This window comes from Lissotriton vulgaris, chromosome 4_1 (genome assembly GCF_964263255.1).
Source record: "Lissotriton vulgaris chromosome 4_1, aLisVul1.2, whole genome shotgun sequence".
In the NCBI taxonomy this organism is placed as follows: domain Eukaryota; kingdom Metazoa; phylum Chordata; class Amphibia; order Caudata; family Salamandridae; genus Lissotriton; species Lissotriton vulgaris.
The window spans coordinates 1,047,097,258-1,047,241,436 of NC_141691.1; positions in this window are offsets into that span (position 1 = coordinate 1,047,097,258).

The window sequence follows — 144,179 nt, forward strand, 5'->3', positions numbered from 1 at the left end:
GTGTTGGTGACATTTGGAGGTGGAACCATATTTGCATCGACTGGATCACGGGGAGTAAACCTGACACCTTCCAGACCAACCCCATTGAGTGTTGTTGTGAATGGATTTATAGTGACCAGCAAGGCTCTCGGGTATCTGGCTACAGAGACCTTATGTTGAATATCGTTATCAATAATTCCACACAGGCCCTGTACTGTCGCATTCTTTCTTTCCACAGTTGTCGATGATATATTCTTACTCTGCTTGACAAAGAACCATTGCTAATGTGAAAGAACTTCAACCGAATTAGTAGTTATACTTTACCATTTGTTAGGCTACAATGTGGCACTGCTCTACTGTACTTCTGTCACCTGCTATATTCTCAGTTGTACCGTTGAATTGCTCAGGAGGACAAACCAGATTTCATTTTCTTTTTTTTCATAGGCATGCAACTGCCACTGTGTCACACCACTAGTACCACCGCTATGAGGAAATTTTATCCGACCAAGATTGCCAACGTTATTCGGTGTTTCCCGTGGAGCCAGCCCTGGGTCTAGCCCTACTTTCAAACACAAATTACAGGTAAGATAAGCGTTTGGTGGTTTGGGGGTATAATGGAGTATTAGTACGAGAGACGAGAGACTGAAGGTAGTACTACTAAAGTCCTAGGACTCTTGGATTCACTTCACTTAGTCTGTGAGAGGCACTTAGTGTTGAAAACATTTGGGCATTTACACTTAAAGGAAGAAAATGGAACTAAACTTTCAGGAAAACAGTCAACGTTAAACCCCCACCCACCAGGCAAGCAGTAAAAAACAGGTATGCTCAGATAAAGTTTGAAAAAGTATATTTATATCCCTAACAAAATAATCTCCCGCAAGACCCTCCCTAACCCCAACGATTGTCCTTCAAAAGTCCCCAAAAACCCAACTCCCAATTCCCACCCCCCAAAAGTCTCTAAAAAAGGGGCAAGGGACACTATGGGTGGATGCTGTTAACTTTTTGGGCCAGGGCATCATGCTCCTCGCGGAGCAAGGCGAGCTCCTGCTGAAGGCGGGACACCATCAGGGTAGTGCGGCGCAGGCGTGCCTTCACTGCCTTGCAGGTGCAAGGCCTGTGAGAGGCAGCTGTTGGCCTTGCTGCTCGGCGGTGGCGTTTGCCTTTGGCAGCCCGGCTCAGTCTCGGTGGACCACTGTGCTGGGTGGCAGCCCGTGGGGCCACGGAGGCCGATGCAGACGACGTTGTTGTAGTTGTCGACTGCACACTTTCCACGTCCTCCAGGGCCACCAGCCGCCGATATTCCGCAACAGTGGCCTCGATCCTCCGTTGCCGGGCCGCTCTAGCCAGCTCCTTCCTCCTTGTTCGTTTGGAAGGAGAACCTATATGAAGAAAGAAAGACATAGTCTGTAACCAATGCTCTTTAAGATTAACTCAATCATTCAGCAGAAATTTGTGCTGCAGTACAACTAGCAACTTGCAAGCGCATTACATAACTATTGAGGCCAGTATCTATCTAACCTCACACTTCTTCATCCTTGCTCTAACATTAGTGGGAGTTTAAGGAACAAATTCTACGAGCACTGTGGACTTCCATTGGAGTCGACTATGAAAGTACACCAGTCTTATTCTTCTTCTTATCTCTTGTTTTGGAAAATTGGTACGTTATTTTCTGCAAGCCGGCATAATGCCAGCGCGGTAAACTTGCACCCGAGAAAAAGAGACGCACGCCATGAGGAGTGACCTAGACTTGCGTTGCCGTTGCGTTACTGTACCCGTCCAGTACATGCAGGTGGTGAATCTCTTACTTTTCTATTACGGGTGGCACTGAGAATACTCTGTTACAACTCAAGGGCTACTGCTTAATTAATTTAACTTTCACCCTACAGTGGAAATGAGTACTAGAAATGGAAAATTGAAGAAGATAAATAATCTGATTATCTATCACTTCACATGGGATGTTTTTGCTTATATATGGGATGACTTTAGGTGCTTTGCTTTTTATTGAGTGACCAGTGATACATCCACACATGAATGACTGAGTACTACTAAACTTATTAAGAGAGGTAGGGAGTGGCCACCATAATAACCGGATCTATGCAGTGCTTGCAATACAAACTACTGCTACTATTTATGGTAGTATTTGGACAAAATTAAAAGTTCTTTTCCTTGCCTTTCCTACACTGGAACGGACGTGCGGGTGCAGTGTTACATGCTCTTCAAAGTTACACTTAGTTCATCCACTGACCATCTACTCTCTCTAGATCATGGGTACTCACAAACTTTCTCTCAGGGGCTACATTTACAGTGTAGTTTGGGGCCGAGGGCCGCACTGGTGGGGGCGGAGTCAGAGGGGGCGGGGCTAAAGCAAAACGATAACTTGTGACCATGAGGTTGCACACAGGTCCCTGCAGCAGATGCCCTCATCCACTGAGCCACCAGACCCAGCATTTACATACATCTCTCTCCCTCCTGCTCTCCCTCCTGCCCTCCCTCCATCTCTCTCTCCCTCCTGCCCTCCCTCTCCCTCCCCCTCTGTCATCTCACTGTGTGTGTGTCTATCTGTGTCAGCCTTCAGCCCGGGTTGAGACCGCTTCCTCAACGCGCACACACAGACAACAACACCAAAGTACTTAACAGGTCTTTAAAAGACCATTAACATATTATTGAGGCTTTGTTTGTTTTAGCGCCCCTGCTTCTCCACCCTGACAATCACTGCTTGCCCGGCCCCACAGAGCAGAGGCTTTGTTCTATTTCACCTCTTTGTGGCCTTGCATCTCCACTCTGCTCTGTGGGGGCCGGGGGAGCAGTGATTGTCAGAGTGGAGATGCAGGGGCGCTAACAGGTGAAATACAAAAAAGCCTCTGCTCTGTGGGGGCCGGGGGAGCAGTGATTGTCTGCAAGGTCTGCGCACCGCCAACGAAGGCTTGCCGGGCCACCACCGGCCCGCGGGCCGTACTAGGAGTACCCCTGCTCTAGATACACATATGCTATCTAAGAGTCAGATAGTAGCATGATCCAGGTATATGGACACATACAGTTTCTGTGTCACCCACCCAGGCTGTTGTCCTTCCACCCATCATTGCTTCATCATTCACCCAGCCATGCATCTCATATTCTTGCCTTCCCAGCTAGTCTTCAATCTCAATAAGTAAGGAATATATAAGAGCTTACCTCTGGCCGCCACCACCACCGTCTCAACTCTCACAGCTGCCGCCTCCTCCCCTGAAGAATCGCCCTCCGCCTCCGTGTCGAGCACCACCACCTCCACACTGGCCCCGCCACCAGATGTTCCACCTACAAAGTACATTTAAGAATGTTAGAATAAAGCACTCACTAGTCACTAGTATTTGGTCTAGGAATGAAGACATGTGAAAACAATGTAATTTGTGACTGTCTACGTTAAAGTTAAAAAAAATGTCCCTTTTTCCAGGGAAGGTTGTCTTGCTGCACTTTTTGGCACAACTGATGAAGGCTGTTTTTTTAAGACGCACCATTTTTCTCCACACAGACAGAAGATGGACTTCTAACAACAAGATCAAGTTGAAACCAGGTGAGAGCTCGGCTCGACCACAAGAAATGTCTTCAATTAATCGTCAGCACTAACCACTTTTCCATTATCAGTTAAACGTTTAGTTTTATTATGACTTCATTTTAATAAATGTGTTTACTTTTAATAAAGCTTTTAAACTTAAATACAATCTGTGTTTTTTGGTCCAGACTAGAGTGACTGAGCGAAAGGTTTTGCAATTTTTGCAAGCATGAGTCCAGATAGAACACTTCAAAAGACATTATGGACAATCCCAGAGGACTGCACTAAGTTGATAGAGCTATTGCTGACTAGAATCATGGGAGTTTCGCCAACCGTGCAATCTTAGTTAGCTACACAGACAGACTAATAAGAATAATCTAGTAATACCACAGGGAGTCATAGTAGAGGCAGGATAAGAATTTAGATACAGTCTACAAGAAGAGCAAAGACAATTTTGAAAAAAGTCAAATGAGGAACGCTAGGAAAAATAGGTACTAGTCTAAAATGAAAACTTACTGGGGCCAGCAGAGGAGCCCTCGCCTGCCCGATCCTGGCCCTGTTGATGAACAGCATCCGCCGCCTGCTGCTCCTGTGTCCTCCTCTCGCCCCTGGGGGGAGCTGACGTACAACATGAAAGCATGAAAGAAAGAACAGAAAACATGGATGATTGTTGCTTGTCAATGTCAACCAAATCAAACATTTCAAAAGAACAATAACAAAATATTTCTGCGAAATTATATTGATTATGGTTACTTTTCATTTATTTGCGGACCTGTGACTTCGAAAGTCACGTAACTCACTAAACAAAGTACTGAAACGTTCACCTAGGACTGGCAGGCAGCAGTCCGCAGGCAAGACGCAAAGTGACAGACAAACTCCATTGTGATTTCAGTCAGATCAGTGACAACACTAACAGTTGCCTGCTACATTACCAGTCATTTAAATAGTCAAACTATCAATCCACCGCCACTATTTTTCTTATTGTCAGGGTTACAAAGGAAGGGGCAGATTTAAGCCCTTGCGGCTCTTTTGCGCCGTTCTTGCGTGACTTTTGTGACGCAGCAGCTAAACAAAAAAGGGCGCCATGGTGCGGCGTATAATATTATAACAACGTGACGCATTTGGGAGATGCATCCCGTTATAAAGCCCTGCGCCATCAGGGGGCGTTCCGGCGCAAGGGAGGGCATTCCTGCGCTGGAACACATCCTAATAGTGGCTGAGGGAAATCTACAAAATATCAATCAGTCACCTTTAGGACAATGATGCGTCACACAAACCCTGCACCTGCTTGAAGCAGACGTACGGCTTGACCCAGCATTGGGGAGATAGGGTACCCCAGAGCATTGATGGAGCTGCACCATCGTTGCGACGCAACTCCAGCAGTAAAGCTTCGGTGACGTTTTGGGCCCATGGTGCGCCGCATTGCAAATACGGCGCACCATGTTTGGTGGTGGTAGCGGGCCGCACAATTAATGGCGCATCCCTGCTACTTTGCAGGGATGCGACGGTAATTGCAATTCTGCCCCTTAGGGGCATACTTACTTACGCGTTCTGGCGCATCTCCAGAGATGCGCCAGATCAAATGCGTCACGCAAAACTACCCTTGCGACACGGCAGATGTGCCTCATTTACAATGCGGCGCGCCCTGGCGCAAGGGTAGGCACTTGCGTGAGGCATCTCGTCACGTAAGAGCGGCGCATCGCTGGAGTCACGTCGCCAACGCAATGCAACTCCAGTAATGCTCAGGGCCACCCAATACTTAACATGCTGTGTCAGTCCTTTCGCCTGCTTCGAGCAGACATAAGGAATTGAATTGACGTAGCAGCGTCGCAGAAGTGCCTGCGTTAAATCTTGTACATTTCACGCAGGCAATTTTGCGAGGCGCACAGCCGCTGGACCGCGGCGCCCACCCTGCGTACTAGGAACGCACCCATTGTGGTGCAGGCCCATGGCTTTATAACATGACGCATCTCCCTAGATGCGTCATGCTGTAAATGACTCGCAGGGATGCGGCACGTTTACGCCGCTGTTGCGTCACGCAAGGCAACGTAAACGTGGCGCAAGGGGCTTGTAAATGTAATCTGCCCCCTAGTGTCTAGCATTACGCAGTTCTGTAAAGTACACTCATACATAATAGTTACTCAGGCCAATGAGACCACGAAATAGAAAACAAATAAGCATAGTAGCAACGCCACTGAGAAGGAGAGCAGTGCACCTGAAATGCACAGAAGATTTTGAAATATAATTTAACTACAATGTAATCGTCATCAGCGGCATTATTGGCTTGCTCCATGTAAAAAACAAATATTTGCAATACAACAACACAGAGCAGGAGAAAACATCATAGTAGTGAGTGATTAAATGGCTACTACTACTCACCAAGCCCGGGGATCTCCAAGCCGAGCTGGTCCAGCAGGTCGCGCTCGCGGTCCAGGAGGTCCGTCCAGCGATGGGTGACCTGGCTGTAGGTGCGCTGGACCCCGTAGAGGTGGGATATGGCCCAGCACACCTTCTCCCACCGCTTCCGGCGCTCCCGCATGTTGTAGCCGCCGGCCGCGATCCTGCCGCCTCCCGCGATGGTCCTGGGCAGGCGGCGCTGGACGAAGTAGACCAGCGCGCCCACTTCCTCCGGGCTGAAGATCTCCCGTCGCGTCACCTGCTCCCCCCTCAATCTCCCGCATGCTGTCCTGCCACTGGGTCCAGCACTACTCCCCGCCGCGGCCCTCAAGTGCCTGGGCAGCTTCACGGCGCCTGGCTTGACCATGGTCTGGGCAGGTAAGGTAGGAAGAAGTAGAAAATTAAGAAAGAATAGGATAGGGAAGAAGAAAAGAAAAGAGTTTAAAAAAGTAGTTTAAAAGTAAAGAAAAATAGCAGAAAAGACAAAAATATACAGCTAGGAAAAGAGAGGGATAGATAAGAAGCAAAATCGTAAAAAAAAAACTGAAAACAAGCAAAGGATGGCAAAGATACCAAGAGGATTAAACACCATGCCCAGACACAGGAAATGAATGAAAAACAAGATGGCCGGCGCCCGTTCACGAGCGCAAAAGTAAGTTCGCGCGAGATTTTCCTCGCGATCTCGTGCGAACCTCTAGATTTCCCGCGCGATCTCGTGCGAACCTCTACTCGCAATACGCTTACTGCGCGAGATTATACATAGCGGGCGGAAACGGAAATACGTCACGCAAACAAAATGGCCGCGCCCGTACTCGACCTTGGGGTAAATTCGCGTGTTGCGCTGCAAGCGGCTCGCGAATACTGCAAAAAAACTCGCGAAACAACAAGCCGCAAAAAAATAAAATGCTCATTCGCACGAATTGGCGGCTTCCGCGGTCGGTTTCGCACGACGCCGCGCCCCGCGAATAGCGCGAAAAAAACCGAAAAACGATTTCAGCAAAAGCAAAAGCAATGAGCAGGTGCAAAAGGTCAACCTCATGATTTGTAACGATTCTTTGTAGTGCTTCCTGAGGGGGCCCTCCAGAATTCGGTTGCCTGCTTGCAACTATTGTGTGACCCTGCTCTGACCTTAACTGTATGCCACAAAGGTCCTGATTTACAGCTAAAGGAGCAGACAAGCAGGTGCCAGGCTGGAACTTTAAATTCTTTCAGTGACACATTAATTAGCCCCTAATTCATTATTGTCAGTTGGGGCAGGGCAGGTGTTGTTAATAAACTAACCCCAAATTAATTCATGTCAGTTCAAGCAGGGCAGGTGGGCTTGCTTTTCCCCCCCATCTTCTACAGTGATGATGAACCAGAGGGTGGCATTGATGTAACAGAGGGTGGCATGGGTCAAAGAGAGGGTGCCAGTGGTAAAACAGAGGGTGCTGGGAGGCTGTGATGATGAACCAGACGTAGAAACAACATAGTCGCGACCGTTGCGAGCCGACAAGTAAGTTCGCAATTGCGAACTAGTACCAAATCCTCGCGAACTGGCAGAAACAATTGCGAACACAAAAAAAAAAAAAATCCGCAAATTCGCGGGAATTCGCGGATTTTGCGGATTGCGAATCCGCAAATCCGCAAAATTCGCGGATTGCCAATCCGCAAAATCCGCTCATGCTTAGTGGGAAGACAGGGATGACGCTGAAAGCTCCCCTTTAACCACTTCCTGTCGTTAGCACCCCCTTTGAAAGGGTGGCATCGATATTGTGGGGCCGTTGGATCCACCAACTTCAGCTGGTCACAGGTTCATTCTGGTACTGGTGGATCAAGCCACGCGATACCCAGAGGCAATTCCTCTGAGGATCATTAACGCACCTGTAGTAGCGAGGGCCCTGAAGGGGATCTTTACCCGAGTGGGTTTCCCCAAAGAGGTTGTGTCCGACCGGGGAACCAACTTCATGTCAGCTTACATGCGGGCTATGTGGAAGGAGTGTGGAGTTACCTACCGGTTTACCACTCCTTATCACCCACAGACCAATGGTCTGGTGGAAAGGTTCAACAAGACCTTGAAAGGCATGATAAGAAGTCTGCCTGAGAGCCTGCGGAGGAAATGGGACGTCCTCCTACCCTGTTTGTTGTTTTCCTACAGGGAAGTTCCACAGAAGGGAGTGGGCTTTGCCCCTTCGAGCTTCTGTATGGGCACCCTGTGCGCGGACCTCTCAGCCTTGTGAAAGACGGATGGGAAAAGACTCCCAGGAAGCTTCCCCAGGATGTGGTGAGCTATATGCTGGCTTTCCGGAGACAAATGGCTAAGTTGTGGAAGCAAGCTTCTGACAACTTGGAAGCCAGCCAAGCAGTGATGAAGGAGTGGTATGACCACAATGCTCACCCAGTGGAATTGGAGCCTGGCCAGAAAGAGTGGGTGATGGAACCTGGAGAGCTAAGTGCCCTCCAGGATCGCTGGACAGGCCCCTTTGAGGTGATGGAGAAAAAGGGTAAGTCCACTTACTTAGTGGATCGGAAGACCCCCCTGGCAGCCCCTGCGGGTGCTTCATGCTAATCGCCTCAAACCCCACCATGAGAGGCCCAAGGTCATCTTGATTATGGTGACTGATGGAGCAGAGGAAGAGGAAAGTGAACCTCTCCCTGATCTATTTTCGTCTCAGGAAAAGGATGGGTCGGTGGAGGGAGTGATTCTCTCCCCAACCCTAACTCCTGAGCAGTGAGAGGACTGCCGCCAGGTCTTGGAGCAGTACTTCTCGCTGTTCTCCCTTGTCCCAGGAAGGACATACCTGTGTACCCATGATGTGGACACAGGAAACAGCCCACCTGTGAAGTCTAAGACCTACCGGCTGTCAGACAAGGTGAAGGCCAGCATCTACAGTGAAGTCACTAAGATGCTGGAGCTAGGAGTAATTGAACCTTCTAGTAGCCCCTGGTCCAGTCCGGTGGTTCTGGTACCAAAGGCTGCCCCACCGGGCACCACACCAGAACTAAGGTTCTGTGTAGATTACCGGGGACTGAATTCAGTGACCAAAACTGATGCACATCCGATCCCTAGGGCGGATGAACTTATTGACCGGCTGGGAGCTGCCCAATACTTGAGTACCTTTGACCTAACTTCAGGGTACTGGCAGATCTCCCTCACAGATGGAGCCAAGGAAATGTCAGCCTTCTCCACGCCTGAGGGCCACTACCAGTTCTGTGTAATGCCCTTTGGGCTCAAGAACGCCCATGCCACCTTTCAGCGGCTGGTGAACCAGGTCCTCTCTGGGATGGAGGCCTTCTCCGCTGCTTATCTGGATGACATTGCCATCTTCAGCAGCAGCTGGGAGGACCATTTGTATCATCTACAAGCTGTTCTCCAGGCCCTGAAACAGGATGGCTTGACAATCAAGGCCAGTAAATGTCAGATCGGGCAGGGGTCGGTTGTGTACCTAGGCCACTTGCTGGGCAGGGGAACGGTGCAGCCCCTCCAGGCAAAGATTGAGGCAATCATGGCCTGGGAGCCCCCCAAGACCCAAACAGAGGTCCGAGCCTTCCTGGGCCTCACAGGATACTACCGTCGCTTTGTGAAAGGGTATGGCACTATTGTGGCCCCCTTAACTGAGCTCACCTCTAAGAAGCAACCCCGGCGGGTAATCTGGACGGAGGCTTGTCAGCGAGCCTTTGAAAAATTGAAACAAGCAATGTGTGCAGCACCAGTCCTAAGAGCTCCGGATTTTTCCAAGGAATTCATTGTCCAGACAGATGCATCAGAGCATGGCATTGGGGCAGTGTTATCGCAACTCAAGGAAGAGGGTCTGGATCAACCGGTTGTCTTCCTACTCAGGAGACTGCTTCCCCGGGAACAGAAGTGGAGTGCAATTGAGCGGGAAGCCTTTGCAGTGGTATGGACTCTGAAGAAGTTGCGCCATACCTGTTTGGCTCGCACTTCCTGGTACAGACCGACCATCGACCCCTTCGTTAACTGATGCAAATGAAGGGGGAAAATCCCAAGCTGTTGAGATGGTCCATCTCCCTACAGGGAGTGGACTTCCGGGTGGAACATCGGCCAGGAGTGGACCACGCCAATGCAGACGGTCTCTCCAGGTATTTCGCCTTAGTGATGAGAACTCCCAAGGGGTTGGGTAGCTCTCCCCACTTTCAGCTGGGGGGACGCGTGTTTAGACCTGTCAGCCCTTTGGGTGGTCCCTCCTATTTATTTATTTATTTTTGTCCCCTTACTGACTTCCAAATTTCTTTCATTTTTATGTCCACTTGACTTTTTGGTGTTGTCCTAGGGGTTAGGTGCGTCCTTGACCCTCTAAATTCTTCTTAGGCCTAGAAGTCCCACCTTTTCTCCTGAAAATGTAGTCCTACAAAATGGTGGCCGGTAACTGCCACAACTTATTACCTCAGGGACTGGGCCATAGACTCATATGGAGAATCTAGAACCTTCTGGCCTGTGCTGGACACTTGGGGCTAGGGGTATAAAAGGCCAACTGTAGGGCGACCATTTTGTCATACATAGAGAGTCAGCTGGAGTACAGGCTGTGGCGCTAGGTGGGGTAGGACATTCAGAGGTTGACTACTTCCTAAGGGTTACCTCCTTACAGCTATCACAACCCCCCCTTTTTCTGCAGACCTGACCCTGTTAAATTGCGTTCCTGTTGTCCCTGGACAGAAGGTCCTCCCGAGTCAAGAAAGATTGACCCCTAGCTTGGGGTGAATTGGAGAGACTTTAGGGGACTGAGCTGAGAGGTAGATCTGCCCCACTGTCCAGTGAGTGAACACCAACTTAGAACTTTTGAAATTCCTGCCACGATAGAGAAAGGACAGAGAGAGCGAATTTGATTCCCCCCTCCTTTCTTTTTCATCCACATTCAGTCCACGCTTTTTCCAACTGTTCCCCCTCTCACCTGTGCTTAATAGCGCTAACGTGTGATCGTTTTCCACATGTAAGACCTGGTGGGAAGTAGCGGGCCCCCGTGGAGTGTACTGCCTGTCCCTCAGCCCTGAGACTGGTTTCGTACTCTGGGACGGCGGTATTCACTGGATGTGAAGGAGGGGAAGGGATTAGTGGCAAAGACACTCGGAAGCCGTTGGCCGCTCTGAGGAAAAGGCGGAGTGAGCGGCCGGGGGAATTGTGCAGGCACGGTTCTGCGCAGGCCCTGTGTAGCGACAGCTAATCCCTGGAAGGGGGCGGAGTGGCAACAGGAGACCTGCCGCCTACGAGCAGGACCGGAGAAGAGCCACTAATCTCCTCCCGCGCCTGCTCACTAGAGCCGCTCACCAAGAAGACGACGGAGACGACTCATCGAAGGGCGGTGAGAGAGTCAATACCACCGCTTCCATTCTTCCCACGCGACCTCCCCTCAGTGTCAGCCTTGTGGTTGATCAGCTTGACTTGCGAGGGAGGCGCCGTTGGGAGCAGAGAGGGGCTGAATAAAAACTCTGGCCACCCTCAGCTGACAGAGGCGGTTGAGTCGAATACTAATTACCTCAAGTAAGGAGGGAACTGGGGGCTGTTGAGGGTCCGGGGATTCACATCGAAAGGTCCTGGAAGGGAAACCCTCCCCTCATTTGATTACTGAAAGCACTGAACTGGCCACCATAACTTGTGCTAAAGGGAACAAGTAAAGTAAAGAAGGGTGACAAAGCGGAATGAGACAAATTAACCCTTATAATGTTGATATTGTCTGAGATTGTTGCTTAACTTTTCTCTCTTAGGGGGGGGGGAAAGGAGAGAAGACGCTGGCATCCCTGTGTCAAACACCTGAATCAATCTAATTAAGTGGGTTGTAGTAGTTAATTCTCCATCTGGACCCATGTGAATATTCCCTTCTTCCTTTGTAGTTGACAGACTCTGCTTCTTAAGGTGCCAAGTCAATTTAACCAAGGAAATGCCTTTACTATGGAATTCATAATAACGTGTTGACCTCATTGAGTAAAAAGAAAACAGTGTATTGTTGAATTAAGCAAGAGAGAAATACTGAATATGAGTAGTGACAAAACAGTCAGATGAAATAAGCGAAAGTATACAAAAACTTTTATAAAAGTGAACCGTATTTTTCTAAACTGGTGTAGTGTTATTTTTTAATGGATGGACACTGAGTTACTGTAAGGGTGTGACGCAAGCTTAACACTTTTGCCTTTGGGTTAGACCTTCCCATTCTGTGCCAGGCTACCCTATGTGGACTGGTGACCCCAGGTCCAACACACACTATAACACAAATCACACAAGAAGTGCATCTGGACCAACACACACAGCCACATCAAACCCATCACAGATGCACATGAAACCTCAATCAACAAACACCACAAGACATCAGGGGATTCACATCAGGCAATGCCAAGGCCACATACGCACTGCACCGCATGCACAACAAGCATTGTCTGCGGAACAGGCATGATTGACACAACTGCACCACACACCACAAATCAGCACTGCACAAATACAACACCACACCCAGGAACTGAAGCAAGACCACACCCTACATCCACACATCCAACACAACAACTACACATGCACCACTCTGGGATACAAGAGCACAGCCACCTCCACCAGAGCACTGGCCAGCACACACAGATGAAGTGCACATGACCACTACAGAATGACCAATAGCACAAGGACATCACACATAAACCATTGGGGTAATGTCCAGAGTGGAACAACATTTATGGACCAAGAACTGCACCACAAAGTACTAGCCCACACATGAAGTGATGGGTAGGCACACACCCATGGAAACCAAGGGGAAAGCTGAAATCTAAGTCAAACAGCCTGCATGTCAGTAACAGACATGTAAGGGGTGTACCACACCCAAATAGAGGGACGTAACACACACAATGGGCAGGCACAAGTGGCACACATAGGGGATGGCCTAAAACCACACACACCATGCCATACAGGAGTGCCCAAACCACCATGTGCCTGCAATGCATGACGAACACAAACACAATGGCAGTGTGGAGCAGCAGGGCCGCACAGTTCACACAAAAGCACCGAAGACACATTGAGGATCAATCAAACACAACACTGATGTGCAACTCACATACTTTGTACACTCCAAAATGACAAACACAACAAGGAGGAGTCACACACAACACCATGGACACACCAACACACAGTACAGTGCACTACAAACAGCTCACACAAGTGCATACAATCCTCTACCCAGGGCAAGGCAAAACAAACAACAGGCATACAACTCCTGGGTGACACATGTGTCTCAGACAACACAGGGGCACACACACATCCACTAAAAACTCACACCCTTCACACTGCACACCTCTGCTACACTCAACACCACGCATCTCATGTAGGCCTTGGCACCAGGACCAAGGCCCAACACAAGAGGACCATACACATACAAGCAGGGCACACAGAATGCAATCCACACACATACTTCATTACATATCCCAGCCAGTGTGGATACATTTGCACAGCATCAAACCCTGTGCTGGCAGTGTCCCACAACCAGACATGTGAATAGTGTAGGCAACAACTGCAAATCACAAACAAGATGACTGCATGCCAGGTAAAATAGCCATCACAGATCACAGAATTTGCAGGCTCAGAATGGACTTAAGACCCAGTCACCCCTGCCCAAAATTATGATGGCTGCAAAGAGCCTTGCAATGTTGAAGTGATACATGAAGCATGGTGCACAGGCTATCATATGCAAACAGAAACAGAACTGAAATCAGCAAGGACACCGACAAAACATACACCAGAAGTAAATGTATTTATTCACATATTGCACAGATGCAGCGGTGCAACAATAGTAGACAATAGCAAGGCTCAAAATGATGCAAAAATGCTATATACCATGCACAGGTGAAACATAAACAGGAAGGCCAGTGTCCATAGCACAGGTGAGCGATTCAGAAAAGGGGGTGGTGATGAACAGAGTGTCTGAATTAAGCAGACCACTCTTACCCAGTCCAAAGATCAGGGCTTGATCCATCACCGTTTTTTAGCTCACTGCACCATCCCAGCTCAGAACTTGGCTATATGCAAATTAGTCTGACCCTGGCCCAGTGCATCATGGGAACAGGGCAGACCAAACTACCAAGCCAATTCTTATACTGGGAAGGAAACAAGCTTCCGGGGACCGGTTTCTGGCATTTCAGCTGTCTTCGGCCCGGCTTGCTTGAATCCTGATGGTGCAATGAGCAAGGGACTCACATCTGAGTATACCCTTCCACGCTTATGGTGGACAAAAACGATTCAGAAAAGGGGGTGGTGATGAACTGGGTAAGAGTGGTCTGCTTAATTCAGACACTCTCTGAATCGTTTTCTGAATCGTTTTTGGCCACTATAGGTGTGGCAGGGTATACTCAGACATGAGTCCCTTTCTCACTGCACCATCAGGATTCAAGCAAGCCGGGCCGAAGAAGGCTGAAATGCCAGAAACCGGTCCCCGGTAGCTTGTCTCCTTTCTGGTGAAGAATTGGCTTGGTAGTTTAGTCTGCCCTGTTCCCATGATGCACTGGGCCAGGGACAGACTGATTTGCATATAGCCAGGTTCTGAGCTGGGATGGTGCAGTGAGATAACTAACGGTGATGGATCAAGCCCTGAACTTTGGACTGGGTAAGAGTGGTCTGCTTAATTCAGACACTCTGTTCATCACCACCCCCTTTTCTGAACCATAGCACAGGGGAGAGCATGACACAGCAGAGCAACAGGGCCAGTGTCCATGGCAGGGGATAGGCCAACACAGCAGAGCAACAGGGCCAGCGTCCAAGGCACAGGTGAGAGGCCAACACAGCAGAGCAACAGGGCCAGTGTCCATGGCAGGGGAGAGGCCAACACAGCAGAGCAACAGGGCCAGTGTCCTTGGCAGGGGAGAGGCCAACACAGCAGAGCAACAGGGCCAGTGTCCAAGGCACAGGTGAGAGCACGACACAGCAGAGCAAAAGGGCCAGTGTCCATGGCAGGGGAGAGGCCAACACAGCAGAGCAACAGGACCAGCGTCCATAGCACAGGTGAGAGGCCAACACAGCAGAGCAACAGGGCCAGTGTCCAAGGCACAGGTGAGAGGCCAACACAGCAGAGCAACAGGGCCAGTGTCCAAGGCACAGGGGATAGGCCAACACAGCAGAGCAACAGGGCCAGTGTCCAAGGCACAGGTGAGAGGCCAGCACAGCAGAGCAACAGGGCCAGTGTCCAAGGCACAGGTCATAGGCCAACACAGCAGAGCATCAGGGCCAGTGTCCATGGCAGGGGAGAGGCCAACACAGCAGAGCAACAGGGCCAGTGTCCAAGGCACAGGCGAGAGCACAACACAGCAGAGCAACAGGGCCAGTGTCCATGGCAGGGGAGAGGCCAACACAGCAGAGCAACAGGGCCAGTGTCCATGGCAGGGGAGAGGCCAACACAGCAGAGCAACAGAGCCAGTGTCCATAGCACAGGTGAGAGGCCAACACAGCAGAGAAACAGGGCCAGTGTCCATAGCACAGGTGAGAGGCCAACACAGCAGAGCAACAGGGCCAGTGTCCAAGGCACAGGGGAGAGGCCAACACAGCAGAGAAACAGGGCCAGTGTCCATGCTAGTGAACAATGGTCAGGACTAGCACACCTGTATGAGGCACAGGTGCATGAGGGGGATGTCAACTCACTCCTGGAAGTACTACAGACTTGGACCTGGCTGTGTGTCGGTGACAGCAGGCCCACTTAACTGGGGTGACAGAGCCCCAGGTGATGTTGGGCTAACAGTGGATTGGCAAGCTGTAGGGCTGTGTGGACCTGGTGGCATAGTGGCACGTGGAGGTGGAGTCATGCAGACTTCTGACACAGTGTGGGTGGGAGAGGTTGGAGGGGTGCCCTTCCACTTTTTGGGAATATGAATTGGCTTCCCTGTCTTGGGGTTGATGGGAAGTGTTGATGACCCAACAGGCACACACACCAATCGTCCCACATCAGGTGCAGACACTGGCACTACCTCTGGTGATGTGCTGGATCCTGCAGAACGCTTGGTCTGGCTACGCCTCAGGACCTCCTTCCCCTCTTTGCCTGGTGTACCCACTACAGTGGCCTGCTTTGCCTTTGTGCCCGGGGTGGTGTCGACAGTGGCATGCTTTGCCTTTGTGCCAGGGATGGTGTCCACAGTGGCCTGCTTTGCCTTTTTGCCAGGGGTGCTGTCTACAGTGCCCTGCTTTGCCTTTTTGCCAGGGGTGGTGTCCACAGTGCCCTCCTCCACCTGCTTCACTCGCAAGTGGACACTGCTGGTCACCCCATAACAGATCACCCACACCATCCCAACGCTGAATGGCCATGTGGATCCCACCACTTCAAGCAATGGGAAAGTACAGCATGGAGGATCTGCTCAGTAAGGCCAGGTTGGCACAGTACCTGATACAAGCACATATCACAGCAGCCACTCACATGACACAGCACAGCACAGCAACACACGCACATCGCATGGCTCAATGCTGCCACTGGCCCTGTACACATGCATCCACTCCAAGCCTAAGTCACGCTCCCAAGATACTCACCAGCCCTGCCTTGCTTGCTATGCTCCTTCAGATGTGCATCCAGGTCTGGATGAGTCACTGCCAATATGCGTGCCATCACTGGAGTCATGCTGCGCCGTGCCAAACGCCCTGTGCGTAGCAGCATCCCCAATGTCATCTCTGCCACGGTTTTTGCAAGCCGACTGATGCCATCCCACCTCTTGTGGCAGTGGGTGCGTCGGCGGTTGGATACCCCCAGGGCTCGCACCTTTGCCGCAATGGCCCTCCACACGGCCTTATGCTGGTTTACCTTGAGCTGCATGTATGAGAGAAAAGTAGTGTCAATCACCAGTACCACAATGTCAGGTACCAACATCAATCAATACAGTACCAAGACCCAGACTCAGGACCCATTGTAACCTCCCTCCCTCCCAAACTCCCAAGGGCACTTAGCATGGCCCAGACAGATGTGATTGCATGCACACATTGGGGCGTAGAGGGTCCAGGATAATCTCACATATGCAAGTTGCATTACCATGATTTGCATCAACAGAAGTGTGTAAGTCTGCAATTACACAGGGCACAGATGTGGCATATGTAATATTCAGTGGGAAGGAACTGGTGCAAGGAACATGTAGGTCTGGTGGTGTTTTTCTAATGTGTGGGAAGCCGCTGGTCCGATTCTCTGGGTCACACTGAGTCAGACAACAGGGGCACACAGAAATACTCACACAAGAAATTACTGTCCTGGCACCTACATGGCAAACATTCTATAGCTCTGTATAGCTGACAATGTGACACTCCCCATTCACACATACAGGAGCAGGCATGGCAAAGAGTGACATTGTGACACACACACTCCCTCACCCTGGAGACAGCTTGTCTGTCAGTGTTTGACACAACCCCACACCCTCAGGCATATACTGCAGCAGCACAACTACATGTCTGACACCCCACTGCCTGACAGCTACCTTCATTGTGACTTACCACAACATTGGGACCACCAAACAGCCTTGGGTACTGTGCCAGCACCTTGTCCACAAGGACCTCTAGCTCCTCGCTGGTGAATGGCCTGGCACGGATCTTCTCTGTCCTTGCCATCCCTGTGGACATGGAACACCTGTGGCGGAAGTGAGTGGTGAGGGGTCCCGGCTCAGGAGGCAGAAGCAGGAAAGGGTCCCAGGCAGCAGGCTCAGGAGGAAGCAGCAGGAGAGGGTCCCAGGCAGCAGGCTCAGGAGGCACCAGCAGGAGAGGGTCCCAGGCAGCAGGCTCAGGAGGCAGCAGCAGGAGAGGGTCCCAGGCAGCAGGCTCTGTGAGCAGAGGAAATGTGAGGCTCACTCCCACACACTTATAGCCCCCTTGGGTCGTCTGTAAGGTGCAAAGCAGCACCAATTGGTTGTCAAGGTCTGCCTCTTTCAAAATCATCCAATGACCGCCTACGCGCTGGCGGAGCACACCTTCCGCTTTTTTCAAATGTGCATCATGCCACCGCAATCATTGCTCCCATTGGCTGTGGGCAATGCTCCATGGCGGTGATGCACTGCGGGTGCCCGGGGTGTGCTACCGCGATGGTGCATCATTCAAAATCATCCAATGACCGCCTACGCGCTGGCGGAGCATGCCCACCGCCATGTACACATGTCCATATGTCAATGGCATCCGCACTTGTGAAGGGGGTGGTGCTGGTGTCACTCCGCCGGGGACAGGCGGTATGTACCGCAAATCATGCGGCGGAGCATGCCCACCGCCATGTACACATGTCCATATGCCAATGACTTCCGCACTTGTGAAGGGGGTGGTGCTGGTGTCACTCCACCGGGGACAGGCGGTAGGTTCCGCGATTTTCATGACCATGAATGGCTATGTCAATCCTGAACACTGTATCAGTACACAGCAGCAACATGGTGAAGGGCACATCATTGTACACACAATGCCATGCTTCCATGTCATGCACAGGTGGACGCACGTTCAGTGTGACACACTTTGGTCTGTGGTCCCTGCCATGTTACTTATGCATGTCATGGCTGATGATGCTTGACACTCTTGAGGTGGTGTTCATGATGTGGTACAAATCCATTTGTTGTGGGTCAGTGATGACCTTGACAAGGCTTGTGTCACTGCATTGTATCCTATCAGACTGGTGCATTCACAACAGGTCATGCACACAAGTGAACGCTTTCCTGATACTGTGATCAGTGTGTTGATGGATGTGTGCAGAGTTTAGATGATACATTGAGGTGTGACAGGTACAGCAGATGGGTGTGATACAGACATGGTAATTTTCAAAACATTGGCCGATGTTGCTGCACCTTGCCTGCACATGTGAATTGTGATCTCCAGTATGTGCTCTTTCACATTCTCCGATGTGTTTGTGGCACTTGTGTATTGACAGTGGAGAGGTGTGCCCTCTGTGTGTATCAAAAGGCCAGCCATGTAACCTGGTGTGCCATGCATCTCTCAGGCAGTCAATGTTTTTCCATTACATCATTGATGGTATGTGCTGTGACCATCTCATGATGGTTGTCACTGACATTTTCATTTTTACTTCTCAACTAGGAGGAGGCCAAATCTCCTACGTCACCTGACAGTGCTGGAGGACATGGAGAATATTGCATTAATTAGGAAATTCCGCCTAGACAGACCAACACTGAAGATCCTGTGTGATCTTTTGGAGCCCCACCTGCAGCCTCGCCGTCACTATCCTACGGCATTCACACCCACATACAAGGTGATGGCAACACTCCACTTTTTTGTGACAGGTTCCTTCCAGGAGACCGTGGCTAGCGCTGGAGGGATGTCACAGCCCATGTTCAGCATGGTGCTGAGGGATGTTCTTGCTGCCATGATGCTGCATCGGAATTGCTGCATCTATTTCCCTATGGGAGGAGAATTGGCTGCCGTGAAGGGTGACTTCTATCCCCTTGGGCGCATCCCACATGTTGTTGGTGCCATCGATTGCACCCATGTAGGTCTTATGGCACCACAGGCGACGGAACACATATATAGGAACCGCAAACATTATCATTCCATCAATGTGCAGGTGGTGTGCCGTGCGGACATGACCATTTCTCATGTGTGTGCGAAGTATCCTGGCTTGGCGCATGATTCGTACATCATGAGGAAAGCATGGTGCCACGGATGATGGAGAATCTGCATCCCGAGCGTGCTTGGATTGTGGGTGAGTATGCCTACTGATATGGCGTGCTGTGTGTCACCTGCTGCACTCTGGCTGAGCAACATTGCAATGGGTGTTTGTCATTCACAGGTGACTCAGCATATCCCAGTAGGCCATGGCTGTTGAGCCCCCTCAGGAATCCCAGGACCCCAGCTGACATCCGCTACAATGACGCCCATGGTAGGACCCGACGGGTAATCGAACTGACTTTTGGCCTGCTGAAGTCTAGATTCTGCTGCCTTGACAGGACAGGAGGTGCACTGGCATACTCGCCTCGGAAGGAATGCAAGATAGTTTTGGCATGCTGTATGCTGCACAACCTGGCCATCCACAAGTGTATCCCCCTGCTCCTGGACGATGGTGAGGAACCAAGGCCACCACCTGCTCAAGGACCTGAGTCTAGTGATGAGGACAGTGGAGAGGATGAAGGAGTAGACCTGCGCCAGCAGCTCATCAAACGCTACTTCAATTGAAGGTGGGTGACGAGGTACAACGTGTACATTGTGTGGTGTGGTTGCTGTTGTTGTGAAGGGCTATGCACGGATGTAACAGACAGGCACACGTTCAGTCACCTGTGTGTGGTAAAAGCGACATTGACGTTGCATATGTGAATGTATGCTGGACCCTATTTGTTCACACCTGCAGCCCATTGTCTAGTATGCCTGTAGTGTCTTGTGTATGTTTGTGTAGTGTTCTGCCTGTGATGGCACACTTAGACCAGTGACTGTTGTTCTGTTTTGTCTCCCTAGGTTCTACAGATGAATCCTGCACTACATACTGTACATCATTTGGACACATCATGGACATTGTCTACATTGTAAATATTGCACTAAAAGCGATACAGCACAAAATCTGGTGCATCAGGTATTTTATTTTGACAGTGGACATGTGATTTGTGCGGGAATATTTACATGGCAGTGGGGAATGAGTAGTGAGTTGACAGTCTGGTTCGCTGAGATGCAAGAGTAGAGTCCACATGGATGTGGTGACCCAGTCCAACAGACAGGTGACATTGCCTAGGAAATGTGGGTAAAGACAGTCTAAACAGTCAATGCATTAGGGAAGAGGGTTGTCATCACGGCTGGCTCCGTGACTGGCGTGTGGCAGGTGCTTTGCCTCCGGAGACTCCCAGGCTCTTCTTTGGACGCCCCCTAGGTCTTTTTGGCGGTGGGGGGCCTCCTGAATGGCCAGCGGCATCAGGGGACTCATCCCTCTCTGTTGGCCCAGGGGAGGATGGTGCACTGTCATCCTGCGGCACAACAGGAGGGGACGAAGGTGGTGGTTGGGACACAGGCCTGTCCCTCTGCAACGCCACTTGCTCAGCAGGATGAGCTCCCTTAACAGTTCATCTGACCGGCCACTTTGTCCCTGGACCTCTTGGTATGCCTGACACATGCTCCTGGGTGGGGAGGCCTCCATGCTGCTGGAGTGTGGCACAGGGGGCATGCTGGGAGTGGTGATTCAGGGCCTCCCACCCCCAAACTGTGCTCCAATACAAGATGGTTACCGACCTGTAAATCTGTTTGTTGAACTGTGCAATGGCTGACAGATGCTCCTGGGTGGGGAGGCCTCCATGCTGCTGGAGTATGGGACAGGGGGCATGCTGGGAGTGGTGATTCAGGGCCTCCACCCCCAAACTGTGCTCCAATACAAGATGGAAACTGACCTGTAAGTCTGTTTGGTGAACAGTGCAATGGCTGACAGATGCTTCTGGATGGGGAGGCCTCCATGCTGCTGGAGTGTGGAACAGAGGGCATGCTGGGAGTGGTGATTCAGGGCCTCCCACCCCAAACTGTGCTCCAATACAAGATGAATACCGACCTGTAAGTCTGTTTGTTGAACTACGCAATGGATGTCAGATGCTCCTAGGTGGGGAGGCCTCCATGCTGCTGGAGTGTGGCACAGGGGCCATGCTGGGAGTGGTGATTCAGGGCCTCCCACCCCCAAACTGTGCTCCAATACAAGATGGATACCGACCTGTAAGTCTGTTTGTTGAACTATGCAATGGCTGACAGATGCTTCTGGATGGGGAGGCCTCCATGCTGCTGGAGTGTGGAACAGAGGGCATGCTGGGAGTGGTGATTCAGGGCCTCTCACCCCCAAACTGTGCTCCAATACAAGATGTATACCGACCTGTAAGTCTGTTTGTTGAACTGTGCAATGGCTGACACATGCTCCCTGGTGGGGAGGCCTGTATCCTGCTCAGCTGTGGGACAGGGAGCATGCTTGGAGTGGTGAATCAGGGCCTCCCACCCCCAAACTGTGCTCCAATACAATATGGATACCGACCTGTAAGTCTGTTTGTTGAACTATGCAATGGCTGACAGATGCTTCTGGATGGGGAGGCCTCCATGCTGCTGGAGTGTGGAACAGAGGGCATGCTGGGAGTGGTGATTCAGGGCCTCTCACCCCCAAACTGTGCTCCAATACAAGATGTATACCGACCTGTAAGTCTGTTTGTTGAACTGTGCAATGACTGACACATGCTCCCTGGTGGGGAGGCCTGTATCCTGCTCAGCTGTGGAACAGGGAGCATGCTTGGAGTAGTGAATCAGGGCCTCCCACCCCCAAACTGTACTCCAATACAAGATGGATACCAACCTGTAAGTCTGTTTGTTGAACTGTGCAATGGCTGACACATGCTCCTGGGTGGGGAGGCCTGTATTCTGCTCAGCTGTGGGACAGGGGGCATGCTGGGGGTGGTAGTGCAGGCCTCCCTCCAACAGACAGACATAACAAGAAAGATTGCTAACCTACCTGTTAGGTGAAGGGAACAGTGAAATGGCTAAAACATGCTTCTGGGTGGGGAGGCCTGTATCCAGCTCAGCTGTGGAACAGGGGGCATGGTGGGAGTGGTAGTGCAGGCCTCCCTCCACCATTCAGGCCTCCTAAGCAAGATGGCTAGCTACCTGTTGTGTGAGGGTGGACAGTGTAATGGTGTTTAGGTATAGCAAGGAAGTAGTTCTCAGTGTGTTGTTTGACATTTGTTTGTACTTACCAGCCTCCGCTCCCCCGGCTACTCCTGTGAGACTCTCAGTTAGCAGTATGGCAAGCACCTTCTCCTCCCATGGTGTGAATGTTTTCGGTGGGATGGGAGGGCCACTGCCAGTCACGTTTGCCAGCGTCTAGTTCCTACTCCTCTGCTCCTTTACAACCTTCTTGGGATCATGCCACCGCTTCATGATCTCCTTCTTGGATCTTGGGGTGGTCCCAACTGCATTCACCCTTTGGACTATCCTTTCTCACATTTGTGTCCTCGTGGCTAGTGGTGTCTGTTGGACCAGGCTACCAAACAGTTGTGGCTCTACTCTTACAATCTAAATGACCATGACTGTCAACTCACTCTCAGTGAATTTGGGCATTATTTGTGTTGTCATGGTGTGTGGTGGTTGAGGTGTTTGTGGGTGCAGGGGTGTGAGTGCAGGGGTATGGTGTTGAGGTGTGAGGTGTATTGTGTGCTGTGGGATTATTTGTGCTGGTGTAAAGGTGGTGGTGATGGTGGTGGATGTGTGTGTGTGCTGTGCTCTTTTGCCTCTCCTGTTAGATGTGGGGTATGGCCTTCTAATCTGGAGTGTTGCAAAGGATTGTGGTTTGTGTAGGGGGTGGCTTTATACTCATCTGTGTGGGTGTGTCCAAGTGGATTTTGGGTGTCAGGTGTATTGTGGGAGTTGTCCAGGGTTTTAATTTTAATTATAGCTTTATTTGTTTTATTTTCAAAGAAAAATGTTCCACAGCGGATCTGACAACCAGCACCTCTAAATTCCGACGTCCCTCAAAATGTCCAATTTTTGTTGTGCTGACAACCTCCAGGACCTGCTGCGGTTTGGTCCCACTGGAAATCCAGACGAAAACTTTAGAGAAAGAATGGAGGCAGCACCAAGCATGAAGTAAACCAGGACCACGTTGTGTCAAAAATATATTTTCCTTTATTTTTTCATTTTTAAGACAGCCAACGCATTTCGCTTCCCAACCTTGGGAGCTTCGTCAGGGCAAAGATATTGGTAGATCTTGAAGCGACGAAATGACGTAGATGAAAAAGTTTGACCAGAGAAGTTATATAGATGCCGATATCAAGATTCCGATATCAGGATAAAGTTGTAGACACACGTCAAGGGCCTTTAGATGAATGACACCACTAACCAAGGAGGTAATATTTCAAAAAAAAATTGTGGACTTTACGTCGAACGGCGGGTGCGTGTGCAGGCCTTAATAAGCTGCTACCACAAATGCTCCATGCTACCTATTTCAGCAGTGGCCCCATGACGGATTCGGTCTATTATTTGTTTTATTTGTATGTGTGTTATGTATTTGGGGGTCATGGCTGATTTTATTTGTGCATTGTTTGGCATCACTGCGGTGTTTTGGCATCATTCCCCATGTTTTTCATGGCCCGTCTGCTGCGGTGTTTATGCTGCAGCTCTTCCGCTATTTTTCCCATTCACTCCTGTGTGCGACCGCGGCGGTCGGTAACAGCTGTTCCTACCGCGACACCCTCGGGATTATCATAATTTCCCATGTGGTGTGTCCGCTGTCCTTGCGGCGGGTTGTAGCTTTTCCGCAGCTTTTCCGACTGCTGCGGTTGATTTTTGGCCATCACCACCCGCGTCGGACGGCTTTGCTTGGCCCTCTACCGCCGCGGTCGGTCTTTAGTGGCGGTTGATGCTAATGTGGCCGCCGGTGTTTCCGCAGTGCAGGCGGGTGGTTGGTTTCCGCCTCCATGGAGGTCTGGGTGGTTTTCCGCCCACTATCCTAATGACCCCTATATGTTTCATATGTTCTATAGCCCTTAGTAAGTCCACAGAAGTTGGTCGAAATGCGTTGGCTGTTTTGGATGTTTTTGTTGAAAATGAAGAATGAACGAAATTACTTTTGGAACTGGTGGCGCAATCCACATTTGTGAGAAAGACAACATGCAGGATTATTACAACATACAACTTGAGAAAGTTATACCTTCAATGGTTACAGCATTTTCAGTTTGATGATGAGCAAAGACACTTGTCTCTCCTTTCTTTTTTTTGATAATCAAATGTATTTGCATTTGAGAAACCAAACATACCCAAGACAGCATATGAGTGCACAGTAAATCAAAGTCCATCTTTGGCAGACAACAGAAATCCCAGCCATGATGTAGCACCTTCGAGCATACCACCCCCAAAAAGCAAGGTAGCAAGTTAGGAGAGAAATTAAGTGCGTAGCTCAGGACAGTAGGTTTAGCCATTTGCCCCATACCCTAAGAAATTTCTCAGGACATCCCCGGCCCTCAAAGTGGGATTCCTCCTAGGACGCGCACCAATCCACCCCCCGTCGCCACTTTCGTATGGTAGGGGTTTTGGCCTGAGCCCAGACTGCAGCGATGTCGTGCTTGGCCGCCGCCACTGCAATGCCCAGAAAGCGCTTATTGGCTCTAGAGCCATCGAGACCATCAAATACACCCAGAAGTAGGCGTAGAGGATTATGTGGGACCTGCCACCCCAGAGTTTGTGTAAGCCTCCACACCTGACCAAAATGGAGCGAGACCAGGGCATAAGCAGACCATGTGGTAGAAGTCGGTCGAAGCAGGCCACATCGTGTACAGTCTGGGGAGGGGCGCAGTCCTGCCCTATGTAAGCGCGCTGGGGTGAGACACGCCATGTGTAAGTAGTATAGTTGGATGAGACGTAGTTTAGAGGAGGTCGTCAAAGTTTTGGGAGCCATAAGGGTGTCATGCCAGTCCGCCTCTTCTAGGGGGCCCGCCATCCCTCCCAGCTTGTTCGCAGTGAGTCTAGGGTGGTAGGGTAATTGTTTGTGAAGGAGCTATATATCCGTGACACCCCTCCTCTGCCTAAGTCCCCCATCATGACCTGGGCCTCCAGCAGGCTAAACTCAGGAACCGAGGTGCCTGGTAGAATATGTGTATGAAGGGAGTGGCGGAGTTGTAGATACTTATAAAATTGGGTGGTGTGAAGGGAGTGACGGTGCTGCAGATCTGAGAAGGCCCTGACGTGGTCTCCCACCCAAACGTCCCCAAGGAGCGAGATCCCAACCCAATTCCACTGCCAGAAACCCTGAAGGGTCGATGTTTCATGCCACCATGTGCCGTGCCATCGAGGTGTGTGTTGGGTAAGTCTCTTGTCCCATCTCATGTAGTGCAGGGCAGAGTGCAAGGCCACTAGGACCGCTCTGGTGATATGAGGGATCACTTGTGGAATGGTGAACCCATACAAGTAGGCTTGGATTTGTGGGAAGTCCATGATGCAAAGCTCAACCTGGTAGGCCGGATCAGACCAGCCTCTGTTGAACCAATCGTGGACATCTATCATTCTGGTGGCCAAGTACTAGAGGTGAGGATTTGTCATGCCCATGCCCCCCCCCCACAGGGAGGCATCCGTCAGCGAGCCCGGGCTATACCTGGTCTCCCACTCCCCCACAGGAATCTGGTAATTACCCTGACAAAGTATCAAAACCAACTACCCGGAAGGTGAAAGGTGGTATTTTGAAGAATGTACAAAAAATGGGGGAGGATCATCATTTTAAAGAGCGCCCCTCATCCAAAGGGGTTGAGGGGAAGAGATTGCCAGCGCTTACGGTCGGATTTGGCTTTCATGACCAGGGGTGTGATGTTAAGGGCCCATTCTAGCTCCGGGAGCAGAGCCACCCAGATCCCTAGATACTTAAATGATTGTCTCCGTAGAGGGATATTAGACTGCCAATCGAAAAATGCCCTAGAGGGGTGGAGGGGGGTCAAAGTGGACCTCGCTGGGTTGACTCACAGACCCGATATGTTCTTGAAGGCCTGGGGCACCTCCAAACAGCGCGGACCAGAGCTCTCCAGATCAGCTAAGAAAAGAAGGATGTCATTCGCGTACAAGGCGATTTTATCCACCTGGTGGGGATCCCAGGATCACCCCCGGATTTGGGAATCATTGCGTATGAGGCAGGTCAGGGGCTCCATCGCAAGTGCAAATAAGAGTGGCAAGAGAGGACACCCCTGACGCGTGCCTCTTTGGATTGGAAACGAATCCGAGATGGCACCATTGGCTAGAACTCTTACTCTGGGGGTGGAGTACAGGACATGGATCAGGCGTCTGAAGTGAGGACTGAAGCCCTTCGTTGTGAGAATGTCCTCCAAGTAGCTCCAATCAACCCTGTCAAAGGCCTTCTCAAAATCAATGAGTAGCAGGAATGGGTATGGTGTGAGGAGGTGGCGGTGGGTCAGAGCGAGATGGAGCCACATTGGTCTAGATGAACTTTACTATGGTCAGACCACTACCCAGTGGGATTTAGGTTACCGAAATCAATGAAGCCACATTGGTCTGGATGAACTTTACTATGGTCAGACCACTACCTAGTGGGATTTAGGTTACCGAAATCAATGATGCATCCACTGACCCAGGCCAAGCGACCGTCTTTTACATCGAGGCCTTTTCACAGAATTACCCCGGCTGCCCTCAAATATGAACTAGACCAACACCCTCTTACGCCGAGCGGCAATATAGAGCAGGATGCCGAGGCCCTAGTAAAGTGGGTCTCGCAAGGTACCTTATCCCTTACTCCTTTGATCCCTAGCTCCCTTAAAGTGGCAAGATGCTCAGCTCCCTGGTTCAATGATATCTTGCGACAGTGTAGAAGGGATTGTAAACATCAAGAAAGAGTTTGGAGGAAAGATTTTAACAAGGAAAACAAAAGGAATTACCATAAAAGGATACAGGAAGTTAAGAAGAGCTTCTTTGCATCTAAAATTGAGTCCGCAGGGAACAAAAGCAGAGACATTTTTAGTATTGTTAAAAGCTTCTCTTCACCTAGTGCTGTGACAAGGCACTCCCCTCCCTCAGCCAATTGGATTGGAAAGTTAGCAAATTGCTTCTATACGAAGATCATAACAATTCAATCTTCTTTTGATGCCTTGGATTGGAAAGAAGTGCAGGCCTCCCCATCAATCACCCCCAAGAGCCAGGTGGGCAGTGTCTCTCTCTCCCTGTTTCCTCCCCTGCCCTTAGAAACTTCCTTGTCAATAATGAAGGGCCTCAAATCTGGCTCTCCTGCGGACCCATGCCCTGCTAAATTTCTGGCTTCAATGGCAAAGATTTTGAATCCCACAGTGAATAGCATTTTGAACGTATCTCTTCATAGTGGTCAGGCCCCGGTAAGCTGGAAGAGCGTGAAAATAATTCCTCTATTAAAAAAACCTACGGCTGACCACATGGAACTATCTAATTACAGACCCATTTCTTTGCTGTCCTTCTTTGCAAAGACAATAGAGAAATACGTTCATTCGGTGTTTAGTGGCTTTGCTTTCAGTTAGAGAAACGCATTGGCTGACATTGGTTCTACGCGTGGCTGTAGCCGCTTGTGAATTAAGGAAGACTGTGTGACTTGAGCCACTTCCTAAACACACACCTGTTTCATCTCCTGCAATGCTTGCTGGGTGGATACAGTGAAGAAAATAAGATTTCACGAGATTCGTGCCGAGACGGTGGCAACTACCCCACCCTTTGTGGGTGGTAGTGTGGGTTGGCCGATTAAGATTTTCCCTAGACTGGGCCAGGGCCCTGAAGATTAGAGTACCCATGCCTGATGAAGCCTATATCATCTGGCTGAAACGCGACCGCAACTGCGTCGACACCTTTGGCTTTAAACGGAGTCCCTTGTTTAAATCGAAGAAAGATTGGATTTACTCATTGATGCACCTATGCAAATATAAGCTGGGTATATGTGTTAACCCCTTGGTGCTCTTTCGTGTGGGACTACCTTGTAGTTGTATACTCCACTAGACTGTTAGAGGAGGTACATATGTAAATTGGTTTGTATATACATTTTTGTATATATTCTTTTGTCCTGAGGGTACATATAAGTTACTTTTATATTGTATATGTTTTGTATATTTGTATATAATGTACATGTGATGTTTTGTATATAAACTGTGTCCTGTTGTGCCTCTTTGGCTGTCCGCCCAAATTTGTGTATACGAACTTTGATATATTCTTCTTTGATTTAATTTGTTTATCACAAGATAATTAATTATTTCTTGTTTGGTAATTAAAAATGGATTGATCCCTTCAGTACCTTTTCTCTCTACTTTTTCATCCTTGGATGTCTCCTGCTCAGGTACGGGAGGGTGAGGTGGGCAGAACCCCTAATCATTTTTTCTAGTCTTTGCTGAGGCTAATAGCCTTCTCAAGCCGAGTCAGACTGGTTTCCGACAGAACCTTAGTACAGAGATAGCGCTGCTTGAGGTCTCCGAATCTATCAAAGAGACCCTTGACAAAGGAGGCAAAGCGGTTCTTATCCTTTTAGACCTCTCTGTGGCTTTCGACACCGTGCCCCACTGTCACCTCCTGTAGAGATTACAGGAGTGCGGGCTTGGTGGCACGGTGTTGAAGTGGTTTTCCTCCTTTTTGGAGGATAGAAACCAAGAGGTCTGGTCGCCCCCGTTTGCAGCCAGTATTCCGCCCTTTAATGTCGGCGTGCCACAGGGATCTGTTTTGAGCCCAGTACTTTTTAATCTGTACATGGCTTCCCTGGCCACCCTGGCAGAAGCGGGTGAGGCTATGATTATATCTTACACCGGCGACACTCAGTTGTTTTTCACCTGTAAGAAGGGAGAGAAGTTTAATGGGGAGAAGATAAATAAATGTATGAGAGAAGTCTTTGCCTGGTTCAGACATAACCACCTTCAATGTAACCCAGAAAAATCTGAAATTATATTTTATGGCACCCCACCCCTGGACGCCTGGATACAATGGTGGCCTACTGATATGTCCGTTTCCCCCCCCCCCATCTCCCCCCCCCCAGTCAGCAGTTAAGATTGTAAAAAACCTGGGAGTGAAAATGAACAAAGCCTTATCTATGACACCTCAAGTACATTTGGTGGCAGGTACGTGTTTTGGTCTCCTGAAAATGCTCCGTAAGTTTCTCTTTCTGATGCTGACCTCTCACAGAAAAACGGTCGTCGTTCAGGCCCTTATTACCTCCAGACTGGACTATGCCAATGTCCTTTATTTGGGCCTGCCAGAGTTCTTATTGAATAGACTTCAAGTCATACAGAACTCGGTTGCCAGGGCAGTCCTGAGACTTGGACCTAGAGACCGGATCTCTCACCATCTGAAGAATCTGCATTGGCTTCCTGTCTGATGCAGAATTATCTTCAAAGCATTGGTCCTGGCCTTCAAAGCTCTGCATGGCATGGAGGCTCATTACATCTGCAGGAGAGTCTCACACTAAGCTCCAGGCAGATCTCTTAGGTAAGCACACCAAAATCTAATTGTCATATCTAACTGTCTCAGAGCCCGCCGCGGCGGACGCTTGTTTCAAGTCGAAGTGGCTAAACTTAGGAACAAGCTGCCTCTTCCGCTCAGGCAAGCCACAAACATACTAGCTTTCAGGAAACAACTGAAAACCTGGTTGTTCCAAAAAAACACATAATGGCTGACACCCCGGTATATGAGTTTCCCCTTCAGGTTTCTATGTCTTCTGTCTCAGCGCCAGGACCCTCTCTTGAGTAGCTGCGCGCTCTACAAATCCTTTTTAACATAACATAACATGAATCAATTTGTGTAGCAGGGGACGGAGGCGTTGGGCCAGGGCTGTGGCAAAGATTTTCATCTCTGTAATAATTAAAGAAATCGGATGGTAGTCCACACCGAAGAGAGAAGGTGGGTGGGTTTTGGGGAGGACCACTATGGTGGCTACATCGGTCTCTGAGGGAAAGGAGCCCTTCTCGGCCATGTGCCAGAAGAGGTCAAGCAAGTGGGGTACCAATAGATCTCGATATGTCACATAAAACTCTTGTGGGAAACCATCTGGTCCCAGTGTCTTCCCAGAGTGTAGCAAGGAAATAGTCGTGTGTACCTCTTCTGGGGTAAAGGGAAGATCGAGCTCTGTCGACTCAGCCTGAGCAAGGCAGGGTAGCCTGACCTCCGCTCAGTCTAGCAAGTCTACCAGAGAAGACCCAGGGGGCCGGGCTGAATAAAGCTGGGCATAGTAGCCCATGAAAGCTTGGGCAATGGCGCTCAATTTGTGGGGATGGGTTTGAGCAGCATCCCGGATTTCGGGGAAAATTCTGTTAGCCTTTATCTCTCCTTTCTAATAATATGCATTTACACCATTTTTTATTAGGTCCAGAAATCCATGTCATAGATCCTTGGTACAATGGGCTTTGGAAGGTTTCACAGAAGAAGGCTGCTCAGCTGATACGTGAGGTTGACAGAGTAAACATAAAAAAAGCTTTAGCAGTAGTTGACAATGGTATGACTATTTTATCCACTAGTATTTAATATTTGAAGAAAATTGTGATGTCAGCCATTAACATCGAACAGAGTGGCATGACTCTCCTGAATATATATCCTTACAATGCATGCAATTTGATCCCATGCCATCACAACGCAGTCGTTAAAAAGACCACGTTGTTACTACGCAACCATTACATCGCAAAGTCCTTTAAATGAACCCCCCTCCTCACCACCCCATCCCCATTATATTTCATTTTTTTAAATCATGTTTAACAGATCGTAGGAACCGAGCAATCCCAACTGCCACATCTAAATATTGCATCTCAGACAGTAACTCCACCGCCTTGTTCCTTCCGAAGAGCACCATATTTAAAAAACAGAGGTCTTAAAAACCTGATCCGATTTGCAAGATAAAAATCGCAGTCCATAAGAATATGCGTAATAGTGCATTTGGCTTTTAGAGGGCAGGGACAAAGACCACTATTATTTTGCACCCCTGTCTTATATGGGTGGGATGAATAAATTGGATTACATCCCACCCGAACCCTTAGGATTTCTTTTCTCAAAACTGGATCTGGTAACTGTGAAAAGTAAGGGAAAACACCATCCTGGCCAAGTGAAGCTAGCAAGAAGCTAATGGATGATTTCTTATTTAGATATAATAAATCAAATTTTTGCGACGCCTTAGCAGCAGATTCTCTCAATTTTCGTTTACCGGGAAAGGACAATTCTTCATTGCGGTCATTCTGGTTCTAAAGGCCTTTGCCCACAACCTTCCGCTGCTTTGGCTCTCTTCCCAGCACAATCTGGATACTTAAGCCACCTCATCATTCTCCAAGAAAGTGTTGAAGTATCTTAGAGCCCGGATGGCGGCCGCCATGTTCCAAGATAGCAGGCTGAACTCTCTCCTTATAGCCTGGACCATGGTACCTTGTGGAAGTGATAGAAGTATTTTAAGTACTGCCCCTTCCAGTCTATCCCATTCATAAGTTGGATCAAGAGAGAATATCTCTCCTCCATACAGGCCTATTGGTGGAATCTTCCCTTCATAGGCCTTTAATAATGGGATATGGGATAGCCCCCAAATCTACCATTAAATCCAGATAAACAGCTTGCCTGCAAAAGGGCCTTTTGCCTAGTGGCATCCCAATATGCGCCCCAAAGCAGATTTTTCCTAAAAGTTAGACCCAGGTATTTATACTGATCCACTTGTTCCACCACCTGAGAATCAAGATACCAGGAAAAACTCTGCACTTTTTTCCCAAAAATCATAATTTTAGTCTTTTCCAGATTAATACAAAGCTTGTTCTGCATACTATAAGGGGCCAATGTGTTTATTTTCCTCTGCAGACCAATTGGAGTGTAGTCCATTCATACCAAATCATCTGCATAGAGCAGACAAGCAATATGCTGATCCCCAATTTTAGGTGAAAAAGACTTTGATTGGGAAATAGCTGTTGGGAGGTCGGCCAAAAATAGACTAAAAATTATGGGTGCTAAAACGCACCCCTGGCACAGGCCATTGTCGATTCTTTGGGACAACGGTCCTGTCTTGTCTAACTCCACCTGAGCCCAATTGACAGAGTGCAGGGATTGAAGGGCCCCAAGAGGATGTAGTGGTAATTCCCAAGCGGCAAGTTTTCTCCATAAAATATCCCTGTCAACAAAATCAAAGGCTGTCCGGAAATCTACAAAACAACTGCACAGTCTTTGATTTTCCTCCACTGCCTTCCGAGTAATAGTCCACAAGACAAAGCAGTGGTCTATGGTTGAATGGCCCTCTCGAAAGTCCTCCCGTTCTAAAGGAATTCTCTTCGTTTCAATAGCCCATACTTCAAGTTTGGCTAAAATAATCTCGGAGAATATTTTTAATGACATGTCCAAAAGGCTTATAAGCCTGTAATGCATTGGGTCTGTACCGCTCCCTTTTTTTTAAAATCGGTTTCACAATAGACCCCTTCCAGGTAAAGGGGTAAAGGCCAGACCCTGCAACCCAACTGAACAGAGTAGAGTAAATTTGAGCCCACCAAACACTATTTGTTTTAATTATTACATTGTCAGGACCGGCGGCACAAGAGAGTTTTATTCTCTCAATAACTGCCTTAACGGTCGGGAAGGTTTTAGGGCTGAGGGGGATCGGGTAGTTTTTAGGACTTCGGGGTGTCGGGGTACTTTTTAGGGCTCAAGGGAGGGTCGGGTCATTTTATAGGGCTCAGGGGTTCAAGTTCGTTTTTAGGTCTCAAGAGGGCAGGTCGTTTGTAGGGCTCGGCGGTCAGGAAGTTTCACTGCTCAGGGAGTTTAGGGACATTTTTATGGCTCATGGGAGGTCAGATAATTTTTAGGGCTCAGGGGGCAAGGTCACTTTTAGGGCTGGGGGTTGGAGTTCTTTTAGGGCTCAGGGAGGTTCAGGGTAGTGTTTAGGGCCCAAGTGGTTGGGTTAATTTTTAGATCTACGGGACAGGTTGTTTTTAGAGCTCAAGCGAGTCTGGGTAGTTTTTAGAGCTCAGGGGGGAGGGTTTGGTGTGAACTCTACTACACCTATCCCTTTACCAGTTATGCCTTTTCCACGAAATTGCCTGGTAAAAACATGCATGATAAAGGCATGAATGGTAAAGAAATGCATTTTTCAGATGCATTCATAGTTTGGCCAGCGTTGTAGAGTTATTCGTGAATTAGCCATGTGTGCCTCTTTCATACAACCCAGCTGACTTTCTTCACAGGTCTTCACCCCATACTCTTCCTGAGTCTCCCATGATATTGAAATTCTTGGCAAGGATTTGAAATAACTCTCTTTTTTCCTTTCAAGTCACTTCAAATCATCTCAATTCCTTTTTTCTCTTCACCTCTTCACGACACAGGGCTTTGTCATTGCTCTAATTCTGTTCAACATCCACCTCAGAATACTTTCATATTTCATTGCATCAATTGCCCTCATCTGTTATAATTATGCTGTTGAAACACAGATAATATTTTAACGAACATTACAATCTGATGTTAACATGGCCAATGCTCAGATCCTGTCTTGTCATCATCCACAAGCAGATAACCGGAAATCATATGAAGTTAAACAACACCAACATAAAAAAAATGATTGGTGTCCCTAGTCCAGCCTGCATGGGAGTGTCTAACTGACCCGAGGAAACAACTAAGCACTGCTTCTTGGATGAAAAATGTAATAGTCATCCGAGGTACCATCCCCAGCCTTGAATCTGTGTTTGTCATGACCTCCCTGCATCAGAGATTTTTTTTAAAGATCCTTGATTTTTCTAAAGATTCTTTCTTTTCCTAGTGTTCCCTCTTCTAGTTTAGATAACCATTTCTCTGGTACTTTATTGTCTCGATTTGCCAGTGCTCTGTGGATCAGTGAATCTCGATTTCGTATAAGCAGGCGCTCTTGGCTGTAGACCATTGCTGCAAGACTCTGCTGCTTCTTCAGCCATTGACATCAGCCAAGCCTAAAAAAACTGCACTGGATTAATGTAGTCAGAAAAGTCTACCTCAAGAGGCACTGTATTGCCAACCATTCACTACAGGCAATTGGACCTTACTCCACAGACAGGGAACGTGTGAGCACAGGAACAGCCTTTGAGCAAAAGCTCTTCTCGAATTAAACACCCTGACAGTCCGCTACAGAACTATGTATGATCATCTGACCTTTCTTCATGCTCTCAAGGTCTAGAGAGACAACTGTAAAGTGGACCGTCCAGGCAGATCTCTGTTGTCTCTTCCATCTCCGGCCCATATCAGATGTACCAGGTTGGCATCTTAACTGCCATGTCTGGACGCGATGTGGTTTGAAGGACTGGAAGTCCCCAATACCCCATACATGATCTGTACAGTAGCTCACAACTGCTGACTAGTATGAACTGTAGGATTTCTATGTCTCCCTTGTCTTTTCTTCAGTACCTACGACTTTGATTCCACTTTTATTTCACTGCGTGTGGTGCACGTCAACACTAAACTACACTGCTGCTATATCCTCGTTGAGTCTTGGTTGGTAATTAGGGGGGCCATGAGCTTTTTATCTTGCGATTTGCAAGATAAAAATCGCAGTCCATAAGAATATGCGTAATAGTGCATTTGGCTTTTAGAGGGCAGGGACAAAGACCACTATTATTTTGCACCCCTGTCTTATATGGGTGGGATGAATAAATTGGATTACATCCCACCCGAACCCTTAGGATTTCTTTTCTCAAAACTGGATCTGGTAACTGTGAAAAGTAAGGGAAAACACCATCCTGGCCAAGTGAAGCTAGCAAGAAGCTAATGGATGATTTCTTATTTAGATATAATAAATCAAATTTTTGCGACGCCTTAGCAGCAGATTCTCTCAATTTTCGTTTACCGGGAAAGGACAATTCTTCATTGCGGTCATTCTGGTTCTAACGGCCTTTGCCCACAACCTTCCGCTGCTTTGGCTCTCTTCCCAGCACAATCTGGATACTTAAGCCACCTCATCATTCTCCAAGAAAGTGTTGAAGTATCTTAGAGCCCGTATGGCGGCCGCCATGTTTCAAGATACCAGGCTGAACTCTCTCCTTATAGCCTGGACCATGGTACCTTGTGGAAGTGATAGAAGTATTTTAAGTACTGCCCCTTCCAGTCTATCCCATTCATAAGTTGGATCAAGAGAGAATATCTCTCCTCCATACAGGCCTATTGGTGGAATCTTCCCTTCATAGGCCTTTAATAATGGGATATGGGATAGCCCCCAAATCTACCATTAAATCCAGATAAACAGCTTGCCTGCAAAAGGGCCTTTTGCCTAGTGGCATCCCAATGTGCGCCCCAAAGCAGATTTTTCCTAAAAGTTAGACCCAGGTATTTATACTGATCCACTTGTTCCACCACCTGAGAATCAAGATACCAGGAAAAACTCTGCACTTTTTTTCCCAAAAATCATAATTTTAGTCTTTTCCAGATTAATACAAAGCTTGTTCTGCTTACTATAAGAGGCCAATGCGCTGATTTTCCTCTGCAGACCAATTGGAGTGTAGTCCATTAATACCAAATCATCTGCATAGAGCAGACAAGCAATATGCTGATCCCCAATTTTAGGTGAAAAAGACTTTGATTGGGAAATAGCTGTTGGGAGGTCGGCCAAAAATAGACCAAAAATTATGGGTGCTAAAACGCACCCCTGACACAGGCCCTTGTCGATTCTTTGGGACAACGGTCCTGTCTTGTCTAACTCCACCTGAGCCCAATTGCCAGAGTGCAGGGATTGAAGGGCCCCAAGAAGATGTAGTGGTAATTCCCAAGCGGCAAGTTTTCTCCATAAAATATCCCTGTCAACAAAATCAAAGGCTGTCCGGAAATCTACAAAACAACTGCACAGTCTTTGATTTTCCTCCACTGCCTTTCGAGTAATAGTCCACAAGGCAAAGCAGTGGTCTATGGTTGAATGGCCCTCTCGACAGTCCTCCCGTTCTAAAGGAATTCTCTTCGTTTCAATAGCCCATACTTCAAGTTTGGCTAAAATAATCTCGGAGAATATTTTTAATGACATGTCCAAAAGGCTTATAAGCCTGTAATGCATTGGGTCTGTACCGCTCCCTTTTTTTTAAAATCGGTTTCACAATAGACCCCTTCCAGGTAAGGGGGTAAAGGCCAGACCCTGCAACCCAACTGAACAGAGTAGAGTAAATTTGAGCCCACCAAACACTATTTGTTTTAATTATTACATTGTCAGGACCGGCGGCACAAGAGAGTTTTATTCTCTCAATAACTGCCTTAACGGTCGGGAAGGTTTTAGGGCTGAGGGGGATCGGGTAGTTTTTAGGACTTCGGGGTGTCGGGGTACTTTTTAGGGCTCAAGGGAGGGTCGGGTCATTTTATAGGGCTCAGGGGTTCAAGTTCGTTTTTAGGTCTCAAGAGGGCAGGTCGTTTGTAGGGCTCGGTGGTCAGGAAGTTTCACTGCTCAGGGAGTTTAGGGACATTTTTATGGCTCATGGGAGGTCAGATAATTTTTAGGGCTCAGGGGGCAAGGTCACTTTTAGGGCTGGGGGTTGGAGTTCTTTTAGGGCTCAGGGAGGTTCAGGGTAGTGTTTAGGGCCCAGGTGGTTGGGTTAATTTTTAGGTCTACGGGACAGGTTGTTTTTAGAGCTTAAGCGAGTCTGGGTAGTTTTTAGAGCTCAGGGGGGAGGGTTTGGTGTGAACTTTACTACACCTATCCCTTTACCAGTTATGCCTTTTCCACAAAATTGCCTGGTAAAGACATGCATGATAAAGGCATGAATGGTAAAGAAATGCATTTTTCAGATGCATTCATAGTTTGGGCAGCGTTGTAGAGTTATTCGTGAATTAGCCATGTGTGCCTCTTTCATACAACCCAACTGACTTTCTTCACAGTTCTTCACCCCATACTCTTCCTGAGTCTCCCATGATATTGAAATTCTTGGCAAAGATTTGAAATAACTCTCTTTTTTTCCTTTCAAGTCACTTCAAATCATCTCAATTCCTTTTTTCTCTTCACCTCTTCACGACACAGGGCTTTGTCATTGCTCTAATTCTGTTCAACATCCACCTCAGAATACTGTCATATTTGATTGCATCAATTGCCCTCATCTGTTATAATTATGCTGTTGAAACACAGATAATATTTTAACGAACATTGCAATCTGATGTGAACATGGCCAATGCTCAGATCCTGTCTTGTCATCATCCACAAGCAGATAACCAGAAATCATATGAAGCTAAACAACACCAACATAAAAAAAATGATTGTTGTCCCTAGTCCAGCCTGCATGGGAGTGTCTAACTGACCTGAGGAAACAACTAAGCACTGCTTCTTGGATGAAAAACGTAATAGTCATCCGAGGTACCATCCCCAGCCTTACATCTGTGTTTGTCAGAACCTCCTTGCATCAGAGATTTTTTTTAAAGATTCTTGATTTTTCTAAAGATTCTTTCTTTTCCTAGTGTTCCCTCTTCCAGTTTAGATAACCATTTCTCTGGTACTTTATTGTCTCGATTTGCCAGTGCTCTGTGGATCAGTGAATCTCGATTTCGTATAAGCAGGCACCCTTGGCTGTAGACCATTGCTGCAAGACTCTGCTGCTTCTTCAGCCATTGACACCAGTCAAGCCTAAAAAAACTGCACTGGATTAATGTAGTCAGAAAAGTCTACCTCAAGAGGCACTGTATTGCCAACCATTCACTACAGGCAATTGGACCTTACTCCACAGACAGGGAACGTGTGAGCACAGGAACAGCCTTTGAGCAAAAGCCCTTCTCAAATTAAACACCCTGACAGTCCACTACAGAAATATGCATGATCATCTGACCTTTCTTCATGCTCTCAAGGTCTAGAGAGAGGGGCGTAGCTAGAGCTTGTGGCGCCCGGGGCTATCCCTCAGATTGCCGCCCCTGGGGGGGGGGCTAGGGGGGTAGTGCTGGGGAAAAAAAAGGATGGCGAGCACTTGAAAGAGATCCGAGAGACACGTAGTATCGCCGCTAATAGTTCTTCTTCATACGGTTATTTTCCTGCGATCGGCTGCAATGTGTAAAGGTGCGTTAGCTTTTTTTTGGGATGTTTAGCACACTTTCTTGTGAATATACCCCTGTTGTACACACTGCTACAGCAAAACTGTTTTTAGACTCACCTACCTTTCCCTCATAGAGCTCAGTGTGCTGTCACTAATAAACTCATCCTTTCAGAATGAAAATCTGTTGGCGACTATCTACACACACTTGGTGGGCCTGGCTCACATACTTGAGAGGAATCCAACAGCCCACACCCTCAATTCAAGATTGAAATCGCCCACCTACTCATATCTGGTATACATTAGGTGACGACCTCCAGAAGATACATTTTCCCATAAGTTACTGAATCAGGCTCTATTCACTATTCTGTGCTTATGTCTGAATCTGCCAACTTCTGTCCCCTTCTACCGCAGTGCTTTGCTTGGCCTTCCTCTGCCCTTCTTCTACTGTCTCCTATCACAGCTATCCTTTCCACACCTCTATCCATGCCATAACACCCTGTTCATTGGTATTGACCCCAGCTTTTCCTTTACTTAAGTAACAAACCTACTCAATATTTTGTTTCCTAAGTTCTGCCTGGATCTAATTCACATGACTTACTTGTGCTTAATACAGTTATATGTTGCTAACCTCTTGCACTAGATGGGATCATCATCTAACACCCACTCAGTCCTATTGAACATTTCTGGCTTCCTAACCCACCTCACTTGTGGTGGAACTTTTTTTCTGTGGTTCTTCTATACTTTATTCGAAGTTTTTAACTTCTATTCAAAGTTAAAAATGCCCAATTACTTTTTTAAAAAAAATAAATAAAAAATTCTATAGATATGACCATAACACCTCTTGATCAGATGTGACACAACTTATATTGACATTCTTCCGTCCTTGGTACAGTAAATCTACCTAACTTGGGCACCAGGCTTGGAGGAAATTATATCGCTTGAACTTGAACTGCTGTCTACTGTATCATAATAAGGGGTTTGTGTTGCTGATTTCTGACTCTGTACCAGTAAATTAGGATTACATATTCAGCCCCTAAGTTGATGTTCTGGAATTAGCCAGGCATTATCCAGCAATAAATACCAGCAGATTTACCATAACAAAAGTTAATGCCCATATCAGTATTTAAAGGCCAACTCGTAATGAGGACCTAAGTGTGACGCTCTAACTATAACTTGGACCCCATGTGTTTGTCAGTTTACTTTTCCACAAAGTTTCCCAGTTCCTCCTAGCATGTGGGCCAATTGACTACACAATGACCAACATTTATTTTCTACTCTAAACCAGTTGCAACAATTATGACATCTGCAGCATTAGGTTCTTAAAAGGCTCTTGTCCTGATGACTTTTTTCTCATCTGACCTCATTATGGTGATCCAACCCACATCTACTACTTCGCTAATCGCTGTCAATGTAAACATAATCTAACCCTTGATCCTCTCAGAGGCCCTTTTTGTGAGTGGCACACACACATGCACGCATGCACGCACGCACACACACACACACACCGTTTGTTTGGAGATCGCAATTATAGGTGTTGGGATGGTGTCGCGCCTGGTTGTCACGATAAAATTTGCACCCTCACTAAATTCCAGGAATTGTGGATTTCGCTTCCACATGTTTAAGGTTATCTCACCAAACAGGGGTCACTGGCAATAAGGGCCCAACTCTGCAAAAAGAAATATAAATATAAAACTACCAAATCGCTATCCAAATGCTTTTTGGCAGACCACTCACTATCACTGTAGAAAACTAGTCTCTGGAAATAATCCCCATGTACTCAAAACAGCAACAAAAAAATAGCCTCATACCTTCAAATAATAAATACTATTTACAACAAGCATTTTCAATTCAATAGGTCTCCCTTCACTGAAAGTTTGAGTTATTGGCGTTGCATTATTATTTGCAGTGCCAATACCTCAAACTTCCACCAATGCGAGACCTATTGCATTGGAAATGCTTGTTGAACTTGTTTCGCTTTCACCATCACACTCATTAGCTTACAAATTTCAGCAAAAGTGCTGTTAGCTAAATGCCAGGACTGACAGGGGGTGTCACACAACCCATAGGGGCACTTGTCAGGTATGTGCCAATACAAAAATGTTTGCTATCACATGGATGACTTCCGTTTCCTTTGTTCACAAACAGGCGCATTTCACAGGGACTAATGTACTCCCAAAAAAGCTGGATGCGATTCTGTGTGAAATGTGCTTGTTCTATGCTAGAACACGTACTCACTCACCTGGTTATCAAAGTCAAGTGAATAATTTGTTTGCCATGTTCAGATATGTTAGCCTAAGTGCCCTAACGTGTTTGCTTGACTTTTTGAAGCATTACCTATTTATTTAGGATTTTTAAAAGGCTGACCTTTCACTATGGCAATCCCCCGATCGCCACTATAAAATAACAGTACCTACAGATAAAGGGATGAACGGACTACTTTCTGGCCAGGGACTGACACCAGTATTGCATGCCAATTTTGTTCCAATTGGGAATCAACATGTATTGATCTAGGATTTTATCACCAGGCTTCTGGACCAGGAAATCTAAGCTGCAAACTGTGATTTGGCCACTTATTTCATACACCTCTACGTCTGTTACCATAAGAGTTCAAAGTGAAGCCTGGAAATAAACTGACCGAACGCCACATGCGCATTTAAGCGATTAGGAAGCTGTTCCATATTAACTCCACACACACAGTGCACAATCAGATTACTATACTGACGCGCCTGGTACAGTTTAAAGTATTGTTATCAAAAGCACAAATAACATACAGTTAATATAAAAGCACGACGGAACTTGCCTCATTGCCTCCCCATTACTTCTTCCACTTTTCTGCCTCGCTCCGCTCTAGGTCTGTTGAGGTGTAGGTCACTGGATGCATTCATGCACTTCACCACGTGCGTTGGTGCGCACATTGCGTTAACAACACAACAGTTTACTAGTCTGCCATAGGCGGGCTCTGCTGCATGATAAATGTTTGCAGGGCCGTCATTGGTAGCGCTTTCGCGCGCTACCAGATTGACGGCCCGGGACCCAAACATGAAGGTGCGCTTTTAAAATAAGGTGCTGGTGGTGCGTGCAATGCAGTAGCATTAACACACTTAATAAGGCTTAATTATACTGCGCAACGCACTTTGGCTGCCAATGAGAATTACTCTCGTGTTCATTCTGATACTGCTGAGGTGCCGCCTGGCCACCCCCAAAATAGTGCCGCCTTGGGCGGACCGCCCCCCCCCCCCCCCTTCCCCCCCCCCTAGCTACGCGGGTGTCTAGAGAGACAACTGTAAAGTAGACCGTCCAGGCAGATCTCTGTCGTCTCTTCCATCTCCGGCCCATATCAGATTTACCAGGTTGGCATCTTAACTGCCATGTCTGGACGCGATGTGGTTTGAAAGACTGGTAGTCCCCAATACCCCATACATGATCTGTAGAGTAGCTCACAACTGCTGACTAGTATGAACTGTAGGATTTCTATGTCTCCCTTGTCTTTTCTTCAGTACCTACGACTTTGATTCCACTTTTATTCCACTGCGTGTGGTGCACGTCACCACTAAACTACACTGCTGCTATATCCTCGTTGTGTCTTGGTTGGTAATTAGGGGGGCCACGAGCTGTTGCTATAGACTGTGGCATAGCGCAACAGCAGGAATTGCAACTCAAACCTGGATGTTGCAAACTCTCAGGGGCACATTATCAAGACAGGCGATAAAATTATCGATGTTTTAGCGGCAGAAAACTGCCGCTAAAACGGCGATAATGGGCATGATAATATGCTCTATGGAATTCCAATTGAAGCCCATGTTAAATGTGAAGGTCATCTAACATGGGCTTCAATTGGAATTCCATAGAGCATATTATCAAGCCCATTATCGCAGTTTTAGCAGCAGTTTTCTGCCACTAACACGGCGATAATTTTATCGCCTGTCTTGATAATATGCCCCTAAGTATTCGTGAAAATAACATAAATCTGGTAAAGTAACCTGGGGGCATATTATCAAGGACCGGTGTTAAAATTATCGCCGTTTTATCGGCAGTTTCCTGCCGATAAAACGGCGATAATGGGCTTGATAATACCCCCTTGTTATATACCACAGAAGCCCATGTTCTGGTGTTAACATGGGCTTCTATGGGAATTAACAAGGGCGTATTATCAAGCCCATTATCGCCGTTTTATCGGCAAAAACGGCGATAATTGCTCGTGGACTTTAATTGCCCCATGCAAATGTAAGGATTTTCTTTTCTTTTCGAGTTTCTTAAATGACGTCTCATAGATTTACGTCAGTGAACCAGTTGTTAGGAGCTCCGGCTACTTGTCTCGTTAGAAACAGTCACAATTGCGCGAACATGAAAATATGCCAAAAAGATATTACAAATGAATGGAGCAAGAGCGCAGAAAAGCGTGATTAACTTTCAAATTCGCTCAATCTGAGACCCCGTTTCGTTCCATACCATGGTAACAATGAAAATACGTTTGCAAAATGCTCTTAGATTGAACAGTAATGAGAAGACTATTGAGTTAAAATTCACCAAGCTATCTTTCTCTTTATATTATTTTTCAGCAAGCCAACCCAATTACCCTTAGAAGGTGACTGCAAGGTCTTCTCGCCTTTTTCTCTGCTGCTGTGCTGAATTCCCTTTGGTCTCTTAAGCCAGTTTGGCTCAGAAATGATAAATTCAGTAGTTGCTTTTGACCGGCTATGTCATGTACTTAAGAAAACCTCTCCCTGAAATATTGGGAGGTAATTTAAACAGCATATTTTAAATCTTACAGTGCTCAAGCCATACTGAAAAATTGCATGTTTAGCACAATGAGGTAGACTAGATTTAGAATGCAAGGACTGTAGGGTGATATTTTTGAGATTTTTTCAACCGTTCCCCAACCTCTGGAAACAACTGCTTCAGTGAAACACGGATTTGTTGCTTAGGCAGCACAATATTGAGCTAAAAATGTATTGTATGAACATTTTTTCGCGGTCATTTAGAACCATCCGTAAATACAGACGCAGCAGCACCCTAGCGCAGGTAGACCTTATACCGGATGACTAAAAATGGGAATAACACAGGGGCACACTTCTTGCAACCGTTTGGGGCATGTTATTAATGCTAGTTCACTAGGCAAGATGTGAAGGCCTTTTATATAAAATGACACACCATCATTGTGAAACCAGTGTCTGCCGTTAATTTTAACAGGGAGGGGGGCACACACATACAAAATAAACCCTCACCCACGCCAATGCATTCACACATGCACAGATACACACACCCATTAACAACACTCACTAGCAAATACAAATACATTCATACATACAAGCACCAACTATTAAAAACATAAAACTCATAAAACCTAACTTGACTGTAGAGAGGAAAGCTTCGAAGGTCCCGGAAGGATTGGGACTGCTGCCCACCCTCACTGGCTGACTAATGGTAAGCCAATGAGGGAAGGCAGCAGTTCCTCACTCGACAGAGTCGGATGGGGTCAGTGAGACTATTACCCCCACCCCACTCTCTGATGAGGTGTCACTTATTGACACTCGGCCCTAGACACTTCGGGGCTTAAATTGAAGCGCCCAGGTCCGAGGTAATCAGTGACACAACCCTTCATCACGAGGGGGAGGTCCGCGAGGCACTTTTGCAAGGCAAAGTACAGCTGAGGCATTCAGGTGCCTACACATTTACTGCATGTCTAGCTCCTGGCTGCCAAGAAGATTGTCTGTCACTCTGACATTTGTTCAGCCTGATGACACTCTTCTTGCTTGTAAAAGGTGGGGGTGTGGCCCCTCAGCCCATATGGACTAGATACTACATGAAAAGTATAATAACTGTGAGGCCTATACACAAACTGAGTCATGTAGGACAACATACTAGAAAATGCGGTTCTCTAACCAATGGGTAGAGGGTTTGCCACTCTTATATTTCAGTGTGGAGATCAGAGTTCCACACTCATAACCTTATGTTTTTAGTAATCAATGTAGGAGTGACAAGGGGAAGTGTCTACTTACCACAAAATGGGAGAAGAGTAGGGAAAGAAAGAAGGCTTTAGGGGTGGGCATACTACTACAAACATCCAACCACAGTTCTAAAGTTACAACAGCCCTAAATGTGACAAAGCAGTAGCAAATGTTCAACAGACCAGCTTAAGAGTAAGTCAAGCGCCAGACATGGCCACTCAGAGGTACTGTAACACAGTTCATTGTAAAGAATGGAGACAGTGGCTCAAAATAACAGGAAATAATGGTAAAAATAAAATAATTTTGAAAATATACATACATACATACACAAACACAGAAATATACATACACACACATATATATGTACACAGTTCAAGTTCAAGTTTATTTCACGTTTATTTGGACCGTTGATCCATAAACAATACATATCGATAAAAAGTTCATCCAAAGAGTTAAATAAAAAATTTCATTAACACACATAGACACCCTAAAAACATTTTAAAAATACTAATTATTAAAACTCATTTAAAAGATATAAAACTGCCTTCACTTTTTGCATATATTTCCCCATTGCCACAGCAATATCTAAGTGGGACATTTCTGTCAACAGTGTCACAGCCTGGGTCCTAGTTTTAATCTCATATTTCATAAGAATCGGTTTTAAAAATTTGATACGCAAGTCCAAAAACTTCAGACAATCAAATAAGATATGCAGCATATCACATTTGGACCCTAAAGAGCAAGTACAGCTTCCCTCCTCATTGATCATGGCCCACTTTACCGAGTTGTTCATATAACAAGGGTTAACCCCAATTCTAACCCTCAGAACCTCATTTCGTAATTGACGGTCCGGTAACTTATCTATGTAGGGGAAGCAATAAACATTATTCCATGCATCAATCATAAAACTGGTCGAAGTTTTACTTGCAAGATAGATTTTGTCCTGTGCATGCGATATTTCCTTCCCCGTCGACCTGAGTAACTTTTTATCAATATTAGCCACGGAGACAGTAGGGCACACATTAACTCGCATCCTCAAGCATAGCTTTGTTACTTTCCCCCTGGTCTCTCTTGCCCATTTTAGTTCGCTGTCCTGTATTTCATTTTTGCCCCATTGAGATATTTTGGTAATTGCGCCTATTTCTAGGCGTTGCCAAAAGCGCAAAAGGGCCATACCAACTTGTATACCCCATGAGGTCAGGCCTAGTTCCAGTCTTACTGCCTGAACCATTGCTGACTGGGGGAGCGTAAATAACTTTTTTAGGTTTTTACCTTCTTCCACATCCCAGTTTTCCTTACCACTTAGGAACAACAGTTCAGCACCATACAAGTATTGCGGGGGTACAATAGCAGCATAGGCTTTTAGCACTGGTTTGTCGGACATAGCACCATAGGCTTTGTTAAACAATATCAGACCGCTAATTGATGCAGAGGTTCTTACTTTAGATGCCTCTAAGTGGGTATTCCATTTCAAATTCTACTGGAACCATAACCCCAAGTATTTATACTCTGTTACTGATTCCACTTTTTCTGACCCAATCCACCATGAGAACTCAGTTTTGCTCCGGCCAAAGCTCAATGTTTTGGTCTTATCCATATTTATCACAAGTTTTTTTCTTAAGCAGTAGTCATTGAAAGCATTTAATTTTCTTTGCAAGCCAACCTCGGTCTGGTCCATGATCACCAGATCGTCGGCATAGAGTAGGCATGCTATCTGCTTGCCATTTAGTTACGGGCTTGCCCCAGTCGTGTTCCCCAACATTGATGGTAGGTCTGCTAGGAACAAGGAGAACAACAGGGGAGCTAATACACATCCCTGGCGCAGACCATTTCCAATTTCTATTTTCCCTGATAGACTACCATCTATGTCTAAAATTATCTCTGCCCAGTTTTTAGTGTGGAGCATTTGTAGCAGCCGCAGTATATCATTAGGAATTCCCTGACTAATTAGGGCCTCCCACAGCAGCTCCCGGTCCACTAGATCAAAGGCTGCACGGAAGTCAACGAAACAACAGAACAACCTACCCCGCGATTCCATTGACTTCCGTGATATGGCCCAAAGAGCAAAACAATGGTCAATAGTAGAGTGGCCGGCTTTAAACCCACCCTGTTCCGGGGGGATGATTTGGTTTTCCTCTGCCCAATCTTTTAATAAATTTAAAATTACTTTTGCAAAGACTTTTTCCCCTATATCGAGGAGGTTTATAAGCCTATAATTTTTCGGTATTGTGTGACTACCCTTTTTATGAATAGGCCTAATAATTGCACCCTTCCAACTTTCTGGGATGATTCCCGTATCCAGGATTACCAGGATCATCTTTGCAAAGAACTCTGCCCACCATTCAGGCCTCCTTTTAATTATCACTGCTGGGAGGTTATCTGGTCCTGCGGCACGGGTAAGGTTCAAACTGGCTATAAACTAAATTATATAACTTGGGGTAAAGTGGTCCTTTATATCATCCCTCATCCGTGGCCAACCTAAGGTTCCCGGTATTGGTTGTGTCGGCCATCTTCCATAGATTTCTTCCAGATAGCCTACCCAATCGTCTTCCGGGACCATACAAGCGAAGGAACCGGCTTTACTGACCAAACTCTCTTGGACTAATTTCCAGAACCCTCTCACATCCTTGGATTCAATCACCTCCAACATATTTGCCCAACATTTCTCTTCATACCTTCTTTTTTTTATTCCGGGTTAATGTTTTATACTTTAACCTTAGTTGCTGAAGTGTCTGATATAGGTCCACTTTAAACATGGCCTTTACTCTTCTCTCCTTCTGTCTTATCAGGGCCTTAGCTACCCTGCATTCTTCGTCAAACCAGGGTTTCCTATTTTTATTAACTACATAGCTGCTCAGTCCTGACTTTTTTACCTTGAATTCCTTCTTGAGAGAATCTGCCAGCTTACCTATGGTCAATTCAAACCACAGGATTCCTGCATTAGAATTAATTTCTTCAGTTGGGATTGATTGTTGAATTAGCCCAAGCTTTTCTATCTGTTCGTCTGATATACAGGTTGTTAATCGTTTCGGGTAATCCACATGGACCTGTAGAACTCTCTCTCTACTTTTACATTTCGGAATGCGTAATTCTAACTTCAAAGGGAAATGGTCACTACCTGTCATTTTCGCCACCTCAAAATTACTTATTTGATTAAAGCACCAGGCCTGACAGAACATATAGTCTATTGGGCAAGGTTGCTGGCCCCTCACAAAAGTCTTTCCCGCTGGCTGGTCTTTCTGAAATCTTCCATTTGCACATACCATGCCCAAGGACCCCATTAGCTGACTAAGTGACTCATCCTGCTGGGAGAGCTCCCCCGTTGGAAAGAGTGCAGCTTCAATGTTATATGTACACAGACATATATTTATTTAATAAATGATTATTTTATTGCTTTAAAATGTAATAATCAAGTAAACTTAAAAAATCAATTACATTAAACTACTAAGCATTTGTTAAAAATTCGAAATATTTCAAATTAATTCTACAAATAACTTTTGTTCAATTGTATTATATATTACATAGAGAATACAAATATTACTGTGGATGAGACATTTTTAAAAACGTACTTTAAGAAATGTTATTTATAAATCAAATACATGTATTTTAATTTACATATTATTTAAAACGTATTTAATATAATGAGTTAATGTGCTGCTACATTTTAATTTTGAGGAGTGGGTGTGGCGGTGGGTTGGCTAGGGAACATAAAGTATGTTTTTTTTATGCAGGCAGTGTTCTTGGGTTGTGTTTTTTGAGACACCTTATTTCCTCCTCAACCAATTGGTCACACCCACCAATTTTGATCAGGGCACGCCACTTCAGAAAGCCTTGAATTCAAGGAAAATGGTATTTATCGAGCAGTTTATTTAACCAGCAGCAAACCAGGAGAAGTGATTGTAGAGTGCTGCAGAAAGGGAGTGGGGCCTCCAGCATTGTGCCAGTACCATTTTCTTTTTTTCTAATTAATAAAGGAAGGTGGGCCCTGTGGCCCAACTTCCCAGTTTCATATTTGACCCCGGGGACCTTATCCCCCAGTTTCAAGCATTTTTAGAATGGAAAGAGGGGCTGCACAGCCCCCCTCCCAAGCCGAATACAGCCTTGGGGACCACATTTTACAGAGTCCAGCAATTCTTTTTTGAAAATGTTAATTTTTCTAATTAAAGGAAGGGGGCCACAAGCCCGCCTTCCCTGACCCGATTTTAGCGCTTAGGACCCCCATCCCCAGGGCCTACCCTTTATTTAGTTAATAATTTTTTTAAACAAGGAAGGGGTTTCGCGAGGCTCCGTTCCCTGCCCGATTTTGGCCCTGGAGTCCTCATTCCCCGGGGCCCATCCTTTATTTATATATTTTTTTAAAGGGGTAGGGGGCTGTGCGTTCCCCCTCCCCAGGCAGACTTCGGGCCCGAGGACCCCTTCTCACGGGACTCGGTCTCAATTTGGATATATTTTTTTAAAGGGGAGGGGGCAATACAGCCCCCCTCACCAGGCTGATTTCGGCCCAGGGGACCCCATCTTTCTGGGACTGCCCTCTCCGTTGGGAACCGCAGGAAGAGCTTCAGACACCTGCGGTCCCTGCTGGTTCACCACCTCCTGTGGGAATCAACATTGCTGTGAGACCCAGGGAGTTCCTGAACATGCAGATCCCTGGATCTCAAAGCAATTTGGCTGTTTTCCTTCTCGCTTGACAGCGGGCAGGGAGCAGACATAGTCTGCTTTCTGTGAGCAAGAGAATGTTCTGCTCTCGCTTGCTGAAAGCAGAGCTGAGTTTGCTATAGTTTGGCAGGAGTGGTGCTCACACCAAGCCATAGCAAACTACAATGTCCTGGGGGTGGGCATCCGGGACATTGCTGGAGTCAACCCTGGGGGGGTGGCGGTCTGCGGGGCCATCTAGGTCTTCAGGAGGCGGACCGTGCGCCCTCCTCCTATGTTAACTTTAACCCAAGAGAGGTGGAGGTCCCCAGGGCCGGGGGTCCACAGCGGTCCCCCTTCATTGTTGGGTTTGTGCCCAGTGCAGGTGGCAGTACCTAGTGTCGCAACCTCCATATTTCCTTAACAAAACAGTGTGGCCAGGACGGTGGCGGTCCCCGGATCTGCAAAGGAGGCCATATGGACTCCCCTATTTTTTTAAATAATGTATGTGCCCCGGGATGGTGGCAGTCCTTTTGGCAGCAGGGAAGGCCATAGGACCTCCCCTGCCTTTTGTTAAAAAAAGTGTGCCCCAAGAAGGTGTCTGGACCCAGACAGCAGGGAGGCTGAGTGGGATCCTTGCATTTACAGTGTTTATTGCCCTGGGGAAGGTGGTATTTCCCGGGCAGCAGAGTCCTGTACAGGTAAGAGCAGTGGTGCGGTGGGACCGGGTGGGAGGGATTTTGATAGACAACCATGAAAGAAAATTAATAATTTATTTAATTTTCCCTCATGGTCGTCTGTCGAAATACCCCCCCATCCAGCCCCACCACCCCACCGCTCTTACCTGCACGGGCCGCGGCTATCCCCAGGGTTGCGGGTCACCGAGTGGGCCCCTGTATAGTGATTGTTTACAGCCTCTGGGTTTTTATAAGCCTAATGGGGTGCTCCATGAACCCCCTTCTTCATGCCCTCGGGATTTGGCCCACCCTGGGGCCAAAAAAAAAAAGATGTGCAGGATTAAAGTGTACCTTATTTCATGTGCACCCCGTTTAAATTTGTTAGCACAGAGCCTACAGAGCTTGCTGTTTGTCAATCCGTGGATACACCATGTTCCCTCTGAGAAAAGGTCTTTGTTGAGGGGTGAGTTACTCACTAAAGCTTTTTACACCCAGCCTTTACACTTTACATAGATGTCAGTAGAGGGAATATTTTGTCATGAAACTTAACCATTAACTCTGTATAGAATTGTATTACAAAGGATTACTGTTAAATCACGCTTTACCATCCTCAAACTGCACTATGTTAAGATGTGGTAGCACAGGGTCCAGTGTTTCTTTAAAAACCTTCTACACACACCCTTTACTCTGTTCAGCGCTGTGACTGGAGAGATTTATGTTTGTGAAACCAATCGCACATCCTGTTCACTTAGAGAAAAGGTCTTGTAGAGGGGTGAGTTCCTCACTGAAGCCTTTTACACACAGCATTTAGCACGTAGAGGGATCTCAGCAGAGACGTTTTATTGTCTTATAATTAAGTTTTTACCCTGAATACATGTTAGAAATAGGGTTTCAGGTTGGCTGAGATATGCACTGTGTCCAAGTAGGAGTCACAAACCTAGTCAGGGTAAGTCAGAAACACACTTAAAATTAGCCTGTGCTCACCCTCTGGTAGCTTGGCACACAGCAGGCAGGTTCAACTTAAGAGGCATTGTATAACATATTTTTCAATCAGTAAGACAGTGAAAACACAACAAAAAGACTCCAAACCAGTTTAGAAAAATAGATTCAATAGTCAAAAATCTAAAACATAGAAGTCGAGATATGAATTTTTAAAGAATAGAAAAGTGCCTATGGGGGTTATCTTCTCACGCTAGACCAAGGCAAAGTCAAGAGTTTAGGGTTACCACAAAGGAGTGCAGGTCGGATATAGGAGCCATGCAAGGCCTGCTGAATAAAGTACCTTGATCCTGGTTGCAACTGTGAGATGCTGGGTGCAGCCGAGAGGTGCGTCAGTGTGGATCTCTGCAGTTGAGATGGTACGCCGATTTTCTCTACTCAACTGTGGTGATGCACCTGTTCTGAAGATGAAGCGCCAAAGCCAAGATATGTTGGTTCCAAAGCCTATGCATCTAATTTCTTCACACAGAGGAGGGGATGTATCCATCTTCTCAAACTCCAGTGACAACGATGCCGCAGTTCCTATCGGTTCTTGAGGCGTTGCACTATTTTTGCTTGCGATGCTCCAAGCCCATTCCTTCAACAGCAGAGATGCGCCCATTCTGCTTCAAGCAACAGAGGATGCATTGGTTCCACTGGCCCAAGTACCTGAATCTACTTCCAATGAACCTGGCACTCGAGCCGGAGGTGAGACTTTGATATAGGTGAGACTCAAAACAGGAGGCAAACCATCATTACATTGGAGATCATTCTGGGTTCAAACAAGAGTCTGGTTCTTCCTCAGTATGAAAGAGGGTAGCAGGCAGTAGAGCAGCACAGCAGAAAAGCAGTTCTTCCAGAGCACCAGTCCAGCAGACTGGCAGACCTTGTTGCAGCACAGCAGTCCTTCCCTGGCAGAGTTTCTTTACAGGTCCAGAAGTGTCTGATTTGGTGGAGTCAGAGACCCAGTACTTATACCCAGGTGTGCCTTTGACATGTAAGGGACTCCAAAGAGGGGCTTTGAAATGCACAGAGGCCTTCTTTCCCTGCCCTAGCTCCAGATTCACTACAGGCGTGTAATCAACCATCCAGATTCAGATGGGTCTCAGTCACACATCCCTTCCTTTGTATGTGGCTGTCTAGGGGGAATGCACACATTCCAGATGTCACCCACCCCAGACGTGTATAGGAGGCAGGCCTCAGGCACACAGAGCTTTAAAAGAAGAAATACCATCTTTCTAAAAGTGGCATTTCTAAAAGAGTAATGCTAAATCCAGCTGTGACGGCAAAGAGGATTTTTCATTACCATTCTGATGTTATGAAACATGACAGAGCTACTCCTTCTCAATCAGGAATTACAGTTTAAAAGTGTAATAAGGAATTCCCAATGTTAACCTATGAGAGTGGTAGGCCTCGCACAAGTGAAAAACAAATGTTGGTGTTTTCACTCCCAAGACATATAAATCCTAAACATATATGTTCTACCTTTTAGTTACATAACACCCAGCCCTATTGGCTACCTAAGGCCTACTTTAAGAGTGACATATATGGAATAAAGTTACACAGCACCCTGCCCTATTGGCTACCTAAAGCCTACTTTAGGAGTGACTTGTATGAAATAAAAGGAGAGTTTAAGGTTTTACAAGGAGCTTTTAAATGCCAAGTTGGCATGGCAGTGTAAACCTCACACACAAGCTCAGTGTCAGGCCTGAGACATGTTTAAAGTGCTACACTTTACTAGTGGGCCTGCAGCACAAACACTAATAGCATATAATTTACAGGGCCTGGGAACAGGTAGTTCATTCTACTAGGGACTTACAGATAAATTAAGTACACCAATTGTTGATATGTCAATGAAACCATGTTTAGAGGAGAAGCTGATACTTGATAGCACTGATTAGCAGTGGTAAAGTGCTCACAGTACTAAGGCCAACAAAAAGAATACAGCGAAAAGTGGAAGTAAGGAGTCAAAATGTTGGGCAAAGATCACCACAACTGTCAGTTATAAGAAAAGAAGCCACTCTTTCACGAAACTGTACCATAAATATCTGACGACTTCTTGCATGTGATAACAGAAGCTCTAGTGTTTCTGGGGAGATTTCTGCACAGATCGTTTACCCTTTTCAGGGGTGTCAGTAGACAGATTGCGCTTGTAAACTGATTTAGACACCCTGTTCACTCTGAGAAAAGGTCTGTACAGAGAGATGGGTTCACTCCTAAAGTCTCTCATACATAGTTTACCCTGTAGAGAGGAGTCAGCGGAGATGGTATGTTACCACAAACCTGAAACATTCACTCTGTATGGACTTGTATGGGAAAGAGTCAGTCTTTTCTCAAACACTATGATAGTCGATCTGTACCGTTAAAATGTGCTCCCACAATGCTTAGTACTCCTCTAGTAACTTGTACAAAGATCCATGGTTCAGCTCAGTGATATCCGTACGGAGCTTAATTTTGTAAACCCATTCATACACCATGTGACTCAGAGAAAAGGTCTTTGTAGAGGGGTAAATTAATCACTAAAGTTTTCTACACTCATTCATTACCCTGTACAGAGGTGTCAGTAGAAAGGGAATATTGTCATAAAAGTGAGCGTTTCACTCTTTAAAGACTTGAATTTGAAATATGTAGTCTAACATCAAACTTTGCCATAATAATGTGCACTCTGTTAAAATGTGGTAGTATAGGGCCTAGTGATTCCCTAGGACCTTCCACACACATCAATTTTCTATGTAAACAGATTTCAGTAGATGGGTTTCTATTTGTAAAACCAATCATGCATCCTGTTCACTTAGAGGAATGGTCTTTGTAGAGGGTTGAGTTCATCACCAAAGCCTTTAACATCCAGCATTTATCATGTATAGAGGTCTCGTCATAGGTGCCATGTTTTCATAAAAATTAAGCTTAAAAATTAAGCTTTTACCCTTTATACAGTTATAAGGAAAGAAGCCACTATTTCATAAAACTGTACCATACAGAATATGCACCCTCTTTAAATAAGATGATAGAAAGACTAGTGTTTCCTTGGAGATTTCTACACTGATCCTTTACCCTTTTCATGGGTGTCAGTAGATAGATTGGTCTGGGTAAACTGATTCAAATACCCTTTTTACTCTGATAAAAGGTCTGTAAAGAGAGATGGGTTCATTACTAAAGCCTTTCACACCCACAGTTTATCCCTAGACAGGTGTCAGTAGAGATAGCATGTTGCCATAAAACTAAACCATTCACTCAGCATGAACATGTATGAGAAAGAGTCAGTCTGTCATCAGCCACTAAGATATGCAATCTTGAAATCTCTTAAAGTGTGTTAGCACGGGGCAACGTGTATCTCTAATACCTTGAACACAGAACCTGTATTCTGTTCAGAGATATCAGTAGATAGCCTGCTATTTGTGAACCCATTCATACATTATGTTGACTCAGAGAAAAGGTCTTTGTAGAGAGGTAAATTGCTCACTAATGATTTATACACCCAGCCTTTACCCTGTCCAGAGTTGTCAGTAGAAAGGGAAAGTGGTCATAAAAGTGAGCCATTTCACTCTGTATAAAATTGTATTAGGACGATTTAGTCTTCAGTGTACTCTGTTCAAATGTGGTAATATAGGACCTAGGGGAATATTACCAACAAGTAGCGATAATTATCGCTATGTTGGTTTAGCGGCGATATTTTCATCGCCGAGCTGCGGTGATTTTTATCGCTTAGGAACCTTGCTATTATCAAGGTATATCTCCTAAGCGATATAAATCGGCCGAAATGCATGAATATCGCAGAAAAGTCAGCGATATTCATGCATTACCGAGCTAATGCTCTTAGCCATGTTATCCACCTACCATTGGATAACATGGCTAAGAACTGCTCAGGGCAGGTGTTAGCTTTTGGAGATATTCGCGCTTAGCGCGAATATCTCCAAAAGATGGTAATAGGAGATAGCGATGTTAGCGACTGTTTCCAGTCGCAAACATCTTGGCACGCCCACTTTGCATGTGTGAGAAGTTGGCCAGATATAAGATGTCTCCAATTCTGGGAGCACCTCGTATCAGTCCAAACAATCCCTTATGGTGATGGTTTTAAGTCAACCTTATAGACAAGCTATCCTAAGGGTAGCATGGACTAAGCAGCCTTAAAGGCTTAACTCAAGAGGTCGTGTTAAGCGAGCTGTTTTACCAATCACAATCCTGTAATATCAAAGGAAAGGACACCACACAAGTTATATATTATAAAAATATATGTATTTCTTACTAGAATAATCTTCTGTGCTCTTTCTGAGTGCAGAGGCACAAGCGTTTAAACAAAAGCACAGTTAAACATATAAAGTTGCACAATTATGGATGAGGCCCAGGGGCCAAGCAAACCATATATTAAAAAAGTGGTATAAGTGATACCAATCGAACAGTGGTTAGGCCTAGGGCCTAGGGAATCGCTTGGAGCAGTCAGGACTAGCAATGCTGAAGTTGGGAAAAGCCCGCGGGATTCAGGTGCAGCGCTTAAAGCACACACATGCACCAATGCAATATCAATGGTGCGTAAAAGTTATAAAGTTACTGTTAAAGGAGACTTCCGCTTAACCTAGAAGGACGAAACTTTAGACACATACACTAGAGGTGTGTACCAGTGTAGGAACACCGGCGTTGCTGAGTTACCTCACCCACAGGAAGCGGGTGCACAGGTGCGAAGTAGTGTCGGTTTTCGTCACGCAGATTGATGGTGCCTGAAGATGAAGATGCTGCAGGCGTCGTGAAGAGAAGTGTCCAGTGTGATCCAAGAGTGGATCGAAGATAAAGATGATCTGAAAGCAGAGGGGACAGAGTCTGGGTCACTCAGCAGTGACCAGGGTGAAACCAGGAAGGAACCAGGCAATGTCGGGCGCTTTCAGGTCGCTTTTGTGAAGCTTCTCTCTGCTGCCACGTGGACTCTGTGGCACTGAGGATGTCCAGGAGTGGATCACGAGCTGTCCAACGAAGGCTCTCGCTGTTGGCGGTGTTGGCTTCCGGATTGGAGCAAACAACCCTTGGCAAGCGCAACCCACGCAGGACTCAAAGAAGGCTTAACACTCAGACCAGGAGGGTCAGAGCGGGTGCTCCTTTTCAGGGGAGCGAGTGCAAGTCTGGAGCAACCAGACTCATGAGTCAGTTTTCAAAGTGCGTCGGCACAGGGGCCACAAGCCAACGGGCAAGTGACCGGACCAACGCGTTGAGCCAAAAGATGCAGAAGGGCCCCACGCAGCACTCGGTGAGTGTAGAAGGGTGAACTTCAATGCAAGAGAGGCTCAGGGCTGTGGCTTCTCAAACCCCAATGCACAGATTCGAGGGGGCCTCGGATGCTGCACGGTCAGCGCCTCGTGGTCTTTCCAAGATGGCGGACCCCACGCTTCAGGTCGCCTCCACGGGTCTCAGCTCTGCAGGGACTGTGGATCAGGCTGTTAGAAGGCAGGCAGGCTGGGTCTTGTTGAACTCTGTTGCTCGAGTTCCGACGGGAACTGCAACAAAGCAAACGTGGAGGCGTTGGATGGTGCCTGTTTGCACAGGGTGGTCACTCCTTGACCACAAGGGAGATTCTTCAGTCTTCTACGTCGAGTAGGATGTCGAAGGGTCCAGAGTTTAATTTCATAAGTTTCAGTCAGGATAATCTGAGTGCGTTGGCACTGCTCCCATTCTTATACCAATCTAGGGGGCTGGATTACCGGATAGGTCCCTCCTATGGGTGGGACCCAGGAAGGGGGTGGTTACACCCCTTTCCCTTTGTCCAGGGTCGCGCTGGGACTGGGGCTGGTGTGCCCCAGAACTGGTTTGACCGGATTATGCAAAGGGCAGCCTTGTGCGCCCCAGGCACTGTCTGATTTCTTTCAGCCCTCCCTGCCCCAATACACTATCTCCTGTCTGGGGTGGTGTAGCACCTCCCCACTACAGGAAACCCTTTGTCCAGGCCTCCTCTGCCAAGTTTCCGTCAGCAGCAGGAGGTCAGACTTGTGTAGGTGGCAGCAGCATCCATTTTGTGATGCTGAGGCTCTGGTTAGGATTAACCGCGTTTCAGTAAAGTAACATGCCTTCTCCCTCTAGAAGGGTGGAATGATATCCCCATCGACAGGACTGTCGAGGGGATAGTATTCCAAATCGTATGACACCTTACACGACATGTTTTGATAAAGCCAAACCGAAGTTAGCACATAACCGCGATGGATTATAATGCACTTAAGAGTATATGGTATGGCATTATCCCGGAGCTGCAGACAGGCTCAGCTCATGCTCGAGCACCATCTCACGTTAAACCACGCACTCTGCCTCCAGGATTGATAAGGCCTGCCATAGGAGTGACTTATAGGTTTATATGTGTCCAGATATAGGTTTAGATATAGGTATACTATATCTAAGCAAGGGGTGATTACACCACCTTGCCCCAGCTGAGTGATCAGCCAGTTGTGTCAATTTAAGAACCATCCAGAGGTGACAAAAGCTATGCTGCAGCCCCTGGTAGGCCTTGGATGCACCTATGCCCTTGGCACCTATAGTGCACTATATAGGGGCTGACAAGGTGTCCATTACCAATTTGGTTATGCACCTAGGGTGCATGGAGTCCATTTTAAGGAGAGAGCAGATAGCCTTGGGCCCTTATTAGCAGGGATCCAGGCCAACTAAGTCGAAAACCAGCTAAACACAAGGCAACAAATCTGGGGTAACCATAGTCAGGTGTCCACCTTCCTACACAACCCCCCCCCCCCCCCCAAACGAAAGGAGATAAGGCTATCCTTGACCAGGTAAGCCCATATTGCCTGAGTGGCCATATAAGGATGTACCTGCACTTGCATGGTTACCCCCTGTCTCATGGTCCACTAAGCAATCCCTCGCCCATGGGGTATTAGAGGGTCTCCACCATAGGGAATCACTACCTTGGGTGTGTTTTTGCAAAGTAAAAGGCTGGTGTTGATATGGAGTATTGAAGTGAGGCTCCACTAATTTAGGGCTCAGCTTCCTCCAAATATCTTCCACCATGTGTGCCTTTCTTTCTTCAACTGAGTTGCACTGTGCTCTCAGGGCCAACCTCTGGCTACCTAAAGCTGGAGGCTGGGTCCCTTTTGTTGGCTTACTGGAGGGACAGTTCAGGTTTGGGCCCTTTGGGTCCCAGGTTTGGCTGTGACCAACAGAATCCATCTGTGGGAGGTCCCTAACTAAGTTTAAGGGGATCCCTCAGGAGTTTTTACAGTTTTCACCTGGCTAGGGCTGCTAGCTTTGGTGCCCCTAATCTGCTGATGGGGGTGCTTTATTTGACAGGGGGCCCTCTGGGGCTCACTGCCCTTCTTATCCTCTGCAGCCCTGGGCTGAGTAGGGCAAGGTAGAGAGGGGCAGGTTACCTGCTCCAGACTGGGTCCCACCTGAGAAGGGTCCACTGTCATCCGGGGCTCTGTCAGGCCAGGCATAACAACTTCTGGGACAGTTCCTTCATCAGGGGTAAGATCAGTTCCCTGAGGAGGCTGATCCTGTCCTAATATCTGGTGGGAGGGATATTTCTCTTCCTCCTCAGTGCTCTCTGTTTGTGTGGAGTGATCCATCATTTCAGGCTTCACAACACAGGAATCAGTTTGAGTTTGGGCTGTGGCCATCACAGCCCCACCAAACTTTTCAGCAGGAGACTCAGTTTGGGTACGGGCTGTTATCATAACAGCTCTGCTAACTTGTTCAGGAAGGGCTTCTGCTAAAGATGGGGATGAGACTTGCACAGCCCTACCATCCTTTTCAGGAAGGACATCTTGGATTGGGGCTGTGGCCAACACAGCCCCACTAACCTTTCCATGGACATTTACCATTCTAGAATGGATTTCCTGTTCAACCTCAGCCCAGGCTGAGATTTCCAAATCATTACCAAGTAGACAGTCCACATGCAAGTTTGGTGACACTGCCACTCTCTTTGGGCTAATGACACCTCCCCAGCAGAGACTTACTACTTCCATGGGATGATTGGTTTGTATTCCATCAATATTGGTCACCTAATATGTGGCACCAGGTATGAGTTGCCTTGAGGGGACTAGACATTCAGCCACCATGGTGATGCTAGCCCCAGTGTCTCTAACGGCCTCAATTTTCATTGATGAGGGGCTCCTGTCTGTACTTGCTCAAAGTGTTTGGGCAAGCAGTGAAGTTGGCAAACCCCATGCCATTATCTCAAACAAGAGTAGCTAAGTTAGGGGACCTGGTTAGGCCAGAATCCACCTGCGCTCCAAAAGTAAACCCAGCCAAATTCTTGGGGGTGCTCCCACCACCTGGGGGGCCACTGCTAACAGTGACAGGAGGTGTTGGAGCTGGTTTTGGAGGAATATTTTCTTTATTGCCATTCTTTCGACAACAGCTGTCTGATTTCCAATGGCCAGTCTGTTTACAGGCATGGCAGTATGGCTTTTTCTGAGTAGATTAAGTGTCTTGGGACCCACCCCCATCCTTGGAGTTTTGGGGCCCTGGGGAAGTCTTCTCTTTAGATTTATCCCCACCCTTATCTTGAGGTTTGGTAGACTCCTTCTTCTGGTCATTGCCCTGATTCTTAGGCCTAATCCTGTTTCTGACCCATTTGTCTGCCCTCTTACCCAATTCTTGTGGAGAGGTCAGATCTGAGTCCACCAGGTACTGGTGTAAAAGCTGGTTCTGACAATTACTTAGGATCTGCTCCCTCATAATCAAATTATACAATCCTGTAAAGTCATGTACTTTACTGCCATGTAGCCAACCTTTCAGAGCCTTAGTAGCACAATCTACAAAATCAGTCCAGTCCTGTGTCTGTGTCTCCTGGGTATCTCTGAACTGTAACCTGTATTGTTCAGTGGTTAGGCCAAACCCATCTATCAGAGCACTCTTCAGGACATTGTAATTTTTAGCATCCTCAGGTCTAACTGTGAGGAGCTTATCTCTCCCTTTCTCAGAAAAGGAGTACCATAAGATAGCTGCCGACTGTTCTTGAGGAACCTGCTGTACCATGCAGGCTCTCTCCAGAGCAGTCATCCATTTGTGGACTTCATCCCCTTCCTTGTAGGGGGGCACAATCTTTGTCAGGTTTCTAGTATCATAGGACCTGTCTTTCTCTCTAGGAATTAAATTGCTGCCACCAGTGGCATCTAAGCCACTCAATTTGTGTCCCCCTTCCAAAACAAGTTTAGCTTGGGCCAAGGCTACCTCTTCCCTCTCTATCTGGAGTTGGACAGCCCTCATTCTGGCCCTATGCTCTTTTCTCTGGGGGGAAGTCATTCCCCTTTGAGATTCCCTTGAGGCACTAGAAATATGAGAATCCCTTGAGGAGGATCTCAACCTTCTGTTACCTGAGGGAACTATGTTATAGGATCTGGGGAGGTGCTCGCCCTCTCCATTCCTATGTAGGTCCAAGTTGGTTTGGTTAAGCCTCCCCACTAGTACCTGGTTGGTCCTCTGATCTTGATCTGAATCATCATTAGTATCTGATTCAGGTTCCTCCTCTAACTCTGGGGAGTTCTCAATCTCAGGGGGGTTCACTCCATCTCCTGCATCTAAGGGAACTGCACTCACCCTAGCTAAGTCATCCTTCTCCAGGATGGCTATCAGGATGGGAATGGTAGGGTTGTGACCCTTTCTCAGCCCCCTTGAAGTGCACAAGGCACTCAGGTCCTTATGGCTGAGGGCGTCATAGCTGGAAGGTGCCTTGGTAAGGTCAACCAACACAGGTGAAGAACCTGAAGTTCCCTCTGTGCCAGCCATGACTGCTAGTGAGGTGTAAGTGGTGCACCTACCTACACTAAGTGTTTTCCTACTGTACCTTGCTAGTGAGTTGCAGGCAGGGTGTGCTAAGCCCTTTGATCTACAACTACCAAGTTCAGTAGAACTTAAATATGCTAAGCTTTGTTTATATGTACCTAAGTTACTTGATGTGATCTTTCAATTTGATAAAAGATTGCAATGGTAAAACAACAGCAAGCTCAAATCCGCACCGCTGCTCACCAATGTGAGAAGTTTGCCTGATATAAGATGTCTCCAATTCTGGGGGCACCTCGTATCAGTCCAAACAATCCCTTATGGTGATGGTTGTAAGTCAACCTTATAGACAAGCTATCCTAAGGGTAGCATGGACTAAGCAGCCTTAAAGGCTTAACTCAAAAGGTCATGGTAAGCGAGCTGTTTTACCAATCACAATCCTGTAATATCAAATGAAAGGACACCACACAAGTTATATATTATAAAAATATATGTATTTATTACTAGAATAATCCTCTGTACTCTTTATGAGTGCAGAGGCACAAGCGTTTAAACAAAAGCACAGTTAAACATATAAAAGATGCACAAATATGGATGAGGCCCAGGGGCCACGCAAACCATATATTAAAAAAGTGGTATAAGTGATACCAATCGAACAGTGGTTAGGCCTAGGGCCTAGGGTATCGCTGGGAGCAGTCGGGACTAGCAATGCTGAAGTCGGGAAAAGCCAGCGGGATTCGGGTGCAGCGCTTAAAGCACACACATGCACCAATGCAATGTCAATGGTGCGTAAAAGTTATAAAGTTACTGTTAAAGGAGACTTCCGCTTAACCTAGAAGGACAAAACTTTAGACACATACACTAGAGGTGTGTACCAGTGTAGGAACACCGGCGTTGCTGAGTTACCTCACCCACAGGAAGCGGGTGCACAGGTGCGAGCAAGTGTCGGGTTTCGTCACGCAGGTTGATGGTGCCTGAAGATGAAGATGCTGCAGGCGTCGTGAAGAGAAGTGTCCGGTGTGATCCAAGCATGGATCGAAGATAAAGATGATCTGAAAGCAGAGGGGACAGAGTCTGGGTCACTCAGCAGTGACCAGGGTGGAACCAGGAAGGAACCAGGCAATGTCGGGCGCTTTCAGGTCGCTGTCGTGAAGCTTCTCTCCACTGCCACGTGGACTCTGGCGCACCGAGGATGTCCAGGAGTGGATCACGAGCTGTCCCACGAAGGCTCTCGCTGTCGGCTGTGTCGGCTTCTGGATTGGAGCAAACAACCCTTGGCAGGCGCAACCCACGTTGGGTTCGAAGATGGCTTAACACTCGGACCAGGAGGGTCAGAGCGGGTGCTCCTTTTCAGGGGAGCGAGTGCAAGTCTGGAGCAACCAGACTCATGAGTCAGTTTTCAAAGTTCGTTGACACAGGGGCCACAAGCCAACGGGCAGGTGACTGGGCCAACACGTTGAGCCAAAAGATGCAGAGGGGCCCCACGCAGTACTCGGTGAGTGTACAGGGGTGAGCTTCAATGCAAGAGAGGCTCAGGGCTGGGGCTTCTCAAACCCCAATGCACAGCTTTGAGGGGGCCTCGGATGCTGCACGGTCAGCGCCTCATGGTCTTTCCAAGATGGCGGGCCCCACGCTTCAGGTCGCCTCCACGGGTCTCAGCTCTGCAGGGACTGTGAATCGGGCTGTTAGAAGGCAGGCACGCTGGGTTTTGTTGAACTCTGTTGCTCGAGTTCCGGCGTGAACTGCAACAAAGCAAACTTTGATGTGCTGGATGGTGCCTGTTTGCACAGGGTGGTCACTCCTTGACCACAAGGGAGATTCTTCAGGCTTCTACGTCGAGTAGGATGTTGAAGGGTCCAGAGTTTCATTTCATAAGTTTCAGTCAGGATAATCTGAGTGTGTTGGCACTGCTCCCATTCTTATACCAATCTAGGGGGCTGGATTACCTGCTAGGTCCCTCCTATGGGTGGGACCCAGGAAGGGGGTGGTTACACCCCTTTCCCTTTGTCCAGGGTCGCGCTGGGACTGGGGCTGGTGTGCCTCAGAACCGGTTTGACCGGAATATGCAAGGGGAAGCCTTGTGCGCCCCAGGCACTGTCTGTTTTCTTTCAGCCCTCCCTGCCCCAATACACTATCTCCTGTCTGGGGTGGTGTAGCACCTCCCCGCTACAGGAAACCCTTTGTCCAGGCCTCCTCTGCCAAGTTTCGGTCAGCAGCAGGAGGTCAGACTTGTGTCGGTGGCAGCAGAATCCATTTTGTGATGCTGAGGCTCTGGTTAGGATTAACCGCGTTTCAGTAAAGTAACATGTCTTCTCCCTCTAGAAGGGTGGAATGCTATCCCCGTCGACAGGACTGTCGAGGGGATAGTATTCCAAATCATATGACACCTTACACGACATGTTTTGATAAAGCCAAACTGAAGTTAGCACATAACCGCAATGGATTATAATGCACTTAAGAGTATATGGTATGGCATTATCCCGGAACAGCGTAGGGAGTTGTTCCCGACAGCTGCAGACAGGCTCAGCTCCTGCTCGAGCACCATCTCACATTAAACCACGCACTCTGCCTCCAGGATTGATAAGGCCTGCCATAGGAGTGACTTATAGGTTTATATGTGTCCAGATATAGGTTTAGATATAGGTATACTATATCTAAGCAAGGGGTGATTACACCACCTTCCCCAGCTGAGTGATCAGCCAGTTGTGTCAATTTAAGAACAAGCCAGGGGTGGCAAAAGCTATGCTGCAGCCCCTGGTAGGCCTTGGAGGCACCTATGCCCTAGGAGCTGACAAGGTGTCCAGTACCAATTTGGTTATGCACCTAAGGTGCATGGAGTCCATTTTAAGGAGAGAGCACATAGCCTGGGGCCCTGATTAGCAGGGCACCAGGCCAACTAAGTCGAAAACCAGCTAAACACAAGGCAAAAAATCTGGGGTAACCATAGTCCGGTGTCCACCTTCCTACAGCATGTCATTAGTGATAAATATCACTGACATGCAAAGCGGGCCCAAGATGGTCGCTGTCTCCTACTAGCTGTCGCTAACTGGTGTTAGCGACAGCTAGGTAATAGAGAGATAATTTTATCTCCGCTTTCTTGGCTTTTAAAGCCCAAAAAGCGGAGATAAACCCCCTTGATAATATGCCCCCTAGTGTTTCTCTACGATCTTCTACACCCACTCTTTAGTCTGTTCACAGCTTTCAGTAGAGACCTTGTTGTTTGTAAACCAATCTACCAGAGCACTATTATTTCTCTAAATTCCTGTCCAGAGAGCTTTAAATCTATGCTGAGGTGTCACTAGAGAGGTTGCTTTAGTATGTAGTAGTATGAAAGACAATCACCGTTTTATCAAAGTCTACTATACATAATGTACAGCATGTTAAAATGTACTAGCAGAGAGCCTAGTTGTTCTCATAATACTTATATGCCGACTGTACTGTGTTCAGAGTTATCGCTAGAGAGGATAGGTAACAGTGCTGAACCAAACATCCTGTTCACTCAGAGAAAAAATATTTGCAGGGGGGTGAGTTCCTCAGTAAAGTCTATCACACACAGCCTTCACCTTGCAGCGAGGTCACAGTAGATAATGCATATTGTCATAAAGCACAAGCATTCCCACTGTATTGAGGTGTTAGGGAGGGATGAGGTTGTGTACCAAAGTCTAGCACAGAGAATCACAACCCTGTTATAATGTGATTAGACAAGAACTAGTGTTTCCATAAAGTCCTCTACACAAAGTACTCTGTGCAAAGGTTTCAGTATAGATGGATACGGAAAAGTATTTGCAGAACGGTGAGTTTCTTACTAGAAGCATTGATACCTACTGCTCACCCTGTAGAGAAGTATCACCAGAGAGGTAATGTTGTATTAAAACTGAAATACTCACCCTGTAAAGACCTATAAGAAAAGACGCTGATTTGTATCAAGCTGTAGCATAGAGATTATGCACCTGGTTAATATGCAATTGCTCAAGGTGTACTGAAGACTTTTGAATACGTTTTTTTCTTTCGTTCTGAAACAAACAGGTAATACAATAGGAGACATGAAACGATGGTAAAAAGAGAATGAAATCTAGTAAGAGCACAGTCTGTCATTAAAAAACTGATAACATCATGTAACCTTTCTTATAAAGGGGAAACTGCCAAAGAAGATACATTGAAGTATAAGAAAAGATGTTATTCCTTTTCAAAGAAAAAAATAGTAGAAAAGAAACTGAGAATGAAGAAATTCAAAGAATACCGGCAGGGTGGTCTTCCGGGCTAGAGTTGTGAAAAAATGATGAGGAGCATGAAAGCAGTGAAAAAGAGAAAAGCAATAATTTAACACGGTTTGTTGAGTCAGTAGTTGAGAAAGCATTTGTGGTAAAAAGAAATCCTTTTATTCTGATTTTAAACAGAATGAGATGTTTAGATGAACTGATTAGTTCACCTAATGGCACTAAAATATCTTGGCAGGCGGACTGTATCATTGTTAATTTTAATAACTCATTCACTGTAAATCACATTTTAAGTTCAGTAGTGCAGTCCCAATATATGGGGTTTGGAACTCTGCAATTTTGCCACTCCTGTTGGGTTTCTTTTACAGACCCGGTATTTCTTAACCGGGGTCTGTCCGTGAGCGGATTTCTGAGGGGGGTTACGGGGGCTGTATGGAGGGGACCTCAGGGGTAAGTACCGTAAATAGGTTTGCCCGATTGAGTTGGAAGACTGTGATTGACACTGTGCGGGCTCGACGGACTCTACGGCCCATGCATCACAGGGGAATGTTCCAACCCAGAACATGTATAGTGTAAGAATGGAGGGTGTAAGTTCCTTCCCTGGAACATTGCGGGGCTGGCAAGTAAGATAAACAACCCTGGGCGACTGGCCTTTGTGAAAGCATTTGATGTGATCTGCCTTCAGGAATCCTGAAGCATTGAGAGCAATTATCACCTGGACGGCTATAAACTCTCTTTGTACCAACAACCCCGTCTTTGTCTGGGAGAGCAAAGGGAGGGCTTATTATATTTGTTTCGTTAGCCGTCCTTGATATCACAGTTTCTGTACTTCATCCCTCGCCCACTGGAAGTAATGTTGCTGTCTAGTGGCAAGAGTAGACTCCTCTTGGTAAAATGTTACAATGCGGGAGCCATATTTGGGGGTGGGGGTAACAGAACGCAGCTGAGGCTAGTATTACTGGGTTGTATCCTGAATGTTCAGAACTTTCATCACATCTTCCTAACAGGGGACTTTAATATCCACATGTGAGGGTATATGAGAAAAGGATGAGTGGGAGCAATTGGTTGTGCATGACAATCGGGCCTGCACATGGAGCATACCCCTCATGGTAACGAGATTAACTCTTTTCTGCTGAATTTGACTTAACATCAGTCATGAATAAGTTGCCCCTAGGTAAAACTGACATCGCCCCGACTTTTATTGGTAGACGGTGTGAAACTTTTATAGATTTTACTTTTGTATCTATCCCTTTCTTTTCTTTAGTCACAGATTGTTTAATTCAGACAAGTAAATTCAGTGACCACAATCCTATTTGCATTACTACAGGCTGTTCCCAAGTACATGGACGTTCCGAGGGGGGCAGGGGAGAAACCTCTCTCAAAGTGGCCAAGGCAGGGAGGAGTTCAAAATGGGGGTGTAAAGTACCAGAGTCATTTCACAAGTCCCTCACGAATCAGTGTTGTAGGGAGTTTGCCACTTGTCTCGATGGCGAGGCTGGTGCCTCGGACATCTTGGGTGCTTTAAGAACTATGTCCTCCATCATCTGGGGGCTACTATGTGCCCCAGATGTGAGCAGGGAGGATGTACCATGTTACTCCGCATACTATTACAACTACCTACCGTTACAACGCGACCATTACAACGCATACCATTACAACGCATAGCGCTTTGAGGTGCTGGATAGTGGTAAGTATAATTTACTATTCTAACTCCAGTCCCCATGGACCCTAGGGAAGGTGTTGGATAGTAAATTATACTTATTCCCTATCCTAGAGCGCCCCCCAGCGCAATGCGTTGTAATGGTATGCGTTGTAAAAGTCGCGTTGTAACGGTAGTGCGTTGTAACAAATGCGTTGTAACAGGTGTATACCGAGCAGGGAGCCTGCAGGCCAAATATGGTTTGATTCTGCATGTTTCCAGGCTTCTAGGAAGTTGAGACAGGCTCTGAGCGACAAGCCCCGTGATATGGTGGCGGTTAAAGGTCTTCGTAGAGCATACAAGGCTGTGTTAGCAAGCCGTACGTCCACCTTGAATGACCAGGCTTGGTCGAACATAGTGGAGACAAGCACATTGCAAAATAGCTCTAAGTTCTGGGCTATCATTAACAGCCCATTTCTCTCAGAAGAGAGTGCTCACCTATTGGATGCTCACATCACGGAGGATGATTGGGTTCATCATTTCGAGGGTATTTCCAGCCAGACTCCACGCCTATCGAGAGGCAGAATAGGGTTGAAGGTAAAGCGGACCTTGTCTAGAGGTTAGAGTGGGCATATTAGGCCTGACAAAGAGAAAAGCCCCGGGGTCAGACTGGATTCCGCCCAATCTCTATATCGCCCATATAGACACCTGGGCGCCCATCCTCATTGCTGTTATTATTGCCTCTGTCTGGGCTGGCTGCCCTCATTCTTGGGCTTTATCGACCATAGTCCAAATATTTAACACCTTGGCTGCTAGGTGTTTTCCCCTCCTATGCTGAATTATTATCGTCATTTCCATCACTTCATGACGAGCTCAGCTCGTCATCAGCACAGCTCAACCGTGCATCATGACGAGCTGAGCTCGTCATGAGCATGGACAGGGTTAAAAAGGGCGACCGGGACAGCACCTCATATAGGCCCATTTCCCTCCTGGATTCTGTGGTGAAGGTAGTGGGCCGCATGATTCCCGATAGATTGGTATCTTGGGCGAATAGAAGTAATTATTTCTATGAGATTCAGTATGAGTTTCGCCCCAGCCATTCCGCGGTGGAGCGGGTGTCCTAATTTGTATCTTGTCTTGAACAAGTATACAGTGGCTTGTGCCTGCCCTATATACCTAGCCTTAATGGACCTGTCCTCAGCCTTTGACTGTGTGAACAACAGACCCAAGCTATGGCAGCTGATGGCATCTGCTGGCATTGATAAAAACATCATTTGGTTTTTGACTGATCCTCATCGAGACTTTAGGGCAGTAGTACATTATTCAAAGGACTAAAAAGTGTCCCACTAATTAAACATAAAGAGGGGGCTGCACCAGGGGTGTATCCTCACAACCTTCCTTTTTAACTTACATATGAATTCTTTAGAAGAGGTTCTTTTAGATACTAAAGCAGTCACTCCTCAGGTAGGCAAGCGCAGTCTGCCGGTCTTCTTATACGCAGGCAATGCAGTCCTCCTGGCGAGGACTGCAAGGGGCTTACAGCTTCTTCTCAACTCTTTTGCCTCTTTTATGGAGGACCTGGACTTATCAGTGAATCATTCTAAGTCATCCATCATGCAAGTGGGCGCTGGTAAGACGCAGGCACAGCAGTCCATTTTTAAATTAGGATGTTTGTCAATACCTAAAACCAATGTTTTTTCCTACTTGAGAGTTGTATTTGACGGCTCCCTGAGCTGGTGCCCCCTGATTACCCGCAAAAAAAGGGGACCTAGTGAAAGCCTCTGCAGTCATTTTTAGCTTTGCCAGCAGAGTGAGAGTGAAGCCAATAGGGGCCCTCCTGAAGATTTACCAAGCAAAATGTATCTCTAAGGTTAGGTATGAGAGCGAGATATGGGGTCATATTGAACTTGGGGCCATGCAGAGCACCGAATACTCCTTCTTGTGAAGAGTTCTCTCTGCTCCGCAATGTACTCCATCTTATGTTGTTCATGAGGAATTGGGGATGTCTTTCCTTGCTGATGATCTAGCTTTCTGTCCTTTGTCCTTGTGACTCAAAATTTGGTCACAGCAGGAAAATACACATTAGTAAAGACATTATACAGGATTGTCTCACACGTGAATTTGCCTCGCGTATTCAATGGCTCCAGTACTTAAGAGTTGGCCTCGCCAGGCTAGGAAGAGTAGATCTTTATACGAACCCAGAAGGTATTTGTAAAAGGGACTTTGTTTGGGCCAAGGAGGGTTTTTTAAGAAACTGTCATTGTGACAGAGAGGAGAAAGAGCTGTGTAAACCGAGTGTGCGAAAATATATCATAGTTAAAGCTGTGCCTAACACTGAGCCTTACCTTTTATGGCTCAAAAGTACCTACGACCATTTTTTATTGACTAGGTTCCAGCTCGATCTCTTTCACTACTTATTGGCACAGTCCAAGGTTCTCATAGAGGTCTGTGCCTTATGCCTTGTGGCTGCGATGGTGAGTCCACTTAGGACATGATGCACTTTTGAATGTTTTGCACTTTTTCTAATGTACCCAGAAAGTTATTTATTATCCCCATTCAAAAAAATGGGTTTTACGGGAAGCCATTAGACTTAGAAAAACCTGCAACTAAAATCTGTATTGCAAATTGTTGGACTTTGCCTTCCTCCTATATTTTTTCTGACCTGTTGTTGGCTATTTTATGACTCTGGGCACTTTACCACGGCTGATCAGTGTTAAAGTGAATATGCTCTCCCTATTGTAAATTGATGTATAGATTGGTGATTCCATGATTGGCTGGTTTGGTTTACCTGTCAGACCCTAGTCCAGTGCACTGAGTGTGCCGAGGGCGTGTAAACCAAATGCTGCTATTGGGCTTGCAGCACTGGTTGTGCCACCCACAGAAGCGGCCTGTAAAAGTATGTCTAAGGTCTGCCATTGCAGAGCCTTTGTGCAGTCTTGTACTGCCATGTTGACTGAGCACGTGCACCGACTTGCCAGTCCCTAAACTTTCCCTTTTCTTCATATCAAACACCCCTATGGTTGGCCCAAGAGCAGGGTGCATTGTAAGTATAAGGTAGGACAAGCCCTGGTTTGTGTGGAATGTCATAATAGTGAACTATAGCCATTTTTGTTTTATCACTATTGCAAGGCTACCTGTTCTCCATAGACCAGAATGGGCAGTTAGAATGTTACATCTTATAATCCTAACTTACTCCCGGAACACGGTAGAAATTCGAGTTTAGTATGCCTGAACCCAGAATGATAAAATCCATCTTTTAGTGAAGTTGGTTTTAACATTCTGTGTTTGAAAATACCGCTTTTAGAAAGTAGGTATTTTCTTCTCTAACTATCCAAGCCTGCATATGCTAGGTTGTGTATTCCCTGTCTGGAGTTTTTGAGTGACAGGGCTGGGGGATTCCAGGAGACAGAATGAGGCAGCCCAGTGGTGAATAGAGAGATCTGCATCTAGATGGGAGGAGGGAGTTGCACCTGGGACCTTAATAGGGCTGTGCCTTCCCTCCACAATGCCGGCTCCACCTCCTTGGGTGCGGCTGATGTTATGCTGATGTTATGTGTTACCCTCAGGGGGGCATGCACTCTATCAAGGAAGTCCTGGTGCGCCAGGCAAGTGTTCAACCACAGGGGTTGGTCTCTTGGTTTGGAAGCCAGGTTCATGTGTTGTCTAACCTGTAGGAAAGGGCAACTGTAATCAGTGTCCTGACCAATGTAGCTTCTAGGCGTACCACTCCAGGTGGGATGGTACAGCACTCTGGAAGGGGGTGCAGAGGGAGGGAGTCCTTGCCTCTGACCCCGGTTCAACTAGAGGGTTTAGACCCTAGGTTAGAGGACCAGGTTCAGGGTGTCCCCCCTGACGTGGTAGCCCAGTTGCAGGATAGAACCCCTGAACTGGTGGGCGAATTGTGTAGGACACCTGCTACAGGCACCCTGACAATTCTGGAAGATCTTCATCTAGATGGGAGGGAGGAGTTGCACCTGGGACCTGAATAGGGCTGTGCCTTCCCTCCACAATGCCGGCTCCAACTCCTGGGGTGCGGCGGATGTCTCTGCCCTGCACAGTGAAAAAAGAGAAGGAAGCATGTCAACAAAGTGTTCCAGGGCTGTTTTTTCCCTCCACAATACTGGCTCCACCTCCTGTGGGGCGTCTGATGTTTCTGCTCTGCACTGTGAAAGGAAAGAATGAGTCATGTCAATAGAGTGCTCCAGAACTGGTTTGGACTGGGGAAAGGCCCCTCTGCCTTCAGAGGACAAAGGATTTTGGGTTATAAATATTGGGAACCTGATTCCAAGAAATTAGATCACTTTTGGACAACAAGAAGAAACCTTTGCTGAGGAGTGGAACCAGAAGAAACTGAGGAGAGACTATCCCTAAGCTAACGTGCTGCCTGAGGGATTGGCCTGTAGTGGTTGCCTGACTGCCAAAGAAAGGAGAAAGGGACTTTGTGTACTTTCATCAACTTGTAAGGCTCTCCAAGGGCTTGGAACAGAGTTTGACTCCTGCTGAAGTCTCAGGGACAACAGACTTCAACCCTGAGCTCCTCAGAGCTCTTTGGGAAGTGCCTGCTGCTGTTTTGGGCCTTCTGAGGGACTGCGAGTCGCAAGGAGCTGGAAGCGCAACTCAAGAGGAAGAAGCGGTCGCCGTCGCAGCCGATGCCGTCCCATCTCTGAACAAGGATGTCGCCACTGTAGCTGACGCATTGCACCGCATCGAGAGAAGCGCCTCGCACCGAAGAAGCGTGTCGCCGTCGAAGCCGCTGCTGTCGCATCTCTGAACAAGGGTGTCGCCGCTGTAGCTGACGCATTGCACCGCATCGAGAGAAGCGTTTCGCACTAAAGAAGAAGCGTGTCGCCTTCGCAGCCGCTGCCGTCGCATTTCTGAACAAGGGTGTCCCCGCTGTAGCTGACGCATTGCACTGCATCAAGAAAAACACCTCGCATCCACTGAGAAGCGTGCCGCTGTCGCCGTTGCCGTCAATGCATCTTTGAACAAGGGTGTCGCCGCTGCATTTGTTGCATCGAGCAGAAGCGTCATGCATCGAGGGAGAAGAGTGTCGCCGCCAAAGCCGCCGTTGTCGCATCTCTGAACAAGGGTGTCACCGCTGCAGCTGACGCATCGAGCTGAGACTTCTCGCAACATCAGAGAAGCGTGCCACATCTGGAAGATCTTCACGTCTTTATTTCTTTGCACCCGAACTTTGCCGCATTTCCATTGCTGCAATACTTTTGTTGTGGAAGCGTCACGCATCGTAAGGAACATTGACTTAAAGTGTCGCATTTTAAGAACTGAACAGAACTAAGCTAAAACTACCATTTTAAGTACAGTATTGTGGGTTTTCGTCATTTGTGGTCTTGTGTTAAGTGTGTATAAAGAATACTTATTTTTAATATACAACTGTGTGGTGTCCATCTGTAGTGTTGTCACTGGGTTACTGTATGTGGTCACAAATGATTTACACACTGCCTCTGAGATAAGCCTGTCTGCTCTTGCCAAGCTAACAAGGGTGTGAGCAGGGGTTATTTTAGGAGTATACCCCCTTACACTGACTAGAGGCAAGGGCCCCTATTTGTTACAAACACCTACCTGTGCCAACTAGAGACCCCCAAATCTAACAGAAAATATACATTTTATCTTATATCTTGATTATTCGGGTTTTAGTATATCTGTGATTTTGTAATTTGTATGATGGTACATGTAAGCTGTTTGACTTTTATGGTTTTATACTTAAAGCTGAATAAAGTTTCTTGATGATGATTAGTTCACCTAAAAAGAAATGTTGTAAGAAGATGCAAGTTGATAAAGCAAACTTTTTTACTGGTTTCCAGGCAAAGCCAAAATACACTTCCAGTAGTGAGCTTTTTTAAATTAGGATTGTTACTTACAGAATATTTAAATAGTTTTTGCAATTGATACAAATGGGTGTCCATAGGAAATTAATGAAGATACACAAATTGAGAAAGACAAATTAGTTCCTAAAAGTGTAGAAGAAGATATAACCAATGAATCTTAGGTCAACATCGCATTGTCCAATTTTTGAGTGAAAGTGCAGGGAAATTTGCAACATGAGGCAAGAATGTATTCAAAAGTTTCGAGATTTTTATTAACTAAGTACAGCAAAAAACCTGAAACAAAAGATCAAAATGCTGACAAACCTTGATCCTTGTCCAGTTAGAGAAACGATAATCCTTCAAGGACATTCATTGGCTTGCTTATCACCACAGATTTGAGGCAGTACTTTCCTTCTCAGAAGTATGCTGTCTGTGCACCACACTAAAATGTGTAACCTAGTGAGAAGGTTATTTTTTGGGGAAAAAACAGCCCTTCGCCTTCAAAAATCAAATAACACTTTAATGAGAGGTACTCATTCTGAAGTATCCTCTGTTATAGATGACATTTAAATGACATATTTTGGTCTTGAACGGCCCACTGAAGAGAATGAGGAAATTTTGGAGATTAACAATAACATTTCAAATCCTAAGAATGTTTTACAAAGATTTAAAAAGGAAATTCATGCATGTGCTAGGACATCCACAGAAATTCCAGACAATTGGTGTAGGTGAACATAATATAAAGCACAAACAAAGAAAATTGACATTTGTGAGAAAAGAGAAGACACTGATCTAGTGTAGTGGTTTAAAATAGCTCTTTACTTAATAGCCAAAGATCTTTTTTCACTTGTTTTAAGGCAGATTTTATGCAAATATTGTATTAGCAAACTGGATGATAATAAAATGCCTGCAAGCGGTGTTTGGAATATATTAGCCATTTTCCCATTCTTACTGAGCTTGAAATCCTCAATGTGTATGAGACTATTCCCATCTAGACATAGCATCCATTCCAAGCAATTGTAAGAATGCAGACCAAAAATAAGTAACTACCTCCTTCAGAATTATTTAAAGGTCTGAAATGTAAAGTTGTGTATCTGTCTTTCAATATGAAGGAACATATTAAAACTAACTATAGGTGTAGATCGAGAAGAAGAATAACCACTAGTGGTTCTAGTAAATGGAGTTTCTACTAAGATAGAAACATGTAGCAGGAACTTGTAACCATTGACATGGTTAAGAAATCTTGCAATATGTTAAACTAGAAAATGTGTTTTACAAAGATGTTGATGTAGAGGGATGTGTTAGCTGTGTCAGAACAGACACTTCAATCTCAGCTCCTTTTGATCAGTTTGGAAAGGTTGACTTAAGTGAAGTAGAAGGAATATATGAATATAACAGCATTCATCCTCTACACTCAAAATGCATGATGGGTGATGCTTTAAAATCGTGCCAGATGAAGCAAGCAAAAGGAGAACCGGTAAGTGTGTGAGGAAAAAGGCTGAAAAGCACTGTGTTTTCCAAGTTTGATTCCAACAGGATAAGGTTTAGAATATAGATCAAGTAGATTATATTCTGAAGATCCCCTGTGTAGGCAACATTTCCATGCATTGTTTGTTTGAAAGTGATCTGTCAGTGCTATCTTATGCTGTAGTCGATGTTATCAGAACAGGAACACAGTTTAATGATATCCCTGCCAGAGATTTTGTGAAAAAAATACACAAAAGGGATGAAATTGTAGAGAGTAATCTGATGAACATCGTGGCTTGCTAATGTAGTACCAATGAATATGGTCAGCTAAAGTGTATGTTACACCATCTAGGTGCACCTACCCGGTTTGTCACTTTGAGCTGGCAGACTATGCTCGGGATGATCTTAGTGACTTTATCAGGCAAGCTAATTGCAGGCATTAATTGTAAAACGTCTGGGGAATTGTGTTCAATTGATCCTGTAACTGTCTGTCGCTACTTTAAGCACATATTTAAAGCTATCCATTTTATTTGTAATAAAAACAATCCACCACTAGGTGATGTTTTGGACTTTTTTGTGAGAGGAAGAATATCAAGCTAGAGGTACACCACATATGCACATGTTATGCACCAAAGTTTGGTCAAGATACTGAGGAATCAGTGTGTCATAAGGCAAGCGGGAAAGCAACGGGACTTCCAGTGATGACTTCGTCGACTGGGACCCAATAAGGAACGACGGAAGACGGACATGGGTGTGTGCGGACACCGGAGATCAGAGAGAGCGGAAGGAGACCAGAGGGAGAATCAAGACACCAGGAGATAACATCCAGCCCAGGAGGAGAGGAGGAGAGACGAGAGTGGACGGAGAAGCCAGGAGGCCACCGGGAACACGTTTCACTGAGCCAAGCTCCAAGAGGAGCGTGGCTGACTCAGGTACGGGAGCGATTCACTGGCTGGGTCGAGAGGCAGGAGAAGCCAGAGGGTTAATAACATCACCGCTTACCGCCCTTGTGTACAAAGTATAAATATCCTCTCCCATCACCATCACTCCTCACCGTCTCCTGTTTATTTTCATCACTCAGTGCACCAGAGTGCTCCCTCACTCCCTTTCCCTCGCAACACAGTAAGATAACTATACTGAACCCTACCTCTTTTCTGATACCTTTTATTTTGAGGACGCCAGGGTACACTCTTCTTCGCCTAACCTGAAGAATAAGGTAGGACGACCAGTCCACACAGGAGGAGGACGACTTCAGAAGTTGAAGACCCGGGAGGAAGATCCCCTGATTCCCTATTATTTGTTTATGTTCAAGCTGGCGGAACCCAAGAAGCGTGACTACTTAAAAATAAAACCCTCTTTACCCCGACAAAGCCTCTTGCGCCTTTCTTCTGACCCCTTCACACAGTGTTATCATTCATTGAGCAGTATGTAACTTGTGAGATTCCACATGAGCCTCACAACAGAGCTCTTAAGCAACAAGTGTTAGGGTTCCAGTCCCATAAATGTAGGTGTGTGGAAACCCCTGCGTATATCTTCCCCGATAATTAGTTGCCCGCGCTATTTGACCCTGGGATGCCTTACCGTTTACCTTTGGATGAGGACTATGTGCACGCCGTTCGGACTTCACCAATAACCCAGGGTCTTTCATCTAAGCTGCAGCTCAGTGAAGCTAACCCGGAAGTGATCCAACCCCGGAAAGGTGGAGACGGAAGTCAGAACATCCAATGAGGACAGATAAGAGGTTCCCCGGAGTGTCTGAAAAAGGAAGGTGGGGAGACACCAACGCTGTCAGCTGACCGGAGAACGCGAGATAGTGTAGGAAGCGTTGCAGAACCGGAGGAAGACGCTGAGGACCCTGAGAGCCGGTGGAAGAACCAACAATCCGAAGGAGAGGATGGAGACCGGAATGAGTGGACCGAAGACTGGTGGGTCCCGGAGGAGGCTGATGAGCGGCCGCAATCCAGGAGGATTGCGGCAAAGTACTGTACGTGATTCGGGCGGAGGAAGGGGCGGGAGACGGGGTAGTTTTAACTTGCACACCCGTCTGTTTCCCTTGTGCACCATTCCCCTTTTATCACCACCACGGTAACTGAGCAAAGATTTAGCATCACTGCGGTTATTTTCTCCGTACTCCACACAATCACCTCCCTCTTTTTGAAGAACCTCACTCGGTGTGGTGGAGGCTATACAATTATCGCGTATACGAAAACTGATCACCATCTCCCATCTCTGTTTGTTTTGAGTATCCCTCAGTACTACGGGACCCTGACCAGCTACGAAGAGCAAAGGAAATCCTGACTACCACAGAACTCTCCAGAACCTATCCACAAACATCCCTGGCTACAACTTTGTGCTGACTCAACAGACTTTGTATTTTTTCCCCATACAACTATAATCTTTGAATTGTCACCTAAGCCCAATAAAATCTCACAGTATAGAGCACATACGACCTCCTTGCTTCTGTTTCCGACCCTCCCTCCGACAGTAGGAAATATTGTTGATGGAGAAACATAGCAAAAGGGTAATACTACAATAAGGTTTTGATTACATTGACGTTCGGAAAGGCACCAAATCAGATTCGGGTCTCCTGAATCCGATTCAGAACCCGCCTTTCCTAATCGGTTGTTCCGACTCAGATTGACATTTGGAATCTGACTTTTGGGGCCCTTAGCAGGCCCCTCTTCACCCGGGGCCTTCCAAATTGGTCCAGTGGCAGTACCCCGGGGAGCCCACTTTCCAACCATGCACAATGTGGCAGACAGCAAGGGGTGTCCGCCACATGGTGCACTATTTTCCCCAACCACCCCTTTCTTCAAGGGGAGCCTGTGTATTTGGTTAGAACACAGGCTCCATTTAAGTCAATGGGAGTCTGACCGAATGGTATCTGGAAGCATCTTAATTTGTAGGTCATATTCCCTGGATCTGATTTCATCAGAATTCTTTCTGAACTGCATCGTAATTGGCCCTTAAGTGTTGATTTGGATTCTCTAGGCCTGTAATCTGCAAAGGAGGAGCGAACAGTTTTATATCTGCAGTCAGGCATGCTGTTACTGGAAAATCACCTTAAACACATATACACTGAAGAGAACTGTAGCTTCAAAACTTATCAATGATTACATCCAGTAATCCTATCCATGTGGAATGCCAACATGGATATTCAGTTTGTAGCATGCAATTCTATTGATGTTGCTCGAAATGTTACTTCATATATATCAAGGTCCAAAGAGACAAAAATGAAGGATGTATGTGAATAGATAGCAGCAAAGAAGCATTTAGGTAAAAGGCTTTACCGTTTTAGTTTAAAGACATTTTCCCATAGAGAGATTGGATCTTCTGTAGCCTATCACAAGCTCAGTTCTTATAGCTTATATGGAAAGTCCAAATAAATAATTTGGACAAATTTAGGTCTGCTCTCAACAAAAAAACGTGTGTTGAAACCATTTCTGGAAATTAAGTATTTTGCTCAGTTTTATCTAGAGATCACTGACCTACTTAATCCAATATGATGGACATTTATTGAGTAATTGTTCATCTAGAAAACCTCTTTGTGTATGAAGTACTGCAATACTATACGTACAGAAATAAAATTGTTAAAAATATTGAACAAGGGAAATTTGCAGTGACTGGCTGTACTGGATGTTTAGTGAGACATTTAATACAAGTCTCATTATTCATTGTAAAATAAGCAGTCAAAAAAGTGAGGAAAGAGAGATCTTTTACTTGGCTCTTTTACAACTTTTTAAACCTTGGTGTTATTAGAATGAAATGCCAGGTGATTATGACTGTTATGAAGACGCTTTCAATGTAGTGAAAGATAACATTCAATGTGAACTGTTTCCCACTTATCAGAAAATGTTAAAAGATAAAATTCAACAAGAGTAAACAGGTTGCAAGAGGTTGCAAAAGAAAGTTTACAAGACGGCCAGGGCTCAGTACCAGATAGTCAAGATCTCCTTGGCCAGCCTATCATTGAAAATGAGCCATCCATAGCTATGAATGAAGTGGAATACGTCATTAGCCAAGAGAGAAGTGAGAGCATTAATTTAAAATTTTTTAAATCTCAACTGAATCAAGAAAAGCTAGTAATTTTTTACAATTAAGTAAATAGGTAGAGCATGGAATTGTATATAATAAGTCTGAATGTCCATTTACAACATTTAAGCCTACACTTCTCTATGTTAGTGGTCAGGTAGGGTACAAGAAAACGTTTTCTGATTAAAGTGGTGACTGCATTTGTTCACTAGAAAACTACTTGTGATCTGTCATGTGTTTTGACTGCTCCTACTGGACTAACTGTTAAAAACATTAAAGCAATCACATTGCATAGACTACCTATATTGTAGTGTAGTTCCTATATTCCCATTAGGCTCTGCACATTGGAATGATATATACTATAGATTTGACGTAGGACTGAGGTCTACTAGGTCTCTATTGAATATATTAGACTTAATTGTGAGTGCCAGCTAGCTCAGAGGTCACTAGAAACTTTCTCGAATGAACAAGAAGGGATTCGTCCCTGACAACCGCATGAACATGACAACTTTGTTTCACAAGAATAAGAAATGTTTCTCTAGAGTCGCGGAAACAATAGATAGATATTTCACTCAGTCAATCGTGCATGCTTCATTTCAACAGAGGTGCAGAGAAATAGAGAGACAGGCGTTTTCAATAAAAAGTATTTATTGAACAGTCTTCTTTCTCATGCAGAAGAAATGAACAGCTACAATCACAATACTGGTTGCAAAGTACAATGCGTACAGTACGAAGAGTATTATAAAATAATACTGCAAAAGCATGATATTGTTTCTAAGCCATAAAATACAAGGAATACATGCATTAATAAATAAAGACTAAAAGTACTCAACTGGTGCTTCTAAAATACGCCTACCCCGGTGTACCTAACCTAAGTCTAGTACAAGGGAATAAGTAAGTGAGGTGTAGCTTAGTTTCAGTATTCTTTGCCAAGAATCTCTCCAAGAACTCTCTAATGGTCTAATCAGCTCCGTGCCTTGGTTTTAGAATGAAGGAGGTCTTGTATCTCTCTCTCAGAACTCGATTTCCCAGCAACCCACAAGGGCAACCTGGAAACACTGGAGCTGGATTTCTCAGCAGGTGAAAAGACAGCGTCACTCAGTGCGTCTACTGGAGGGGTCGCCTTCCTTCGGCATTTGCTGCGGCGAGCTGTGTCGTGTAGGTAGATAGTCGAACTGCTCCAAACCCCGTGTGTTTGCCTAGGCAAGTGTGAGCATATTTATACCTTGAAGGTACCAAGATTGACGTAAGGTTGGACCTAATAACATTATCAAAGACTCAGTTCTTTGAAAACTGATAAATTAATATTCAAGCAAGGGGAAGTCCCTGACTGCTGAAGGCGGGTTTTCCCAAGAAATCGTTATAATTTTCAGAACTAGTGGAAGTAGCCATGGGCTACTTCCACTAGACTGCATGGGCTAAGTCTAAATATGGTTATGATTGCTATGCCTATATAAGGATAGGGTAATTTATACCTATATATGGGCATGAATCGGGAAAATTACACTAGGGTCCTAAATTTATATACAACACTCTTTACGCCATTTTTTCCCCTTACTCACTTCAACTGAATCACAAAATGGTGGCCAACACTTCCTAGTTGCAACCGCTCGCAGCCAATAAGCAGCAAGCTCGTGCTCGTAATGCCTCAGCCAATCAGATGGTAGAATTCCCAAATATCGATATCTGTAAATTTCGATATTTCTCAAAAACTACTGAACGGATTTACACCAAATAAACAAAAGCGTGCTTTCTAGACTTCTAGACCAAGACCCTTCTCCCTGACAAATTTGGGGTAATTCCGTTCACCCGTTTGACCTGTAGTCTTGTCTAAAGTTTCCAATGGAAATTCACATGGAGAAAACACATTTTGGGACCCCCCTTTTATCTCGGCGAATCACCCCCAAACTTTCAACATAGGAGCTGATATGAACAAAGAATTAGTTTTGAAAATGACTATTCATCAAACGACGCCAAAGTTATAAGCAAAACAAAAAATGCTCTTCCTATGGAACATTGGTCCTAACTATAACTACCTACTGGGGACTGCCAGTAGGTAATATATAGAGAGATATTTATATATATATATATATATATATATATATATATATATATATACATATATATACATATATATATATATATATATTACCTACTGGCGGTCGCCAGTAGGTATATATAGTTAGGATTTTTTCTCTATGGGACTTTTGAAAATGTTATGTCTAATAACTTTGGCGTTTGTGGACGGAATCGGCTGAAATTTTCAGGCAAATGGCACATTTTGTTTCTGAGCAGCCCCTGAAAATGTGGGGGGGTTTCGTCAAGGGAGGGCCGAGAAAAAAGGGGGGTCCCAAAACGCGTTTTTCCCATTCATTTTTCCATAGGGCGTTTGGCCTCACTTTTTAGCTCGAACGGCTGAATGGATTTGCACGAAACTTGGCAAAATTGTAGGGACTGTTAGCCCGATGTGCCTTTGCTAGGTCTCAACATATGTGCTCCAGTGGATTTTGAGAAATTAACGTTTTAAAAAACAGATATATCTATGACAGCGTCCCGGTTAGCGCCCCGGTTCGCGTACTTTTCGCGTAACGGAACTTTGCGAAGCGAAGCTGATTGGCTCTCCGGTGTCTGTCAACATTCTAAACAGTCCGGAACAGCCGCCATCTTGTCTCTCGGTAGGATCGAGAGACAAGAGGAGGAGAAAAAAGAAGCGGGAATTTAATGAAAGGGGGCAAGGTAGACCCCTCTTGACCCACTAGGAATGATGTTGGGGTTATTAAAGGGTCCCGTGGGGCAAATAAAAAAAAATTGATTTTTCGCGGTAGAAGCGCTTCCCGGTTCGCGAACCGGGTCGCGAAACGGGAATTCGCCATTTTGTGTTTCGTTTTAATTAAATTACAAGATGGAGGAAAAACAATGTGAGAAATGGGTATAAGGGGGTACGGGAGACGTATCCTGACCCCCTATGTTTTCTGAGGGTGGCTGAGGATGCTCATATATGTTGATGCATGTCTTCCAGCGGCTGTGCGTGAGCGGATTTTTTTTTTTTGCTGCGTGACGTCTGTTAACGTTCGATTCGAAGGAAATCAGGAAGTGTTGACCGCCATTTTGTCACTGTGAGTAAATATATTGTTAAAAATAATTGTTATAAATTAATCCGTATTGATAAACATTGTCTGCGCCATCTTGTCTTTTTTCCAATGCCAAACTTTTGTCGTGCACGGCAGCCATTTTAGATGTCTTGACCAGACCCACTCTCTGCACGCCGCCGATCCTCAGCATGGCTCCCCACCCTCGCAAGCATCTCCTCCACGCACTGGTCACCCCCGCTCTCTCTCTCATGCATGGGCCATAAACCTCCCCCCATCTGCGCTGCTCTTCCCTGAGAATCACACCCTGTGCCCGCCCGACACCTCCCTTTCACCCTATTCACTACCGCACCCTCTGACACTCCTCTTCCTCTGTGTCTGATTGTCCAGGCCGGTCCCAGGCTATCACCTAGCCCTGCGGGTGTAGTTTATGGCCCCAACTGTAAAGAATCACCCCTCTTCAAAGGAGTTACAGTAGATCAAGGCCCCCACCCCATGAGATCCGTCACACCACACGCGTTCCTACTATCTGATAACGATCCTGTATTGTGATTGGGGAGGGGATTCTCACTGTAAGGGTGTGTGGGACCGAGCCTGAAGCAGAAGACTCCAGGGATGCCTTTTTGTACATCAAAGTCTTCACAATTATGTGTCACATTAAAAATATATAGCACTCCAACAAAGTAGTAGGATTATAACACTTTAATAACTTATAAATATATACAACGCTCCAACAAAGTAAACACGTAAAAAAAAAAAAATTATAAACAACTATTTACATGGCAGCCTGCTGCAACATCCATCCATCCATCTCAAAGCAACAATGGGCTGCTTTGGTCTGTCTTTTAGTCGGCAAAATCCGTCGGCCTTTGAGGTTGCGTCAGTAGCGGTCCGTTGTGCGAATAGGCCGAAGGCAGCACAACGCGCCGAGATCCGGACGGCACCCAGGTGGTGTCCAGTAAGTTGCCGCACTGGTCTGGCCATCCTACAATGCTGCGCCGAAAAACGGCGTGGGGCGCCCCGGGGAGGGGGAGGCGGCGGTAACAGGCCCCCCCGCCTCCCCAGGTGGAGGCTCCTCTGCTGCAGTGGGGCGCCCTTTAGCGTTTCAGTCGCCATTCAGCAGTTTAGCGCCCGCTCTTGCGGCACTGTGCCTCATCCGCCATTCAGCTGAGTTGCGCCCGCTCTTGCAGCTACAGCGTCTCGCCCACCATCCAGTTGAATTGCGCCCACTCTTGCGGTGCAGCGATAGGCGGCTGCCACAGGACTCTCAAAACGGCGGCCGGCTCTTCGGATTTGGGCCTGGTCCACTAAAATGGCCCTGTGACACATTTGAACTCGGACATTTGCCTGCTAGGGCTTGGGCCCCATTCCAGAAAGCGTCCCCTCAGCCTTGAAGATTCTAGAAAAGTCATCGGGGCCCACGACTCCCGCAGGCTTCCGGTGGGGAGCGGCTGCCATGATTGCTTGCAGAATGGCCACGACGGAGCTACGAGATGGTGGTGCTCTCATGCTGACACCAGCTTCAGTCTGAAACATACAGAAACACTGTAGACTACCAATTCGATGACTTCCGGTGGAGCCCCAACGTGACCCGGTAGGGAAGAACTTGCCCTCCCCTCTTTTGACTGATGGTTCTTGTTGCCTGTCCCCTCTGTTGTCATCTAACGGAACCTTTTTGGACTGCCGAGTGAGAAAAAAAAAGGTGGGGCTTTCATCATTTGGGAAAAAAAAATGTTTCAATCCAATGAAAAGTGTTATTTTTAGGTCATATGATCAAGCCTTCCATCATTAGGAAACCAAAAGTAAAATGAACCAATGATCGCCCACCATCCAGTTGAATTGCGCCCACTCTTGCGGTGCAGCGATAGGCGGCTGCCACAGGACTCTCAAAACGGCGGCCGGCTCTTCGGATTTGGGCCTGGTCCACTAAAATGGCCCTGTGACACATTTGAACTCGGACATTTGCCTGCTAGGGCTTGGGCCCCATTCCAGAAAGCGTCCCCTCAGCCTTGAAGATTCTAGAAAAGTCATCGGGCCCACGACTCCCGCAGGCTTCCGGTGGGGAGCGGCTGCCATGATTGCTTGCAGAATGGCCACGATGGAGCTACGAGATGGTGGTGCTCTCATGCTGACACCAGCTTCAGTCTGAAACATCCAGAAACACTGTAGACTACCAATTCGATGACTTCCGGTGGAGCCCCAACGTGACCCGGTAGGGAAGAACTTGCCCTCCCCTCTTTTGACTGATGGTTCTTGTTGCCTGTCCCCTCTGTTGTCATCTAACGGAACCTTTTTGGACTGCCGAGTGAGAAAAAAAAAGGTGGGGCTTTCATCATTTGGGAAAAAAAAATGTTTCAATCCAATGAAAAGTGTTATTTTTAGGTCATATGATCAAGCCTTTCATCATTAGGAAACCAAAAGTAAAATGAACCAATGAAAAGTTTTATAAACAAGTCACATGACCTGTTATGCGGCTTTGGGCTATAAAAAGCCTACAAAATCCGTTGGCCTGTGAGGCGGCGTCAGTAGCGGACCGATGTGCGAATAGGCCGAAGGCAGCACAACGCGCCGAGATCCGGATGGCACCGAGGTGGTGTCCAGCAAGTTGCCGCACTGGTGTGGCCATCCTACAATGCTGCGCCGAAAGACGGCGTGGGGTGCGCGGGGGGGGGAGGCGGCGCGAACGGGCCTCTCCCGCCTCCCCAGGTGGAGGAACCTCATCTGCAGTGGGGCGCCCCTTACCGTTTCACTCGCCGTCCAGCTGAGTTGCGCCCGCACTTGCTGCTACAGTAGGCCGAAGGCAGCACAACGCGCCAAGATCCGGATGGCACCAAGGTGGTGTCCAGCAAGTTGCCGCACTGGTGTGGCCATCCTACAATGCTGCGCCGAAAGACGGCGTGGGGTGCCCAGGGAGGGGCGGAGGCGGCGCAAAGGGGCCTCTCCCGCCTCCCCAGGTGGAGGCACCTCATCTGCAGTGGGGCGCCTCTTAGCGTTTCCCTCGCCGTCCAGCTGAGTTGCACCCGCACTTGCTGCTACAGTAGGCCGAAGGCAGCACAACGCGCCGAGATCCGGATGGCACCGAGGTGGTGTCCAGCAAGTTGCCGCACTGGTGTGGCCATCCTACAATGCTGCGCCGAAAGACGACGTGGGGTGCCCGGGGGGGGGGGGGAAGGCGGCGCAAATAGGCCTCTCCCGCCTCCCCAGGTAGAGGCACCTCATCTGCAGTGGGGCGACACTTAGCGTTTCACTCGCCGTCCAGCTGAGTTCCGCCCGCTCTTGCGGCACAGTGCCTCACCCGCCATCCAGCTGAGTTCCGCCCGCTCTTGCGGCACAGTGCCTCACCCGCCATCCAGCTGAGTTGCGCCCGCTCTTGCGGCTACAGCGTCTCGTCCACCATCCAGCTGAATTGCGCCCACTCTTGCGGTGCAGCGATAGGCGGCTGCAACAGGACTCTCAGAATGGCGGCCGGCTCTTTGGATTTGGTCCTGGTCCACTAAAATGGCCCTGGGACACCTTGGAACTCGGACGCTTGCCTGCTAGGGCATGGGCCCCATTCCCGAAAGCGTCCCCTCTTTTGACTGATTGTTCTTGTTGCCTATTTCTTCTGTTGTCATTTAACTGAACCTTTTTGGACTGCCGAACGGGGTTCTGGTCCAACCGCTGGTTGGTGGAGACATTTTGACTATATTCTGGACCTGCCCGGCCTCGCCCAAAATGGCGCCGGTATAAATGGGACTCGTAACTCCTTGTTGTGTACTGGTTGCCCAACCTTGATACCACGAGATACGTATGCAGTTTTGAAGCACATGGCGGGCGGGGACGAGTACTGATTGAACATTTGGACATCCCTATTGATATTAAGTTCTGATGTGTTATTGATTACTGTACTATTGAAAGTTCGAATTAACGTCACCCATGGTACTTGCCTGCAAATGTATATCTAGATAATTTTATTGTAACTGGCCCTGTCGTACTTTAATTATAAAATGTACGTCCACCGATTCCGCAACTGTTAGACACCTTAGTTCTTGCAACCTAATGGCCCGCCCGTTACGTTCTTCTACAGTGTAAATGTCCCCTCATCATATACGATTACAGTTTGCTCCGTGGCCGGCCCACGTGGTTATAGGCCCGTATTTGTATACTGACATTTTCACAATAAAGGTTTTTGAAACAAAACATGGTAGTAGTACCTAGATTGGTAAAGTTTTGAATAATAGCCACTGTTTTCGAATCAGTAAAAGGCAAGTGAAATAAAGCAGCCCGATTACATGACAGTTAAAAGGTATAATACGCAGGAACGCAGTAAAGATAAATGGTCATGGGCTGTTGTGTTTTCCACTCCTGCAACATGAAGTGATCGATAAGAATCCGATATTCATGCCTATCAGCGACTAAGACAGCAGGTCGAGCCTCTTTTGTTCAACGGCTCCCTCATGGGACGAAGAAACACCCTTTTTCTCGAAATAGGAATATTTTACTTGCAGGACAGTTGTAAATTTCCCGGGAAAATACATTAGCCTGGAACATTGTTAGTGATAAACTGTAAATGCATCTGGGTCCTTTGCTTTACAAGTCAGAGTGACAAAAAAAAAGGTGGGGCTTTCATCATTTGGGAAAAAAAAATGTTCGAAAGCAATGAAAAGTGTTATTTTTAGGTCATATGACCAAGCCTTCCATCATTAGAAAAACAAAAGTAAAATGAACCAATGAAAAGTTTTATTAACAAGTCACATGACCTGTTATGCTTACGTTACGCGCTGCGCGCCGCGCCCTGGATCGCTTCCGGGAAGCTGCGCCTCGCGCACCGGAGCACTTCCGGGTGCGCTAACGCGGCGCGTCATATGACGCATTACGCGACAACGCAGGTCCAGAATATAGTCAAAATGTCTCCACCAACCAGCGGTCGGAACACAACCCCTTTCAGCAGTCCAAAAAGTTCTGTTAAATGACAATGTTATGTTATGTTATGTTATGTTAAATGGGACTTTTATAGCGCAACGGCTACTCCAAAGGAGTGTCCCGCGCTTTTGTGCTCCAGACCAAAGAAAGAGCTGGAAAACATAACAGTAAAAGAGCAGGGGCCTAAAAGAGGAGGCAGATTATCCAGTGAACAGCCAGGTTTATAAGTCTTTTCTGAAGACAAGCAGGTTTGCGGTGTTTCGCAAGGACACCGGTAAGGAATTCCATAGCTGCGGAGCAAGAAATCTAAAGGACCGGCCGCCTAGCCGAGCCCTTTTGATGCGTGGCACCCGAGCCAAAGCCAAAGCTTCTGACCTGAGGAATCGTGCAGGTCGATAGAAGTCCAGCCTCCTCTGAAGATATTTGGCACCATTGCCATGCAAGGCCTTATGGGCGAGAGTCATGGCCTTGAACAGTATCCTCTTCCGCACCGGAAGCCAGTGAAGGGATACAAGGAGATTGGAGGCACTGGTGCGGCGGTGCAGGCCAAAAATTGCACGAGCAGCAGCGTTCTGGGTAACCTGCAAACGCTGGAGGAGGTATTCAGGCAGACCCAGATATAGGACATTTGCATAGTCCAATCTGGACCCTATGAGTGCCTGAACAGTGATCCTCCGATGTTCCTCCGAGAGAAGGGGGAAGAACTTGCGTTACATTCTAAGGATCCCAAAGCATGTTCCCGTAAGAGTAGAAACCTGGGATTTGAGCGAGAGCTCGTTGTCAATTTTAACCCCCAGGTTCTTAGCCCACTTAGGGGACTGAGTGGGAGGGAACATGTCAGCAGGCCACCATCCCTGCCAATCTGGTTCTGATGGGCATCCGAAGAATAGTATTTCGGATTTGTCCGAGTTGCACTTGAGGCTGTTGTGTGAAAACCAGCTAAAGACAGCCCCAAGGCACTCGCGGATCCTTTCTCCATCGAACTCTTCGCCCTTACGACAGGTGAATAGAAGCTGGGTGTCGTCAGCATAAGAGACGATCCGGGCCCCGTAGGACTCCGCCAATGTCGCCAGAGGGGTCATAAGGATGTTAAATAGAGTGGGGCTCAGTACAGAGCCCTGAGGCACTCCGACTCCCAATGGCGGCATCTCGGCGGACCCGGGTGGGACCCAGACCGTCTGCCGGCGGTTGGCCAGAAAGGAACTAAACCAGTTGAGCACCGTCCCCCCTAGACCGATGTTATGAAGTCTAGTGAGGAGATCCTCGTGGGGGACGGTGTCAAACGCCGCCGACAGGTCTAACATGACTAACATCACCCTGCCTCCTGTGTCCAGCACCTCCTTAACGATCTCCGAGACTTCCAGGAGCGCCGTCTCGGTGCTTAAGTTGGAACGAAAGCCCGATTGGGATTCATGAAGTAACTCATTAGACTCCAGGAAGTTAGAAAGCACGCTGTGCACGTGTTTCTCCAGGATCTTGGTCAGTGCTGGAAGGAGCGAGATTGGCCTATAATTAGAAGGCGCCTCTGGGTCAAGATTGGGCTTCTTGATCAGGGGGATGACCATGGCTTGCTTCCAGGCCTGGGGCAGAAAACCCTGACTCAGGGATAAATTGAGGATAGGATTAGCTATGGGGTTGATGACGTCTGCCATTTTCGCTAAGAATTTTGCTGGGCACGGATCTAACGATGAGCCCGATTTAAGGTTCCTCATCAAGGCTAGGGATGCGGCAACCGGAAGGCGAGGAAAGTCTAGCAAAGCTGGGCCAGGAGGAGACAGAGAGGCTGTCTCCGTCGGCATCGTAGATAAGTCATCTAAAGATCTCGACGGGAAAGAATCCTGAATTAGCCTGATTTTGGTGGTGAAGAAATTGGCAATAGTGTTAGCCCAGGTCTCAACCGGAGCACCCTGAGTAGAGATTGTCCGGGGGCTGGTGAATTCACGCACAATTGAAAAAATCTCCTTACAGGAGTTAGCTGCGTCTTCAATCCTTTTGGCGAAGTAACATTTCTTGCCCTGTAGAATAAGATCGTGGTAGGACTTCATCATGATTTTATAGCGTTGTTTGGCCTCAGAGTCATACTGGACTCTCCACGCCCGTTCAGCAACTTTACATTGCCTACGAGCGTGGGCTAAATCCTCCGTAAACCAGGGGGCAGAGACCCGCAGGGCAGCAGACCTGGGTGGCTGTAAGGGAGCGAGCTCATTTAGTCTGGCAAGAAGCCAGGATTGCAGGCTCTCCAGATCTTTCTCCAGGTCGCCCGTACAGGATACAGGGTGATCTACCAGAGCATGCGTTAGCATGTCTGGGGTCACCCGGTGGAGTGCCCTATAGCTGCTGCCCTGCTGCCTCATGGCACTGGCCGGAGAGGTCACAGTAGATGGTATTTCAAAATGGGCAAGATAATGATCAGACCAAACGACTGGCAGAAGAGTTACAGCCATGATAGGTGTGGTGGAGAAAACCTGATCAAGTGTGTGGCCTTTGTCGTGGGTCGGACCAGAAAGATAGGGGGAAAGGCCTAAAGTGGATGCGATATCCAGCAATTTGATGGCGTCCTGGTCATTGTGGTCGTCCATATGGAAATTAAAATCTCCCGCCAGTAAGCACCGCTCCGATCTAAGGACAAGGACCGACATGGCCTGCTGGAGATCATCAAGAAAGGATCCCACTGGGCCCGGAGGTCTGTAAACAATCAGACCCTTCAACGCTTGTTGCGGCGATAGAGAGATGGTAAAGGCTAAAGAGTCCGCCCCTGCGATGGTGTGAGTATGCGTGAAAGGATTTTTTCACAACCAAGGCAACTCCTCCTCCCCTACCCTTGTCTCTGTCCTGTCGATGGATGGTATAGTCCGTGGGGATGGCTGCCACAATGTCCGGGTGGGAGGAATCATTAAGCCATGTTTCAGTGAGCATCAAACAGGTAGGACTGGTCGTTCTGAGGAGATCAAAAATCTCTTGAGTGTGTCGGTGCAACGACCTCGTATTGAGGAGTAAACAAAGGTGTTTTATGCTACCCTCCTTAGCAGGGATAGGGGAAGGGAGGGAGCGAACAGGGTGCCAATGGCAAACAGGGCACGTATGTTTACCCCTATATCGGCCAGGAAAAACTGAGTGACACGACGCATTCCAGTTGCGCAAAGAGTAGAGCTCCTGAGCGGAGTAGGAAAGCATAGTGGCCAGAGGTGCCTGTCACGCCAAACGCCTCCGGGACGCTGACGGGCGGAGACGGGCAGGACTCTGGCACGACTCCGGCGCAGATCCGGCGCGACCGCAGAACGCGTCCGCTGCGCGGAGGGAGGGGATAGCTTTTTATAGCGCTGCTAGAGCGCGAGGGTGAAGAGTCCTACCCCCAAGATGGCGACCAAAGTGAGATCCCAGCCCTCGGCGTCAACACTCAGCCGAGGGCGGTCTCAGAGTCCCAGGCAAAGGAGGGGAGAAGGCGAAGCGCTTACAAGCGCTGGGAAGTCTAATGGCAAGCAGCGCTGTGCTCCTACACGCTTATAACACAAGCGCGAGCACGAGCTGCAAAAGGCACACAATTAAAATAACAGCATGAAAGTCTCACACGCTAAATTTAAAAAGCCAAAGAAAAGTAAGGAGACCTCCCGGCTTCCGCCTCAGGAGGGAAAAGGTAGGTAGCAGTTGTTAAACAGAAGGGACAGGCAACAAGAACCATCAGTCATAGAGGGAAGGGCAAGTTCTTCTCTACCGGGTCACGTTGGGGCTCCACCGAACTGATCGAATTGGTAGTCTACAGTGTTTCTGGATGTTTCAGACTGAAGCTGGCGTCAGCATGAGAGCACCACCATCTCGTGGCTAGGTCGTGGCCATTCCGCGAGCAATCATGGCAGTCGCTCCCCACCGGAAGTCTACGGGAGTCGGGGGTCCCGGTGACTGTTGTAGCATCTTCCAGGCTGAGGGGACTCTTTTGGGAATGGGGCCCATGCCCTAGCAGTCAAGCGTCCGAGTTCCAAGGTTGCCCAGAGCCATCTTTGCAGGCCAGGCCCAAGTCTGTGGAGCCGACCGCCATTTCGTGAGCTCCGTAGCAGCCGCCTGTCGCTGTACCGCAAGATTGGGTGCAATTCCGTTGGATGGCGGGTGAGACGTTGTAATAGCAAGAGCAGGTGCAATTCAGCTGGCCGAGCGAGGCACTGTGTCGCAAGAGCGGGCGCAAGTCAGCTGGTCGAGTGAAGCGCTGGGGTGTAGCTGAGAAACCTCCACCTGGGGAGGTGGGGGAGGCTCGTTCGCGCTGCCTCTCCCTTCTAGTGCACCCCACGCCTTCTCCTGGCGCAGGTATATGTGATGGTCGGACCAGGGCACCGCAGGACGTGTCTTCAGGTCAAACGGATTGTGGGACAAGGTGTGGAGCAGGCGCAATTATCTCGGGGGCCTCCGTCAAGCGGTTTAGGGAGGCACTGCATCACATTGTTTTCCAATGCAGTCAGGTCCACAAACAGCCTCCACTTACTTTGAGAATAGTGAAGCTGCAGCAGGTGCAAATAAGCTTCAGATAGTGTTACAAGCGCTGCTCGGAATCCTCAACTATGGCACTCAACATCCAGGACTTATGCCATTTGTGCAAGGCAGTGACATCGAAGCATCTCAGGGACCAAGCAACATACCATATCCAGAGTCCTTACCACAACCTCTGCCTTCCTTCTTACCTAGTTATTGTTCTTTCACTCCCACTCCAGGCTTTTAGTCTGTGGATGGAAAACCATGAACCTACACTCACCTATGAAAATCTTACTATTGATGGTTGATTTTGAGCCACAAACACAAAGGCTTGTTTGGATCGATGTTGCAGCAGGCTGCCATGTAAATAGATATTTAATTAAACTTTTTACCCTGTTACTTGTTGATTTTGAGCCCCAAATACAAAGGCTTGTTTGGATCGATGTTGCAGCAGGCTGCCATGTAAATAGTTATTTAATAAAACGTTTTACCCTGTTACTTTGCTGGTGTGTTGTATATATTTATAATATTTGCATAGGGTTTGTCGTTATTTTGGGTGGGGTGGGCGGCGGAGCCGAGCTGTCTTGCAGCCATCATGCTGTCGAGCTCAGTTCCTCTCACTAGTTTCGTATTTCTCATGAGGGGTTGTTCATAATGTTTCTATTTTAGCGAGGTCAAAAAGAGATCCCATTAGTGGCCTACTGATTTTGCTTGATTCCTTTTGTTTTTTTAACGATTTTTCACTATCTGCAAAGACTAAACAGAGTATTGCGACTGTGCTTGTTTGTAAATAGAGAATGAACCAAAGAGAACGAATTCCAAAACAATAAATGCTAGGATAACAATCAATTAAATGGAGAGGGAAGCAGGCACGACGGATTACAACGGGGGCAAAGGCCTGCGTTACCTACCCTTCACTATCTGCAAAGAGAGAATACTTCTAAAAGAAAAGAGGAGGGGGGGTGGGGGCAGCGTTCAAAGCACATCAGCGTGCATAAACACGAAAATGTTTTTACCTACCACGTACTTGACATTTTAAAGCTTTTGATATTTGCTATTAAAAAACCATTGAAATTCACTGAAAAAACCATAGGTTATAGACCATATATAGTTAGGAATTAGCATTTACAAAACCTTGAAAATTCACTGAAAAAACCATGGGTTATAGACCATATATAGTTAGGAATTCGCATTTACAAAACCTAATTTTACTCACACAAAACCATTGAAATTTCATATATACTTAGTTGCACTAACTATATATCGCGCACCCGCAATCCACTGCTGATCATGTCACATATTACATCATTCATGACATGATCAGTGACATCACTGATGACATCACTGATGACATCACTGATGACATCTCAAATGACATTACTGATGACATCACTGATGGCAACATCAGTGATGTCACTGATCATGTCATGAATAATGTAATATGTGACATGATCAGCAGTGGATTGCGGGTGCGCGATATATAGTTAGTACAACAAACTATATGTGAAATTTCAATGGTTTTGTGTGAGTAAAATAAGGTTTTGTAAATGCCAATTCCTAACTATATATGGTCTATAACCCATGGTTTTTTCAGTGAATATATATATATATATAGATATATATATATATATATATATATATATATATATACATATATATATATGTAGAAGTGTCCCTTCAAAACTCAGTCAGAGGATATAGTTATAGATTACCTACTGGTGATTGCCAGTAGATAGTTATAGTTAGGACCTGGTTTCTATTCAAAAAGCGTTTATTGTTTTGCCAATATCATTGGCGCCATTTGACAAATCTTTGTGAAAGTTTCAAAACTAATGGTGTGCTCAGATCAGCTCCTGTCTTGAAAGTTTAGGGGTGATTCATGGAGGGGGGCAGAGATAAAAGGGGGGTCTCCCAAAAAGTGTTTTCTCCATGTTAATTTCTATAGGAAACTTTAGATAAAGCTACAGCCGAAACTGCTGAACCAATTACACCAAATTTGGCAAAAAGGTAGCTCTTGGTTCAGAACGCGACCTTTTTTTTATTTTTATGGAATGGTGTAAATCCGTTCAGTAGTTCCTGAGAAATTAAAAAAACTAAAATATTGATATCTGGCACTACATTAGGTGTCGTGACCAGTTGTTAGTAGTTGGGAAGCTTGTCAAATGTTAAAAGATTTCAAGCCTGAAACGTGTCAAAACAAAACTATGTGGGGGAAAACTAATTAAATATGGTTGAATCGAGAAACTGGTCAACATCATTTGGTTGTGCTGTACGGTTGGTTTGACTGGTTCCACCGATATTCCCGCATCTTCCAGTAGGTTTGGACATTCTATTTTTAGTGATTTCCTTGTGATGTGTTTCAGGGTTAATATCATATTCAGGATGACTAATGTTAGTCATACATTTTTTGATAAAATGTAACCATGGAATTTTCAGAGCAAGCTCCAAATCATAACAGTCTTGTGCAATAGAACGATTAATATCCATATAATCAGAAGTGAAGATCTTGTGACAGAGGAGCACTGGCTGCACTTTTACCAATCCAGCTAAATGAATTGCTCCCATATCCGAGTGGCATACAAAGTTTGAATAGCTGGTTGGGAGCCTCCCCAATTTTTTTTAAACCATTTTCCAGTAGCTGTAAAGAGTCCACATTTACATACACCCATAGCTTGGAACCATACATTGCAATTAATTGGCATTTGGCATTGTAGATGGTTAACATTTCTTTAGGAGATTTACATCCCAATTTCCTCAAAAAATTGCACAGGTGTGTTATTGATATAAGAAATTGCATCCTTCTCGAGCTTACTGCACTTCTCCAATTCCCTACATCATCAAATAAATTCACCAAGTATGAAAAAGAGGGCGTTTGTGGTAAAATCGCTTTTCCTAATAAAATGTTACCCCCTTGGATAGTCTTTGGCTTGCTTTAATGACAAAGGTTTTACTAATGTTGATTAATAACCCCAGATTCTCCATAAAATGTACAAATTTGTCTAAAAGGCGCTGTAAAGCCAAATGACTGTGGGCCATAAGCACTGCATCGTCTGCATGGAGACAAACCGGTATAGGCCAATGTCAAATTTGGGGCAGGTCGGTGCATGCATTCACAAGGGTGCTATCCAAGCTAATAATATATAGATTAAATTAAAAACGGAGCGAATAAGCATCCTTGACAAACTCCATTTCTGATGTAAAAAGATTGTGTGCATTTGCCACTCATCCCAAAGCAGACCTTAGCGGAACCGGTTAAGTACAGATATCTGAGGTACATGATAATAGCGATATCTATACCCATTGAAGTCATGACAGACCATAGTTTGTCATGAACAACACAGTCGAATGCGATGACAAATCCACAAAAACTAAAAACAATTTACCACGCTTAATATGTGTATATTTGCCCACCATTAACTTCAAATTAATGGATTGCTCTGTGGTCCCGATTCCTTGGCAAAACCCAGGTTGGAATATCCAAGTTGACATTGTTAGCAACCGCCCATTCCTGCAATCTGCATAAAAGTATGTGACCCACCACTTTGACTAAAGAATCTAGCTAAGAGATGGGTCTGCAGTGCATGGGACAATAACTGTCTCCCATTTTAAATATTGGCACGATGTCGGATTCAGACCAGGAACTTGGGAATCCAACACTCTGGCAAGATCTAAAAACCAGAGTCAAAAGAGGGCCCCAGAGTTTAGTATTTGTTTTTAAAGGTCAATTGGGATGCTGTTGGTCGCTGGTGCTTTGCCTCCCTTACTTGATACCAAAGTCAGAATCACCTCATCCAGCGTGAAATTTAAATCAAAGTTTATAGGCAAAAATGTAAACCTGGTAAAATCAGCAACTGACTCGGGCACAGAGCTACTTCGACTGCTTTGAACGAGGCCATAATATAGGTTAAAGAAATTAGCTACCATTCTTCTTCAGTTATTGCAACCTCAATTCTCGGGTTATCAGCATCGCTAAAGAAGGGGGAGTTTATGACAAGCCAGAATGCTGTAGTGATGTTTATTTTGCTTGCCGGGTACAGTTTTTCCAAGGCCTCCTTTTTGAGGCCTTTCTTAATTTTTTTTAAAGATAGCCTGTAGACCAGTCTACAATACTGTACTTCCATGGCATTTCTAGGTGTCTCATTTAGGGCTTCTTTCAACTTTTTGTGGGCCTGGGACCAGACGTCATCAAACCAGTTTTGGATTTTTCCAGCACTGCTCTTTTTATTTGAAATTAGCCCTGCCTTAATTTCCTTAGTGATTTGGTTAAAGGTCTTAATAACCGTACTTGCTTCCGCTGACTCATCCAGGCACACATCAAAAGCCCTTCTCTTCTGGTGGATTAATTGTTCTAAAAATCTAGACGGGTCAACCATCGACCAACGCAGGGTAAAACCATTTATACGGGAGCGCTTAATATTTTCTACGGCTGAGGCGTGGTGATTGACCCCCTTCTTAGTTACTAGATCAGTGTCGAGCGTTAAGCTCTGTGGGATGTGGTCGCTCATTACAATGTGATGTATTAAAAGATTTCAACTAGGGCAGAATAGCGCTTAGGATAGAGCAAAAAATCAATAATGCTTTATCCCATGCTTCCATCAAATGTGCATAATACTTCAACTGGCGTGTCTCCAAACTCATTGCTAAAACCCAAATCATATTTAAAAGGTAGCTCATTAAGTTTCTCTCCACACTCTGTGTGAGAGAAGTATGTAACGTCATCCCCTGCTGTAAGTCTCCTCATATTTCTAAAAGCATGCATTTATGTATCTGTACCTTTTGCTAGTGACACCATATAAAAAATAAGTATAGAAATGGATGCATAACTGTGATTTACACATCCAGCATCTTCGGATAGATAACACATATCAGAATACATGTGTAAACAGAGATATACTTCCGTCGGAACACCATGGATACCTTAAAACTTGAGAGACTGCACTTCATACTTTAAACTGACAACTACATTCATGTGGTGTACTTTAAGTATGCCTTTCCACACACGCATACGAATTTGCCTAATCACTAATCCATTTCCTAACATGTTTTAAACCTCACTTTTTGCTGGGCGTGGCCAAGATGGCGGCCTAGGTGGACGTGTGTTCTGGTGGCTCCCCACTCGGATCCCCCGTAAAACCTTGCTATACGCCGCTGTCGACCCTCCAAGCACCTGGGAACCAGCCTGCATTGCTCAGACGCTTGTTGCTCAAAGTTCCGGGCCGGAGATCAAACCGGCGTGCATCCAGAGCCCTTCCTGGCCGCGAGCATTTCCCCGGGCCGTGGGGAGAGAGCAATGGCGGCGGATCCCGCAATGTGATTGCGGCGATCCCATTCTTCCTGATAGGTCTCCCCGGGGCTTGGCCTGCTCCCCAGAGGCCCCTGAACTAAGCGGACACAAGCGGTGGGGGAGACTGACTGAGCGCCGCACCTGGTGACTGGAGACCCGGCTGGTGGGAAGACTCCGAAATTGAGGCCCCGGGTTTGGGCCTGCGCGGTGCTGAGGTGGGGAAGGTCGCCCCCCCCCAGACGAGATACCTGAGGTCTCTGCCTGCAGACCGGAGAGCGCTGGGCAACACGGCCAACGAGTGGCGGGGCGGCCACTCCCACGGCACTTGGGCAGCAGGAGGACGACCTGGCCGGGTGGCGCCCAAATCGAGGTCCCGGCTTGGGGCCTACACAGGACCGCTGAGAGTGCCCCCAGGCATATCGGAGCAGACACGCCCACAAGGTCCGAGAGCAGCGCCTGTGGGGGCGGATGACACCCTGAGACCCCTGTGGAGGTGAGCGACGCTGCGCTAGGCTGGAGCGAGTTGGAGGGTCCGGGGGCAGACTCGGGCCTCTGACGTCAGGCTTGGTGGACCCTGCTGGCCACAGGCCTTCGACATTTCTGTGCGAGGAAGGAGTCGGAGCCATACACTGAGCTGCTGAGGACCGACCGTGAATGGAAGCGGGGGGATCTCCAACACGCCGGGGCCACCATCCAGCTCTCACGGGACCCCTGAAGCCACCGGGCATGGCGGGAGCAGCAACCTGGGAGACGATGGAGATTTAGATGAGAGGGGCGGCCTGAGGTAGCTGAAAATGAGCAATCCGGGGGCATATTCGAGCCCCCGGTGTTGGGCCTGACTGCATCCGACAGAGTGGCGACGCAGCTCGCTCCCCCATACTGCAATTGCTACTCCCTGACCAAGAGGGGGGTGGTGAAGTGCGAGCCGTGCTTGACCCTGTGTTCTACCGCCCTGCTCCCTAACGGAGGCCCCTGAGTCAGCGCCATAAACCGTGGACACACATGGGTTCCCCGGGCCTAGACATATACCCCGGAGGCAACTCGCGACTGGTGTGGTGGTGCAGCCCAGCAGCCGGACGCGACATGGCGGCCCTACGAGGGAAGAAGGCCACGCAGACACTTCCAGAGCTGTTGGCAAAAACCCAACCCAAGACAGGCTTTCCGCGCGCAAGTCGCGTGTCGCGCCTGGTACGCTCCCCGGTGCGCGCACCGGAGCGCGCCTATAGATATATATATTTTTTTTAACCTAAATTACTCAAAATCCACTGGAAGACATATCTTGAGACATAGCAAAGGCACATCGGGCTACCAGTCCCTACAATTTTGCCAAATTTGGTGGAAATCCATTCAGCCGTTCGGGCTAAAAGTGAAATCGACCGCCCTATGGAAATTAACATGGGGAAAACGCGTTTTGGGACCCCCCTTTTATCTCGGCCCCCGCTTGACACATCCCCCCCAAACTTTCATCGAAGGACCGGAACGCCGCGAGGCCATTTTGAGGAAATTTTCAGTCAGATTCGTCAACCGGCGCCAAAGTTATTCCAAATAGAATTTTGAGATTTAACATTGAAAAAAATCCTAACTATAACTACCTACTGGCGACCGCCAGTAGGTAATATATATATATATGTAGAAGTGTCCCTTCAAAACTCAGTCAGAGCTCTTCACATAGCATCCACTCCATCACTCACAGAAGGATGTAGTTATAGATTACCTACTGGTGATTGCCAGTAGATAGTTATAGTTAGGACCTGGTTTCTATTCAAAAAGCGTTTATTGTTTTGCCAATATCTTTGGCGCCATTTGACAAATCTTTGTGAAAGTTTCAAAACTAATGGTGTGCTCAGATCAGCTCCTGTCTTGAAAGTTTTGGGGTGATTCATGGAGGGGGGCAGAGATAAAAGGGGGGTCTCCCAAAAAGTGTTTTCTCCATGTTAATTTCTATAGGAAACTTTAGATAAAGCTACAGCCCGAACTGCTGAACCAATTTCACCAAATTTGGGGAAAAAGGTAGCTATTGGTTCAGAACGCGACCTTTTTTTTTATTTTTATGGAATGGTGTAAATCCGTTTAGTAGTTCCTGAGAAATTAAAAAAAACTAAAATATTGATATCTGGCAGTACATTAGGTGTCGTGACCAGTTGTTAGTAGTTCGGAAGCTTGTCAAATGTTAAAAGATATCAAGCCTAAAACGTGTCAAAACAAACCTATGTGGGGGAAAACTAATTAAATATGGTTGAATCGAGAAACTGGTCAACATCATTTGGTTGTGCTGTACGGTTGGTTTGACTGGTTCCACCGATATTCTCGCATCTTCCAGTAGGTTTAGACATTCTATTTTTAGTGATTTCCTTGTGATGTGTTTCAGGGTTAATATAATATTCAGGATGACTAATGTTAGTAGTACATTTTTTTATAAAATGTAACCATGGAATTTTTAGAGCAAGCTCCAAATCATAACAGTCTTGTGCAATAGAACGGTTAATATCCATATAATCAGAATTGAAGATCTTGTGACAGAGGAGCACTGACTGCACTTTTACCAAATCAGCTAAATGAATTGCTCCCATATCCGAGTGGCATACAAAGTTTGAATAGCTGGTTGGGAGCCTCCCCAATTAATTTTTTTTAAACTATTTTCTAGTAGCTGTAAAGAGTCCACATTTACATACACCCATAGCTTGGAACCATACATTGCAATTAATTGGCATTTGGCATTGTAGATGGTTAACATTTCTTTAGGAGATTTACATCCCAATTTCCTCGAAAAATTGGGGAGGCGCTAGGGGGCGCACGGCGACATGGCTGCCTGAGAAGCAGCTCCGTCGGGCGATCGCCAACTGTGGTGGTTATCGCCGATCCCACCCAAGCCACCGGCCCCTCGATCGCCTAGCAGGATGTGCGAAACGGTGGAGCACATGTCGAGCTAAGAAACAGCCCCCGGCGGACAGCGATAACCCTGTAATTCGCGGATGACCGTGGCGAGAGATCCGAGCGCCTGACAAGATGGCCGCCGCGTTGGGACAGGCACACAACAGACGAGCGGAGATAAATTGCCACTCTACTATCCAGGAGCGGGGACGCATGGCGGAGGTAGGACTCTGAGGACTGTCCTCCCCACTACCCCTGCATGAAAAATTGTAGCGCTGCGAAGCCCCAGGGACCCCCGTTCAGGCGCTGGAGGCGCTGCCTGACAAGATGGCGGCGGCAAAACGAAAAACGCGGGCATAATCACGTAATCCCCGACTCCTGTGGCAGTGGCGAGACATCAGCGGTGGCCTGACACAGCGGAGGGGAGACCAGCTAGCAGAAGAGTATCCAGCGTTGAGAAAGGTGCGGAGCGCTAGCGCAGAGGGAAACATATCCACGCTCCTGCAGGGGGAGTGGTGCTGGCTACTGGCGGTGAGCGCTATGAGACGCGAACAGTCTGAGGTGGACGGTGCTGCCTAAAGATCTGCGTGGGCTCGCCCATAACTAGGAGACCTGTGGACGCCGCTGCCCGACCCCATCAGCCCATGTGAGCAGGTAGCTGCATGTTATTGCGCAAGGGTTGGTGTCTGCTGTGAACAACGTGTCCTTCCTGACGACCACGTGCGGGGCGGCCCCTCTTGGTAGGACGCTCGCAGACCCCGTACATGCAGGCCTGCGCGGGCTGCACGGAGAGACAACGACCTGGCATGCGGTAGACCTGCGGAAGCGACACACCAGCGGGGATTGCTGCCTGCCCTAGACACTGAGTGTGGGGAGAGTGGGCTGACCATCGTGCAACGACACACCGCCTGTGGGATCAGGGAGGCCTGAGATATCCTATGCCCTGAAGGCTACCACACTGGGACAATCTATCTGCACGGTTGAGAGGCCGGCAGTCCACCACGTGGAGGGGGTCTACTAGGCGGCGATCGCCCCAAGGGTGGGGTTCAACACGGCGTCGGCGACCAGACAGACGAGGGCTTCGGGGTCCACGTACAGGAAGGCAACCTCCCCACCCGCAAGCATGGGCAAACCAGACAAACACCAGCAGAAGCTGCCTTTTGAGACGAAAAAAACGCAGAAATCCACTGACGGGGTGCCGGAGGAGGAGGCAGGTCAGACGCCCAATAACAACATCGAAAAGATCCTGCTGGCGATACAATCGAACCTACAAGATATTAATGGCAAGTTAGATAACTTAACTTGCAGAATGGACACCATGGCAGCGAGACAGGAAAAGCATGGGGAGAGACTGGATGAGGCCGAAACACGAATATCCGCGGTCGAAGATGAGGCGCGGGCCTCCACCTCAAAGTGCGCAGATATGGAAAGGCTACTGGAGGTTATCAAGGCGAAGGAGGAGGATTTAGAAGCGCGCTCGAGGCGCAACAACGTGCGGATCACGGGCCTGCCGGAGTCCACCAACACAGGCCGCATGGAAACCTATGTGGAAACGCTGTGCAAGGATCTGTTCGGAGCCGAGGCCCTGTCGCCCCTCTTTATCGTGGAACGTGCTCATAGGTCACTGGCCCCGAAACCACCACCCGGTGCCACGCCGAGACCGATTGTTGCGCGTATCCTCAATTACCGCGACAGGGACACGATCCTTCGGCTAGCAAGAGAGAAAGGGAAGATCCAGCATCAAGGGAACTCATTGGAATTTTACCCGGACCACACAGTTGCGGTCCAGCAGGCCCGGAAAGAATATACTGCAGTGAAGACCAAATTACGTGAGTTGAACATTGTTTACTCCATGATGTATCCAGCACGCCTCAGGGTGATGTGGAAGGAGAAAGCGACAATACTACCGACTCCGAAAGCAGCACAAGAATTTGTCAAAAGGGTTCAACGAGAGATCAGAGACAATTCGCAAAATGAACAACGACGAGACTCGGATTAACAATGAGGGGTTGTTTCATGGTATGCCACTGGTGAGTGTACAGTTCAGTTACCGTTCATGCGTTTTAGCATGGACTTTCATTTCCACACTTGCTAGTCTGCCTGAACCTGTTTTCCAGTTTGCCCGGTAGTGGGATTGACTCAACATATACAGAGTGTCTGGGTGGAGAGGTCCTGTTGGGGCTAAGAGGCCTCTGTTTGGAGATGCGGCTCACTACTAACTTTGCACTGGGACTGCATTACGACACATGCACATCACATACGGCAATATTGGCGTACACAATTGAGTGACACTATCATCCTGAGGCGTTTACTCAATGCAGGTTAATGCGCGAATGGCGAGAAACTGCCCCTTTGTCTGATGTGCTCTGCTCAATCTGTTTGGATTATGGGACACCTTCGTAACTGACTGTGAGAGAGCCCCAATGCACTCTGTGCGGCGAGCAGTAAGGGCGAGAGGAAAGGAATACTGTGCCTTGATGATTAACTGTTGAAATTGCATTGGGGACACACTGTGCCAGACATGTTGCTCAGCCGGTGGCTTTGTTGTTGGTTGTTCGGGGGGTGGGGGGGGGGGGGGGGGGCGGCGAGTATTCACCTGAACTGCGTTTCATACAGCTTCTTTAGCATCGCCCACATCAAGTGTCTAGCCTCCCGAACCGCGTTCGCATGTGCTGCTGGCACCAGCACGTAGTCTATTCTAGACAGACTGTGGTATGCGGCAGACACGTGTGTAGTGCACCTCCCTCAGATTCTGCACCCTCCAACCGTCCACAAGCCCCGTCATTTCTAAGAAATCGGGAAGCCACCTCTGCACTGATCTCAGGGCCCGAGCCGGGTATCGGTCTATCTCTCCATCCACCACCGCATTGAAGTCCCCCCCCCCATCACGAGGAGGCCCAACGGCAAAGTCAGGAAAATAGAACCCAGGTCGCGGAACGTTTCAGATTGGAGGCTAAGCGAAACATAGACGGAAACGAAGGTGGCCGTCCTCCCCTCCCACTGCCCCGATATGCCCACATACCGACCTCGCTGATCAGACCAAGTGGCCTGAACCGTTAAGGGAAAAGATTTTTTCACCAAGACCCCAACCTCTCTGGACCCTGTGGTAAATCCTGCGTGTCCTGCCAATGTGTAACCCCCTCTATGTAGGGCCATGCAACGATTCTCAATGTGATGCGTCTCCTGCAGCAGCACCACGTCCGGGGTGGGCCTCCTGACCAACTGACTGACCATTCCCTTCTTAATTTTGGCCCTAAGGCCGTTCACATTCCAACTGAACACACTAATCCCCAATCCCCGTCTAATGTTCGACATTGAACTGGTATGGAAACAATACAGTCACAGCATTTGCCACTGATGTCAAAAAAGAAGAAAAGAAAAAACACATTGCAAACAATCCTTCAAACAGGAAAATCTCAAAACCAGAAAACCCCATCAATGCCAGACCCCAGCCCACCTTCCTGCACCCCTGCACATGGCCGACACCATTCCCCAACTAGCAGTGTGCCTGTCGCCCAACATCCCAGCTACTTACTAACTAAAGGTAGAAATGAGGAGGGGGCCTAAGCCCCACCCACCCCACCAGCCCCAAAAACATATCCCCAAAGCCCGGGGTCCACCACAGCTGTCTTATAGTCAAGGATTCTGGCATGAATCTAGCTGCGGATCTGACCCGCTACCTGACTTATCAAACCAATGTGAAAGTTCTGATGGCTTCTCTCATTCCTGCTCCTGCCGTCCGCCACTTCCTCCACCATCTCTCCCCTACGGGCCATCCGCATGTCTGCTGTCCAACCAGTCCGAAGCAACCTCCGGGTTGTCAAAAAACCAAGCCCTTGCCTCGACCTCCACACGCAGGCGATCCGGGAACATCATGGCATGCTTTAGTCCCTTGTCCCTGAGTTTCTTTTTTACTGGGAGAAAACTCTGCTGTTGTTTCTGCATCATCTGGGTGAAGTCGGGGAAAAAGTAGAGCGGACATTCTCATACTGCAAGGGGACCCCTGGCGCGTGCGGCCTGCAGGATCGCACCTCTGTCTCAGAAATTCAGCACCCTCGCGATCATCGGGCGGGGGGGGGGTCCTGGCTTGGGTTTCACCCCTGGCACCCTGTGGGCACGCTCAATTGTAAAGAAGTTGCCCAGCCCCTTGGCTTCAGATGGTTGTGGATAAGATCTTCGATAAACAAGTCTGGGGCCGGTCCCTCTGACTTCTCAGGCGCCCCAAGGATGCGTATGTTATTACATCTGGCTCTCCCTTCATATTCATTGAGTTTCCGGTTCGTTAGATCCCGAGAGGTCTTAAGATCACGCACCTCCTGCTGCAGCAGCGCCATATCGTCAATTAAGCTAGCGGTCTTAATATCAAGAGACTTGACTTTTTCGCTCACCTTCGTGAGGTCCGCCCGTATCAAATTAACCTCTATAGTGACGGTGTCAAGTTTATTGTCCAATGCCTCCATCTTCTGACCCAGGGAGGAATGGACCCCGCTGATGGCCGCCATAACGTTAGTAAGCGTCGGTTCCAAGTAAGATCCCAAAGAGTCACTCCCCACTGACTGAGAACTTTTCGACTCCGTAGGGGAACTCCAGGGCATCGTGTAGCGGTCTAGCTTGTTGTCTTGTATTTGTTTCGACCCCTTAGAGGACCTGGGCAGGTGTTTCTCAGTTTCTGGTTTGGTCGCCATCCTGAAGAAAGCCACTATCCACTACAAAGCATGAAGCTCACTAGGTCACTGGAAAGCACGGGTTCGCAGGCTCACCCCCTTAGGGAGCCCCACCAAGGCCTAGGTGGAAGCCAGCAAGCGTTAATACACTGCTGTCACCCGATCGGAACGTGGGACGTGACGCAGCACCTCAGGCACCCACAGGATTCCCCCACCAGGTGGCAGCAAGCTCTCTAAACACTCCTTATTCACCGGCTCACTAGGGATCACATAGCAATGGTACCGATATGTAGGGCCAGCCGAACAAGCAGGTCTACACCCCCGGGGGCTCCACCACTGTCACACGGACACCAAAAGGCTCTCACAGCCCCTCACCAGCGATGCCAGAAGTGCAATATGCAGGGGCGTACGTGCAGCGTCTACGGGTCTGGTAACAGTGTGAGCAGACGCCCGCTGTTTCACAATCGCCACCACCAAGGGATATCTCGCCACGGTAATGGTGCCAGAATCCCACCTTCCCTCCAGGGACCGGTCCCACCAAAAGGCCTTGCCACCGGGTCCTACCGTGCAGACTCAAAAACTGCTTTCCCCCAATGTCCAGGGGTAGCGACCACCACTAGCATTGCTCAATTCTGTCCCGGTGCACTCTGGGCTCCACTCTCCACACTTGCGTGGTCTGGTATATTTGCGATATGGGCTCCCCCCAAAGGAGGAACAGCACAGTCCATTTCCCACAATCCCAGGGGGTCGCCAGCAGGCCCGCAGCGCACTGAGGTCGCTGCAGGAATTTCTCCTCCCCGCTCCGCAGGGGCTCACTCTTCCTCCAGCTCCCGGTCTAGATCTCTCTGATGCAGCTCTCTTGCTGCGGTGACAGCCGAAGTGCACTTCTTCTACCGGCTTTCCGTGGGACCTGGGCGAGCTAGACCACCAGTTCCATGCAGGGGGTCCTGCAGGAGAATCTCGGACCCCCGCTATTTGTCAATGCGTCTTCTCGCGGCCGCCTGCCAACCAGTTCTAGGGCCGGACCAGCAACTTCCGGTTTTCAGCCCCGGTGTTTATCGTTTACACAGCGGGCACCGCAGATACTCTAGCCCCCGGCTCGGGCGAGCAGAAGGCCGTAGATCTCCGGATGGCGTAACTCGGGCCCCGGACGCCGCCAAGGACCCGGTGAGCACCGCAACGTGTGTCGCTTTCCAGCCGCTGTCAGGCTGCGGGCCAAAAGATCAGGATTTAGGCCAGGATATTAGAGCTGAAGGAAGGGGTCGACGGAGCTAAGCACAAACACAGCCACCTTGGACCAGTGTGTGGCTCCTCCGTGCGTGTCAATTTTAAATGCAGTCTGTCTGAAGCACAAAAAATAAAACAATGCCTGACTCCAGATGGAATCTGCTCCATCAATGTCACTCCCCTGTATCCGCAGGCACCACATCATGACTGACCGGTCTGCTGCTCCTACGGACTCCAAAGGCTCAAGCAACACAGGAGGTAGGTTTCTACATCCCTCGAGGTCAAAGCTGCCCTCTTACCAAGTTTGAGGACAGAATACCTCAGGGGTGCAATACCCATACCCCTGTGCACCAAGTTCATTTGCAAGTGCATATGCTTGTTTACGTTTTCTGAGAAAGTGCATTTAGCTCTGAGTAGCCCCAACCTCTGGCACCATTTCCTACCAAGAACTCTGGCACCCTCGCACCGAGTGCTCCGTGGGCTGCTGTTTGGTGAAACTGCCCGAGGTCCTCTTGCGATTCCTTTACCTCCTGCCTGTGAGTCCCCTTGGGGGTCAACTTTTCTTTTCTTGGGCTTCCCTGGTTGCTCCAGGGCTCCCTGACTTCCCTGGCCTTGGTGCCTCTCCTGTATCTTGCTGGTCTAAACTGTAACCTTCTTTGAGCTTCTGCATGGGTTGCCGTTGCCAAGGCTTGGTGGTGCTACCGCCGGACAGTGGCCACTCAAAATCCTTTGTGGGACAGCATGTATCCAGCTCCTGGCTGTCCTCGACATCTCCTGGTCCCCAAAGCTGCAGAGTCAAGAACTCCATCAAAGTACCTGAAGCACCCGACATCGGTTGGCATTCGTCTACCGAGCCTCTGGTCACTCCTGAGTGACCCAGACTCTGTCCCCTCTACTTTCAGGTATTCTTTGACAAGAACCCACCTTTGGATTCCAATGTACGCTTTCCCTTCTTCCAGCAGCGGCTTTTCTACAAATTTCTCCATTGGGATTGACTGCGGTTTCTCACGCCTCTTCAGACCTATGCACTCGGCTTTCCTGGATAGGTAACTCTGGTGCTGCAGTATCCATGGGTGGGGTGGCTCCTAAACCTCCTAACTCCCACAGGGTTTCTTCAAAGTGATGCAGGATCAAGTTTTACCCAATATGGCATTTTGATCGAACTTGGTAGAATGAAGGTCTCACATGGGCCTGCTAGAGAAAATCTGAAAATATGCTAAAGGGTCCATTTTCCACCATACACAGTCAGTAAATTAAAACCCACAGATCCCTTGAACCTCCTGCATATAGGCCTAAGGCAAAGGCCAAAGGCCACCGCCACATGTTACCAGTTTTTTATATTAAAATCCACTAGGCCCTGATGATTTCAAACTTACATTTCTGTTGGGCTGAACACAATGAGGTAGCTTGAGCAACCATGAAAGCACAGTAGCTTTCCACAGTACAATTGCAAGACACCCACACACGCACGTACACAGGGCCCCAGCTGGTACACCCTTGACATTTCACAAGTATTGTTTGCTTCATTTTTTTAGTATGAAGTGTTCCAAACTTGCTCAGATGAAACCACAGCAGCACCTTGCAATGGCAACGCCTGCCTTTAAGTTCTGGTCTCATATATATTTTTAGAGATATGTACGTGCCAAGATGTTCTTTGTTTATATTTTGTGGTCAAACATGGCCAACCACCCGCTCCACCCACCTGACCATTTCAGTGTCCTAGGACATGCGGTCAAGCCACCTGCACCAGAAAGTACGTCAGAACAGTGTCATAGTTCTGCATTTTACAGGTATAAGAGATCCAACACCTCAATTAGAAGCCAGAACTCTCCAGCAAGTGCTTGGCACGAGCATGGGTTCTGCGGCCGGCCGTTTATCTGATTTGGGACTTCAAAGCCTCTTCTCTCATGTGGTACCTCCCAATCTAAATAGCCTTTTTTGCCTTTTTTAAGCTTTGATTATTCTCAGTACTTTTCATCCACACCCAATTCCTTGCATTTAAGGTCTCTGTAGGAAGGTGGATATCTGACTATGGTTACCCCCAAACATTTTGCCTGGTGTTTAGCTGGTTTTTGACATAGTTGGCCTGGGATCCTGCTATTCAGGGCCCCAGGCTGATTGCTCTCTCCTTAAAATGGATTCCATGTACCTTAGGTGCATACACAATTGGAACTGGTTCACCTTATTGGCCCCTGTAACAGTGTACCCTAGGTACCCAGGGCATAGGTGTTTCCAAGGCCTACCAGGGGCTGCAGCATGTATTGTGCCACCCCTGGCCTGGCCTCCATATTTGACACAACTGGCTGATCACTCAGCTGGGGTAAGTTGGTGTAATCACCTCTTACTTAGATATAGTATCCCTATATCTAACCTTAACTGGACACATGTTAACCTGTAAGCCATTCCTATGGAAGGCCCCTGCAATCCTGGGGGCAGAGTGTGTGGTTTTATGTGAGATGGTGCTCTAGCATGAGCTGAGCCTATCTGCAGCTGCCGGGAACAACTCCCTTAGCTGTTCCGGGATATTGCCATACCATATACTCTTAAGTGCATTATAATCCTCGCGGTTATATGCTAACTTTGGTTTGGCTTTATCAAAACATGTCGAGTAAAGTGTCATACGATTTGGAATACTATCCCCTCGACAGTTCTGTTGATGGGGATAGCATTCCACCCTTCTAGAGGGACACGACATGTGTGTAGCCTTAACCCCGGTTAAAGTTAACCAGAGCCTTAGCATCACAAAATGGATGCTGCCACCACAGACACAAGTCTGACCTCCTGCTGCTGGAAGTCCTTCCAGGGAGGGAGGCTTGGACAAAGGGTTTCCTGCCTTGAGAGGTGCGAGCACCACCCCAGACAGGATTTTGTGTATTGGGTAGGACAGGGCTGAATAGATTGAAACATGCCCGGGGCACACAAGGTGTCCCGTGCATAAGCCAGTCCAAACTGGTCCTGGGACTTTCCAGACCCAGGCCTGGTGAGGAGCTGGACAAAGGAAAGGGGGTGTAACCGCCCCCCTTCCTGGTCCCACCCAGAGGAGGGACCTAGCAGGTGATCCACCCCTCAGATTGGGAATAAGAGTGGGAGCAGTGCCATAGCACCTCAGATCATCCTGAATCAACTTTAAACGAAGAAGACGACTGGACTTCCACATTCTGCTGCACAGAAGACTGAAGAGCATCTCTCTTGTGGCCTAGGAGTGGCCACCCTGTGAACACAGGCACCAACCAGCAACTCAACGTCTGCTTTGCCGCCGCCTCCCGCACTCCACACCACTGGAGTCAAGCTAGCCGGGCTGATGAGAGGTGTTACCTCGAAACCGGTCCGGTCCTCGGATGCTTGATTCCGTTCTGGGAAGGACATGGCTTTTGTAGTTCGGACTGGACTGTCCCCATGGGGCACAGGGTCAGAGCTGATTTGCATATCGCCATTGTCTAACCCAGGGTGGTGTGGAGTGCAAAAAAACGATGGATTTGGGCCCAGATCTTTGGACTGGGGTGAGTGTGTGACATTGATCCACATTCGGTCCATCACCTGTTGTTTTTGCATATTCCGCCCTAAGTGCGCTGGGGATGCCCAGACGTGGGTCCCAGGCACTCCACACCACTGAAATCAAGCTAGCCGGGCTGATGAGAGGTGTTACCTCGAAACCGGTCCGGTCCTCGGATGCTTGATTCCGTTCTGGGAAGGACATGCCTTTTGTAGTTCGGACTGGACTGTCCCCATGGGGCACAGGGTCAGAGCTGATTTGCATATCGCCATTGTCTAACCCAGGGTGGTGTGGAGTGCAAAAAAACGATGGATTTGGGCCCAGATCTTTGGACTGGGGTGAGTGTGTGACATTGATCCACATTCGGTCCATCACCTGTTGTTTTTGCATATTCCGCCCTAAGTGCGCTGGGGATGCCCAGACGTGGGTCCCAGGCACTCCACACCACTGGAGTCAAGCTAGCCGGGCTGATGAGAGGTGTTACCTCAAAACCGGTCCGGTCCTCGGATGCTTGATTCCGTTCTGGGAAGGACATGGCTTTTGTAGTTCGGACTGGACTGTCCCCATGGGGCACAGGGTCAGAGCTGATTTGCATATCGCCATTGTCTAACCCAGGGTGGTGTGGAGTGCAAAAAAACGATGGATTTGGGCCCAGATCTTTGGACTGGGGTGAGTGTGTGACATTGATCCACATTCGGTCCATCACCTGTTGTTTTTGCATATTCCGCCCTAAGTGCGCTGGGGATGCCCAGACGTGGGTCCCAGGCACTCCACACCACTGAAATCAAGCTAGCCGGGCTGATGAGAGGTGTTACCTCGAAACCGGTCCGGTCCTCGGATGCTTGATTCCGTTCTGGGAAGGACATGCCTTTTGTAGTTCGGACTGGACTGTCCCCATGGGGCACAGGGTCAGAGCTGATTTGCATATCGCCATTGTCTAACCCAGGGTGGTGTGGAGTGCAAAAAAACGATGGATTTGGGCCCAGATCTTTGGACTGGGGTGAGTGTGTGACATTGATCCACATTCGGTCCATCACCTGTTGTTTTTGCATATTCCGCCCTAAGTGCGCTGGGGATGCCCAGACGTGGGTCCCAGGCACTCCACACCACTGGAGTCAAGCTAGCCGGGCTGATGAGAGGTGTTACCTCAAAACCGGTCCGGTCCTCGGATGCTTGATTCCGTTCTGGGAAGGACATGGCTTTTGTAGTTCGGACTGGACTGTTCCCATGGGGCACAGGGTCAGAGCTGATTTGCATATCGCCATTGTCTAACCCAGGGTGGTGTGGAGTGCAAAAAAACGATGGATTTGGGCCCAGATCTTTGGACTGGGGTGAGTGTGTGACATTGATCCACATTCGGTCCATCACCTGTTGTTTTTGCATATTCCGCCCTAAGTGCGCTGGGGATGCCCAGACGTGGGTCCCAGGCACTCCACACCACTGGAGTCAAGCTAGCCGGGCTGATGAGAGGTGTTACCTCGAAACCGGTCCGGTCCTCGGATGCTTGATTCCGTTCTGGGAAGGACATGGCTTTTGTAGTTCGGACTGGACTGTTCCCATGGGGCACAGGGTCAGAGCTGATTTGCATATCACCATTGTCTAACCCAGGGTGGTGTGGAGTGCAAAAAAACGATGGATTTGGGCCCAGATCTTTGGACTGGGGTGAGTGTGTGACATTGATCCACATTCGGTCCATCACCTGTTGTTTTTGCATATTCTGCCCTAAGTACGCTGGGGATGCCCAGACGTGGGTCCCAGGCACTCCACACCACTGGAGTCAAGCTAGCCGGGCTGATGAGAGGTGTTACCTCGAAACCGGTCCGGTCCTCGGATGCTTGATTCTGTTCTGGGAAGGACATGGCTTTTGTAGTTCGGACTGGACTGTTCCCATGGGGCACAGGGTCAGAGCTGATTTGCATATCGCCATTGTCTAACCCAGGGTGGTGTGGAGTGCAAAAAAACAATGGATTTGGGCCCAGATCTTTGGACTGGGGTGAGTGTGTGACATTGATCCACATTCGGTCCATCGCCTGTTGTTTTTGCATATTCCGCCCTAAGTGCGCTGGGGATGCCCAGACGTGGGTCCCAGGCACTCCACACCACTGGAGTCAAGCTAGCCGGGCTGATGAGAGGTGTTGCCTCGAAACAGGTCTGGTCCTTGGATGCTTGATTCCGTTCTGGGAAGGACATGGCTTTTGTAGTTCGGACTGGACTGTTCCCATGGGGCACAGGGTCAGAGCTGATTTGCATATCGCCATTGTCTAACCCAGGGTGGTGTGGAGTGCAAAAAAACGATGGATTTGGGCCCAGATCTTTGGACTGGGGTGAGTGTGTGACATTGATCCACATTCGGTCCATCACCTGTTGTTTTTGCATATTCCGCCCTAAGTGCGCTGGGGATGCCCAGATGTGGGTCCCAGGCACTTCACACCACTGGAGTCAAGCTAGCCGGGCTGATGAGAGGTGTTACCTCGAAACCGGTCCGGTCCTCGGATGCTTGATTCCGTTCTGGGAAGGACATGGCTTTTGTAGTTCGGACTGGACTGTTCCCATGGGGCACAGGGTCAGAGCTGATTTGCATATCGCCATTGTCTAACCCAGGGTGGTGTGGAGTGCAAAAAAACGATGGATTTGGGCCCAGATCTTTGGACTGGGGTGAGTGTGTGACATTGATCCACATTCGGTCCATCACCTGTTGTTTTTGCATATTCCGCCCTAAGTGCGCTGGGGATGTCCAGACGTGGGTCCCAGGCACTCCACACCACTGGAGTCAAGCTAGCCGGGCTGATGAGAGGTGTTACCTCGAAACCGGTCCGGTCCTCGGATGCTTGATTCCGTTCTGGGAAGGACATGGCTTTTGTAGTTCGGACTGGACTGTTCCCATGGGGCACAGGGTCAGAGCTGATTTGCATATCGCCATTGTCTAACCCAGGGTGGTGTGGAGTGCAAAAAAACGATGGATTTGGGCCCAGATCTTTGGACTGGGGTGAGTGTGTGACATTGATCCACATTCGGTCCATCACCTGTTGTTTTTGCATATTCCGCCCTAAGTGCGCTGGGGATGCCCAGACGTGGGTCCCAGGCACTCCACACCACTGGAGTCAAGCTAGCCGGGCTGATGAGAGGTGTTACCTCGAAACCGGTCCGGTCCTCGGATGCTTGATTCCGTTCTGGGAAGGACATGGCTTTTGTAGTTCGGACTGGACTGTTCCCATGGGGCACAGGGTCAGAGCTGATTTGCATATCGCCATTGTCTAACCCAGGGTGGTGTGGAGTGCAAAAAAACGATGGATTTGGGCCCAGATCTTTGGACTGGGGTGAGTGTGTGACATTGATCCACATTCGGTCCATCACCTGTTGTTTTTGCATATTCCGACCTAAGTGCGCTGGGGATGCCCAGACGTGGGTCCCAGGCACTCCACACCACTGGAGTCAAGCTAGCCGGGCTGATGAGAGGTGTTACCTCGAAACCGGTCCGGTCCTCGGATGCTTGATTCCGTTCTGGGAAGGACATGGCTTTTGTAGTTCGGACTGGACTGTTCCCATGGGGCACAGGGTCAGAGCTGATTTGCATATCGCCATTGTCTAACCCAGGGTGGCGTGGAGTGCAAAAAAACGATGGATTTGGGCCCAGATCTTTGGACTGGGGTGAGTGTGTGACATTGATCCACATTCGGTCCATCACCTGTTGTTTTTGCATATTCCGCCCTAAGTGCGCTGGGGATGCCCAGACGTGGGTCCCAGGCACTCCACACCACTGGAGTCAAGCTAGCCGGGCTGATGAGAGGTGTTACCTCGAAACCGGTCCGGTCCTCGGATGCTTGATTCCGTTCTGGGAAGGACATGGCTTTTGTAGTTCGGACTGGACTGTTCCCATGGGGCACAGGGTCAGAGCTGATTTGCATATCGCCATTGTCTAACCCAGGGTGGTGTGGAGTGCAAAAAAACGATGGATTTGGGCCCAGATCTTTGGACTGGGGTGAGTGTGTGACATTGATCCACATTCGGTCCATCACCTGTTGTTTTTGCACATTCCGCCCTAAGTGCGCTGGGGATGCCCAGACGTGGGTCCCAGGCACTCCACACCACTGGAGTCAAGCTAGCCGGGCTGATGAGAGGTGTTACCTCGAAACCGGTCCGGTCCTCGGATGCTTGATTCCGTTCTGGGAAGGACATGGCTTTTGTAGTTCGGACTGGACTGTTCCCATGGGGCACAGGGTCAGAGCTGATTTGCATATCGCCATTGTCTAACCCAGGGTGGTGTGGAGTGCAAAAAAACGATGGATTTGGGCCCAGATCTTTGGACTGGGGTGAGTGTGTGACATTGATCCACATTCGGTCCATCACCTGTTGTTTTTGCATATTCCGCCCTAAGTGCGCTGGGGATGCCCAGACGTGGGTCCCAGGCACTCCACACCACTGGAGTCAAGCTAGCCGGGCTGATGAGAGGTGTTACCTCGAAACCGGTCCGGTCCTCGGATGCTTGATTCCGTTCTGGGAAGGACATGGCTTTTGTAGTTCGGACTGGACTGTTCCCTTGGGGCACAGGGTCAGAGCTGATTTGCATATCGCCATTGTCTAACCCAGGGTGGTGTGGAGTGCAAAAAAACGATGGATTTGGGCCCAGATCTTTGGACTGGGGTGAGTGTGTGACATTGATCCACATTCGGTCCATCACCTGTTGTTTTTGCGGAGCCCGAGCCCAGAGCCTGACAAGACCCAGACTTCTAGACTTCTCACAGCCCGATCCACAGTTCCTGCAAAGAAGGGACCCGTGGAGGCACCGAGAGACGTGGGACCGGACCTCTTGGAAGACACCCGAAAAGCTGACTGCGCAGCATCTGAGGCACCCTCGATGTTGTGCTTTGGGGACTGAAAACCCCCACCACCGAGCAGCCCTTGCACCGAAGATCATCCCCCCAGCATCTCCACGATCTGTGTGGGGCCCTTTTGCATTGTGCCACTCGACGCGCCATCCGAGCCACTAGCCACGTGGTCAGCGGCCATCTTGGCAACAAAACTGACAAACTACACTGCGGGTCTGGTTGCTCCAGACTTGCCCTCGCTCCTGTAAAAAGGAGCACTCGCTCTGACATTGCTGGTCCAAGTGATAAGCCTTTTTTGATTCCTGCGTGGCTTGCATTAGTCAAGGCCTGTTTGCTCCAATCAAGTTACGAACACCGCCAACAGCGAGAAGCCTGCGTGGGACAGCTCGTGACCAACTCCTGGACGTCCTTGACCCCTGGTGTCCACGTGGCTGCAGAGAGAAGCTACACCTCAATGCCTGTTTGCACCCGACATCGCCTGGTTCCAATCTGGTTCCACGGTAGTCACTGGCTAGTGACTTTGAACATTGTCCCCTCTGCTTTTGGGTCTTCACAACCTCAGATCCACCCTTGGATCCACCGGAACTCTTCACATCGAGCCGCCTGCAGCATCTTCAGCTCCAAGCACCATCGACCTGCGTGACGAAACCCGACACTACTTCGACCCTATGCACCCGCTTCCTGTGGGTGAGGTAACTCAGCAATGCCGGTGTTCCCACACTGGTACACACCTCTAGGGCCTGTGTCTCAAGTTTCACCTTTCTAGGTCACTCGGAAGGTTCCTAACTATCTAACTTTGTAACTTTTACGCACCATAGACTTTGTATTGGTGAGTGCGTGCACTTTAAACACTGCACCCGAGTCCCGCGGGCCTTTCCCGACTTAGTCACTGCTAGTCCCGAACAGCTCCAGCGATTCCCAAGGCCCTAGGCCTGTTTCCTTTTCTATTGGTATCTCTTATACCACTTTCTTAGTATATGGTTTAGGTGGCCCCTAGGGCTCATCCATATTGTGCAACTTTTGTGTATTTTAAACTGTGTTTTGTTTTAACACTTGTGCTTCTGTACTCATAAAGAGTTCAGGGGATATTTGCAGTTAATAAATATATATATATTTTCAATATATATCTGTGTGGTGTCCTTTCATCTGGTATTCAAGGGGGTTGTGTATGGTAATACAGCTGGCTTCACATGCCTTTCAGAGTTTAGCCTAAGACTGCTTTGTCCACTTTACCACTAGGATAACTAGTCTATAAGGTTGACTTACAACCGATCATCATAAGGGTTGCTTGGCATGATACAAGGTGATCACTAGAATTAGTGAGCATCACATATCAGGCCAACTTCTCACAGTCTCTTTAAATTGTTAGATCTTGCATTGCTAGTTTCCCTAGTTACGTTGCCTCTAGGCACTAGAATTTTATAGAATGTGTTCTGTATCATTAATTCTCTAACTGATTTCAATTGTGCCTTTTGAAAGATCCTTTCTCAAGCCTGTCTTCTAGGCTCTTGCACATTATAAATGTGAACTTGCGTTTTATTCCTGATGGAGTGAAGTCAGGCTTTCAACTTTTTCTTGCTCGTGCTAATTAAATTAATAAATGCATTTTCTGATGTACTTAAGACTAAACGAAATGGCACTTCAATATGATTTTCCGTCATCTCATATCTTGCTTCCTTGTTTCTCAGTGAAGAGGCGCGTCGGTGACTTGTGACCTCAAGTGACCACACCCTTAAAGGGATTTTAGTTCCCTTTATCAAAAGTCCACTGAGAAGGGTCCTAAAACTCTAAAACTTCAACCGCGACTTCCCGATAGAATTGTACGAAGCACGTGGTCGTGCTCCCACATTGCACCTGTCCTCCGTGGGGTCCCTGATTACTCACCTTGGGTGGCTCCTTGGGGTCCCAGCGATTCTACATCCTCTAGACACTGTCTTGACTCAAGTCATGGTTCTTATACCACTATTTTAGTATATGGTTTGGTCTCCCACTGGAGCCCACTGTGTATTTGTGCTATTTACTATTTTTTCTGTGCTAAAATATTGTGTGCTTTGTGATTATCTCCCTGTAGGAGATCATGGGCCAGATGTAGGTAATTCCTATTTACCGACTCTTAAATACCTAATTTTACCGATTCGGTATTTAAGAGTCAGTAAATAGGAAGGGGGCAGATATAGGTAATTCTAATTTTAGAATTACCGAATCGGTATGATTCGGTATTTACCGATTCGGTAAATACCGAATCGGTATTGCCCATTGATTCCTATGGGCTATGAAGCCCATAGGAATCAATGGGAAATTCTGATTCGGTATTTAACGAATCGGTAAATACCGAATCCTGCAAGGGTGCAGGGGGTGTCACTTTGACACCCTCTAGCACCCCAAGTACAGGCTTGTGTGCCATGTGGCACACATACATGCCCTAAGGGCATGTCTGTGTGTCACATGGCACAGATGTACACCTGAATTTGGTATTTTACCACCCAATTGGATTGGGTGGTAAAATACTGAATTCTGAAGGCCTGTAGCACTGTCAACAGTGATACCTACATCTGTGTTTTACCGAATCGGTAAAATTACTGATTCGGTATTTTACAGAATCGGTAAATTTACCGAATCGGTAAATTTACTGATTCTGTAAAATAATGGCCCCTACATGTCAAAAACCAATTACCGGTCGGTAACGGCCGAAATCGGCCGTTATCGACCGGTAATTGGCGACCTACATCTGGCCCACTGTGTCATACTGGAGAGTGTTATATTAATAAATACATATTTTTATAACTAGTGTGTGGTTCTCCTTTTATTTAACCAATACTATGAGGTTGCATTCTGGTAAGACAAGCTGCTTAACACCTTCAAGACTAAGCCCCTGAACCTATTATTTTTTTCCTCAAGGTTGTATGAGAAGTTATCAGTGAGAGTGAGGTATGGCCACCGAGGTAAGTGCACTCCTAATTTTGAGTTTAAACGTGGCATCCACCAAGGCTGTGTCTTAGCGCTGCTGCTTTTTGCATTATTTATAAATGAGCTTGACACAGCCCTCAAGTTGGTGCAGGTGGATGCACCTCAAATCGCAGATCGATTTACACCGGTTCTGCTTTATGCAGATGATGTTGTGCTTCTGTCTAGAACCCAGGTTTGCCTACAGCGCCTTATATATAAGTTAAGTGTCTGTATCACCAGAAGAAGTTATTAATCAATAAAGCAAAAATTTTTACTATGGTATGTGAACGCAAACCCAAGAAATCGAAAACCTTTTTATTGATAGTACTAGAGTGGAAACCCTCAACAACTTTTGCTTCCTGGGAATACCTTTCTCAGATAAGGGTAAATCGTCGCATGAACTATCCAACATCCATTCAAAGATGATGAAGAGCGTATATGGGGGTCTTTTGATTCACATCCAAATTGGCCTATCACCGTATAAAGGATATGATAGACATATATAAAGCTAGATGTGCTTCTATTTCATTATATGGTGCAGGGGTGTGGGGTCACAACACCAATCTGTCTTTACAGCAAGGAGAAAATACTTTTTAAAACATCTTTTACATCTGCAGAGATAGTACACAGAGAAGTGGGAATAAGATACCTATCAGACTTGATTGTCTTGCGGCCACTAATGCTCTGGAGAGCTATTTGGGTAAAAGACAAGACAAAATTAACCCAAGCAATTATTCTGGATTGTTTAAACTTGGATCAAAGTCATCATATCCCGGGGATAAAATATATCATAGATCTCCGTGATTAATTATTTAAGATTAATATCAATGAAAATGTTGAATATGTAGCAGGTCTGCCAAAGCAGGAGCTAAAAAATATATTTTTGACCCATAAAAATGAGATTCGCATGAGAACGTTTGGTGAGCAAACTACATATTTATTTCATAAAACAATTGTAGATGGAGATGACTTTCGAGACTATTTGTCTATTCTTAACAAACCAACACACCGTTTTGTATTAACAAGACTGAGATTAGGAATAGCACATCACTTAGTTGCTTTTCCTGAAATTAAAAAGCGACCTACCCCACTATGTGCTTGTATTGAGCATTCTAAACAGAGCACAATGCACTTTTACTCTTTTGTGATTTTTATTCATATTTTGGACGTTTTTATCTAAAGCCACTGTTTAAAAAACACAACGTAAGAACAACTAGTGCTGCTATGAATTTATTAATTCCACTGAAAGATCCTGGGATATGTTTTTATGTTGCGTCATTTATCTTAGAGTCAATCTATGTGAGAAAAAGTATTTTTATTCCCGATTGATTTTAATGTAAATAATCAACCATACTGTTTCTGTATAACTAATCATGTTTTTACTTTTCGGATGTATCTGTTTTTATTTGTGCTTTTCTGGTTGGTGTACATACCGACTAAAGCTTTATGAACTGAACTACTCACCTTGGGTGGTTCCTTGGGGTCCCAGCGATTCTACATCCTCTACAAACTGTCTTGACTCGAGTTGTGGTTCATATACCACTATTTTAGTATATGGTTTGGTCCCCCCCTGGAGCACACTGTGTATTTGTGCTACTTACTATTGTTTCTGTGCTAAAGTATTATGTGATTTGTGTGTGGAACTAGAGAGTGTTATATTAATAAATACATATTTTTATAACTACTGTGTGGTTCTCATTCCATTCAACCGATACTATAATGTTGCATTCTGGTAAAACAAGCTGCTTAACATTCCTTCAAGACTAAGCCTGAAGGCTGCTCTCCACAGCTACCACTTGGATAGCTTTCTAAGGTTATCTTTGACCACTTACATCACCATAAGAGTTGTTTGGACTGGTACAAGGTGCCTACTTTAAGTAGTGGTCAGCATATACCAGGCCAACTTCTCACAAAGGCAGTTTGTAATCTGGCTGGCAGAGGAACCTGCTGCATCGCCTCTTTAACCCGCAGCTATCTCTCCCGACACTCGAGCACAAATGTTGTGGGTGGCTCAGTCTTGAAGTGGTCTTCTCGCCCTGCTTGCAATACGGTGGCGGAACGCCAGGGCAGTGGGCGGTCAGCCTGCCAAAAGGCGATAGCAGTTCGCAAACCGCCAGGGTCATAGTCAGGCCCTAAATCTCTAACCATTAGCACGTTTCCCCTTTTGTTAATTGTTTCATCTCATAAAGCAAGCCATTGGTGTTTTTAAGTTGGTCTTATCTTTTCAAATAGTGCCATGCTTCTGTTCAAACATTTTTCAGTAATTTGGTGTCCATTTATTCCCACTAAAAAAAAAAGTATGTCTTGGAGAGATAACATATGGGTTCATAGGTGTGATTCCTCAGGCATACTTGAAGCTTTAGTGCATCTGAGGTCCACACATTTTGCGGGGCCTATACTGGCTTCCATCCAAAATGCAGCATATGGTTTTAGGGAAAAACTGTGCTTGAGAAAGTATGTGGAAATAGCTGCCTCGCGAAGGAATAGGTCAGGCCTGATTTTAATCATATGTAACAATCGAAGGGTCAGCCCTATAACCCTAAGAACCAAAGTAGGGTAGATACATATCAAATAATGGGTTCACTGGGGTAGGCGACAATTAACAAAGATGAAAACAATATAGAAAAGGGGTATGGTTGGATCTGCTATGCTATGCTATGCTATGCGGTTTTATTTAGCGCACAGCTGCCCCGGCAAAGGGCAGTCCCAGCGCTTGAAACAGAAAACAGCAAAACAATAGACAACATATATAACAGTCTATAGTGGGGGAAAGAGGTGCATTTCTGATGGCCTTACGGAAAACCAGGTAGTGTTCCATACTACGAATAGCTGTGGGGAGCGCATTCCAAAGTCTGGCTGCCAATACTCCAAAGGAGCGTCCACCAGCACGAACTTTCCTTGCCCGTGGAACAACCGCCAGATTCTGGCCCATAGACCGGAGTTGGCTAGAGGTGGCGTAGGGTGTAAATAGATTGGCCAAGATGTCTGGGGAGGAAAGATTTAAAGATTTTAAAAGACATGCAAAGGGTCTTGAACTCAATGCGTTTTCCACAGGCAGCCAATGTAGCCGACGGACAGCACTGGAAGTGGGGCATGCCCTGGGCAGACCCAACAAGGCTCTAGCAGCAGTGTTCTGTATCCTTTGCAGTCTTGTAATTTCCGCTTTATTGACTCCTAGGTAGAATGAGTTGGCATAGTCCAGTCTAGACAAAATAGATACCTGGACAATCACCTGGCTCATGGCCGGGTCAAAGAACCTCAGCACTGGTTTGAGCCCCGGTAAAATGCTAAAACAGGTTCCTGCTACTTTCTTTGTTTGTGTCTGAAAGCTAAGGGCAGAATCTACCCACACACCCAGATTTTTTACCACCTGTTTAGGAACGGGTGCACAGCCCAGCTTAACAGGCCACCAGTGCTCGCTCCACAACTCAGTGTTCCTCCCGACCAGCAGGACCTCAAACTTGTTGGCATTTAACTGAAGACAGTTGGCAGTCATCACTCAGATATGATCTCTAAAACCCTCTGAACTTGCATGCGCCCTGTCCTAAGTATCTGAGAGTGCAACTACCAACTGTGTGTCGTCCGCATAAGACACAGCTGTGAGCCCTCTGCTTTTTGCCACTGCTGCCAAAGGTTGCACGTATAGGTTGAACAACGTTGGGCTCAAAGCTGAGCCTGGGGGTATCCCATATTTGATGGTATGGATCTTGAATGGAAAAGAGGGGACTGCAACCTGGAAAGTCCAGTCAGCTAAAAAGGAGACAATCCAATCACAGGCAGAGTCCACAATCCCCAACTCCTCCAACCTCTACAACAGGATGTGGTGGAAGACGGTGTCGATTGCAGCACTGAGATCTAACAAAATCATTGCTGATGTACGATCCTCATCTAGAGCCCCCCCTCAAATGCTCAGTCACAGCCAGGAGGTATGATTCCGTACGGTTGTATGACACTACAACGCGGGCTATTAACACGCGTGCCATTACAACGCTGTTTTTACAACGAGTTGCGCTGTGAGTGCTGGATAGTGGAATAGTTTAATTTTCTATTCCAACTCCAGCCCACGCTACAGTAGGGAAGGTGTTGGATTAGAAAATTAAACTATTCCCTATCCAACAGCGCCCTCCAGCGCAAGTCGTTGTAACGACTTGCGTTGTAAAAGCAGCGTAGTAATGGCAGCGCGTGGAAAGGCCTGCGTTGTAAAGGCTACTCACCATTCCGTACTGTGACTTGGCCGAAAACCATTCTGGGGGGGGGGGGGGGTTCATTAAGCTATTCTCCTCCAGATAACCTGCAAGTGTGGAATTGATATAGGACTCCAAAATCTTGGAGACCCAGGGTAGGAGAGAGATGGGTCAGAAGGTCCCCAGTTTAGTAGTGCAAAGCTTGGGCTTTTTCAGTAGAGGGACCACCTAGCTTGCTTACAAGCACTAGGGACTGCCGATGTAAGCAGGGACTGATTAATCAAATGGCTCAGAGATGGTAAAAACATAGGTAGAGATTTCAAGAATTGATCCCGCTTTAGGGGGTCAACAGAAGAGCCAGATTCAATCTTATGGCAGAGCATGACCAGCTCTTCTAGAGAGATAAGCAGAAAAGCAGCCAAGGTATGACTGCAAGAGGGTCCAGACCTTGTTGAGTAATGGATTCATATATTGTTTCTACCTTCTTCACAAAAAAGTAGGCAAAGGTCTCACATTGAACATCAGATACTACAGAGGGTGTTGAAATATCTGCTGAGGTTTTAAGATCCTTCACTATGGAGAAAACGCTTTTAGAAGAGTTGCTACTGTTTCTGATCATGTCAGAGTATTATGCTGCCCGCTCAGAATGGATCGTCCTATGGTATTTCTTAATTGCTAATTGGTAGTATCTCTTTAACATCGGATCATAATCTTTTCTCCAGGCACGGTCCAGCTTTTTACAGCCTTTCCGCAGGGATGCCAACCTGCCATTGTACCATAAGCTAGATTTGGTGCTATGACAGTTAGACCACCTGGCAGGGACCAGTAAGTCCATAGCATGAGAGATCCAGCCCGAAAAAGCTCCATCAGCCAGCATAGGGTCGAGTGGCAGGATAGGCATGGAGGTAGAAAGGAGCTCGTGAACATGAGTAATATCAAGTTTATGACTTGGACGCCTGAAAGAGAGCTTTTCAGAACCCCTTTTTACCGGCTCGACACCTGCTAGTGTCATAGAGACTAGAAAGTGATCGGACCAGCATACCAATAATGGGGCATGGACTGTGAGGGAGACAGGTTGGAAAAGTCCTGGTCTAATAAGTGGCCTGCAGAATGCGTGGATCCCTGGACCTATTGGGTCAACTGGCACGCCGCCAGATCAGCCAGAAAATTTGTGATTTCTATGTCCTGAGAACTATCCAAATGTAAATTCAGGTGAAGTTAGCAGCTCTCCTCGCTAGGGGGCTTAAAACGTTGACGAGAGCGGCTCTAAACTCCTTAGAAGGTCCTGGCGGGCGGTAGATTAATAACCCAGTCATAGTGTAATTGTCATGAAACGAAATCCGAAAGAGTCCGCATTCACACCCCTCCACAGGCTCCTTTACAAAGGAACATATGTAGCCCAACTTAAATATTACTGCTATGCCACCCACCCTGGAGCCTCTGTTTAGTGTCAGAATACTGTAACCATGGGGGAGAGCCAGGCCAGGTTCTACCACCGTGTCCTCAATTAACCACGTCTCAGTCAAAAAGAGGACATCCGGGGAGTCAGTGTGAAGCAAGTCATAGACATCCTAGTGGTGTTTAACTAATGAGAGACAGTTTAGGCTCAGAAGTTTAACAGTGAACCGGTGGTTAATTTGGGACAGGGCGAGTGCAACTAATGGCAAGGAATTAAAACCACAGGATACGCAACAGAAAGGGCCCTCATAGTAGCTGCAGGGCCAGCAATCAAACAGACTAATTCCCTTCCTGATCTCAAGGAGGTCATCCACTAAGTACAGCATTATGTCTTTTGCAAAACCGTCAGCAAGCCTGGCGTCTGGCGGCGTCCCGGCGTGGACGGCGCAGACGGGCTTGCCTTAGGTGCACCTTTAGCGTGTCAGCGACGTGCCTTTGGTGTGCCACCAGCGCGCCCGCTGCACGCCTGCCACGACATGGGCTTTTAAACACTAAACCCGGAAATGCCTGTAGCACGAGGCAGGAAGCATCTAGTATGCATTACGTTTTTTTTTTTTTTAAATTAAGTAAATGCATGTGACCTAAATGGTAAATGAATAATAGAAATTTAAGGTATAATCAAGGAAATGAGATAATCAATTGAGTTTTAAATCATAAGTACAATGAATTGCCAAATGGCACAGTTTAAGTAGTGAGACAACGCTGTAAATAATTAGTGAAATTAAAGTGCAATCCAAAATACAGAGAATGGAATCAATTTTAATAATAGGCTGCAACTGAAAGGCCCAGCATCTGAAATTGCTTAATTTCCAAAAGTAACATACACTAGATCCCTGATTACCCTATTCTGTTTTGTTTTGTTCTTTGTTAATTGTTACCCCCTGCTCCCCGAGTTAACCCATTATTTGTTAGATATCTTAGTTTAATCATTGGCGCTGAAAGTAGGGGAGCGGCTTGTGTTGCTGTACCCCCAAATTAACCATGCTGGATTTGCAAAAGTGAAAGAGCATTAAAATTAATTCCAATTTTGTTTTTATCTGGTCACATTTGCTGCGTCTTCAAGTCAAGCCAATTCAAATATGATGTTTCAAACAAACATGAGTCTTCAGCTGAGGTCAAATATCAGTCTAGTCTTCTGACAAATTGCTTCTCATTCTTTTAACACAACTGGTGATGCCTTTCGGTCTCTTACTGCAAAGTGTGAGGATACTGCTGAATGGGAATATTTCATTGGACACTTCGGGCCGGATTATGAATTGGGTGGTGTGATGCCGGGTCTGCTCCGCCGCCGCACCTCCAAACCTGTGGTGTTTCTCGTGTATGGCGGGCCTTTTTTTACGTTCCCACAGCAGTGGCTCAGAAAATGGGCACCTCAATGGGAACACAAAAAACAGTTCATGCAATAGCATAGACTGTAAAGTCCGGGTCGTGCAGGAACTGGGGTGCATGCAAACAGGGGGGCACATGTTGTATCCCCCTGCATGTACCCCATGACCCTAAGGCACAAGGGGGCCCTATAGGGCCCCCTTGGTTTCCTCTCTGCCACAGTTTTTCATAGAGGAGGAACCATCATGAGAACTTTGACAGGGAGGAAACTCGCAATATCTTGACGCGAACGCAGTGGTCCCGCTAAACATATTGCGACCTCAAGGCTGCCGCAACACCACCAGGTAATGGTGTTTTCCTGGCAGCTGTAACGGGGCAATGGCAGTCTGACACCCCTAATTGTAATAGGGTGGTCGGATTACTGCCACCACTGAGCCCCTCCTAGATGGACCGCCAGGCTCATAATCAAGCCCTCTGTGTAATTTTGGGATTTCTCAGAATCCTTGTGAGTTCAGTGATGCAACATGGATAGCAGCAGCCCCCGGTCTTAACATTTTTTTCTAGCACATCTGATTTCAATTATGTAAGGGCATATTGTAACACGGGCACAGGGCTCCAAATAAGTGTAAGCCTGAGACAAGAAGCTTCGAGTGCCCTTCGCTTGGGTGGTTCACACCTGTATCTGAAGCAGATAGCATATCCATCCAGGGCTATTGCAGCCCTTCTTTGGTAGCCGCATTTAAACTATCCACACTGCAATGTTCAGAGGTATGCATACAGGCCACTATTGTTGGAGACTGGTGAACAAATTGATGAATAATGGATGAACTAACAAGTACTAAGAAGCACACAAAAGTCAAAGAGAAATAAGGTACTATCAATGTTTTATTTGTAAGTGCAGCGACGGAAACATTTTCTTATTAACCTGCCGCTGGTGCTACTGAGTATAGGGTTTTCAAATACAAGGGTTGCCTAGTTTGGATTGTATCCGATGCCACTTCTTTCCACCCCCCTACTCTTCCTTTCTCTTTATTTCTCTTTTGCATATTATTTTGCGTGCCGCTTCCTCTCCTTTTCACAGTCTTCCTTACTTTCTCTTCCTCTTTCTTTCCTCCTTTTCTCTTTCTTACTCTAGTTTAAAGCCCGATGTTAGAAAAGCAAATTGATTCCCTAAAAAATGAAGGCTGATGCTCACCATTTGCAACCACAAGTGCAATTTGAACACAGGAACATACTGAACATCCCTCGACGCAGCCACATCTCCGGCCACCTGAAGGACCTGCACTGGCTCCCCGTCAGCAAGAGGATCACGTTCAGGCTCCTCACCCACGCACACAAATCTCTCCACGACCTGGGCCCCAAGTACCTCAACGACCGCCTGACCTTCTACACGCCCACCCGCCAGCTACGATCAACAAGCCTCGCCCTCGCCGCCGTACCACGCATCCGAAGAGCCACCGCTGGTGGCAGATCCTTATCCTACCTGGCGGCCAAGACATGGAACTCTCTCCCCATCCATCTTCGGCTGACCCATGACCATCTCGTCTTCAGGAGACAATTCAAGACCTGGCTGTTCGAGCAATAGCAGTCCCCTTCCCCCAAGCGCCTTGAGACCCTACCGGGTGAGTAGCGCGCTATACAAGTGTTATGATTGATTGATTGATTGATGGAGCTGCAAAAATTAACTTTGCAGATAATTAAGCCTCGGTGGAGTGGCCTGTTGACACATGGGGGCATAGTTACAAGACAATGAAGCAACACTGTGCCTCAAGCCATGATGCTGTGCCGAGCTGCGTCATTAGGAAAGTGCAGGGATGTGTCTTATTTACAGCACTACAATGCATCCCTGTGCTTTCCTTGCACTGGTGCACAATTGGCTGCCTAGTGACAACACAGGCAGCCTTGCACTATAGTGCAAGGGTGCTTGCGTTGCCAGGGCCTGTTCCTCTTCAAGGACAGGAGGGGCGTAGCTCCCCCATGTGAGGTACCCAGTGTAAGTCCTTTTCTATGACTGGGCATGTGACAACTCCCGCAAACCTGGCAGCTGAAATCCAGTCCACATGTCTAGTTGGACAGGTCTCGAACTGCGGCCAACTTGACCTGCCCACTTGAATCTTTGAATCAGCACTCTATTGTGGAGCTGGGAGAAACCAAGCTCAACCCTTCTGGTTTCCTTTCGAGAGCTTAGTTTACCTGTCCCAACCAATTCTTTATTTGCTCTCAAGTAGCTCTAAGCATAATAAGCATTGGCATAGCCAATAGGTCTCGCCTTTGGGAACTTATAAGTGTTTAGCCATGCAACAGTTGATGTTGTTGCACCAGGGATATTGTGCTGGATAACTAAACACTTATAAGGTCCCAAAGGCGAGACCTATTGGATATGCCAATGCTTGTTTTGTATGGCTGCTGTGAGTAACCAATTAATGTTTGTGTATCAACATGAAAATGGTAAATACATTAAAAAAAGGTTCTCAATCAATACAACCACAAAAATAAATAAAATGACTAAGGGCCAGATGTAGGTAAATTAGATTTACCGATTTTTAATTACCGAATTTTACCGATTCGGTAATTAAAAATCGGTAAATCTAAAGTGTGGATATGTAGGTATATCCAGATGTTGAAATACTGAATCTTTAACAATCGGTATTTACCAATTCTGTAAACACAGAATCGGTAATGCCCATTCATTCCTATGGGCTTCAAAGCCCATAGGAATGAATGGGCATTACCGATTCGGTATTTACCGAATCGGTAAATACCGATTCACACAAGGGTGCAGGGGGTGTCACTTTGACACCCTCTGGCACCCCCAAAACAAGCACGGGTGCCATGTGGCAGGCATACCTGCCCTAAGGCCAGGTCTGCCTGTCACATGGCATAGGTGTGCATGCACACATGTGCATGCACACCTTATTCGGTATTTTACCATCAAATTGGATTTGATGGTAAAATACCGATTCGTTAAGGCTCCTGGGACTCTAAAGAGTCCCACCTACATCAGAGAATTACCGAATCTGTAAAAATACAGATTCGATATTTTACAGAATCGGTAAATTTACCGAATCGGTAAATTTACCGATTCTGTAAAATTGAGCCCCTACATACCATTTCAGGTATACCGGTCGGTAACGGCCGAAAATACCGAATTTCGGCCGTTACCGACCGACCTACATCGGGCCCCTAGTAGTTATAAACCCAGCGTATCACAAATGACGCTATATAACTGACTTAAACATCACAAATCGAGCTACAAGAACTGGATACTGGAAGTCTTACAGATACTGCAGGCAAAGGAGCCGGGGCCAGCAATGATAACTATTGTGTTGCAGCATTTGTTTAGCCCCTACTACATGTAAGGGGGGTGCTCTAAAGCACGAACCCACGCAAATAGCAAGCTCCAACGTGTAGGGCGTGTGGTTGGGCAGTGCAGTTTTTGTTTTGTGCCTATGTGGGAAGTGTTTTTATTTCTCTGTGACGACCTCCAAGGTACAGTTATCATGTTATGGGAAGCTGTATTTGTAAGAGACCTTCAAATTATAGTTATAATAAGGACTAACTAGCTTAACCACAGGGGCGATGGTATGTCGTGTGTCCTTAAACCAAAGAGGGTGAGAGGGATAATCAGATAAAACCCAGTAATCCATAAAGCGACATGTGCCCGAAAGAGATACTGTCAAACGAGTCAATGGATGCCACGAGGTTAAGAATGGGACTTGGAGATGTAAGCAGTAGCCATGCACCGTGTCATTTTATTTGTTTATTTACTTATCCCCAGTAGAAGAAATACATCCCATGAAAGAGAAAGGACGAAAGGATGTGGACAAGCCCTGAAGGTCGGCAGTCTGAGCAGAAGTTGCACGCTCTTTAAAAGGCCCAGATTTCACCTACTCCTGCTAGCCCGTAGGAAGCCAACATTGTGAGCAGGGGTTCACAGCCATAGCCTCTGTGAGACTCTCAGAAGTTCTCAAAGGTGGGCGTGTCCCGTAGGACAACCCCAGTTGAGTCGTAGCGCCAACCCCAGTTGGATGGCACAGTGCACATGCGCGAGTCAGAGACAAAGCAGTTGGTAGGAGCGAATTGGACTGCCCTTAGTTAACCTGCAGGCCTCACCTTTCTAAAAGATCCCAGCACTTTTCTTGGATCCCAGAGACCCTTGTTCTAGTTTACATAAAAAGGTGTCTCCTGACATTTGAGAATTTCCTCCCAGAAAAACTCCCACTGTCATTATTGGCGCTGAACGGCGACATTTCAGGGTAAAAAATGTACCATGTGATGCAAGAAGGCTTACACTGATCCCATCACTTCAGCTAGGACAGCAGCAGGCGTTGATTTGATAGTTCTCAGTGTGTTCATTCTTAGTCCAGCCCCGGTCCGACCTGTGCGCCTTGCGAATAGCATATGTTTTTTCACGGCAATGTATAGTGAACACATTTTTTTATTATTGCACAATGTAATAGTACCCAGCTTACCTACCTGTGAAGTTGCTAAGGATCCGTTAGCATGTCAGGCATTCGAAAAACTGCATGTCTCAGCAGCGAGGCGTTTAACTCAATTAGACACGCTGCCAGCTACAAGGGCGAGGGGACGATGAGCGGGTGAGGTTTACGGGGGTAGTGGGTAGCCTCGGATGTTTAAAGCTGGCTGTGTGAAGAAGGGAGTGGATATTCAAGGGTGTTCCTAGTCAGCGACCAACCACAAGCACAGCTGTGGGATCACGTCACCGGGTGATGCGGGCACGTGTGGTAAATGCCTCTTCAAACCATGTCAAGGTGACCTTGTAAAACCTTGTGGAAATGCCATGTCCTTTGATGCTTTTCATTCCTGCTGGGCCATCTCGGCTGTGAACACGGTGCGCTTAGACATTTCTCACACCTACAAATCACCAACAGAGCACAGGCGACAAGCGAGTGCCCTTGATGCTGAAACCAAAAAACGTGAATGAACTCAAACACGAAAAGTGTATGCCCTGTGTCTGTGAAGGTTCTTCTAAAGAAAAGGAATAAACAGTGGGCAGTAGAAAGTTTGTTTGCATGCAGGTGGGCGATCCAAGGGCAGGCAGCATTCTCGCCACCTGTCCGCCTGATGAGCCAAGCAGCACTGGGGCGAACCCAGTCTGTGCTGCCCCTTCTGGTGATCCTCCTCCCAGATTACGTGACACTTCGTACTCACGCCCCTTTCAGGGCAGAGCGTAGCAAGGCAAGCCCCCGGTTGTTCAGGTCACAACCGCCAGAAGGACAAACGGGGCGCCGACACGGTTTCCAGGAACCTCTCATGAGGCTCCAGGGCTCTGGCACCCCTATGTGCCGTGCAGAGGTACCCTTCTGTACCCATTTGCTTCCAGATCGCCCTGTACCTCCGCCTGCAACGAAAAAAGTATAAAATTAAAACATTCTCACCATGCTTCCTACCACCGACCACGCCGGGTAAGCGGTAGGGTGGGGGACAGCGTGTTCCGCGAGCCAGTGGCTGCGCGTGTCTGGTGCAAAGACAAAGAGGTCATCAGCGTGGTGAGGGGGACATATATACCCCTCACCCTGCCTCGCACACCGGACATGGGTGGCCTCGGGCAGCAGCATAGTACCATCATGACGATACTCGCCACCCCCAAGCGCATAGCATGCATGCAAATAAATACACACCACACAAATTTTGTAATGGGAAAAACTGCTGCAGGTTTATTACATACAACGTTATGTAATATGGTGGGTTATCTTACGGGCGATCGAAGGGCAGGCAGCATTCTCGCCACCTGCCCGCCTGATGAGCCAAGCAGCACTGGGGTGAACCCAGTCTGAGCTGCCCCTTCTGGTGATCCTCATCCCAGATCACGTGACACTTCTTACTCACGCCCCTGTCAGGGCGGAGCGTAGCAAGGCAAGCCCCCGGTTGTTCAGGTCACAACCGCCCAAAGGGCAAACAGGTCGCCGACACGGTTTCCAGGAACCTCCCATGAGGCTCCTGGGCTCTGGCACCCCTATGTGCCGTGCAGAGGTACCCTTCTGTACCTATTCCCTTCCAGCTCACCCTGTAACTCCGCCTGCAACGAAAAAAGTACAAGATTACAACATTCTCACCATGCTTCCTACCACCGACCACGCTGGGTAAGCAGTAGGGTGGGGGACAGTATGTTCCGCGAGGCAGCGGCCGCGCATTTCCGGTACTATGACAAAGAGGTTGTCAGCGTGGTGAGGGGGACATATATACCCCTCACCCTGCCTCACGCACCGGACATCACGCGGCACCGCCCGCGCCCAGGAGGTGACTCCACGAGAGTCCCTGCCCCTTTAGGAGAAAAGGGGGGTGGAATGCCTGATGGCACTAGAGGGCCGCCCTCTTGAGTGGCCTTCTGCGGCGGCCCCAGGCAGCCGCAAATGATGCTCGCAGGAAGACATAAAGTGGGTACGCAGTTGGAAAATGTTGTGGAATGATGCTTACGATAAGCGTCTGTATTCAGGGTCTACCTAATAGCTCGTATTCAGGAACAGAAGGAGGTTGTAGTGTTGCCCCCACTTGGAAGCGCTTATTAAAAGGGGTTCCCCATTGGAGCATGGTGCTTTTGTAGAGTACAACTCTAGCAATAAAAAGCTGAACTTTGTAAGAAACACGTGTAGCACCGGGTGCAGGCACCTTGTATTTGGTGGCGTCATTAATTTACACGTTGTCAAATTGAAGTCACAACCATTTAGAACTGGTGTGCCCCGAGTAAACATGTTTTCTGAATTTCAGTGACACTTTAATAAGTTAGTCCGCCACAATTCGTTGACTGTCAGATAGTTCTGGGTGTTGCATATATTTAAAAATATGCCTGTCGTCAAACAGCCTGTGTTGTAGGTCAGGCTTCAGCTGGGAGTGCTGTCTGGACATGAGAGCAGGTGTGCACTGTGTACTTCCCTAGCAAGGCTCTGTGCAAGCAGCAAAGCTTCTAGAAAGGTTTATCTATGGCAATCCCTCTCTGCTCTCAACTTATCTTCAGAAGCGTTCTTTCTCCGTTCATGAAAAACTTCTGGGCTGGAGTTACTTGCAGAATGGAGTCAGATGCTGTGTGCACGTGACAGTCCTAGAGTCATTTGTAGGCTTTACATAGAATTATCCAAGCAACAGGGCACATGTGGAGCCCACATCAATCAAGTTTCTTGGCCTGTAATCTGTGCGTCAAATTAAACAAGCCCAGACGCGAACACGAAAAAACAGATGGCCCTTGGGCACGCGGACACGAAATGAAAACAAGAAAATAATTTGAACCAGATGGCACCTCTGCTCGCTCCCGAGACACATAGGCCATGGGAGGGAACATTTAGAGATAAGGCTGGAGTTACCAGCCTTTGGCCAATTGCGTGCTTTCTGTTGTGAAAGCCTTACCCAAATGGCCAATCAAATGCGTGGGCGAAAAAAAAACATGAGCAAAAGATGTGTTAGCTGGAAGTCCTTACTAGAAGCCTCGCAGAGCAGTGCATGCGCTGGCTGAGACGAGACCTAAAAAGCAGGAAAGCAAAGCCTGGATTGGTTTAGGAAAGGCGAGCCCAAGGGTGGGATCCCTAAAGACATGGCCTATGACTCTGTGTGTGTGATTTAAAACCATTGGTCATGTTTCTTACCTGGTGACGTAATGGTGCTGCTTTCTCTCATGCATGGCGCAAGCATTGTGCATGAGGGGTGTTGAGATTATCAGTTGCCTTCTGTATTCACTTGTCGTACAGGCGTAATGGTTGGGTGAGTCTGCTCCTGAAGTAAAACCGGTCGACGCATGTTGGCGGCGTGGACGGTTCCGACATCCATCCACTGTGAGGCCTGCCTGATTTAGATACATTTGATTTATGTCTTCGCTCTGTGATGGCGGCACAAGCAGAGTATTCTTAGTGACATAATGCCGACAAGCCCCCCCACCCCGTTAGCATGCTTCCCGCACAAAACACACATCACACAATAGTTAACTTGGGAAAAGCAGCTGCAGGTTTATTACATACAACATTATGTAATGCTTGTGGGTTATCTTATGGGCAATCCAAGGGCAGGCAGCATTCTCGCCACCCGCCCGCCTGAAGAGCCGGGCAGCACCGTGGCGAACCACCTCTATGCTGCCCCTTCCGGTGATCCTTGAAGAATCACCTGACCATCATTTCTTATACTCGCACCCCTTTCGGGGCTGAGTGTAGCTAGGCAAGCCCCCGGTTGCTCAGGCCCACAACCGCCCAAAGGACTCATGGGGCGCCGACATCGGTTCCAGGAACCTCCCATGAGGCCCCCGGGTGTTAGGCTCTGGCACCCCTATATGCCACGCTGAGGTACCCATCTGTACCATCTGCTTCCAGATTGCCCTGTAACTCCGCCTGCAACGATAAAGAAAACATTAATTTGTTCAAACCATAACCCCGAAGCCCACATGCCGGGTAAGCGGTAGGGAGGGAGATGCCGTGTCCCCTGGCGATCACCACGGCGCGTCCTGAGCAGCAAAGAGGCAGGTAAGATGGCGGTGGGGCCTTAAGTACCCCAGCCCTGCCCCCCTGTTGCTCCGGATGCGACGTCACCCCCAAACAGAGCCAGGCTACATTTTAACCCCACCCTCCCATGGGAACGAGGGAGAGGGAGGTGGAAGGAAATGGGCGAGGGGGGAGCCCAATAACACTAAAGGTGGCGCCCTCTTCATTGGCCACCTACGGTGGCTTCGGGCAGCCGCATAGTCTCATCATGGAGACAAGCTCCCCCCACCCCGCTAGCATGCTTCCCGCAAATAACACACATCACACAATAGTTAACTTGGGAAAAGCTGCTGCAGGTTTATTACATACAACATTATGTATTGCTTGTGGGTTATCTTACGGGCGATCCAAGGGCAAGCAGCATTCTCGAACCCGCCCGCCTGAAGAGCTGGGCAGCACCGTGGCGAACCACCTCTATGCTGCCCCTTACGGTGAGCCTTGAAGAGTCACCTGACCATCATTTCTTATACTCGCACCCCTTTCGGGGCTGAGCATAGCTAGGCAAGCCCCCGGTTGCTCAGACCCACAACTGCTCAAAGGACTATTGGGGAGCCAACATCAGGTCCAGGAACCTCCCATGAGGCCCCTGGGTGTTAGGCTCTGGCACCCCTATGTGCCACGCTGAGGTACCCATCTGTACCATCTGCTTCCAGATCGCCCTGTAACTCCGCCACAGGCCTGGCGGCGGCCGTCGTTGCTGACAGGACCCCCACTATGACCCGATCCAAAGTACTTACAACCGTGTCAGTGTTTCCTGAAGGTCTAGCAGGAATAAGTCCATACCTACTGGTGTTAGGTGGACCCCATCCCTTTCATAGTAGCCTTTTACTCTCTCCTGAATCATCTCGTGTCTAATGTAACCCAGGCCCTTCTGCTCTGTGAATTTACGCATAGCGCTGTTTCCACGCCTCCTGGAGCGTTCTACCTCCTGCACTGATTTTGCCCCTAGCCATATTCTCCGCCGTACGATTTCTGACCAAAAGAATTCACACTGGCCCAAGCACCTGCTAACCTCCCCCAGATCATTCTTCATCCTGTGCAAAAGAACAGTTCTTCCCAAGAAAGTGAGGTTGTTGCCCCCCAGGTGGATAACCAAATAGCTGGGGTGACATGCTGACGATGCCAGCGCATAGTCTAGCTTGTTCATCAGGCTGCCCCATCGCTTCCCAGGATGACCCAACCACTCAAACTTAGTTCTTGAAAATCCACGCGTCCAGTTCCTGATCTCTGCCCATCTGGTTAACCTGGCGATTGTCGAGTGCCCAATGACCCACACTCTGGAGCCTGACAAAACAAAGGACACGTTTCAAATTCTTCCTTTTATTGAAACATTAATCACGTCACAGTAATACACACAACACTGCAAACATATTTCAACAACACTGCAAAGTTTGCACCTTAAGGGCGAATATATCGTTCATAACATTGGGACTCCCAGCGTCCCACCTTTTTGACCATGCTAGCAGTAAAGGCAGCCGTGGAAGCTCCAATCCTGAAGGAGTGACTGGAGTATCTTTTCCCAGACACCAAGATGCCCGCCCTAGATAAGCATGCCCCCATGATCCACTCCATCTGGTACTTTGTTAAGGGGGCCTGATCCTCATGGATGAGTAAGTAGCCGGCTACTGCTGGGCGTATAGCCAGGTACTCCCTGACCTTCCTAACTGGGCAATACCTGGGATCCTCCAATGGCCTCAGTACAAAATTAACTCCCTTGCCCACCTGGTCTGTCTTTGACTTTCTGAGATGAACTGCCAATTTCTCGTCCAGGGTGATATCCTCTAACCCTAACACATCCCCTGATTGGTCTATCTTGGATCTCGCCACAAGCTCGCTGATGCGGAAGGCACCATAAAAAGCTAGGCAGAAGGCCGCCGAGAACAGCGAGGCCTCAAAGGGTGAGTTGGTCACCCTTCCTACTACTTCTAACATGACTTGCAAAGTGGGAAAGTCAATGGGTGACCTGGTGTCTGGAACCCTAGGCTCCTCTCCGGCCCAACCTTTGAGGGCCGCCCTAATGGCGAAAGATTTTGCTGGGTCTTGGCTTCCCTTAAGTTTGGCATCATGGCTGACTGCCGCCAAGTGGCCACAGACCCAGGAATGTGATCTACCCTGTTTCTTTGCCCATACCACGAAAGCTTGCACCCTGCCCTCCAGTGGAATTCCAGCTAGGCCCAAAGTGTGCACTGCCTTGTTGAAAGCATGCAGTTGGCTTGCATAGCGCTTTCTGGTGCCTGGCGCCAAGGACCTCTCTCCCGTCGCTCTCAATTCCTGCTCCATTCCAAGAGTTGCCAGAGTGTTGACGGGAAGGGGGTCATCTCTGCTCTCGCCTGCGGCCATGCCTCGCGGAAACGGTGCCACTGGAAACGAGAGAGAGCATCAGCTGCCACATTCTTGACCCCTTCTATGTGCCTTGCCCTACACTCAATGTTGCAGCGCAGGTTCCCTCGCACTAGCTCTCTCGATAAACATAGAACAAGGGGGCACTTGGCGGTCTGCCCATTGATTGCTTGAACCATGGCCATGTTGTCTGACCAGAATAGGACCTTTCTGTTCGACAGGATCTCAGGCCAGAGATAGATCGAGATAACAATTGGGAAGAGCTCAAGGACAGTGATTTTATACATAATAATACGCTTGCGCCAGGCGTTTGGCCACTCCTGCGCACACCAACGATCACCAAAGCCCTCCCTCCCTGAAGCATCTGTGAACATGCTCAGTTCCGGACTGTCGACCCAAGGGGCCCTCCAGATCACGTTTCCATTGAAATTGGACAGGAACTCGTCCCACATGGCCAGGTCCTTTTTCAGGCCCAGCGGGATCTTGAGAAAGTGGTGTTTCTTGACCACTTTTGCAGTGGCTCTGGCCAGTCGCCTAGCTAAGATCTCCCAACCGGGATCACTTTGGCGGTAAAGTTTAGCTTGCCCAAGTGGCTCTGTATGACGCCCAGGGGCGCCCTGTCTTTCCCCAGCAATAACCGAATGTCCAGTTGCAACGCCTGCACCTTCTCAGCAGGGAGTCTCGACACAACCTTTATTGTGTCCAACTCGATGCCTAAAAAGGTGAGGACCTGCGCAGGGCTGTCAGTCTTGCAGGGTGCTAAGGGCACTCCTAGGTGTCGGGCCAAATCCTGAAAAGCATGTAAACCTCGACTACATTCCTGCGTGCCCACTCCACCAATGAACAGGAAGTCATCCAGGTAGTGGGTCACCTTGTCTACCTCATATCTCTCCGTGAGGGCCCACTGCAAGAAAGAGCTGAATGCTTCGAAAAAGGCACACAACACTGCACAGCCCATAGGCATGCATCTGTCAAAGAAAAACTCGTCTTGCCATTTGAAGCCAAGTAGATGCTGGCTCTCAGAGTGGACAGGCAGTAGATGGAAGGCCGACTCGATGTCAGCTTTCGCCAACCAAGCTCCTTCCCCTGCCCTCCTGACCAAATCAACAGCCATGTCGAAGGAGCAGTAAGATACCGAGCAAGCATTCTTGTAAAGCCATGCGTTCACAGAGTCACCCTCCAGGTACGATAGGTGCTGTATCAACCTGAACGCCCCAGGATCCTTTTTTAGCACCACCCCCAGCGGTGACACCACAAAATTAGTAAGGGGGTTGGGAGAAAGGTCCCTCCACCCTCCCCAAGGCCACTTCCTTCCTGACTGTGTCCCCCACTACCTCTGGGTGGTCCCTAGTTGACCTAAGGTTCTCTGCATCCCTGCTGACCCTGGGGCCCAGGTAAGGGATCCTGAAGCCTTCCACAAAACCCTCAACCAGCATATTCCTGTCCTTGGCATTGGTGTATCCCCTTAGGAGGGCTAGTAAGTTCGGAATCACAATGGGAGAGGGGCCTTTTGTTAGGCCAGGGACTTGTTGTACCAAATGGGGGGGCGAGGTGGCTAGTGGAGGGGGAGGGGAGTCCTGCATATCCCTTCCTCTCACTTCTCTTGTCTAGTAGGCCCCGCGGGGGACTCCCTCTTATCACATGATGACCCCGGGTGGGGACCCCCACACTTGCTGCATGTGTGGGCAAATCTACAGGCCCTCCCCCAGCTGCAGTGTCCTCCATTAAAGAGCCTGCATGTCCCACTGGATGGCCTCCTGGGACCCTGCTTCTGTCCACCTCCTCGGCCCCCCCGAAAGGACTGCCTAGGCTGAAACTTCTTGACCTGCTTGTTACCTTTATTCACCTCCCCCTTACTGTTGTTGCTTACAGCCTTCAATTCCGGCTCTACTCGCCCCTTCCGCATGTGCTGCATCCATAGTCGCACCTCCATCTGGTCCCACTCTAGCTCTGGGCAAAAGGCGTCTTCTTTCTGAACTCGCAGTCATATTTGTACCAACCCATACCCCCGTTTGTGTCAGCCTCATTTGTAATGATACTAGCGTATTGGATCAAACCCGGCCCCTGATCTGGGAATCAGCCTGTGCCCATGTCTTGCTAGTTTTCTTCGGCCATGCCTGAAAGCGCACTTTTTTTATCCTCCTCTTTCCACCAATTTTCTTTGTATCTACGCCCTCAGCCCCATGCATCAGGAGTGTGAAGATGTCGATAAACTCCCTGCACTAGATGCCTTCTTTGGCTGCCAATGGCACCTGCCATGCTAAAAAGCAGCGGCCTGACAGGAGCGGGCCATCGTCATTATCGTTCCCGAAGCAGCCAGTGTTTTCGGTGGTGTTGGCGTTGGGGTAGTGTCGTCCCAGGCCGTGGTAGGCAGTGACACGCTAACAGTTGGAGGAGGGGGGGTGAGTACCACTGCTGGAGGGGGGGAGAGGGAGAGTTCTATTGTTGGCGACGGGCCCGGCACTTTTACCTGCTGGCACTGTACTTCCCTTGTCACACCAGTCAGCCGCTCCACCCCTGAGTTGTTGCTGCTTGAATTGGAGTCCTGCTGCCCCCCAGACGTGACCTCCCCGCCAATCCACACTTGTGTAAATGGTATGCCAACCTGCGCTTGACCTGAGGGGGCTGCGGCCCCAGCACTCACACCACTATTTAAGCTGCCGACCCCACCCGTGCAACTTACCCCGCCCGTAGGCCTGCTCGTACTTCCACCATAAAGTCAGCCAGCGTGTAACGCCCTGAGGTTCTCGGGATCGGGGACAGTCCGCAAATACTTTGACAACAGACAACCAATGAAAGCTTTACCGATTTAATGTTCATAGGTAAAGAGCAATGCTTATTATAGTTACACACAATATCGTTAGTATCAAAGAGTGTCAACGATACCCAATCACAGATCCGTGTGGATCTCACCGTCCTTCGCATGAACACCAGTCCCAGTGTTCTGCCAACGAAGTACACTGTGCTAAGTAGCGGCCGACAATGCCGTTTGACACCTGTGATGGGTTCGATAGGCTGAGCCCAGGTCCTGATCTTCGGAAGGGCTCTGATGAAATTACCCAACGAGGGAAATGCCCAGCCGGGCCTTCTACCTTCCATTTGAGTAATGGCAGGGAACAGCCGCTCGTCCTGTACCACTTCGAGAGCCCTATCCTACTGTTTCTCAGGAAGCCCAAACAGTACGGCTCAGGCAGAGAGCAGCCGCTCGATCTTGCCTGATTTCGGAACAAGGGGTTTTTGTTCTGATACACTGAGACGCGGAAAACACCTCCGTGGTGTGCGTCTCAGAGACGAGGATGTCTCAGACGCGGCAAACACCTCCGTGGTGTGCGTCCAAGACACAAGCTATAAGTCGAGATCAAGAGCAACCAGAGAGCGTCCGCTCCATCTGGTTTCGGCGTCCTATGGTGAATACCTACTTGGACACTCGGGAGGGAAATCCTATGACGCCAACAACAGTATGAATATCCGACGCAGCGTCCTCGCGTCTGCCGGCTTATGTAGGCGTGTTCGTTCCGCTCTGCCTCCCGCTATGCATGCTGGTAATCGTAGTTCCCGTGGCTCCGCTCCGTACCTCGGGGTAGTTCGTGGGTCGAGGCGATCGTGACACAGCGAGAGTGTAAGCTTACCAAGGTCTTCCCTTGCTGCAACGTTCGTTGTCGGCGAAGGCTCGACTAGAGAAGCCACCACAGGTGCCGGGGCAGGCGCAGACGGCTCGGTGACTGCTCCCTTTGAAAGTTCAGTGTTCCTACTTTTAGCGGTTGGAAGTTCTTCTGGTAGGTTCCTGGCTCTGGCCCTCTTAATCTTTTGGACCTGGTGAGCCCTGTCTCTTCGAGGGGTTCCTGCACGTTAGGGGGAACGGACATATAAATTCCGGAGTCTCCCGGATTGTTGGATCTTAAAAGTTCGCTGTCCCAAAGCAAGCCCTTCGCCCTGACCATCTCCATTACCGCCGCCAGCTGCACATCTTGGGAGGTTGCAGGCAAGGAAACCTCCACCTGGGACATCTGCCAGAAAAGATGGGGGGGAATCCCTGGCTAGTCATCTCGGCACCTCGGGCTAGTTTTTCCTGAAAAATAAAATGGGGCTGTAAACACATCCCCGCGCTTGATGTTACCGGCGGGCCTGACTGTCCCTTCGAGCTTTGCTCCCCAGGTCCCCAACTCTACTTACTTTGCTACTTTGTCGAGCCGTCGGTCTGTCTCCACAGACCCTCTCGTCGGGGTGAGCGAGGGGGGGGTGAGAGCGCCGGGGAGCGGGAGGTCTCCTGCGAGAAAAGAATAGCGTTATTCCTGCACATGTTACTTGCTGGAAGCTGACCAGGATCTTATTCCTTACCAATGCTTTAATGTCCCTTCCCCCGCACTAACCCTTTGGCTAACGGGTTGGCCGCCCCTCCTAAAACCCACACACACCATGTATTGCCTTAGCGACTGGCATCCTTGGTGCTATATGGGCTGGGCCCTAGCTGCGCTGAATCCTGGGGTCGCGGGTGGCTGAAACGAAAATTCCAAACATGAATAAAGCTAATTATGAACCGGGTAGCCTTTACCCCAGGCAAACCACCTTGCCTGTATGTTGAGGCCAATGCTGTGATATGGTCCCTATCCCGTCACCGGATCTTATCTGCCCATGCCGGTTCCCCCACTTCTGGGAGACCCACCCTGCGTCGCCCCATTTTTCACACCTCATTTACCTGGCCCATGTATAATCCTGTCGCACTTCCAATGCCTGGGACAATCTCCCTGCTTGAACCTGCATAGAAGATGACAAAGGTGAGAGCACACAATTCACACAACCATTTGTAATGTTGTCTCCCACATGCCCTCGTATGCAGCATAATACTAGGCTGGCCTGCTAACTTGACTGCCAGCTGACACGGGCAAGTGTACCTGAACAGGAGGGGGGGGTGTTCCTTATGTCATTCAGTTGAGTATAAATGGACATGGGCGTTGCAGTGCACGTGGCACTGGATCAGTGGGTCTTCGTATACTGCAGCGCTGCACACATGGCAATAGATATTTCCCGTTTGGATACTGCAGGGCATTTGGCACCATTTGGCACTAAGTGTCTGCTGTGCTGACACTGAACACGGCGATTGCAGTTCATTTGGGGACTGATGTATGTAGTGAGCGCACAGGGTTGTACTGTTCTAATTAGGGGGGGCTGAACGCCCAGGGACCCAATTTGCGTGCTGGGGGGACAGTGAACCCGTTGGTGTAGCAGTGCAGGTGACACATGCAGTGCTTGGACAGCGGACACTTGCTTATGGCTGCAGTGCAGGCTAGCACTGCCCCCCCCCCAGCATGCACTGCAGGGAAAAACGCATCGGGAGAGCGGGAGTGCATAACCCCATCCGAGAGACAAATCACGGGCGACAGGCGCACGTACACAGGGCAGGAGCAGGGCGGTGGTGATGGCGCCCTGCAGTGCTTCCTGGGCAGGAACCCCCATACTAATACTGCCGCCTTATGCCTATCAGGAGGGGGCACACCGCTACCCAGGCAGGGACCGGAAGCAGCCACAGGGCTCCGCGACACCCTCACCCCCACAGCGAACCGAACCACACGGGCAGCCCGGCCCCGCAACCTCCATAGAGGTGGGTGGGGGAGCAAGGGGACGCTCTATGTGCGGAGCGTAGAGCATGGAGGTGATGGTGTCCGTAGAGACTCATTCCAATTATGCACATCAGTGTTCATCAATGCGCTATGTTACTGTTATGCAGGGCTACGAGAGAGCCGCCGGCATCCTATGATATCCCGGTAGACCGAAGCCAGACCTTACTGGCTCCAGTTGCTTCCACGCTGATTGCTATTCCACAGTAGGTGAATGCCTATCTAGCTCTGCTGTGTGGGCACGAAGAAGTGTGTAATTCCATGTGCATTAAAAGCGAGAAAGAGACTTTGACAAATAATTTGATGATTAGACATTGATAAGAGTGCAGTCAGGCGCGTGTAGAAGCATATTTTCATACATGCAGCACGTGCACTTGCTGACTACTATACCAAACGAAAACAGCTTCCACCAAACAAAAGAATTGCACGTCCGTGCCACTGAAACTGTAAGTGTAGCCAAAGAATTCGGACCCGGGTCCCCAGGGCTGCAGGCGAGTGCGCTGGTGTTTGTGCAACACTCCCGGGCGATACCCCTAGGACCCGAGGGAGAGCATAGCGGAAACAACACCACCGCTGCGCGCGGGCAGCACGGCCACTTCAGGCACCACTGGTTCCACATGGGAGTACGAGCGCCCTAACCCTAGGCCCACTCCTTTGCCACTGGACGACACTGAAAAGGGGGGGTGGGGGGTGGGGGCTGGCTGGTGGTGTTGCGAGCAAACTCACCATGAAAATGAAAATGCAAGCAGAGCCTACTGTGCAATTTAACAATTAAATGCAAGTACTGAGCCCCCCCCAGAGACTCGACGACTTCCCCCGGCCTCCGAAGGATCCCAGGGTTGGATGCACCATGGCCCCGTTGCACCTCCCCTCCATGTGACCACCGCACTACCTAGGGAGACCGGAGGCGACCCGGGGCCCCGCAGGAACTCCTGCGACTCACCCCCCCCAGACGGCGGCCCGCACCTAAGCAGGCCGCCAAGCCCAGCTACAACCCCCAAAGGGGGGGGAGCGAGCAGGGGGGGGGTGGAAAGACCAGCACTCACCATGAGAGCAGGTCGCCTCCTGGCAACGTAAACCGCGACGGGGAGAAAAGCCACAGATGGCGTGTCCCCTGGCGATCACTGCATCGTGTCCTGAGCAGCAAAGAGGCAGGTAAGATGGCGGTGGGGCCTTAAGTACCCCAGCCCTGCCCCCCTGCTGCTCCGGACGCAACGTCACCCCCAAACAGAGCCAGGCTACATTTTAACCCCACCCTCCCATGGGAATGAGGGAGAGGGGGGGTGGAAGGAAATGGGCGAGCCCAATGCCACTAAAGGTGCCACACTCTTCATTGGCCACCTACGGTGGCCTCGGTCAGCCACATTTTCTTTGCCAATTAAACAAGTGAGTTTTTTGTACAGTGGTATGTTTATGTTAGCCGTGGCGTGGGATTGGGAGTAAGGGGTGGAGAACCGCTGTTGCTATTTGTTCAGAAAAGGTGGGGCGTGCTTAGTGTAATCACATTCAGCTGTTATCATCTGAAAAAAATCAGCACGGTTTCCTGTGAGGGTGGATGGGATCGTGGATTTGCAAAATTGCCAAGTGTCCCTCGCTCTTGTGTGGCCCCGCAAGTCATCGTTTTTTGGCCACTGCAGATCAAACGTAGCAACCCCTACTCTTCTCACATGGCAACCTTTAGGACCACACATATAATGGAAAATGTGAAACTACAAGTTCCAGAAGGCAAAGTGTTGAGTACTCCATGTTGGATGTTCTACGCATGACGTCAGTTTAATTCCCACCAATGGATGAGTCACACCTACCATCGGGCAACCTGAGCTCTCTGTAAAGTGTTTAATCTATTCACATTAAATGTATGTGTGTGCCAGAAAACGGAGATGGAAGCTTAAAAACCACCAGAGGACACTGTAATAAAATAAATGAGACACAAGGTGCTAGACATATATAATGAGGTGTGGTCAGCCAGACACTTTCATTCAATTTAAGGTTTTGCCAAAATAATTCAAAGATGGAATGAAATGAGCAGTGAACACAAAGACAAAATCCTTCCAAACTCGATTGGGATATACTGCCAGCCATGAATTTCACTTCATTTTGTTTTCAATATTAATCTCCATGCCACTACCACTATTGGCATTGTTGTGACGTACTGCAGGGTCACACATGACCCCTTCAGCCTGCCCTCAGTGTTATTCCAATAGTATTGTTTGTACTGGGAATTTGAATCCCTCATGTGCATTGGGGAGAATGTCAATACAAGTCCCTGAATGTAACACTTTGTTGCCTAAAAAACCCGGACTGACATGGGATGTCATACACAACATGGAGTAATTCTGTAGGTATTTAGGAACCAATAACAAACCATAGATCCAGAAGAAGGGACGTATCTGAAGGGTGTGTGTCTGGTGTCACATTTGGAGTGAATACTTGTGGTGGTAAGGAATCCCTGGACCCTGTGTTGGGTTTAACCAGTGACCAATAGTGGACAAAGCACTTGGTCATGCCCACTGAAACTTCCAAGTGTTTCATTAGGTAGGCAGTTCGTTTAAGTCTTGTCACGTGAGGGATTGGAGCCTTGGCTCACATTAAAGGGTGAGCCCCACCAGTGAATTATATTAATATTTCTGAAGGTCAGCCCTTATTTAACTTACTGCACAGTGATGAAGCGAGTTTCAGAAATAAATTATGTGTTTGACTCGCGAAGTTAAACTTCCATAATAATTAATTATATTAATGAGTTTATACACGAAAATGTACTAATCAACCTAGATTAAAATGCATACACGACATATGGGTTTAACATTATGTGTTCTTTGTTGCACTTGCAAGCACGTTGAAAATAATGAACTAACCTTGTCTATTTATTTTGTCAACATTAATTTCGGGTGTTTAATTAATAGCAAGTGCTTATTTTAAATGTGCTTTTGTCTATGTCGTGTCTTATATGTGGCAAAGGCTCGTGGAGAATCCTGGAGGCCTATAAGAAGAAGGTTTTTATAATGCTGCATTCATGTGCTTAAAGCTAGATAACATAAACTAATGGGTTAATATTTAGCAAGGGGGTGGGTAACAGAATGATTTTCATTACTCAAATTAATTAATGTTTTGTGTTTGTTTGAATACTAGCCTTCAAGAAAAAGGCCTGAGGCCTAGCTTTTTAAAAGGGTGTTTGGAATCCCGTCATGATTAGCCGAGCACAGCTAAGAAAGTGGAAAAGTTAGCCACATTTATGTTCATCCGAAAAATAAATAAATGGAACTGTGCAAGATGTGCTCTGTGTTGAATAACTTCAAGGACAGGAAGTGGCAGAACAGCCAAGCTGAGGAAGCAGCGAACTGTTATTTAATAAGATGTTGCAAAATCCTCGGAAGCTAATGTCGCCTGTGAATAAAAGACAAAGTCGTTTCAGAAAGGCACAACTTTGGATTGAAAAGGTTATGATCTCATATGGACTGATGGCTGTCAGCCAATAGAAATGCTGGATGACAGAGAAAAAGTATTCTTTTAGTGTGAATTAGTAAGTGTTAGATAGAGAAAAGGTATAAAACCTGACCCCTTGGGAGGAGGGCTGGTTGGCTCGTTCCTGAATCCTGAATGGCGTGAAATGCTGTCGGACTTTTGACTCACGTAAGGATAGCTGAACTAATGACTTTTCCTTTTAGGTTTAATTGAGTTTAGTCAGGGAAATAGAATTTAGGGAATGAGATCTTTTCTACATTAATTCTCTACAAGCTGATCTGTTTTGAAATGTCAGTCTAATATGCCTTTATTTGATTAAATGATGCTTTCTAAAATGCTAATAAAAAGATCTATATTTCTAAAATGCTCTTTGTTTGATAATAAAATAATAAAATGATAAACTGCGGTTGTATATAATATGTAAATAGTTTGTGAATAGTTCCGATTAATTAGGTCACATGATTCAGTCGCCTAATATTTGTGTGTTATTTATGGGCCTTGTAAAGAGTTTATGATTAATGGTGAGTATCATGGTGTTGGGTAGTGTTGTTGAGACAGATTTTCTGTAGGGGCGCTGGATCAATTCTCTGGTAGCAGAGTTACGGTTACTATGGTAACGGACATGCTACATGGTAGTTACATAGGATCCATGTCTAAAACATGTTAAGTTTTTTCTCTTGTTACATGTAGTCGAAAGGTTTTTTCCAGCAGTGTCAAAATTCCTGGTTGCCGGCAAAAGAGTAGTGTGACAAGTGAGGTTACACAGTGCATTTATTCTGTTTCAAAATAGTGTTATTGACATATCGCTAGTGTTGTGGACGTACAGCACAAGTTTAGGGTTTTTAGGTGTGATAGGTAAAATGTATAGTGAGGATTGCCTATGAAATCGTAGATTTGAGTATAGGGACTAAGAGCCTGTTTTAGAAACTCGCTGTGAAAAGAGTAATAGGATTTATCCAAGCTTGAGTGAAGGGTAAGGAAGCGTTGTCTATTCTTACGGGCGAATGAGGATTTTCTATTGGCCGGTTAAAGTCCTACCAAAGATTTTACGCATGCATGGTTAGGGTTTTCTGTTTGAATGTGTATAAATGATTTTGTGAGAATAGTGTTGTCTATTTCACGAGAAAGAATACTCGAATGATTGAGAAAACTATTACTTTATTTAGCGAAACAGACAAATGGTTTGTTTTTCTCTAGTTACTAATTGAATTTCATCGAAAGAATTGTTAAAATGACGCTGTGAAAATATTTTGTAAAGGAGGGGTGAGTTTACGGAGCGGAGACAGCGAAGCTGCAGCGGCAGTATACGTCACAGGGTTCGCACTGTGATTGGTTAACATACGTCACAGCAAGCGCACTGATTGGTTCATGTGACCAAAACGAGTTGATAGCTGATTGGTCCTTTCAGAAAACAGTACTTCCATTGGTTGAGCAAGGTAGTGACGTGGCTTAACCTGATTGGCTTGTTGGTGAGTTTCGCTCACGGATTGGCTAGAGTAGCGGAACAACAAGAAATACTTAAGATCTTTTCCAAATTAAACGGAATAGTTTTAAAACATGAGTTATTGGTACGGAAAGGAGGAAAAGAAGTCTACATGGTTTCAGAAATTGAAAAAGATATTCAGCCCCGATAAGAAAATTGAAACGCGTGGTGGAAAATTACTTCATAAATACAAGACACCCGCAGCATATATGGAAGGTGAATATGGTTATCATACTGCCCTTTGGTTTGAAAATTAGATGCAGTATACCAAAGATGATGGTGTATTAGCATGGCCGGAAGATGGGTCATTTAATATTAAGGTTTTGAAAAATTTGAGAGAAAAAATGACGGCTCTTGTGCCAGAGCCTAGACCTACTCAATTTGAGGTTTTAGTTGAATGGGAGGTTGAAATGTTTGAACTTGAACGAGAAATCAGAGGTATAACAAGAGGCCCAAAATTGGACATTAATAGGGAAACTCATGAAGATAGAGTACGATGTTGGAGAAAAGCAGACATGTGTGATGGTTTGTACCCAGTAAGAGTGATGATTACTGAAACACCAGGTCAAAAGAATACCCGAAAGAAAAATAATATTGATGAAGAATTAGATGATGCGGTTTTAGAAGAAATATATACTACAAAACGTAACCCGCCACCCTATCAACCAGATTGTTCACAGTCTACCCCGAGAGTTTCTTTAGGAACCTCGCCAAGTGCACCTCCCAGAGAAATTGATGAAAATTCACC